The following is a 144,179-nucleotide window of genomic DNA, read 5'->3' on the forward strand; positions in this document are numbered from 1 at the left end:
ACCCAAATGACATAAATGAACGTTTCACGTAGTTTCCTGCTTCGATGTTCAGTAATTTAACAAATCCCCTCATCAAGGTTGCCTCGTGCAGTTTTCGGATATCGCAAAATGTGTTCGAGTGGGTCAGGAAAATGCTATACACGTGACTATGATGAAACGACTAATTTGAGTAAATTTGACCGCGTTCGCTGAACTCAACCTCGTAGGAGAAGTTGGGGGGGGGGTATGAAGAAAATTCGGGCCTGTATTTTTAGGAGATTGAGATATTTCCTACTGTTTCGTTGTTTTCCCAAAATCATTTTTGAAACACCGTTGTTGATATAAATACCTGTCACTGAATAGAGTTTGAAAATTTTAACAAGGCCGTACACCGTGACCTTGTAGTCTGACAGTGGTAAACTGTGCAGGATTTCTCACGCAGTAACTCACTGGCATCATCATTTACACACCTGCGAATTCTAGGCGAATCTATAACATTGTCCTCACTTGAACTGATGACGTCACATTGTAATTAGAGTCGATTGCAATGATGATTCTGCAAATTGGAAACATGAATTTACTGCGCATGCGCGGTAAATCTTGCGTGATGCAATAAATCCCAGCAGCACTGGTGAGCACAGTTCTTACATACTTACATAGTATACACGTGACTCAGACTCACTGCTACCGAAATTAACATCGATGACTTCAATAACATTATTGCGTCCCTTTATTTCCATGAGAATACACAATGTTGTTTCACTAGCAAGTATTTGAATATACTATCCTGAGGGAGCGTTCAGTTATTATGGCCGGGGTGGGCTGGCAAATTCTTCCTCTGCATCAGTCAAAATAAGTGAACCCCCCCCCCCCCATTGGCCCCAAAATTGATGACCCCTCCCCATTTGAGATGACAAAAATTTCATGACCCCATTATATTGCTTGAGTAAGTATTAATCAAATGAATAACACTGGCCATTACCGGTGCATAGATACAATATAACATTAGTGGAAAAGATATTTTTTCCAAGATTCCGCTCTTCTTCCAGAACTTGTATACACTGTATACTGTGTCTCGGAATGTTCAAAAAGTTCTTCATCACTGATACTACTGCCAATTTCATAGATTACAACACCATCATCCTCTTCCTCGGCAAAAAAGCTCTGAGTCTGATAAGGCACTTTAACTGTCACGATCTGTATTTTGAACAGTTCCCAAATGATTTAGGCCTATCATCTTTTTCTGAGTTTCCACGTGATTTCCGAGATTTTGTCTCCTTTGTTTCCTTTGGTTGACTGACGTGACAGTCCACTGTTTCGTTTTGATGTTTATATGCCTACAAACTTGGAGCAAGTCTGCTATTTGTTCAGTTCTTGTACACTTTCGTGTACTTCTCAACAGTCATGATTGAACCAAAACCTACAAGGCCATTTCCGTGATCTCTTCTTGGACCACACATCCTGGTATTCTGTTGATATACGTCTACCAGGAAAACTCTGTAACATTCAACCACATTTCCATCGGGCCTCACTTCCAAGAGAAACGGTGCATTTTCACAGAGATGCAGATTAGAGGAAAATTTTGCATTTGTAATTTCCTCATATTACCAAAAATGCCAGGATATAAGGTCATGAAAGGGTTAAATAGCCAATTCACAGGCCAAGGTACGCACCTTTCCTTAAAGAGAAGCGAGGTGGGCTACGGTAAAAGATGCTGGATCAAGGACAGGCTCCCCAGTGGAATACATTGGCAACTGAACAATACTATAATGCTACTTGAAGGTTGTGGATACAGTATGTACACAATTTTTTCATTTATATTAAGAGTTATACTACAAAAAGGTATTTTTATGTATTTTTTCCTCATTGCTAATTGACATAAAAACAAACTTATTGAAACTTTCCCTTTATATTTTAGCCTTTGCGTTTATTTATCAAGATAAGTTTTGAACATTTTTTAATAAAAACTGGTTAGATATCAACAGGTAGTGCTATGCAACAGCACAAGGGGAACCTTTCAATGTATGCCAAGTTTGAGTTTAATATATAGCTTGCTCCTAATCATTGCCTTACCTCAGCCAAAGGCTGATAGGAATTGTTCATTGCCCTCAGCGATCTCAATAGACAGGAAGACAAGCCTGTGTAGAGTTGCCAAGGCAACATGTTTATGTGACAGATAATACATATACTTTTATTCTGATTTACAGTGAAATGACTTCAGAGAATGAAACCATGAAAATAATCATTGTTATTTTCCAGATTATTTTTGAACACTGAAACTACTTTTTGAGGGGATGGATACTTATGAAAATCAAGTGACCCTCTTCTATATTGTTTGAAAAATAAATGACCCCCCCTTGCAGTTTTCAAATTTAAGGTGATCCCCCCGGATTTTGCCGGCCCAACCCCGCCCGTAATAACTGAACGCTCCCTAAGGGGCAACGTCAAAAGTTCAATGAAGGATAAAAAACTTAATTCTTTTAGTTTGGGGGTGGGGGGGTTTTGACCTAAAAAAGTTTCTATCCTACAAATCGATTTAAGGTAAAAATTTTCAGGGGAATGAATATTTTGAAAAAATAGAGCAGAAATGCACACTTTCGTGTTAAAACCAGGGGAGGGAGTTGTTTTAACACAGTGCAGAGCTGCACCTGGCCTGAACTGAGTTGTTACAACCACCAGGACAGATGAGATAGTTTTTATGCCTCTGGAAGGAGAAACCTGGACTTTATTGTTCTTGTTCTTGTTCATCATTGATAAACTTCAAGTTTGTTGTTAGTATGTTGTATTTACATTGGATGAAACACAAAGTGTGTTCCCAATCTTAAGCCCCACTAGCTGTATCTTTTAGCATTATTTTTATGATTTTACTTTCAAACTAAAATAAGTTTGTGACAATGTAGTCATTTAGGTCTGTGTACACACTGCCGGGCTATATATGCAATTTTGAACAAGATAAAGATTACACTGCGATTAAATGTTCGCCCAAACATTAAATCACAGCCCCATGCAGAAAAGCTAAAACCCTTGATACTATGCATATCTGCATTTAAATCTTCATATAAACTGCACAGAGTAGTCCAATGTAATGCATAGGGGTGAATGTTTTCAACTATGACATTGTATGTTCTGATTCCTTTTTAATATTACCAATTTTTGAAAATGCCAGGAAATCAAAATGACCGTTAATAAAATTTTAATTTACATGTCAAATGTTTCTGAAAGGAATGGTTTCCTAATGCAGTAAAAGCTCATATCTCTTCAGAGGGTAGATTTCAGAGAGGAAAGAATAGGTAGATAATTTGAGGTCAACAAATTTCAAGAGTTACAGCTAGTGGGGCCTTAACGATGCATTACTTTATTTCACCCCTAAATTGACTGATCCTTAGCTTCGCTTTACATAGAAAGAGCTGGCAACAGGTTCAATATAAGTCAATTAAGTTTCTAGGGGGGGGGGGGGGGGGTTTGGGGGGAAACTAAGGGAATTAAGTTTTTTATCCTACATTGAACTTTTGACGTCGCCCCTAACATTCATTATGTACACCCGCTGAATGTTGCACTGCTAAGACTGCAGTCAGGACAACAACAGTGCTTGTGAAACCATGGAGGTATGATGAAGAGATAACTCCATGATGAAACGAAGTGTCCCAGGTGTTCACAACCCGGCGGTGCAGTGGCACTCCCAGGAATGACTAGGTTACCCGCACTCGTTCCTCAAAATTTCAAGATACCCTTTCTTTCAGTTTTGAACAAACAAGAATCCTTGTATTGGGAAATATGGGAGAGAATCTGACCAAATAACACCTCCTAACTAACAAATTAATTATACAAATTACAAAATCACAAATTTACAAAATCTAAAAGAGAGGAAGAGACGAATACCAATTTCTTGCACGTCCCTGGGGTTATAGGCCTACACAGCAGATCACATAGCTCTATGTTCGAGAACAAACCAACTCAGCTGGCGAGTTGGGCATTTTGGGGAGAAAGTGGTTGTGTCCACCATGTTCAAACTGATCTGCATTCGAATCCACATTATGAACAAGTTCTGGAAATAGCGTACTCAAACTTTAAAAATTGTAAGTTTGGATTTATGATAGGTATTCCACTCGTATTATACAATTCCCTGGAAAAGTGCCTTATTTTTCTTTTTTTCAAGGAACGTGATAATGAACAAAGCACACCGCCTCATCCCTGATTTTAGGAACACGCGCTTGATAGGCATGGTACCCATTTCCCCCGAGAGCGCACCAGTAGAGTTCGCAAAAAGAAGGCGGAAAGACATTTTACAGCTCGTATTAGGAGAGAGAGAAAGGTCTGTTCTCAGCAAGCATTTTAGGGAAGCCAAGCGAGAAGGCAGTAAGTGGGATTCGATGCTTTCGAGTTTGCCTGTATAAGCTTAAGGTCGTGTGGCACGGAAAATGCCTACAGGAGTGATATTGTACAAGTTGGCAGACTGGGGTGTAGTGAGGAGATTGCCAAAGGCTCGCGTGTTTCCCGGCGGAGGAGTTAAAACGGAAGAGGAAATTTTCGATACTTTTTCTCTAACCTTTTTCAGAGTCTAATTTTTTTTCTCAAAATACCCAAGAATAGCACACTAGGCCTGCATTTAAACAAAACCCTATAGTTCGTGCAATTTCTCATACGGGTAGCCAGTTTGCTGTGCCTGCGCAGTTACAAAATTTAATTTAGAGTTTCTTATTATATAGTTATTACCTCGAAAATGAAAGAGTCACCGTGCTTATGGAAAAAATCAACATTTTCTCGTTCACAGTGAAAACCTAACTTACAGAGATTTCCTGACTAATGCAATGGTCGGAGTGACCGCCTTTCCCTAAAGCATGCAGTTTTCTCTACTTGTAATTTATAACACTTTATTTCCCGCTATTTTACAGTCAAGATCTCATAGTTTGAGTCCCGGCCACAGAAGCCGCAGACCAGCGATGAATTTTAGCGATATCGAGAATTCAAAAATCTGTCTCCGTAGCGCATTTTGTGAATGTCTGAAGGTCTAAGCTTATGCACCTAAAAATGTTCATTCACAATTATGGAATATATAATATTTTATTAAGCATTTCGTTAAAACATATGCCAAAGCCTTCGATAATACAACACGTTTGAACAGAAAAAAACGAAACAAACAAAAATGCGAAAGGTATTAGAAAGAAAATGTTTTGAAGCTTTACAGTACACTCTGCTCTACAGTGCAGACTATCCAACTATTAGCCTATCTATGATAAAATGCGACGTCACCTGTACCGCATCGAGGCTGGGGATTCCCCAGCAATTGCCAGTATGTGAGCATGCGTTGCAGGCATTTACAGTATAATGCGTCGGCGACATTTCAAATAATGCAACCCTGACTATAAGTTACTAACGCATCAGTTTCCCGTGAAACTGCAGTATTCATGCAATTTTCAGCTCACCTACCAGCTTGAAGGTTTCTCTACGTGATATGCTGTCTTCAGAATTTACCTAAAGCAGGTACGCGCTTACACTGGTCGGTGGACTTTATTGAGCGTAGGGATACAGACGCCCGACGACGGTACATCCGCCGCACGGTGACTTCCATCTTTGACCGACAGCTGTGCACTGTATCTACTGGTCTCTGTGCTGATAATGTAACAGGCCATCTCTGGAACCAAAGAAATATGTGCAGACAGAATGAGTAGGAGACTGAGTCCATACTTTATTCTGCTCAAGGATCAAATTGTGCCCAGGCAAGGTAAAACAGCTTTGGTGAATCGACCAGAAGCGAAGGATAGACAGGTTCTGGGGGGTACACTGCTCGAACTTGTAGAGGTCAGAGCGAGAGATGCTGGCAGGCCTCACACGAGTGTTATTACTGGACCAGGTGGAGAGAAACTCAAATTCCGTTCGCTTGATCATGACAACATACGCCTCGAATGTTCACACAACGAAGTTGCACGGATATCGACAGAAGAAAAGGACTTGCTTTTGGCATTGGTGACCCTTAGAGAAAGATATGATTTGTACGTCGATAGAAAGAAACTCGACTGGGGACTCTCGATCAAGATTGACTCTCGTGTGCTTGTGGAGATCCCGACGTTGGTTCATAAAGCGCCCGGGAAAGTAAGGTACAAGGGACCGCTGCCAGGAGCGTCAGGAACACACTTTGGCGTTGAACTGTTGGTGAGAATGAATATTGATGTTTCTAACAGTTTTACGCATTGCTGTGCCAAAGGCATAGGGTAACGGAGTCTCCAAACCCTACCAATTGTTTTGCATTTGCAAATGCATCGATTTGACGGAGGCGTTGCATAAGCATCCATCAGCTTATACTGCAGATATATTGTTCTGTATCCACACAAAGTTAAAAGTGTTTAATTTATAAAAGTAAATGAATTAATATCAATATGTGAAAGTTTTGTCATTGGAATACGCGATTGCCTCGTGTGCAAGTTTGGCGAATGTTACTGTACCGATATTGGTACAATGGTAGTGCGACGCAGTCCAGTCGACACAATATCACATGCTCAGAATCATTCATAGCAGTGTCAGGAATTAGCAATGACCGAAAATTACGTTCATCCCAAATTTCAACACAGTTCCCGGGACTAGGATTTGACTAATAATCTAAGGGGTTGAGGGAAACTTCTCTCGTCGTTGTGTGTCAGTAGAAAGGACGCCTTGGTTTAGAGAAGTGAGAACATGTTTGTTGTCTAATATAGAGTGTGACAAGGATACGCAGGGCATTGTACATACTGGATACTATTTATAGGTCAAGAATAGCACTGGGGAAAACCCAAGCCTTGCCCAGTCGCGCTACATAACCATTAATATTTAGCGTTCTTTACTTCCTGATGAAAGAGCACTCATTCACACCTTTGTGCATCAGAACTGTACCAGGCAACCAGTGCATACTTTTACTCTACATATTTTTTTGTTGAATTTTTATGAACAACTAATATTTAAAATTAAAATTAAAGATCAGGTGTAGTCCGTTCTCATGGAGACTCCAGGCTTAGACTGTAGCTTGTTCTGCATATTATACATTGATATGTAATAGGTGTGGTATATAAATCAATAATCAACCTGTCGTAAGGAAAATACCCAAAGCACAACAAATTTTTGTATACATATTCGGTACAGTACATGTGTGTAAACAGGCCCTAATATTGTAAACAGATCAAGGTGTAACACCCCCTTATATAAAACTGGATCATACGCCGGTCTATCAATGAAACAAAAGTGAAAATGATAGACATGCTATCAATAGGTATTCTCTATAATGGTGCACACATATTTGTATAACAAAAACCCCAGTATTTTCCATTCATCAACTGCAACAGAGATTTTGAATGGAAATGGAAAAATCGTATCAACATTTTGGAAGATCTCTTCAAATGGGAAATGAGAACGGTTTCGCTCTATGCACGTAATGTTTACTTTCATTTTGCTGTAAGCTTGTTTAGCCTGTGTCTAGGGTCTTCAAGCATCAATGATCAGCCGTTATATATTACATGATCACTGGCACTTCCTCAGGATCTGCAATTCGACTATTGAAAAGTTATCCTTTCTTAAGAGGTCTCCTTCCTAAAGCTTAAAGGGGGCAGCTTGTGTATCAGCTTTGGCTCAAAACACAGCGGTTAAATTGATAAAACGAGAGACAGGGGCTGTAGACCTTCTGACTAGTACCCAGGTACATAGAAATGAGTCTTGATGTACGGTTTATGTCAAAGCCGTCGCAGTGTTTGTTTATATGTATCATGCACCAACATACATACTGACATACATACTGACACACACACACGCACACACACATATACACATACAAATATTCATTTTGTCACTGAAACACTGAAGTGCCATCATTATGCATACATAAACTGTTGTAAATTAATATAAATGAATCATATACATACATACATATATATACATACATGCATACATACATACATACATACATATATGAATATGTACGTACATACATATACATACATTCATACATACATACATATATATACATATATGTATACATACATACATACATAGATACATACATACATACATACATACATAGATACATAGATACATACATACATACATACATACATACATACATACATACATACATACATATATTAATACTTACGTACATACATATATACATTCATATATTCAGCATTTCATCACAGAAACACTGAAGTGCCATCATCTATGCATACATAATTTTTGTTGTAAATTAATATAAAATAACCATCACAGAAAGCCAGAGGGTAAATTATACATTCATTTTCTTTTTATATATGTTTATGTGTTTTTATTTTACTACCTCAAAATGTTAGTTACTAAGCATGTCAAGTTTCACAATGAATGTCAAAATTTCCCAAATTTACCATTTTTGACTCCTGTTACGTAACGCTTATATTTTTTATTTGCATTCCTAGCATGACAAAGGCCAAGGAACCACCAATGGAGTATTTCGCAAACAGCAATTCTTTCGTTGTGAGCAGGACTGTGGTGTTTTTGTCAGCATTCAAAAACTTACATTTGAAGGACACACTGAAAATGTTCACAAACCTAGGGATGATAGATCTAGGACAGGTAAAAACCATGGTGACACTGAAATGCATATAGGAATGAGAGTTGTGATTTTCTGTGCTGCGGAGGATGGAAAAGAAAGACAAGAATACGGAACTGTGAGATACATCGGCACGCCAAAGAAACTTAAAGGAGAGAAATACGTAGGAATTGAGCTGGTAAGCTTTCTTTTGCCAATTTCAGCATAAATTTGATTATGCACTGAACTGGATTCTCTGATTGCAAACCTAGGTAGACTACCAGACCCATGACTTGAGGCAGGGCTGTACCCACAAAAGGTAACCGGCCCTGCCTCCAATAACGGATCTACTAGACCAAACCTAGGCTACATGCTTGGTTTCCAAAATGTACCATGTTGCTTCAAATGTTGCCTGCCAGCAGTAGATTCTCAAAAGCAACGATTTCATGGATGGCAGTAACAGTTTACAGATCTAATAACCCATTGCATTTGTGATCAACCACCTACAATGATAATCTTCTCACAATATGTCATTAATGTGTAACTTTGGACACGGTACTTTTGGAAACAAAGTATACATCCAAGATTAGTAGCTTGATTCCTGAACTTCAATGTCAAAATTTTAAAGAAATGTTTGTTAGTATTTGCCTTTGTTGAAGTGTGATACTTTGATAATTATTGAGGCGACATTGACTTTCATACACCTCACAAGTTTTACAAATCCTCAAAATAACGTGCCTCATAAAATGTCAAATATGGGACAAACATTTGAATCTTCTTAACAATGAGATTGCCGTCAAAAACCTTCAGAGGAGATGATACATGGTATGATGGTTTTGTAAGTTCTGGAGTCCATGTTTTGGCACTGTGCCATACTTATTCAATTGATGCGCTGTCCCTCTTTATTGAAAGTTTCATAATGATAAGAATTTTACAAATCTCACCAAGTCGACAGTCATATAGGAAAATGTCTTTTCCTGGTTTTCGCTTGAAGGATAACCCAGCTGGAAAAGGCAGTGGAAAATATGAAGGAGAGCAACTGTTCCAAGCCAGGAAGGATCACGCTACCTTAGTACCGATTGATGCGGTGCTCCCAGCATGTCACCTCGAAGACACAAATGGTAAGAATTTCTAATTTGATGCTCAGAGTGACACTTTGGGAAAATTTCATCTTTAATTTCAATGATCATTTGTTCACTTTGATGAACTTGTACCCAGACTGTCATAATAAGGTTATAATGAAGATTTGTTTTCAGCGTTGCTAATGGTGATGGGCGGACATTTTTGAAATCTTAAACTTAACATGTCTTGTAATTTTTTGAATTGTATATTGATCTTGCCTGAATCTTGAAGGGAACTAGTAGTTTCACAATATTGTGAGGGAACATGAGGGATATTATTATTGGTAATTTTAGACTGATAAACTCACAGATCTGTAGTGTTTGTGTTTACTATTGTCAGCTGGTCACAGAAATTTACTATTAAGGTGATGTGCCTTCCTGTTATCAGATCAATAACATTCTTACTTCAACTTTACAAGTGTTGATATAAGTACTTGTCTGATAAAAAAAAAATGAGTAATATTGTCGTAATTGTACCAATAAAACATACTCTGTCATTCAGACTTTTCTAAACATACTCATGATGCAGTTCTCAGCAATTGTGATTTTCCTTAACATCCAATCAAAAAATATGAAAGTTTTCTACGGCAATCCAGTTTGATAATTTTAATCCACTGTTCACCTTGAAATTGTTTATGTTGTCATGATTTGAACTGCAGTTCTGAGATATAGGTACAGGGGGCAAAGCAGAACTTGGCGTGTTGCCAGCCGACAAGTCGGAAATACCCAACAGAGTTGACACACAATGGGACAATGGTCACTTTGCATCATTTCCTCTGTTAAAAAAATGTGTGACATGATTTGTTTGGCAGATTAGTATGATTGATAGAGTCAACAATACCGAGACTTATCAGAAAAGTTCTTCTCAGGGAATTCCCATTCTGCCAAGTTTTGATGTGCCCAAACAAACTGTACGGAGGTGAATTTGAGCAAGTCATAGCAACTGAACAAATGGTTATACTATTGTATTTGACGTTGCAAACCTAGACAATATCAAAGTACATACCGACATTGTCCCTCCCTCGGCCAATTTCAAATGCCGACATTTATTTTATTTTTAGCCTTCAAATTTTTCTTTTTGCATGTTCTATTCATGAATGTGCTTGAACTGACTGCATGCGTTTGTTCCGTAACTCATGCATGTTATATATCAAAGGAAGCCATTCAGGGGCATTTTGCATACGCTATTGAATGGAATAGTTCAGATAGTTTGAATGCCTCCAAAATTGCAGATGTCTATGGTTTCGGTTTGGGAGGTGTGACCCTAAATACCTGTTCTATCTGAATAAAAATTTGATATGAATTTGTTCTGTAGCGTAGAAACTTGGAAGTTCATGTCTGCTTTCTCGATTTGTCAAGTACATGTCCCTTGTACAGGGCATGGCAGGTATACTTTCACCAGTAAATGAAATAATCGTGTTCCCAAATGCTAATGTTAATTACTCACTCGCATGTGTGAGTCAGCAAATAACATTGTTATCGTCAACGTTACTACCGCTTTACAGCTCCAGTGAAAACCCACTCCCAGCCAAGGGGTGTTTTGGCCAGGGCCCAGTCTGAACTCATAAGGAGAAGTGTAGACTCCGGCAGGGCGGCGGACAAACAGCAATATAATTATGCCACCCGCAGCAAAAGTGAGTAATGTGCAAGTGGCCCAGTCGGGGAAGTATTTCAGACTGGAAAAGTGGTAAAAAAAACCGGATAAGCTGTATAGAATGATGTTTAATACCCAAGCCTTGTGCAAGGTGCCAGTGTTTTCATTTTGTCAGGATGGCACTAGATCTATAAAGAAACTGGGTATCATGTTCCCAATGCCACATCAGAATTATTGCGTAATTATGTTCCTACTGATGATCCAACTCCAAGGGGTGTGATTATAAGTTTTGTGTAGCTAACACTCACATCACATTAAGGAACCTTTTTTGTGGTTTCTAATCTATATTCTGTTTGCATGCATGCATGTTTGTCGCTCTGTTAAAACTTTGATCCACAATTCAAAAATTTGATTTGCCAGAAGAAAAAAATAACTTTGTTTGCTCAGCAAAGTATATGCTACACCCATGTGCATGTAAGATGTCCAAATTATTATCATATGAATGAGATTTTGTAAGTAAATAATTTTTTTGTACTTTGCACATATCACCGAGGGACCACAGGGATTGTGGGTGTATAAAACCAGGAATTTGCCCTAAAAAAAACCATTGCACACCTCTTACCTAGGGTCAGGGTTAATCTTTGCTACAGAAAGCAATAGATAGGTATGAACCAATCTTTCCAGTGACAGGGTGAAGATTACTTGTTAATGCTATTCATATATATGAAAACCTTCAGAAGTATTGTATGGTAATCCCTTTCACATGAAACAAGCCTGGTATATTGCATATCTTAGAGAAATATTCATCAGTGAGTCGTGGATAAAAAAACATTTGTATCTGATATTGATAGTGATTCAGAAATCTCCATAATGGCAGGCACTGGTGAAAAATGTCCCGACTGTGATAGCTAATGAAAAATGTTCTGATTTTGTCACATTCATATCAGCAGATATATTCCTATCTGTCTCAAAGGCGTCATTGTCTACTCACCAATTATAGTAATTTGCAGTCAGAATTAATGGTCATGTTTAAAAATATACAGCCATTTAGAAATAAACTGTGAAACATGATATTTTAAGGGTAGAAAATGTGTAAGGAGATGGCCTGCAAATGCATTCAGTACATAACAAGCAAGGAAGACCCAAGTAAATAATATTGAAAAGTAAATTGCTTGACATGTTGCCATAGTTTAGCAAAAATTAAATGGTTTTGATATTTTTACTAAATTTGATTGCGCAGTGCTGTATTATCTGACAGGGTTGATAGTGAATTATGTCTGAGGTGACAAGTACATGATAATCTAATGAAATTTTGCCTTCTCTTCAGCGGCTAAGCCAGACAGTGCAACTGCTACATCGAGCAATCTGTCAGACGTGCTCAACGAAGCTTCTAAAGAACTTGGAATGAGCAAAGGAGATCTCCTGAAAGAACAGGAAGAACTTTTCAGAGAATATGAGAAGAAGAAAGAGCAGGAAAGTAGAGTGCCGGCGACAAAGCTCGTCGGACGGCACCTGAGCGACGGAATGCACAGAGCGATTCCTGAGGAACCTTCTAAACGAATTCCAGGTGTGGCATACCCAAGTGATGGGGCCAGAAATTCTGTGTTTTATACAGACGGTGATAACGCCGAGGACGCTCCTCAAAAAACAAACTCAACATTCTACGTTCAGACACCTGATCGAGGTAGAGACTCGGACTATGAGTATATGGCACCTCAACCAAACCCAACTTATGAAAATATAAGCAGATCGCCCACATATAAGAATCCAACCAAACCAAACCATGGAAACTTGCGTGTAAGCATAGAAGACAGCTCAAAGCCAACAAATCCTGGTATGTATTGAGAGCCTTGTTATGTTTGTCCATGTTGTCATAGCACTGTAACTTTTGCACTATGCAAATGTCATCAGTTGAATGCACAGGCATTTCACATTTTATTTGCATGATTTGAAGTGGTGTGAAATCAGCAGGCACAATTTTACCAAAATTGGTTTTGTCATTTTCATATCATAGAACAGCACAGGATGAGTGTGTCTGTAACATATGACGTGAGTTGCAAATTTACTGCACTGAGTGATAAATTACCAGGACTTTGTTGAAAGGAGCTTTTTTTGGTCATTTTGAAAAGCTTTGTGCTTGACCTATGCATATGTATCAAGTTGACGTACTCTCACCCATCATGAAAATGTCTCAACTTTGAATTAATTTGATCACTGAAACATGACGTAATCTAAACAAAATTCAACCTCTATACCTTTGCCATGCTGTTTCTGGTGTGTAGATCCATAAACCCTTCCGAAAACAATGTAGTATATAGTGAAATGTCTGGCCAACTCATTTCACACTGCACAGATAGCAAGCTTGCCCAAAATTATTTTTTTGTAACCACAATTTATTTATAATGTTTGACTTTGGTTGTATTTTCATTCTCTTACTGCTTTCCATTGTACTTTTCATAACCATCTTATTTTTCCTATTTTGTCCATCATGATGTAGGTGCAAGGACTGGAAAGCGAGGTCTATCTCGGGACTATTCAGATGATTCTCCCGACCCGCCGGCTTACTTGTTGAGATCACCAAGTCCAAAGCTGTTAACGCCTCACTACTTTTCAAAAGGGTTGTCACATGAACTTCGTAGCAATACCGCACCTGACAGAAGTTCTGACCACAGGTTGCAACGGAGCTACTCGGACTCATACTCTCCGACTGCTAGGGCAATGGACAGCCCTCCAGTCTTCCCAAGTGCAAAGGATCAGTCAGCTGATCAAGATGCGGTATTCACTGACCAGGCAGAGAAAAAGGACGAGAGAAACCGAGTCTCTTTACACAGAACTATGAGCATTGGCAGCATGGTGGAAATCATGGGTGACCCTCCAAAGTATGGGGTCATCAAATGGATGGGGATCTTACCCGATACGGAAAAAGACGCTGTGGGAGTGGAATTGGTGGGCATCCTTAAAGTTTAATTTTGCATGTCTACAAGAAAGTCTCTGTACAGATGATAATGTTGTGAACTTGTTCCCCCCATCAGGGGTGAGCAAATCTGCCCAATGTTTGATGGCCCCTCGATCAATATCAACATGTGTCCACAAGTTGGGCAATCTAGTTTGCAAGTTCTTGTAGTCTCAGTAACCCAGACCTTGTGGGGGCTCTTATCCACCACTGCAGAGTCTGGGAAAATTCCATTCAAAATTATCTGAGCAAGATGGTTCGATACAGACAACAGTGATGCATCCTGGGAGCAACTGATCCATAATGTAATTGTGTTTTGAGACATAGGCATTGAAAGTATAGCTTCAACATGTTGCAGATTATGTTGAAGTGGCATTCAAAATCCCACCTTATTATTGAGTGTGAACCATGATTTGTATCATTTGCATTGTATTTGTCCATAAACTGATCCGAGACATGGAAGTCACAGTTCATGGTCATTACTAATGGCCCTGTCACACCTTGACGATTTAGCCAGCGTATGCCAATGTATGAAAAATTTGGCGAATACGCTCGGCATATGTTGAATACGTTATGGGTAAGTTTTGTATGAGTCAAGAGCACGCTGAAGAATGCTGGTATACGTTGTAGTATGGCAAAGTCGTCAAAAACTTTAGTGCATGCACTGAACTTTTCCAGCTATGTCAGCGTATGGCTCATACGTCCCACACACACGTGCCATAAGTTGTAGGTAGGTTATGCGCTCGTTGACACACGTTCACACACGTTACATGTAAGTTACTCATAAGTCAAAATGCATCAAGATAATTGTATAGCGTACCAAAAACGTATTTTCAACCTATGAGTATGTTATGAATACGCTATGTATACGCCCAAAATTGAAAAAATCCACCGTTAGTTCAGCAAGCCGGCGTTTTAGAGAATTTTGATACGTCTGCATACGCTTGCTATATCGTCAAGGTGTGACAGGGCCCTAAGGAGGGACTTCAAAAGCCGCTTCTACATAACCTTGAAGCTATATTGTCTGTGACTTTGTCTCAAAACATAGTAATTACATGATAGATCAGTTGTTCCCAAGATGAGAGCTAAGTGCAGTCTGGGTAACTTAAGACTAAGTTCTTGTTGAATGCATTGGGCCAATCAAGAATGTTAGCGTAGCTGAAACTCACTTGTTGATGTGCTCACCCTGGCTTATAAGTCCCCGTGGACGAAGTCCAGGGGACTTATGGTTTGGTTCCATTCGTCCATGCATATGTCCGTCCGTCTGTCTGTCGGTCCATCCACAGAGATATCTCAGAAATGCCTAAGCCAATTCCTTTCAGACTTGTTACAAGTATAATACACAGTGTCATGCATATGCATGTCTATTGTTTTAGGTATGGCATGCATAATTAGTGCTAATTTGCATAATTATTGATTTTTGAAAAAGAGCTCTGTCTGGAGACTCTGCCAAATTTGATGAAACTTTGTGTACAGTCACGCTGTTGTGTTGATCACACTGATCTCTAATAGCACACAGTGTCATATGTCAGTATCGTGTCAATTAATTGCTAATTTGCATATTTAATGAATTGTCATAATTGCGGTAATATGTCAAGAAACATGGACTCCAATTTGATGAATGTACCAATGCTGTAACTGTGTGCAAAGACATTTTGTAATTAGGGTGATATGTCCAGAAATACTGCAGCAAATTTGATGAAACTTGGTACAGATCTTTAGCACAAAGTCCTGTAATAGTGTACAAAGATATTTAGCAGTGTCATATTTAGTAATTGCTAATTTGCATATTTGATGAACTTTCCTAATTAGTGTGCTTTGTCCTGAAATACTTCCATAAATTTCATGAAACATGATACAGATGTTGATCTCTCAGTATAGTAATTCTGTTTGAAGACATTAAGCAGTATCATGTAAATTAATTGCTAATTTACATATTTGATGAACTTTCATAATTAATGTGATATGTCGAGAAATGCTGCAGCAACTTTGATGAAACGTGGTACAGATTTTAGTCCTATAGTGTTGTAATATTATGCAAAGACATGTAGCAATATCAGGTCAATTAATTGCCGATTTGCACATTTAATGAATATTTGTAATTAGGCTGATATGTCAAGAAATGTTTCATCAAATTTCCTGAAACTTGGTATAAATGTTGAGCTCACATTGCATTAACAGTGAATAAAGATGACCATCAGTGTAATGTTAATTATTTGCTAATTTGCATATTTAATGAACTCTCTTAATTAGTTTGATATGTCCACAAATACCACACAAAATTTGATGAAACTTGGTACAGATGATGATTCATATAGTGTTGTAATAAATTGCAATGACACTTAGTGGTATCATTTAAAGTAATTGCTAGTTTGCATACATAATGAATTTTTGGTGTTGGGGTGAATGTCTAGAAGCACTGCATCAAATTTATGAAACTTGGTACAGATGATAATCTGTCACTCTTATAATGGATTGCAAAAATGTTTAGCAACATTCTGTCAATTAATAATACCAATTAACTTATTTAATGATTGTTTGTAATTAGGATGGCAGCCCAGATTGGCTTTGTGTTTTCACCACCATTGTATGAACCAACCATATTTGTTTTCTGTAGTAAAGTCGGGCCTTTAAACAGAGTAGAACGTTTTTAATTAGAGATCTATATCATGAATGACTGCACTAAATCTGATGAAACTTGCTGCAGATGTCTATCATACCAAGATTTAACAGTCAAGAAAGGCATTCAGCAGTATCAATAGCTAATTATAATAAGTATCTTCTGTACTGAACACAGGGACTTTTTTGCTCATATCTGGCCTTCTAATTTTTTTATGTCAAGAGCCGTTACTTAGACATGCCTGGACCAGTTTATTGCAGACAGGTTGGATTTTGACCTCTGAAGAGCCAGTGCATCATATACCCAATTCTGTTAAACTTGGTAAAATGCTATTCATGCTAATGTTTACTTGTTTACAATCCAATCCAATATGGGCATCAGTCACAAACAGGTACCATGCCATCATGCTAATGTTTACTTGTTTACAATCCAATCCAATATTGGCATCAGTTACAGACAGGGCTTTGGCATCCTCATTTCTTTCTTCATGCGCATCATATTGACTTCAGTTCAGTTACTTGCACTGACAAATTTCCAAGTACAAGCGGGAACTATGTCATTGTCAATGACTTGTTCATATGTGAAGTGGGTTACCTGGAAATGATGATTCACATCGCAGAGAATCACAAAGCTCAGCTTAAACACTAAAAGAATTTGTTGTACTTCTGTTGTCCAGGAAGAAGAGATTACTGGCTGTACAGACGGTACATTTAAAGGAATTCGACTTTTCGACTGTCCGCCCCGCAGGGGTATCTTCGTTCTCTCCAAGAACGTCAGACCTGATTCTCGATTTGCCACTAATCACAGCGCAAGGCACAGAACCCTAAGTGAAGGTGAGACCCAGACTTCTCAAAAAGTAGTTTTTGATTTTTGTCTGTTGTTTCTTTTACTAGTTGATGTAACAGACAAAATGTTTAGTTGTCAAATTAAGATTGTCCAAAGATGTTATCACAGAATAAAAAGTGAAGACATTTAAGTATAAAAATTGAAGTAAAGTATGCAAGCACTTCTGTTACAGCGGAGTGTCTAATCAGTAAAGTCACCTCAAATGCTAGGCTAAAGAGACCTAATCTGTGTGTGTTATGCTGTGATGACCAAGTTTTGTTATTTTAAGTAATTTTTTCTTTAGATTTTTTTCACTTTGTGCAATTGCTTTCTTTAGTTTCATTTTCACTTTTGAAAGATGTGTGTTCATTGCAGTACATGCCTACCAAGGATTTACTCTCATATCAACACCCTTTGAGTGAAAAAATGCTCGTTTCTTTTCTTTATTATAGCCATGCTTTTTTGCACAGTAAATTTTTTGTCCATGTGTGTTCAGTCACACCGAAAAACATGCAAGCAAAATGTAGATGATTATGATCTTGACATTCTTCAGTTGGTGTCACTTCTGTACTCGACATTTTGAACACAGTTTGGGTTAAGACAATTACATTGCACCTGTGCAACAATGATAATAATGCAGATAATTTCATATCATTGAAATTTTATGAACAGCTCTAAATTCAGATAAAGCAGTCATGGTTTGCCCCATGAATATTCAAAGCATGGTTCTCATTTATGCTATTACTAATGGGCATAATAAAATTACATTGTTATTCTATCGTAAACTGTATGGCCTTTTATTAAGCAAGCCTTGTGGTGTCCTTTTACAGCAAAGAAAATTTATTAAGCACCTCATCTACAACATAGTTTAAATACTCATGCTGATAGCTGTGTTGCATCATTTTCATGTTCAGCAAGTCACATCAGGTTTTGGATATAAAGTATCTTTGTATTAACCCTTTTACCACCATGGTTTGACCCCAAACCACTGTTATCAATGGTGATTGTAGACCTGTTCACTGGGAATTGGGGGTGAACAGGTTAACAATTGCTTGCAAACTGTTAATTATTCCATGTGCACTGCACTGTGATGTCACAATTTCATATCCAATAATGTCTACATTGGTGCCATAAGACCAACTGGAATAACCCTCCTTTTGTCATTTTGTCATTCCTTGTAAAAGCGTTTGGACAGTATGACTCTCCGATGGTTGAGGAATATATTGCTCCTCCAGACGAGTTGACTCCAGAGCTCATTGGCTTTGGAAAGGGAATCCAGGGCCACCACAATTCCTGCTACTTGGACACAACCCTCTACAGCATGTTTGCATTCAGTCTGGCCTTTGATGAGCTCATACTCAGAGACATGGGTGGCAGCGACCTCCAACAGTTTGAAGAAGTCCAAAACATCCTTAAGAGCGGCATTGTTAATCCCTTGAGAAAGTAAGTGAATTATGATTGCTAGAGCATGGTGGTGTTATGTATTGTCAGGGGGTCCTCTAAGCCAAATTGAATGTGCCACTACTGACTCAAGTTTGTTAGTCCCCACGGACACCGTCCGGGGGGACTTATAGGTTTGGTCATGTCCGTGCGTGCGTCCGTGCGTGCGTGCGTGTGTGCGTCCGTCCGTCCGTTCACACAGATATCTCAGAGATGCAAGAAGCGATTTCATTCAAACTTGGTACAAGGATTACTCCATATGTCATACAGATGCACGTCGATTTGTTTTGGGATACGATCCAATATGGCCGCCAGGCGGCCATTTTATTACGATTTTTTCATGTACAGAGCCATAACTCAGACATGTTTCAACCAATTTTATTCAAAGTTGGTACAAGGACATTGACCAATGTCATAGATATGCACGTCAATTTTCTTTGTGATACGATCCAATATGGCCGCCAGGCGGCCATTTTATTACGATTTTTTCATGTACAGAGCCATAACTCAGACATGTTTCAACTGATTTTATTCAAAGTTGGTACAAAGACATTAACCAATGTCATAGATATGCACGTCAATTTTTTTTGTGATACGATCCAATATGGCCGCCAGGCGGCCATTTTATTATGATTTTTTCATGTACAGAGCCACAACTCAGACATGTTTCAACCTATTTTATTTAACATTGCTACAAGGACATTGACCAATTTCATAGATATGCACGTCGATTTGTTTTGTGATACAATCCAATATGGCCACTAGGCGGCCATTTTATTACAATTTTTTCATATACAGAGGCATAACTCAGGCATATCTCAACCGATTTTATTCAAAGTTGGTACAAGGACATTGACCAATGTCATAGATATGCACGTCAATTTGTTTTGTGATACGATCCAATGTGGCTGCTGTGTGGTCATTTTGTTACGATTTTTCATATACAGAGGCATAACTCAGGCATATCTCAACTGATTTTATTCAAAGTTGGTACAAGGACATTGACCTATGTCATACATATGTACGTTGATTTTTTATGTGATACGATCCAATATGGTTGCTAGGCAGCCATTTTATTACGATGTTTCATGTACAGAGCCATAACTCAGACATATTTCCACCAGTATCATTCAAAGTTGACATTGACCTATTTCATACATACGCTCGTCAATTTGTTTCACGTCATGTAGCAGTAACATGTCAATTATTGAAGTTTCGTAAGTAGGCTGATATGTCAAGAAATATGTACTGCATCAAATTCATGAAACTTTATACAGATGTTAACCGATGTTAAGCTCACATTGCTTTAACATTGAAAAAGACATTTATCAGTGTCATTTTAATTAATTTGTAATTGCATAAGTAATGAACTTTCCTAATTAGGGTGATATAGCACAAATTAATACAACGTCAAATGTGATGAAACTTGATACAGATGTTGATCTCATAGTGTTGTAAATACTGCATCAAACTTTATGAAATATGGTACCAGTGATAATCTGTTAAGTGTTAGAATTGTATGCAAAAATGTTTTGCAACATCCTGTTGATTAATTCCTAGTTGACTCATTTTATGAACTTTAGGATGATGACCTACATGGTTTTATGTTTTCATCACCATGGAACTCATTCTTGGCCATTGAGCGCCATCTGTATCAAAGTATTTTTATCACAGACCTAATTAATGAAGAGGACTCTATCCTCTCTGAGGACATGTAATCAAAGTACCCATTATTAACAAGTGGGGACTGTGTCATCAACAATGACTTGTTTCATTTGGACTCTGGAAAATTTCACATAAGTCTTGATGTACGGTAGGGTTGACTCAAGAAAACCCCCAGTTTCTAGCTTGCCCTGAAGAGTGCAGAAATCATAAACACTATGGGGCACTCTTGCCAATGTTGACATGCTACAGTTCAAGGGTCCTCTTTTATCATTGCTGTATGGTTGAAAAACTGTAAAAGCAGTGTAGTTACCAGGTAATGAAACTAGTAAAAGCAAGCTGTAAAATTCCCTAATATGTCTACATTAATTACTGTGAAGTTTGCAAATATTTCCACATCTCAAGGCTTGTTGATTTAGAAAGTTGTTGCTTTATGTGTCATCAAAGACGAAGTTACAAAAATTTTTTCCTTGTGGTTGATTCTATCCGTTTAATTTATTCCTGGCATCAGTTAACACATGGAATGTGTATTTTATTTCAAAACAGACATGGATTTGTCAGGGCGGATCGTGTTCTTAAATTCCGCGAACTGCTTGACAAGTTTGGCTCTGTATCTGGCCTGACCACAGAAGAAAAAGACCCCGAGGAGTTCCTCAACACGGTGCACCAAATTTTCAAATCTGAACCATATGTAAAAGTGAGGTAAGAACAAATTTTTACTGCATATTGAGATGTTGTGTAACTGGTATGTGTGGAGTGCATGTCCGTGTACAACATTTTGAAGTGAATTGTGTACAACATTTTGAACAATAACACTGCATTTTACACATAGATTCTGTGTTCACGAGCTAAATAGTTGATGTTCCAACATGCTCTGGGAAGTAGAAGAAGAACATGCTATTGATATACAGAACAAAAATAGTGAAAGAAAAGTTACCGCTGCTGGCCCTTTAACACATATCTTATTGCTTATCGAATTTCCCGCTAGTCTCAAAGTTGCTTTCACTTTCATTTCCTGTCATTGCGTATAAAATATTGCGGACTCATTTGTATCAACAGTTTGTTTTCTAAGGCAGATCACCATGTTTTTTTTTTGCAGGGATAGTCGGGGTGAGGAGCATTCATTTTTTTTCTATCAGATGTTCATGGAAAGAGATGAAAGCAAATCATTGCCAACGGTGCAACAGCTCTTTGAGCAATCATTTTTAGTCTCAGATATTAAGCTTGTTGAGGTTAGTACTTTTGTGTTCATTGAACTTGTAGTGATGGATGGATTGCGTTCTGTGTGTGTGTGTCTTTTTGGTGTTTTTTGGATGTACGTTGGATGAATTGCAACTTTTTGAAATGCAAAGTATCCTATGAAGAATTCTTCAATTGCTGTATACGTGAGATTGATATCAAAAAGTTTTACTCAAGTGCTCATGAGGCAATCCGAGAGAGAATGCTTTGATCTTGAGATTTCAAAATGTGTCGTGCACATTATGAGATTTAGCTTACGGCGGTTATAAATTCAGTGATCTATTCGAATTCTATCTTGGCATCTAGTATTCCTTGGAGATACGACTCAATATTTTGCAGTCAATTTGTTGAGTAAGTGATTAATTTGACTGAAAAGTACAGTTTTTAGTGAAAATATTGTGAATTTTAAGAGGACTGTTTTCATGTGTGTTTATATCACTTTAGGTGCCTGGTTGTCTATTGGTTCAAATGCCCAGATATGGTAAGAACTACAAGATGTATGACAGAGTCATACCAAGTCTGACATTGGACATAACTGACGTCTTGGATGGATGTGAGTGAACATTTAAATAATGTCATTGTATTTTGAATAATGCATTTTATGTCCAGATTTGTCTTGTAAAGGAAATTCAGAGTATCAGCAAATGGACGATACTTTGATCACACAAGAAAAAGATAAAGAAAATATCATCATCACGTCTATTTCTTGTTCCCATTCTCATTCTCAATACATTTCCCTCCAACTGTTGTATGGCAGGTGGTAGTTATGAAGTAAAATGTGTATTATGGGTATGTAGTTGCTAGAAATGGCTGCGAAGAAGAATGATTTATGTATTTTTTTCATTGAAATTACAGTAACGATAATAAAACCTTCAGCAACATTGTTTTTTTTTATTAACAGACCATAGAATTCAACTCCATTTTCAATACCTGAATTTTGTGTTCCCATTATTGTAATTTCAGTTCCCCGGCAGTGCACCATTTGTCAGGGCTTGGCAGAGCATGAGTGTCGAGACTGCAACACTGCGAAAAGTTTTAATGATCAGATAACGGCGTATTGTTCAGAATGTGCAAAGAGGGTAAGTGGTATTCTTATATGTGGACAAATCAAATCATCTGTTGATTTTACTTTGAAATGATTCAAGTTCAAAATTTTTGATATAATTCCCCCACAGTTGTTCTGTATGTCTTCTGATGGACATTAGGATTTCCAATACAAGAATGTAAACACTTTGAGCATGATTTTCTTCATAACCAAATGTGGTTAACACCAAGCCAGCTAGGGATTTCTCGTGTATGTCATTATGTTGTAGTGATTTCTCCTGTATATCTTGGTGTTCTACATGTATCTGTTCATTTACACCAACAGACACACAGTCATCAGAAACGAAAAAATCACAAGTACACTGAGCTGTCACTGCCCGAAGATGTGAAAACCTTCTACCGGGAAAATCCTGGTGAGATTGAAAGACAGTGCATGGAGCTATTTGCTGTGGTCTGCATTGAAACGAGTCACTACGTGGCTTTTGTAAAAAGCGGCAGCGGTGAAGACAAGCAGTGGTGCTTCTTTGATAGCATGGCAGACAGGAAAGGTACACTGATCCGAAAATTCTTGCAATAAATGTTGTTACCTGCAAAAGTCCTGTTTGTTACATTTCAAATCATAGTTATTTCAGAAAACATTTGCTTTTGTGTTAAAGATCTGTTACAAAAACCAAAACGATGTCGATCATGGCCAAAAATGCAAAATGTAATACTAAATCCTGTTATCATAACTGTCCAAAGCTACTCAACTTTTACTATTACTATTATTGCAAACTGCATTTTCCGTAGGAATTGCCTGAAGGTCATGTTACGTTACATTTATGACAATCAGAACACATTTTTGATAGTATTGCTCTGCATAGATCTCAGGATCAATCGACTGAGCTTGAAAAGTGCCAGATGGACCTACATTTATAGGATACAAATGTTAACAAATATGAATTACTGTAAAATATTCAGGTGAAGAAGATGGCCACAATATCCCAGCTGTAACACACCTACCAGATTTTGTAACGTGGTTGCAAGATGACAAGATCAAAAAGACTGAGATCAAAGACATGCCTGAACACTTGCGAAGGCTTGTGTGTGATGCATACCTCCTCTTCTATCAAAGTCCAGACACACTCATGTATGGCACAAGTAGCAAGCCACACTAGTGAGCCATCTGTTTACACTCAGCTCACCCCTGTGATCAAGTGGAATAATCCATCAAATTTGCGATTTAAGGAACTAAGGGAATGGAGAAGATCAAGACTTTGTGGAGTGCCAACTCGTAACAAGCTGTGCAAGAGCTCTTTTACAAGATAACAGTCTAACATAAAGCTGTCCAGATGGTGCAGTGACGTGGGCAGGACAATATCCCAGTCTGCAATCAACATGTCATTGTCAACTTGTTGCAATTTTTGTCTCATCCAATGCCAATCATGGAGGTAGGGTTTAATCAAGAAAGAAGAACCAGGCCCCATAAATTACAAGGGTTCATGATTCTTCTATGTGCAATCAGTGATACATCAAGACCTTTGAGGAGACAGGATTAACACACTACTACCAAGTATTGCTTGCAAAAATCCAAAATACATTGAATTTCAAAATAGCTTGGAATTACAGTGTGCTTTGGTGATAAGAAAAACGTTTCTTGAGATAGAAAATGACGCCACCTGCATTCATTACAAATGTTCTGCTTCGAGAAATTTTGCAACAATTTAACCAAATACGACATTCACTTTGCCACAGTCAACATCGTCAGTGTTGCCACCCTTCCATTGAAAAACTCACCTGTACACTGACTGCTTGAATATTCTTTTTGTGTCTTTATCAGGGATGAAACTGCACAGAACGCTAACGATAGGTCTTTTCTCGGTGCATGTGTATGGGTCAGTACAACGATTGGTATTTCGTACGCTGAATATGTTCTGTAAGTGGGAACAGTGGACGTCATATTGGGTCAAATTGTTGCTAAATCTATCAAAGGAGATCATTTGCGATGGATGCAGTTGGCATTATTTTCTATCGCCAGAAACGTTTTTCTAATCACCCAAGCACGTTGTAATTCCAAGCTATTTTGAAATTCACCAGAATTTTCACAATTGTAGTGTCAAGGTACTGATAAAAACAACAGCTAAATTGCCCATTTTGATCAACCTTTACTATGAAGGAGTGTAAAGAAAACAGAGCAAAAGTACAGAAGAATAATATTATGAAGATACTTGTGTACTTCTGAGTTGCTTGCTCTTTTGGACCCCTTATGTTAATATTGATAAGGAGAGAAAATGTTGCAGCTGTTGATAACAGTAGCTTGGCTCTCCAGTTGAGGAACAGTAATGTAACATACGACAGTAACATTCAATCGCTTGTTTGAGCGCACATATCCACTACTGGCCATGAGCACCGTTAAGGACAACAGTGCAGTCCATAGCAGATTGATCTCTTTGTCTACATGTGTGTTTATAATACACATCGTATAGGTACTGCTAGCAGTGAAAACGAACTATCAACAGTCTGCTCTGTGTATCACTAGCCGGCGCCTCCTGCCTGGACAGCCTGTAAACATGCCATCTCTGTGACGTTGTAAGCCTAGTTTTTCTTTGTTTCCGAAGGAAGTCGTTCAGTAATGTGTAATGTGCCGATCACGAAATGATGAGTTTGTACTGTTCGCAAAATGTTGATTCAAACCCAGCTTCCAGACAAGACATTAAAGTACTCGATGGTGTAACATCTGACATATATGGGAAATTATGCCATTGGAGTTTTATGTCGTTTATTAACAAGCAGGGTTAGAGCTGAGATCTGTTAAACAGAAGCAGAGATGTTTTAAGTCCTGAGATTCGATTCAAATAAACTACTTCTCACAGGAAACAAAAGATAAACGATCATAAATAAACAGAGACTGTGTTTGGAATTATTTCAGTGAATTGTCACTTCTGTGAAGTGTTCTCAAAAGACCAGAAGGTAGCCATTTGAAATGTCCTGGCATGAGTATCCCGTAAATGGCTTCCACAGAGCAGAGAAAATGATCGAGAAGTTTTCACAGGTACAGTGGACACCACAGGTATCAGTACTTTAGACATGCAGTATGTGCAGGACATTAAATACTGAACCTACCATGTACTATAATTTCACTGACGTCAGTGTTTGGTGTCCGTATACATCAGTATAAATGGATCCCTTTATGAATCTAATTTCTTGTAAATACTGAAATTTCACATATAGATCTTTTTTTAGTGTACTTTTGCAGATTCTGGACCACTCTTGACTTTTATTGTGAGTTACAAGACAGAGTGTAGTAGGTATAATGGTCATTAGAGAAACTCACCGTCATGGCAGTTCATGTGAGCAACATTAGCATAGCTTGTGGAACAAGTGGGCCTCTGGTTGTGTTTACCGAAGAAATCCTGTAAGACATCTACCACAAAATTGACCAGTTCAGTCTGAAACCAGGAGGTGCCAAGTATATTATTAAACATTTATAATCGTAAAGTCTGACTTGCCAAAACCCTCCCCTCTCCCTTCCGACTTAAGATGTGCTCATCACTTCAGTTCCAGTGCATGGATTTAATGAAAATGTGGCAGTTTTCCTGTTTGATTTCTGTAATTTTTTGAGAAACAAGTTTTTTGTCTTTGATTTCAATATAAATGGCATTAGTTCAGAAAACTTAACAGAGATATGATTTACCCATTTTAGATGAGTATCAAGACAATTTAACAGAGCCATACAGTTTTATGGTATCTGTAATTTCTCTCTCTCTCTCTCTCTCTCTCTCTCTCTCTCTCTCTCTCTCTCTCTCGAGACACAGTATTCATAGATTTTGTACTTGCTAGTCATGTTTAGCACACAATAAGTTTAAATTGGTGGAGATCCTTGAAGGTTTTGTTTTGCCAAACAGAGAGGCCAGTCCTAAAGTTAATTATTTTTATCTTGGGAATGAGATATTAAATATATTGGTTTCCTTGTCACCTAGTAATTGATAACTCTGGACAGAGTGTTTTATTTCCTTTAGTTTCCACGAATCTTCACAGACCTCTCTAAAAGATCAAATAATAAATTTGTCGTTTTGAAATAATGTGAAAGAGACATGCAAGTATCTGTCAAGGTGATGTTGCTAAACTTTACAGACTAGATTTAAAAAAATATTTTGGGTAAATTTCAATTTCAAGTGTATCGTACTTCTGGTCAACATATATATTAACAGATATTATTTTCCAGAAGTGAAAATTTTGGTTTGAAGCAGCTATCTTGTTAACTCTCTGCAACTCATGCACATGTTTAAGGTAGCAAGCACCTTTGGGAAAGATATTCAGACTCAACCATTAGCAATACATTTTCAGTCTATTGCTTGTTAGAGCCCATTTGTGGTAAATTAAGTTGTGAAAATCAAAAATTTTACTTTTTCCCCCAAAAGGGTTAATACAGGAATGGTGGCCATTTTGAATTTTAAGTGTCAGGAAATATAGCGTCATATTTGTTTCTCTGGTACTGAATTTTGCACAGTGAACCCAATTTGTATTTTGATTTGGAAAGGGAATGGTTCAAACTTTACCCCGAGGAAAGTTTTTTGGCAAAGGTTCAAGTTTTTCAATTTCAAGGTGCAAATTACCTTAATTGGATTGCCAACTCTTTGCTGTCAATAGTCAAGACTGAAAGCTCACTGGCATAATAGTGTACATGTTAGGTGAGACCCAATCATATCAACCCCCCACCCTCCCCGAGTTATAGACTGCTCACTTGTTCACAATGCTGCCAATAGTACACAGGAGTACATGACCAACATTAGCGTATCAATAGCTGAACGATATTTGCATATCAATTGTGATCTAGATTACTTCTAGCAGAAATGCAGAGTTAATAACTTGTGGTGTTATGTGCCACTATTATTGTATTTAAAAGAAATTAAAAAGGTATGTGAAATGCAAGTTTTCTGGACAGTGTGTATGTGACTCGTCCTTTGAGCAGATCTTGTGGACCTCCTTGGAAGCTTCCATTCTAGGTGTAGGGTTGGAGGACTCATCTTGTGAATATCAAATATGAGGGACTTCGAACATCATTACCCATCATCACCTTTACTTCATCAACAGTGTACTTTAGAATAGCCAGGAACTATTTTAGAGTAGCCAAGAACTATTTTTAAATAGACAAAAACTATTTCCAAACATGTCCAAGTTTGCGTCACTGTAGTCCAGCGTGTGTATGCAAGGGGGCTTATACAGATGTGACAACTTGAACATTCTGTGTATTGTTAAAATTTTTTGATTCATCTTATAGTTATTTGCGGAGTGGAATTCTAGACAGTGTAGACTTTTGAATGACATAAACCTGACTACGAACACGCACCTGTACCAAGTTTTAGACTTGCACTGTCCAGGTAACCAGATTGTGTTCGCTTTTCTTAGTGTACAGAAGAGAATATTTCATGAACCAGATTCTCTTTTCTAATTGAACCTACATATTTACATCGGACGTCATTCGAGAACTTAGGTTTAATTTGTATGTAGACTAAATTATTACAGCTTTGAATGTGTTTGGAACGAGTTACAATAGATTTTTCTAGTGCTGTATTCACATGCATTCATATTCGAGGTGTAATGCAATAAATGTAATGTACGGTAATTACAGTAATTGGAGGAATTTGTCATTTAATTTGCAGTTACATCAAAATGACTAAAATTGTAATTGCTGGTCACAGCTATGGTAGACATGCCAATTTATTATTATCACAGTGGAAATTGTAATGCTGTACCTGATGAATGTTTGATTCTGATGTGATAAGGGGTTCTTGAGATACCGCGCCAACAGACAGACATCGCTGGGACATTAGCTCAGGTGTATAAACACCTGAGCCAACCAGATGTGAACTCAATGTGCCCACGTGGTTTACAACAGATTCATTTCATTGTAGTATGCTTCACAGAACAATTTCAAAGATATACCACCAATTACGAGGTTCATTAAATAAGCAATTGAACCCTTAATTAACTTCACACTGCTAAATGCTTCAAAACACAGATATTTGTCGGATCAGTATGTGCAGCAGATTTCATCAAATTTTGTGCATTATTGCGGAGTTATGTGACTAATTTGCAAATTGTCATTAAATATGCAAATGAGCTATTTATTAATTTGACATCGCTGTGCTTCACACAACAATTAGATATTTATCAAATCAATATCTGTAGCAGGTTTCACCAAATTTTGTGCCATAATTTCAATAAATATGCAAATGAACCGTTAATTAACTTCACACTGGTAATGCTTTACAACATGGTCAGTTATCTCAGCTCAGTATCTACAGAAGATTTCATCAAATTTGGTGCAGTTATCTTGGAGTTATATGCCTAATTCAAACCTTTATTAAATATGCAAATGAGCTATTTATTAATTTGACAATGCTCAATCTATCAGATCAATTTTTACGCTCCCATATATGCATATGTATATATGCAAATGGGAGGTATTCGTATAAGGTGGCAAAATGGCGTCTGTGTGTATGTATGTAAGTATGTATGTATGTCTGTTAGTCCGTCCACATCAAAGACTCCTAAACCGTAGCACCTACTGTCTTAGTATTTGGTGTACAGGTGCACCTAGGGGTGGAGATGTGAATTTGTTCAAATGAACATGTCAGTGCCAAAAATATGCAAATGAGGGGGAAAAAAGGAAAAATCCTGCAAATGGCTAAAACTCAGTAAGCATTGGTCAGATTTGGTTGAAACTTGGTATGCAGATTTCTTTAGGTATTCTAAATTATGTGTGCAAAAAATTGGGATGAAATTTGCATGTTTGTATTTTTAGGGTATTTTTTCCGTTTTTAGTCAAAAAATCTTGTTCTCTGAAATCGCTCGTCTCATTGCTATGAAACTTAATATTCATGTTCCTCAGAATGACCACAGTCATGCTTGTACAAATTGTATTGATATTGTTATATTTTTAGGTCACATTTGGTATACCAATGTGAGGTAATCGTATATGCTGAATCAGTTCATTTGCATACCATTTGCATGTCTGTATGTATGTATGTATGTATGTATGTATGTATGTATGTCCGTCCACATCAAAAACAGTTAAACGGCAGAACCTACTGTCTTAGTATTTGGTGTACAGGTGCACCTAGGGGTAGAGATGTGAATTTGTTCAAATGAACTTGTCAGTGTCAAAAATATGCAAATGAGGGGGGAAAAAGGAAAAACCCTGCAAATTGCTAAAACTCTGTAACCGTTGGTCAGATAGGGTTGAAACTTGGTGTGCAGGTTCCTTTAGGTATTCTAAAGCAGGTGTGTAAAATTTAGGATGAAATTTGCATGTTCCTATTTTTCAGGTAATTTTTTCAGTTTTTAGTAAAAAAATGTTTAACTCTGAAACCATTCATCTGATTGCTCTGAAAGTTGGTATACATGTTCCTCAGGATGACATCAGTCAAGTGTATACAAATTGAATTGAAATTTTTATATTTGTAATTTTGGGGCAATTTTCTGAATTTTTGGTCAAATTTTTTTTTATTCAAGAATAACTAATCTGATAGCTTTGATATTTGGTATACAGGTTACTAAGGTTGATCCAAATCAGTTTGATGAATATCGTGAAGATATCTTGAATTTTATATTTTTGCTGAATTTTTTGGTTATTTTTCTCATTTTAAGTAAAATTTCTTCTTCTCTGAAACCGCTTGCCCAATTGCTCTCAAATTTGGATTGGATGTTTGCAAGGGTGTTACCCTTCTAATTGTTGAAATTACGACAAAATTGGAAATATAACTGTTTTGGGGCAATTTTGCTATTTTGGTCAAATAATCGTAAAAAATATTTTCATTTTAAAGCCCCTGGACAGACGGCTTTTACATCTGGTGTACAGATGTCCAGGGATGACAATAGTTAGATATGTGGAAATTGTCGTGAAATATACAAATTTGTATTTTTAAGACAATTTTGTCATATGGTCAAGAAAACTTGTTCTCAAAATTACTTGTCTGATAGCTTTGTAATTTGGTACAAAAGTCCCGAGGGATGTTATTAGATAAATTTTCTGCTCAAAGTGTTGTGAAACCCCAAATATTTATATTTTAGGTAATTTTCTTTTGTGACCTTATATGACCTACACCAACCAGGATTTGTTGTGAGACAGTTTCGAAGGCTGTGAACATAATTTTGTCTTGTTTAATATCAATTTGTAGTAAAATTTGATCCTGAAAACAGAGCTGAGGTAAATTTTTTCATTGCGAATCAATTTTTGCAACTTTCGCATGTAAGACACACAAAAACTGATGAGAAATTTGGATCCAGGATAATTCCAGATGTCGTAATCCCCCCCCCCCCACAGTGGAAGGAATTTCACTATCTGTAACTGATTTAAGTGCTGTTTACATTTGAATGATAGCACTCATAGTATTAATTAAAACATCCGCAAAGTTGTAAATATACTGCCAGCTGGTCTTATGTAAACATGATCAAGGGGTGGAACATTTGATATTCAGGAGGGGGTAGGGGATAGAAGATTGATGAGGTAGCATTCCTTTTTAAAGATCACTTTTATTAGCTACTATAGACTATAGTCTATAGAAGCTATTGGGATGGGTATCCGTCCGGCGTCCGTCGTCAGTCTGTATGTATGTATGTATGTATGTATGTATGTATGTATGTATGTATGTCCGTTTGTGAGGCGTCCGTCCACTCAAATATCTTGAGAACCGCAGTACTTACTGATTTGATATTTGTTGTGTAGATGAAAAATAGATTTTGAGAAATTGGTTTTTTTTAAATATTTTGATATTGTTGAAAATAGGCAAATAATGCCAAAAAAGGCGTTTTTGGTAAAAAATCTTCTTCTTCATAACCGCTGGTCAGACGCTTTGTTATTTGGTATACAGGTCCCTAGGGACAACCCAACTTAGATTTGTTCAAATCGTGATGAAATATGCAAATCTGTATTTTTAAGGAATTTTTTTTGTCATTTTTGATCAAAATTTGACTTGCATTGTATGTAATTCTTGTACTGTATAAACCTATCAATTCACCCAGAAAAAAATAATTAATATGATTTTAAATAATTCAATTAATAAGGAAATCATCAAAGCCAAAATAATTTTAGTGTAGAATTATCAGAAAGTTCAACTTTTTTTGACAGTTCATAGTGAAATGCCTACCATCTTGGAGGATTTAAAACATGTAAAGGCAACTTTCCTGAATCCCAACTTTGACATATTGTGAACCGTCATTTATTGTGCCCTGTATGTTATCTAAAAGAAATTGTTCAAAATAGATTGTCAATACAGGGTTGTCAAATAAATAGAGATAGAGAAGTTCTAATTTCCATTTATGGTTGACTTGGTAAGGATAAAATAAAATTACTTTTTGAGGAAAAAAATAGAGTGGTCAATTAAAAGAGTGGTCAAAGTGATAGGGTTTTTATGGTAAAGCTGGGCTGTAAGATTCCTCATGTGCTATTTATAGCAATTATGCAATTTGCGTAAACAATGCAATGAAAGTGTTACGTGATGCTTTTGATGACCTTGAACTTCTTAAGTTTCAAACATTTGTCTCTTCAGTGTGCTTTCTCTGAGTACAGACAGTCTCAACTTATTCAACAGAACTTACTTACAATGTTAATTTGAAAGTTAAAATGTGCTTGGTTAATAGGATGAAAATACTGATAAAGATAACCAGCTTAAGATTCTTTATAACCTGACAGATATGCTGGGGATTTTTTGACGAAAATCTTGATTTAAGCAAGTCTTGTTTACTTTAATTAGAATGTAATTAACTCTCGTTTATTAGCTACTATAGACTAATATAGTCTATAGAAGCTATTGGGATGGGTATCTGTCCGGCGTGCACTGTCAGTATGTATGTATGTATGTATGTCTGTTTGTGAGGCGTCCGTCCACTCAAATATCTTGAGAACTGCAGTACTTACTGATTTGATATTTGTTGTGTGGATAAAATATATGATGTTGAGAAACTCTTCTTATTAATTTTGATATTGTTGAAAATATGCAAATTATCACCAAAAAGACGGTTTTGGTAAAAAATCTTCTTCATAACCACTGGTCTGACAGCTTTGTTATTTGGTATACAGGTCCCCAGGATAACCCAACTTAGATTTGTTCAAATTGTGATGAAATATGCAAATCTGTATTTTTACGGAATTTTTTTTTTCCATTTTTGGTGAGGCCATCCTGAAATGAGCTATCAAAGATATCCACCTTCTTCATCAATACATGTGTCACAAAAGGTTGTTCTCTACATAACACAGCAGAGCTCTGTCAACTGTTGAGTCGCTTGTTTTTAGCTACTATAGACTATAGTCTATAGAAGCTATTGGGATGGGTATCCGTCCGGCGTCCGGCGTCAGTCTGTATGTATGTATGTATGTATGTATGTCCGTTTGTGAGGCGTCCGTCCACTCAAATATCTTGAGAACCGCAGTACTTACTGATTTGATATTTGTTGTGTAGATTAAAAATATGATTTTGAGAAACTAATTTTTTTAATTTTTTGATATTGTTGAAAATAGGCAAATTAACGCAAAAAAAGGCGTTTTTGGTAAAAAATCTTCTTCTTCATAACTGCTGGTCAGACAACTTTGTTATTTGTATACAGGTCCCTAGGGACAACCCAACTTAGATTTGTTCAAATTATGGTGAAATATGCAAATGTGTATTTTTAAGGAATTTTTTTGTCATTTTTGGTCAAAATTTGACTTACATTGTATGTAATTCTTGTACTGTATAAACCCTATCAATGCACTCAGAAAAAATAATTAATATGATTTAAAGAATTGAATTAATAAGGAAATCATCAAAGCCAAAATAATTTTAGTGTAGAATTATTAGAAAGTTCAACTTTTTTGACAGTTTATAGTGAAATGCTTACCATCTTGGAGGATTAAAACATGTAAAGGCAACTTTCCTTAATCCCAACTTTGACATATTCTGAACTGTCATTTATTGTGCCCTGTATGTTATCTAAAAGAAATTGCTCATAATAGCTTGACATGATAGGGTGGTCAAATAAATAGAGATAGAGAAAGTTCTAATTTCCATTTATGGTTGACTTGGTAAGGATAAAATAAAATTACTTTTTGAGGAAAAAATAGAGTGGTCAATTAAAAGAGTGGTCAAAGTGATAGGGTTTTTATGGTAAAGCTGGACTGTAAGATTCCTCATGTGCTATTTATAGCAATTATGCAATCTGTGTAAACAATGCAATGAAAGTGTTACATGATTCCTTATAATGCTTTTGATGACCTTGAACTTCTTAAGTTTCAAACATTTGTCTCTTCTTTGTGCTCTCTCTGATTACCTACAGGCTCAACTTATTCAACAGAACTTACTTGCCGTAGTAAAAATTGAATATTGCAATGTTAATTTGAAAGTTAAAATGTGCTTGGTTAATAGGATGAAAATACATGTACTGATAAAGATAACCAGCTGAAGATTCTTTATAACCTGACAGATATGCTGTTTTTTTATGACGTAAATCTTGATAAGCAAGTCTTGTTTGCTTTAATAAGAATATATTTAACTCTCGCTTATTATCTACTATAGACTAATAATATAGTCTATAGAAGCTATTGTGATGGGTATCCGTCCGGCGTCCACCGTCAGTCTGTATGTATGTATGTATGTATGTATGTATGTATGTATGTATGTATGTAGTATTTATGTATGTCCGTTTGTGAGGCATCATCCACTCAAATATCTTGACAACTGCAGTACTTACTGATTTGATATTTGTTTTGTAGATAAAATGTATGATTTTGAGAAACCATTTTTATTAGCTCCCATAGCCATATGTATATATGGCAATGGAAGCTATTCTTATAGGCTAGGGAAATGTCTGTATGTATGTATGTATGTCTGTATGTCTGTATGTCTGTATGTCTGTGTGTCTGTATGTCTGTATGTCTGTCCGTCAACATCAAAAACTCCAAAACCGCTGTACATTTCATCTTGATATTTGGTGTGTACATGGATGATGGGCTGTAGATGAGATTTTGTTCAAATGAAGTTGTCATTGCCAAAAATATGCAAATTAAGTGAAAAAATGTAAAAACAGTCAAAATTGAAAAAACTCAATAACCACTGAGCAGATTACATGAAAAATTAGCATGTAAGTACTTTGGGCTGACATGAAATGATAGTGCACATCTGGGTCAGTATCTTGGACTTGCTATTTTTCATGAATTTTTTTGTAATTTTCTCCCATTTTTGGTCAAAAAATCTCCTGCTCTGAAACCACAAGTCCGATTGATTTGAAACTTGGTATGGAAGTGCATAGGAGTGACCTTTCCCAAATTTGGGCAAATCGTGGTGAAATTTGCATATTTTTAGTTTACACGTCCATAGACTCCCATGTATAAGGCAGATCTCCATAGACTCCCATGTATAAGGCCACGAAAAATAAAAAATTAGTTTCTCATCGTATTAATATTGCAAAAAGGATGCAGTGACACAATTTTTAGTCCCCACGGATGAAGTCCAGTGAGCTTATAGATTGGGTCATGTCCGTCTGTTCGTCCATCCGTGAGTCCATCCGTTCACGCATATATCTCGGATATTTTGACAAAATGTCATGTGACCTTGATGACCTTTGATCTCAAATATACATATATGTCCATAACTCAGTAACCACAAGTGCTACCACCCTCATATATGGTATGATGGGACAGCTTATGACGCCACATATTGTACCTCATTAATTATGCACATATCTAATTTTGAGCGAGCCAATAGAGCTAGAGGTCTGACTTTTGGTATATAGGGATAACTTAGCAAAACAATTTTTTTGACAAAATGTCACGTGACCTCGGTGACCTTTGACCTCAAATACACATATTTGTCCATAACTCAGTAACCACAAGTGCTACAGCCTTCATGTATGGTATGATGGGACACCTTATGACGCCACATATTGTACCTCATTAATTATGCGCATATCTAATTTTGAGCGAGCCAATAGAGCTAGAGGTCTGATTTTTGGTATATAGGGATAACTTAGCAAAACAATTTTTTTGGCAAAATGTCACGTGACCTCGGTGACCTTTGACCTCAAATATACATATTTGTCCATAACTCAGTAACCACAAGTGCTACAGCCTTCATGTATGGTATGATGGGACACCTTATGACGCCACATATTGTACCTCATTAATTATGCGCATATCTTAATTTTGAGCGAGCCAATAGAGCTAGAGGTCTGATTTTTGGTATATAGGGATAACTTAGCAATACAATTTTTTTGACAAAATGTCACGTGACCTCGGTGACCTTTGACCTCAAATATACATATTTGTCCATAACTCAGTAACCACAAGTGCTACACCTTCATGTATGGTATGATGGGACACCTTATGACGCCACATATTGTACCTCATTAATTATGCACATATCTAATTTTGAGCGAGCCAATAGAGCTAGAGGTCTGATTTTCGGTATATAGGGATAACTTAGTAAAACAATTTTTTGACAAAATGTCACGTGACCTCGTGACTTTTGACCTCAAATATACATATTTTTCCATAACTCGGTAACCACAAGTGCTACACCCTTCATGTTTGGTATGATTGGACACCTTATGACGCCACATACTGTACCTCAATAATTATGCACATATCTCATTCTGAGCGAGCCAATAGAGCTGGTTGTCTGATTTTTGGTATATAGGGATAACTATAGGAGAGAAATTTTTTGACCAAATGTCATGTGACCTCGATGACCTTTTACCTAAAATATATGTTTATGTCAATAAATAAGTAACCACAAGTGCTATGTCCTTTGTATTTAGTAGGATGGGAGACCTTATGACAACACACGCTTTACCTCATTAATTATGTACACATCTAATTCTGGGCAAGCGAATAGAGCTAGAGATCTGATTTTTTGGCATATAGGGATTAATTAGCAATATAATTTTTTTTTCAAATGTCATGTGACCTCGATGACCTTTGACCTTGATTATACATATATATGCATATCTCAGTAACCACAAGTTCTATACCCTCCAATTTTGATAGGATATTAGACCTTAAGATGTCACATCTTGTACCTCATTTATAATGCGCAATGTATTTCTTGGCTGGCCAATACTGCTAGAGGTCTGATCTTTTTTCCCGATTTAGAACCATAACTTAGACATGCCTCATGTGTTTCAAATTGGGAACAACGACATAGACCTATGTGCCCATAGATCTCAACATATACACTCCAGTGATACTTCTTAATGACCACATTTTCCTGCCCCATCAAGACTAATACTCCTATTACAAGTGGGGACTATGTCATTGTAAATGACTTGTTGAGATAATGGTTGTATCACAGTATTCGATATATCTAATTCTGTATTTTTTCCATTTTATATTCTGAATAATTACATTAAACATATTTCACTGTCTCCAGTACATTTCATTTAAGTATTTTCACTTCATGCACTTTATCCTTTCACACATGTTCAAATATCTGACCAGAGAACAAACACTAAATAGTCCAGGATGGGAGCTACAGTGTCATTGACGCTATTTTTATTAATTTTTTGATATTGTTGAAAATATGCAAATTAATGCTAAAAAAGGCGTTTTTGGTAAAAATCTTCTTCATAACCACTGGTCAGACAACTTTGTCATTTGGTATACGGTACCTAGGATAACAAGAATGACAAAAGCAAATAAGGTCTGCAACTTAGGTACTGGAGGTCATCTTTAGGAACATGCATATCAACTTCTATAGCAATGGGACAAGCAGATCCTACATACATAACCAAATGTCAACAAAAAAATTAGCCAGAGAAGCTTGACAAAAAGAAAAGGTGGAGAGTGGGGGAAAAAAGAGTACATGTAGGAAAAAATAACATAGGGCCAATGTCCCTGAAGCTACTATAGACATGGATACAAAATGAAGTATTTCCTGACTGTATGAAATTATCTCACTAAGGTCATCCTAGGGACTTGTTAACCAAATATTAAAGCTGTCTGACCAGCGGTTTTGAAAAAAGAAGCAACCCAACAGTTGACAGAGCTCTGCTGTGTTATATAGAGAATAACTTTTTGTGACACATGTATTGATGAAGAACGTGGATATCTTTGATAGCTCATTTCAGGATGGCCTGACCAAAAATGGAAAAAAAATTCCTTCAAAATACAGATTTGCATATTCATCACAATTTGAACAAATCTAAGTTGGGTTATCCTGGTAATATGTAACCCATCTTCTGATAAAAATGTGAGCGACACGTATAATTGCGGTATTTTTGTAATTTCGGGGCAATTTCCCAATTTTTGATAAAAAAATTTTCAATCCAAAAACTACTGATTTGATAGCTTTGATATTGGTATACAGGTATCTAAGATTAATCTCAATATAATGTATTGAAGGTATGTTGAAACTGGCAATTTTTTTTTTTGGGGGGGGGGGCAATTTTTGCCTTTTTTGGTCAAAAAATTTTTCTCCTAAAACTTCTGATCTGGTAGCTTTGATATCTAGTGTACAGGTTCCTAGGGTTTATGTTAATTAGATATATTTAAAATTAGGATGAAATCTGCAATTTTGTATTTTGGGGGCAATTTTTCTCATTTTTGGTCAAAAAATTTGTTTCTCAAAATTTACCTGTCTGATTGCTTTGATATTTAGTAAACCGGTTCTTAGGGTTTTGTTAATAAGATATATTGAAATTAAGTTGAAATCCGGAATTTTGAATTTTTGGGGCAACTTTGCGAAACTTTCAGTTTTACTGGGATATCTTTCATTTTGTATTTTTAAGATTTTTTTTTGGTAATTTTATACCTACTGGAACTAAGAGTATATAATGTGGTGATTTAGTAAGCATTTGATATGGTAAACTGTATTTGGTGTTGAAATGCGGTAAAAAAATCCTGGCAGATTTGAAAAAATTCCAAACAAATGCCAATAAAAAATTCAGCCAGAGAAGGTTTGACAAAAAAAAAGGTGGGAGAGTGGGAAAAAAGAATGTACAATGGATCGGATAAAAAAGATAATGTACCTCATCGATCTTCCAGACACCATCCCTTATCAAATGGTCCACCCGATGTATTTTTGTGCACAATAACCATGCAGTGTATTTTAGTTTAAGATGTCAAGTTAGGTAAGGATTTGAAAGGAATAGTCAAGTTCACCACAGTTTAACTTTATTCTTGTGTCATCATCCTTGTGTAATTGGTTAAGTTTGTAAGTTGTTCCAGATGTGGATGCACCAGCTGTTCTGGAAGAAAACAATGTTTACTTTTCCCTGTAGGGTTTCTGAGTTGATGATTGTATGTTGAAATTTCTCCATGTATCTGGTGTATGGGCAAAGTGTAAACATTGGTTGCATGTTATGTATTTCAGTCTATGTCAAATATTATAATGAAAAATCAAGAACAGTTTACTGTGTGCTTGTAAAAGATAACATATTTGTCAATACATAAAGTGCCTTGCAGATTGATTGTCTTCAAGATTATCACAGAAGTAGAAAAGGAAAAGAAACTAATCAAATTGCTGTAACATATTCACTCTCAGTGCCTGTATAGGCCTATACTTAACTATTTTATCATTACATTCAGCTGTTTGTTATTATATCACTCTGTGCCAGTCTGTGTATGTCAGTCTGTCTGTATATGTATGTCCATGTTTCATACAATTGTTGACTTGTTTTGATAACTATATGGGAGCGAAACAGTGATGTTGTCACTATTTTTGTACCAAGTATCATCAAATTTGGTGTAGGAATTTTGGAGTTATATCACAAATTACTAAGGGTCATTAAATATGCAAATGACCACATTCTTGACATGACACACAGTGTCATCACTATGTTCTGATATTGTCATCAGTGAAGTTTCATGAAATTTTGTTCAATGTTTCTTGATATGCCTTGACACTGTCATTACTGTCTCCATAGGAAACCATTATGTGAAAAAAATGATATTATAACTTCATTAATATGCAAGCCACACTAACCAAAATCTAATCAGATCTTTCCATTAGCATATGTTACCTTTCTACCAAATCTGACTTGAATCCATTCTGGTATTCATGAGTTATCTTGTAGACAGACAGACAGACAGACATGGCTACAACATTAGCTCACATGTGTGAACATGTGAGCTAAAAATTGGCATTTTGAGTAATATGACTTCCCCTATACTTGGAGACATTTGCAGAAAGCATGAACACAACATTTTACGATGGACAGTGAAGCAACGAAATTGCATTACAACCTTGGCACAATGCCAACATCAACAACAAAGTTTGTAAAATTTGACAGGTGCCGCCAACTAAGCTGTTCGTACAAAAAGGTGTTTGTGCGCAGTTTTTCAGTGGGCAAACAAAATTACAAACTAATCACCGGGCAGGGAGAAAATCAATATTTACTGTGGGCGGGGAAGAAATTTCATTTTTTTCAGTGGGTAGGGAGAAAATTTTTGACAGTGGGTACCGGAAAATACGTAGAGGGAGGGGAATGCCGTGGTTGTCGAACTTCATGACCTAACTTAGAGGGGAGCAATGTTCCAAGGTACACTGCTCACATGGTTTTGTGTTGATCTGGGTTGCCTAGTGGGCATCCAATGGGCAAGTTCAGTAGTTTGGAGAGGGCAGTGGGGAGCTTGAATTGTTGTTGGGAGTGGGCAGTGGGCAGACCATAGATACTCAGGCATCAAAATTCAGTCGGAGCATATTTTCCGGATATGCCAATGGGAGGGCAGTTACGAACAGCTCTACTTTCTCCTCCAACTTTTGATCATGGTCAAAAATAAGCAGAATCGGTATATCAGTATTCAAAACATGTTTTGTGATGATTTTGCAAAAATGATGAAATTTACCAAAAATGATGAAAGTTGGCGGTACCTGATTTGACCTCCTTAACCTCCTAGAGCCTATGCTACCTTCATGTTATGCTGTGAACGGATTTTGCAATGACCAGCATCTTTGTGTATAGTGACACTGCCTTATCAAAGTCCCTCCAACCATCTTTGCAATAGGCATTTCCAGACTTGTGGTGAATGACTGTGGCCTTATGAACTTGGATTATCTGGTCTGTATTTCAGTTTCAGCTCCTATTACCTTCAGGGGCCTTGCAAAATCAGAGATAAATATCTCTCACATGTCGTATAAGTACCTATCAGAATGCACAGAAAGGGTCGGCCAGCGATTCTTTAATGATAAATATAGAGGGAAATTGCCCAGTGTAGAATTTGGTTACTTTTTTTTTGGGGGGGGGGGGGGTTTGCCAAGGTGATGGCAAGTTAGGGGTGTTTCTGATAGCTTTCACTGTTTGTTACTTAATTCTAAAATTCTGTTCAAATTTATATTTATGTATATTTATCAAGATACATGTCAATGTCTCTGGTTACAAATTCTAGAAATCAACCTGTTGACTGCTTGTCATACCGTGAATGGAATTGTGTCGTCAGGACTGAATATGTAAGTTTCAAGTTCAATACCAGCAACAGACGCACAAAAGACTAGTAGTGTACAGTGGCTAGTAGTAGTACAGTGCACACAAGCAACATATATTAGCAGTGAGGGAGAAGAATAGAAGTAGAATACAAATCACAAGACATGTATAGAAGAACACACCTTTATTTTCAATTGTCAATAATTAAGGTTGAATGTGCCTCAGGGACAGATATTCAGTCTCAAACTTTTACAATACATTGTTGATCTACCAGTTGTTGTTTGTGGGGGGGGGTCATTTTGAAGCTAATGAGGAATTAAGTTTTCATGGCATATTTTCATGAAAATCAGAAAATTTTACTTTTCCCTATAGAGTTAACACAGTGATGGCGGCCATTTTGAATTTCAAGTGTCGGTAAATATCTGGTCTTTTGTTTCTCTAGTAACAAAGTTTGCCAGGTTATCCTGTGAGTTTTATTGTTGGTTTTGAAAGAAAAAGTTGTAAAGTTTCTTTGAGGAAAGTGTGGGTTAAAGTGTAAATCTTTCAAGGTGCAAACTACCTTAATCAGGTTAAAAATAAAAGTATAAAGTTTTCTTTCTTTGAATTCTGAAAATAATATTACAGAACAAGTACTTCAATGATTTCTAACCAGTGAAACCAATGTTAAGACTTGTGAGTATGGAAAATTCAAGGGAAACAGTCTTCGGAACTGTGCCTGTGTGAGTTTCTTGTTTATAAACAATGTATTTCGTCCACAATATCTAGATGCACCTCATTAATCATAGCCGTAACATTTAAATATATGATGTAGAATATGACAGACATATTTCAACTTTCATCAATCAACATCGTACCTTGGGTAGTGTTGCCATCGGTCGGATGGGTCTCATACGACCTTTGTGCGCAGCTCTGATGACTGTATCACTTTAACTTAACCACACTTGTGAGAATGAACCCTTACTGTGTACATTTTATGTTAACTTTTTGACACTCAGAATTTGTGACCAAACTACTGTTTTCCACAGACAGGTCATCTCTATCCAGAGAACCTGTGAGATGGGCCGTTGGTTGCATTAGCAAAACAGATTCACTTTCCTGTACATTGTATTGCTTTGGCCTGGGAAACTGCCTTGGCAGAGTTTCCACTGTGAAATATTGGTTTGATGTTGGCAGAATGTAACGTACATGGTGATACAGACTCTCTTGTCTGAATCTGAATCTGAAAGGAAACTTAACCTGACCCTAATTTATGTCAGGAATCACAGCTATGCAATGAAGCAGTGTGGAATCTGTATCATTGCACATAGCTGACCGGGTATCATGGTGGGAGATGGATTGGGAGTGAATTTCTCCCATGACCTGTCAGCATAGTGGTACACATGGCTAGATCCATCGTTTGGTCGAAGATCAACACTTGCACTTTGTAATTTCGACGACCTGCAACCGCTGCATGCAAACACATCTCCTTTCCTTGTCCGCACAACAGCAGGGCATGCCACCTGGCCACTGCCATCTTGCACACTCGGGTAGTAAGTTTCCGCGAAACTTATTTCTCTGCTGTCTGTTGAAATTACAATTTTGTATTTACCGAGCCGAGTAATTTCCACAGCCTCTGGTAGCCTCTGTGCTATAGGTGGCCATATTTGACAAGAGTCGTCATCCTCCAGCTCCCATACTGCACTGCTTGGGAAACTGGTCTCCCATTGGTCAGTGTGGGTATCATAAAAGTCGATACCCTGACAGTTGGCAAATTGCGTCTCTCTTTCTTCTATGATATAAATGTATCTATCGTTAACATCAATGGCTACATATTTCTTGTGGTATGTATTAATTAAGGGTGCCCTTTCCACCCAAGTGTCTGTATTAGGGTCGTACATCTCCATGCTCGAAGGGCTGAATTTTCCTCCCAGACAGTATAGTCTTTTATTACACACCACACTAGCACCAGTGTAATGCAGGTATATTGGGTTTGCAATGGGTTGCCACTCATTAATCAATGGATCATAGCACACGGCTGATGTCTGAATTGGGTTATATCCGCGAGCTGTGAACGGATCGCAACTTCCTATTGCATAGAGTTTGTTGTCCATTTCTGTCACCTGAGTAGGCCATAGGTCAATTCGTGGGGACACCAACTCGACCCAGCGGTTCTCTTCGACAACATAGCCGTAGAATGACTTTGGGAGTGTTATGGACCAATTGCTGCCTCCGCACAGTATGTAAACATCAACTAACCTACCTAGTCTTGGCTGAAGTCTGCCTCTAGAATCTGTTCCACAATTTAAAACTTCTTTGACTAGATTTGCACAATCATTATTTTGATAAACCAATTCTTCGGTACTATTAAATAGAGCAAGGTTTTCCCTATCGATAGAGTCGAGTCTTATTTGGTTGAATAGTTTGACAAACTCTGACTGCCTGTCGCCTAAATCGTGTTTTGTCCAGTTGATAATAAATTCTAGCAGCTCGTCTTCCCTCACCTGTAAGTTTACATTCGACACGATGGATAGAATTTCCTGAAAAGAGCACTGTATCAAATTTTGGTTAGGATCTTTCAGAATCACGCTCATCCTGGCCTCGATTGTACTATTTGCAGCATCCTCCATTTTTTTCATGTCATACAGCCTTGCCAACTCCCGAACATCGAAACAGTTTGAGGCTGTTAAATGTTTCTCGAGGAAGTTTCCGCAAAAGTTTTTCAAATCTGTCATTAGAAAATGATCTGCGCCCTTGATTACATCGTATACATTGTCCATGGTTAAATGGGCGGTGCCGACATACATGAAGTCTAGGATGCATTGCATACCATTGGCTGACGTACACTGTAGCTGGACATATTTGCTGCCAACCTCTACGAACCCACCTCGAAACATGGAGTCGAAGTACGCGCTGCAAGCGGCGAGAACACAACGATGGGCGTCATACTCATGATCATCGACGACCAGATGAACATCACAGAATTGTCCGCTGTCTCTCTGAGACTTCAATTGTTCCACGAGTTGAATATGATGGCTGATTTTCTCTTTTTCTGGGTCGGAAGCCAACTTGCCCTGGAGTTCTGGCCATGCCATATCTCGCTGACAGCTGAAGCTTGCATGGCTTACCCGATGACCTGGCAGTGACCCCAATCCGAACTGAGGGCGCTATGCAAATCACAGGTTGGAGAAATGAGTAAGGGAGCTTTCAGTTGCTATGAGCAGGGGGGAAGGGGATTTTTACAAACCCGCCCTTGTAGAGGGTCACATTTTGCCCCGGGGGGGGGGCACATTTTACATTTGCTAATTTTGAAAGTAATACAATTTTTTCAATGTGTTGTTTACAGAATTTAGAAACTTTTCAAAACCATGTAATAGCTGTGTCCCACAGTGCATCTTGTAGGTTTAATGCATTGTGTTCCCTATGAATGCCAAAGATGACACTTACATTATGTGTGTATATCTATCTATCCATATGGTAAACAATACATGCATATCTAATTTCAAATGTAAATGTACATTACTGGAAAGGGATCACTGAAAGTGCATATGATTGCGTGCATGAATTTTTCATAAAATTTCATCTGAAGTTACATCAATGACAAATTGCTTCCAAGTACATGCACTTCTCATCTCAAAATATTTCAGTATTTCAGTACATGGACATGATACATAATACAATTGCCAGACAAATACCTAGCCTACTAGCTTCTACAGACCATAGTCCATAGTAGCTACAATTCTGGTCATACAAACTGCATCAAAATTTAGAAACAAAATCAGAAACAAATAGTCGGAATACAATATTTGATGAATGGTTACAAAGCTAGAGACAACACACAGAAAGAATCCTTAAATTTGCCATATGCAAGTGACTCTGTGCGGATGATAGTATGTTCTTCATTGACATGCTAGATAATAATAATTATAAGAAGAGGAAGAAGAAAAGGAGGAATAGAGTTTGAACAAAGATACCACACACAAGCTGTTGACCTGGGTAGAAGAAACGTCAAATTTATTTGAAATGTACAAAAACATCTGTTTTGCCATTGCAATGGCAGAACACTCCAGTAACAGGATTATATATACAACGCAAAGCTTGAAGTCACTCAGTATATATACACAACACTGTGTTAGCTCTTGGTGTTCATCAATGCTTAAAACATTGCTCCTTTTGGGATTTTTATCTCTTTCCTATATACACTTGATTGCCAATGCATCTGGTAAAGTCTCACCCAAAGCAATCATGTAACAATGACAGTATCTCATTTTCAATTTATAGATCAAACTTAATCACTCACAAAAGTGCCAGCACCAACTATAACGTTCGTCCGTATGGTGTTTGTAATATCTCAGACAGTTGATATCAGATTCTCAGACTGGGAGGAAGAAAATTTTTCAATTAAATCATACTTTGCACAGATGTCTACATTGGTTTTGCTGTCTGGCACTTTCACAAGTTTTTAAAGGTACAAATATGGGTGCTTTTCAGATCTTTCAGCTTATGCTGGATGGTATACTCTTGATCTGTTAGTCAATATACCCGGTAGACCAAGCCCTACTGGTGATCCCTGAAAACAGCCTCCGAATCACTGGACCACACACGGCTTAGCTTTGAGCTTTTCTGTTTACATATCTTGAAATTCTACGTGACGTATCGCAGATTTGATAATTCTGTTGAACTACACATGGTAGTTTTGAGCTTTTCTGCATACACATCGTGATGTATCACAGATGTAACAATTCCTCCATATATCAGCATTTCACAAGCTGTTCTGCATTATTGTGGAAATTCAAATCAAACAGCCTTGAATACATGAAACGGGCATGCAAGCAAAACAACTCACACTGTAAACAAATACTACACATCAAATTTCAAAAATGAAATAAACAACTTGTTTGCAACCTTAAAACAGTAAAAGGAGTTCATATATTGTTGATAAAATTTAAAAGACCGCTTAACTTTGATGGATGTCATTTTACCATCCATCCTCAAGGTTATAAATATCCAAATAGCATCAAACATATTTCTATTGTGGACCTCCCAAAAAATCTTTCAGAGCAATGTTTATTCACATCCAATACACTATTAAAAAGACTGACCATTTCCTTTACCCATTTCAACAAACTACCAGTGTATTAATTTTCAGAGTAAAATTTAACCCCTTGACCTGTAAAATGTGGTTTGTTTTTGTTTTTTTTTGGGGGGGGGGGTTCCCACCCAGGTTTACAATCAGCCTAACAAAGGCATTTACATGTTGATAATGGTAAAGTGGAAAGTCTGAAGAGTTTCTGTAACACTAAGTGATAGGCAAAACCACAAACATTGGGAATTTTTTTTCCTTATGTCTATGGCAAAACACATGCAAAACACTGACCATCAACGTTCAGTATGTACAGGGTGTTTGTATGCATATTGTTTCCAATAGAAAACCTTCCTTCGTTTGGTATATTCCAGCAAACACCACTTAGGACAAATATATCATGAATGTTTTTGTATGTGGTGTTCCATTTGAAAGAATGAACACTTCAAAAAAATGTACCATGTATAAAACTAAAACCTACATCTGTATTCTCACATAAAGCTGTACAAACTGACCATGGTTACTTTCAACATTATACAATACTGAAATAATTTACACAAAACGTCACACACCACAAACAATAATAAGTTTCAAATGTTACACTTCAATAGGCATCTTCCTGCGAGCCATCTAACTTACATTTATGACGTCAATACAGGTACTCTCTCAACTGTCAAGACAATTTAAACTCTCATGTTGTTTTTTAGAAGATTTTCAAAACTGTACAAGTTCCCCCTACTAACAATAAAATAACATAAAAGATGACACAAAAAGAGATTTTACAAAAACCTAAAAAATAACTTTTACGGTTTTTTTTTAACATAATCAAGTTGAACAATAAGATAAAGTGTACGATTTGTCATGGTCATATTTTAGACTCTGGAGTAATAATTGTTTTTACAGTGCATGTCAGTGAAGTTTTTGTGAAACTTTGAGACTAACTTTCAACCATGCATTCACAAAGTCATTATTTACAGTACTACAACAGAAAAAGATGAAAAATCAAAAACACACAATACTTGAACTGATTGACAACACTGCTATTGAAAAAAAATGCTGTGCCAGGATGTGAAAAATTAGGAGAACCACTGTATTACTTAGTTTGAATTCAAAAATATCACATGCCTGTAAAGTTCTGGGTTGACAGACTGGATTGTACTTCTGCATATTCAAATGGATTGACATCTAAACTTTCAACCTGTTCATCCCCATTTTGTAGTATGGAGGTCCAATTTTACCATAAAAAAAAATAGAATTGGGACAAACCATGGTGATGAAAGGGTTAAAAGGACAGTTACACTATTTGAGAATGCATGCATAATCAAATCCTGTATAGTAAGCTACAGCTTCTTCCAAAGGCCAAATGTTCAAAGAAACTCATTTTAGCTGTAACCATATAGCATGCATCTTACACATTTAAAAATGTAAATTATAACATAATATACATTTCAAACCAATCACAAGACTGAAATAGTTTATAAGTTATTTTGTAATTTTTTAGAAGTACACTTACACTTTGTATTAGCTTTCCTATGACAACTTTCCATGGTGATTGAAAAGAAAAAACTGCCAACAAAAAAACTGAAATATGTTTCTTAAAAGTTCTCTGGGTAAGATATGGGGGTCCCCTTATAACGCTGTCTACCCACTGGTTCAAGAGTCCATTTTGGAGTTGGGTTGCACTGGAAGGACATTCATGATTTATCACACAAAGGGCCCTGGCACAGAATTGGTTGCAGTTTTACAATCGTAAACTGATCAACAGAGATGGGCATTTCTGTTCACTGTTAAAAATTCATGTTTCTCTTCCAAGCACCTTGTTGATGAATACCTGTACCATCCTCTGTGCTTCTGTCAATAATATCTCCAGCATGTACCATGGTGGGTGGATAACTGCTCACACCCATAGCACAGTATTTACCATGAATTGCCAACCTGCACAGCCACATTGAAACAACACTAGCAATGACTTTCAACAAAGCCAGGCAACACGATGCTCACTCCTCTCTTGGTTTTGAGGAAGTGTGCAATTCTATTGGTTCTTTTATGCAGCAGTGATATGCTGCCATGTTTCAGATGTTGGTGCAAGTTCTGCCAGCACGTGTCATTAAAAAGATCAAGTTCTGCTGCATACAGTCTGTGCGGAGCAAAACTAGAATCTGTTAACACCTCATAGGCCAAGTATAAACTTGCTGGGTCTGTACAGGATTAAATGGCTTTTAAGGTAAAAGGGGAAATTCCCTATTAAAAATGTTCTGTGCTCATTGGAATACGTGTAATATAACATGTACTCGGTATATGCCCACACAGCTTATAGTATGAGTCATTTGACAGATACTTATTATATGTCCAATGTTGAGCTGACCTGGCTGTATTGTATACGTGATTCAACAGCCAATTTCCTGCCCCACCTAAGGGAAGTATTCTTTCCCTTGGCTAATATGTACAGGGTATTAGGGTCTGTACTTCCATAGCCGCTGAAAAATCAAAGACTTTGTTCTGCAATGTTCGAGGACTTATTGAGCTCCAAAATACCATTTTCAAGATATCATTTTTACGATATCATGACTGATCATCTTATCATTTTTGAAAACTGTGGGTGGATTATCAATTTTCAAGGACGTTTCTCATTTTTGAGGATTTTTCAGAACGTTCAAAGAGGTTTTAGAATTCGAGGAATTTCAACGACTTTCAAGGAGCTTAGGGACCCTGTATGTACAATTGCCAAACTCTCTGTAGGACTATTCCATTAAACACTGCTTATGGGTAGACAGGTTATTAGGATGGGCGGAAAATAAATTGTACATAGTGGAATGAGTGTGTTTTGGGAAGGATTGAATGGCTTCAAAAAGTGTGTTCTTCCGAGTAAATGGCGGACCTCTCTCATCAAATCCGGGATGCGTATGATTTGTCTTGGCGAACCTCAGTGAAGGTAATATTCACATCCACTCTGAGAGCTCCATGGCCTGTATGCGACATCAGAACAGCAATGGTGTCACCCTGCAGTTGTACGAAAAAACAGCAGACAGAATTAGCAACATTGTAGTTTACACAGTGGTGCAAAATGCCTGAACAACACACTGTGGGGTCCAGTTGAAACTTTGTAACATATACAGGTAGGTTGTGAACATGCAAGGAGAATCAGGTACCCTGTATGCAATACAAGCATAACTCCTGGAATAGTCGGAGGGATTTGCTAGAATGAATAAATATCATCAATAGTTTTTAACAAATATGAGAAAACTAGGTATGCATCTATAAAAATTTAAAAATGTGAATTTCTGTGCCATGAAATAAAATACAAAAGCATATATAAAATCACAATAAGTGCTGATTGAATGATAGAACTGCACAAAATGTAAGCGCTTGTTCCTATCTCCTGTTGTTGACGAATGAGAAAACAAATTGACAATTTTCCATGTGGTGGCAGACTTTATGACATTTTGCTTGACTGTGGTATTTAAAAACACTGTCCTGCGACATGGAATAGTTAACACGTCATATACAGAGTACAGCTTTACCAACAACTCACTGGATGCGCAAATAGGTATAGCAAGGCACACAGCTTACAACAATTATTTCAGTTGCACTGTATACATAACACACTTTCTAACAAAATTTCATTTATTTGGCAAACACTGAATACTAAAGTGTCCCTAGATCTTGTAATGCTCTATTGATAATCTTCTTACCCCCTTATTGATAACATGACGTATAATAAAACAGTATAATGTATTTGTAAAGCAATGCTCACCTTTCCTGTGAGGAAAAAGTAACATCATCCATTTCATCTTCGTAGTCATCTTCCATATCCTCCCCATCATAATCAAACCCTGCACCAAGGTCTTGACCTATGCCGGAATCTCCAGCTGACCTGCTGGCTGTGGAGCTGTACAAACAAAATTAAACCAATTATGAATATGATATTTAAATTTAACAACCGTAATGAGTACATTCACAGGTACGTAAACTGAAATACTGAGTTATGTAAATAGTTGACCTTCTAAAATATTTTATTGAATAGGTTCCCTGACAACAAGTGTTGAAAGCGACATGGCAATAAGTGTAATCTATTTTCATAATTAATTCATAGAGCAGCTGGAATTTCATCGATGAGAAAACACATTGAAGCCTGAATGGCACTGAAAACACCACTATGCAAAAATTAATGATTCATGTAAGAGGGCGATTATATGTCATGAAAGTAATTAGTGGATGTCAGATAAAGCTGAGTAAAGTGACCGGGTCATAAGTTTAACCTATTCTTTTGAAATACAGTATTTTCAGAGTGCTTTTATTTACGATTTGACACCACACCTTATTCTACTTTTTCGACAATTGTGTCTAAATGTTAAATTTTGTAATCTCTTTTAGGCAACCGTGAGCAAAATTGAACACAGGAAAGAGCAATGAAAAAAGTTAGTGATTATTCTAATTCATTGGTGGAAGGCAGGTTACTGGTAATGCAAAACACACATCTTTCCCAATGGCCTGAACTGCCATATAATAAATTGAAATAATAATAGGTGAAGAGTTCAGCAGACCTGTTTTTGAACTTTTGCCCCTGTTTACTAGCAGTATTACACTACTGTAACATTACAATTAGAAACAGTGTTATCAGAGGTGGGTGGCACAGGGCCTATCTTCTCAATGAAATACGACAATTTCCCTTGTTTTGCTACCCTTCAGAAACAGAGTAAACATTGAGGACCTTACACCTTATAACCAACTGAGTACAGATTCAAACTCGTTGGAATACAAAAGCATGTTAGCATGTTTGTCTTAAAGGTAGAATGTGCCTCAAGGACAGACATTCAAACTCTCAAACTTTGACAGTTTTTTTCTGATACACCACTTGTAGGGTTCATTTTAAAGCTCTTGGTGTAAGAAAACTTTTCACAGGCTTAGTTTTTCGAAATTCAAAAATTAAGCTTTTCTCCATACACTTAACACAGGGATGGCAGCCATTTTGAATTTTAAATATCAGTAAATTTTTAGTTATTTGTTTCTCTAGTACCAAAATTTGCACGAGACCCTCGATTTTTATTCTTGATTTTGAAAGAGAATGGTTGAAAGATTCCTTAAGGAAAGTCTGAGCAAACGTTTAAGTCTTTCACTTTCGAAGTGCATATTACCTTAATGATTGGTTTACAATGGTTTGAGAGAACTATGGATGTACTATTCCAGCAACTTGAAGCACGCTTGTTAATTGTAACTTCTGTAACATGATATTAGGACATGGATTGCTGTTTCTTGTTTCTTGAACGATGATGCTCATGTTCAAAAAAGCTTACCTGATCGCACGGCAGGTGAAGAACAGGATTCGTTTCAATTTCTTGTTGTAGAAGAAATAGTTAAAAGACCAGAGAATACCCTCTTCACCGTAAGGATCACACTCAAGGTCTGGATTGTAGCTGTAAAATTATAGTACATTAATGTTAGCTATTTATAAAGTTTTCATTACTATGTTTTCTGTGGTCAAACAGGTGCATTTCCCCTGAAGTATTGAAAAAGGCAGGGTATACTTCAGCAGCACAACACATTATATTTAACGGTGCAATGTTGACAGTGCAATTATGGTTAATGACTCTGAGTAGGGTTTTCCTTCAAAATCTGCCACCACCTTCCACAATGGAAAGATCACACCAAATGTGCCACATTAAACCGTCCTTTTTTAGTCAAAACTATGCACTTACAGCCGCAAAATATGGCATCGCTTATGGCCAGAAAGCAAGACTACCATGAACTTTCAATAATGAAAACTTCCCTGCCCATGCGACCATTTCTGTTATGTGCCAAGCAGATCTGCTGGGCAAAATTTCTGCAATTTAAATGGTCCAGAATTGTAGCTCTATACAGGCCAGCTATGCAGCTAGCATGACAGAAAAAGCCAGCACGCGGCCCACAGACTACAATCATTGCAGCTAAAGAATTTGTATTGTTACAGTTGCCATGGGTATGACCTCTGATCAATCTATACTCATTCATCGAAGCAAAACAGAAGTATGTTGAAAATTTCTAACTCTTATGGGTTACTTATGTCACCAGGGTGTCACAAATATTTTTTGGAGAACTGAAACAAACTGAGGAACAGAGCTTTGTACATTAATCACACGTAGGCGTACTTTGTACGCGGCCACTTTGAACCCAGTGGTTCTGGATATAGAACATTGCTCAGACTCATGTGTTATTTGATTCTGAATTACGTCAAATCAAAGATAAATTCTAAACAGTGTCATACACAGGGGGAAAATCTATGACCCGTTACAGTAGTGCTTTTATTGTTTGTGGAAGTGGAAGAATGCGATTGTTCAAACCACTGAAAAATGTTAAGTATAACACTACAGAGACACGTTTTGAGTCATTTTATCTCTTCTCTTCCTGATTTTGATTAAAGTTTTTACATCTTTTACAATAAACACTTCACACTATAATAGGGCTGTTCACAGTTTACGTCACTGTTCTCTCATTAATATGCAAAAATAAATATTTGTCCGCATTTTTAGATTACGCTTTTGAAAATTACGCATGCAAGAACGACGAAAATACATCTCAGAGGGCGACTGCTAGTGTAACAGTGAATACTAAAAAACATATTCACAACTCAGAGTACAAGCTGCCAAAACAGCCATGTATGCAACACTGATAAAATTTGTCCGCATTTCAAGCTGCGTGTCCGATGTCGCGCGCGTACAGCTATATTTAGTAACACACCTGTAACCGTGAATAGCGCTATTGCAATGAACTGCCTGTATAGTCTACCCAATGAGCCATTCTCCTCTGTTACATAAGCACCACAAAATCATTGTCACATATTTTCAGTTTACAACCAGTCCATTCATCTTGACTGGTATGTGGTTCATAGATTTACAAGTACTGTATGACAAAAACTGAAGAATTTAAAAAAGCATGTTGGTAAGCGATAAGGTTTCTGATGAAATGCAGTAACTGATAAATTTCAAATGAAATGCAAAGTCCATAATCTGGTATTAAAGCAACATCTTGTGATGGGAGATGTGAAAGGTTGATTCATGATTTACATGAAATCTCTTAGTTACAAAAAAACATGAAGATCATAACTAGAGTATGCCACATTGAAATAATATAAGGGGCAAGAACACTATATGAATAAATCCCTTTCATATTGCACACTTAATATAAATTTTACTAAAAATATTGTGATGTGAAATATATTTGAGGTGTTCATGAAGCTGCTGAGAGAATTGAGTATGAACATTTTAACGTTTCCTCTATAGATACATGTCGATCCTGAGGGCTAAATAGTGTGAGTACAGATTTTGGATCACTTCTTTTGCCATTTAGTCATTTTTGTGAAAATTTTAGCACTACGCCAAGTTTTGCAAAACCAAACATCAATTCAAAACAATTATTTAAGTCCAGTAATTATGTACCTCTCCTGGCCCATAGTGGATGAAGGCAAACTATGCTCTACATAAGTACAAGGCGAAGCAACGTATGCATGAGTTCATTATGGGCTGGGAAGGGTAGATTTTTGCTATCATTTTATAGTTTTGGCAATGCCAGTGAATTTGTAGATGTAGAAAACATATGGGCCCACAATACTGGATAATCATACACATTATCAGTAATAATCTGGTGGGATGATGTCACAAAATTCACTGGTATTAACAAAGCTATTATATAATATGCTACAATGTCAGCTTGAACAGCACTGCACCTTATTTCAAATTAATGGTCACCTTAGTGGAAGTAGATAAACTGCTAGTTCTGGCATCTAATCAAGATTTTTGACATTTTTGGTTTAATTAATGAAGGAATATGACCATCCGACAAACCATCGACATGCCCTCAAACTGTATGGTAAACACGTCACCAACTAGGATCATTAACAATCAAAGCCTGAACAGCTGACAATGTCCTATTGTTAGAATGCATGCAGAGGACCCATATGATCACTACATCAGATTTATGCATGCAGCATCAATCAAATTTTGTCTCTTCATGTGAACACGGTCTTTTTTAATTTGAAAAATATTTGTCATCACAACTTCTGTAGCTGTTCTTGCAAAACACATACATGTATTAAATTCGAAGCTTTTAAATATTAGGTACATTTTAATAGACCTTGAACTATATATACACTACATATTAAAATATATGGTGGCACACATCAACATAAGTTTGACCAGAGTGTAATCTAACACAAGCTTGTCATAAATAGAGCAACTATGATATAAAAGAGTTCATGTTTATATCTGTAAAATATCAGTTAAGATGTAAGCTCCTAAATACAAGATAAAAATACAACAGTTTGCTCTACATAGCAGAAGAAAAAATTTCTTTCCATAGTAACGTTGGTAACACTGAAAATCCCCTGTGGAATTCATACGTTATATCTTTAATTGAGATAGGCTTTTGATTATGCTCTTCAACTAGCCTTGGCTACACATCAACACAATTGTCTGAATATTTAACGAAACCTCTAATAGACAGAAACTTTGAAATCTGTTGGTATTTCCATTTCTGAGTCATCAGGAGACTGACACGAATGACAATCTTACCTGTAGAATTCACAGCTGTCCAGTGAGATTTCGTCATTGATGGCAGTCCACAGTTTTGGCTGTAAAGCTGTATAGGCTTCACCACCAGCGGCGAAGAGATTGGTGTCAATGGCATTGGCTACCCACTGAAGGCTCGGCTCACGGCTGAACTCGTGGCTCTTGGCTTCACTGTTGGCACAAAAACAAAACATACATGTAACAATGAAATTTGCAGAAAACTTATTTGTATGCATGTTAATTAATTATCTATCACATTCAAATTTCCAGTAGTATGTAAAGTGAAAACATTTTGTCAAACACAAGTACAAGTATGGTATGTCACCCAGCACTCTAGTACAGAATATTCAGTGTTTAATTTTCAGTCACATATAACAATGCAGGTGATGTCAAAGAACAAAGATGACACTTGGTGATCAATATACTGACAATTTCTTCGTTCAAGTTTTAATGAAGTTAGTTGGCATTGCACATGATCTTTATAAAATCAAATTCTGACCACTGCATAAGGAAATCCTGATATCTGATGATTCAGCAAAAACATCTTGTTGCTGCACAAAACCCCTCTGGCATGAGCTGAATTTTTGAATACCTAACGTGTATGATTCAGTTAAATTAAGCATAAATAGTTAATCATGTACAGTATGGTCATTAGAATAATAATTCCTCTACCAGCAAAAGTTTGCATTCTAGGCCTTTGGATGTGAGGGGGTTACCATGTAGGGTGGGGGTTATTATTACCTGAAATCATAGTCTGGGTGAAAAGATGCATTTAATGTTGACGTAAGGTAGAACAACATTTTTCTACTGCATGTATCACACAGGGGGCCCTCTCCTTCATCACCGGTACTTCTGCTGTACTGTCGACTTGGACTGAGTGACATTTGTGTTTGTGGTGGAGACAGGGCTTGCAGATCATGTGGTGACTGCCCTTCAGTGCTCATGATCTTGAAAAGACGCTTGTCATTTCCAGCCATCTTACAAGAGTAGCTCTCGACTCTAAGGAAAGAAAATACAGGACAAAATCCTTGTTTGTTGCTTCTTTTTTTAAGTTCACTCAGTGTGTTAGGTGGAATTTGATATACTTGCACAGCGTGTACACAGTAACCTTTCACTGATTCATATCTAGGTCACTGATGGTACATGTTCGTCATCTATATGGACAGCTATCTTTCATACACCTGATGGCAAAACAGTTTCTGTCATGGTGCAAAACTGTCGATTTTGGTAGTAAACTGTTTTTGGCAGAAGTTCCGTAAAAGCAAAACATACAGCTCAATCTCATTCATAATGATTGAAACTTTCTTGACTAGTTGTAAACACTGAAACTTTATCACTTGTTTTGACTTTGATCTATATTTATCTTCATCAACGGAATGCGTCTTCTTGAAAACACTATCTATCAAGCTTATCATAAACCTAGCCCATAATATTTGATAGGTGTGGTGATTTCATATATTTTTCTATTTTGAATGTAACTGCCTACATTAGCTCAGTTACTCTTTGAAGTTCTAAGAACCTTATATCCTGAACTCCGACGAGAAATGCATATTAACCCTTTGAGTGCTGTATTTTTTCCCACAAAAATTTTTGTGCATTCAGATTCCCAATTGTATGAATTTTTTCTGTAAATTTTTAGATAATTTTGGATCAAATGGACATAACTTTCCATATAACTTTTCATGGCTACAGTTTTTGATCAAAATTTTGGGGAAATTCTGAAAAAAATTGTCAAGACATGAGAAAAGTTGTCTTTGTTATATTTTAGAAATGTGACAAAAATTGACTTATGGCTTTCAAAGGGTTAATTAAATACAAAGTACTAGTATCCATTGAGGGCAGGATTCATCCCTGTTTACACATCACTACAATAGTAGTACATCCAAGCCGAATCCTGTTCATTATTTATAGACTAAATTTCTTCATAGATACTCCTTGAAATGTTAGGAAAGAAGTGATATTCTTGATGTTATCCTCACTGCCTGAGAGCTGCTTTTATCTTTGAACAAATCAGCATCCATTATTACTCTAAATGGTCACTCATAGATGGTAAGATTTTAAATTTTATGTGAAAAATGAAAGATACTTGAAACAAATTTCAATATAATCAATATAATTTCAATCTGCTCACTTTCTAAAATAAAAGTCTGGTTGGTTGCTAAAGGTAAACGGTCAGCGGAACTGCACCTGTGCGAGGTTCTTGTTTACAAACAACGTATTTCGTGCATGCTATCTAGATGCACCTCATCATCATAGCGACAACATTTAATTATACGATATAGATTGTGACAGACATGTTTTAACTTTCATCAATCACCATCGCACCTTGGATACAGTGTTTTCATTTTTCATATGGGTGCATACAATCTTTGAGTGCAGTTCCGACGACTGTATCTGCAATATGCATTTGGACAGCACATGATTTTGAACCCATGAACTTACACAAATTCTCAGGATATACATTCTCTATGAACTTGTTTGAAATGCTTTTCATAGCACTAGCTGGCTGTGTAACAATTCATCAATTCGGTCCCTACATATATTTTGACTCTAAAACTATAAAGGGGGAAAATGCAATGAGTATTTCATGCATTTGATATCAAAATAATCAGCTCGACTTGGAAATAACTTCCCACATAATAGTGGAGAAAATTTGTTCATCGTGCGTCTTCCTATACATGTACTGTATATTGACAATTAAGTCTAGTTGAACTAGTCTTTTCAGAGTCAGTTGAACCATGGAGCTAAAAATTAGCTCCATGGTTGAACACTATACATGCAAAGAAGCCAGTTTGTTTACATAATTATGTATGCATAGCAATATCGATCAGCAGACAAACTGGGCAATTTTTAAAGGCCAGGTCGAATGCTTTACCGTTGTCGTGAAGAATTATGCAACCTCGAAAGCCATGAACATGAACGCAATAGCATATTGTCAAAAGTTCATGCTGCAAGGAATGAACTGTGTGACCTTCAGATCCACAAAAAGGGAGAACAGCCATTGTCCACTGGCATAACTCATTAACTGACACTGACAGTAAACAATGCTAAAGAAGCAATCGGCACCACCCGATCATACCTTCCGAAAATCTTGCTGTCTCCTGTTTCGATTGAAAGGGCATCACTAATCGCTTCAAGCTTCGGATTCTCTAACAACTTCATGTTGGGCTGCTTTTAACTTTCGATGCGAGGTCAAAATTTAACGTACGTTTGTGCTTTGATCAGGTCAGCTGATGTACACAAAAGGCGTCGGACGAGACTAGTGTCACGCACACAAAACCACAAAACTTGATAAAATTATGTAAATGCTTGACAATTGTGACTACAATGGTGCAATTTAAGCTACACAGTTTTTAAAAATGCTTCTCGGGTGGCTGTACGGTCGTTGATGGTGTCTAGCTTGCATAGATATTCGCCGCTCGGTAAATTTTGCGGAAGTTGATTCCGTTGCAGTCCTCCGCGCCATCAATCCAAACCGTTCGTTTGTCAACAAACTTGACGATATTCCCCGACTGGTGAGATTCCTGGGTACGATGACAGCCTAGAATCCTTAGGAGATGTTCAGACTGTGTTAATGACCGAAAAGTGGGAAAGTTTCCGCCGGAATCGAGCAATTTTGCACAGAATTCTTCTCGCTCAGGCTTCCTAGATCACTGTTCAGTTCAGTGTTTCGCGATTTCGCTTAGAATAAATCTACCTGGTTTTTACATGGTGTTTGAAATTTCCCACAATGCCTCATTCTGGTAAGCTCAATGGTTCCCTGCGTCATTTTGCACCAGCTGGCTTTGTCAAGACCAGGAATGAGGTAAAACTAAAAATAACTTCAAAAACAGTCACCGAAAAGCCCCTTCAACATACACTGGGTTCAAGTCGGTGAATTTTCAAAAAATGAAGTCATTTGTAGTAATTTCTCACGTGTCTCTCCTATTTCATACAAACCCATTTAGAATTTAGCAACCCAGGCCAGGTTTTCCTAGTTATTGAACGCATTACCTTTGAGTTTGCGCAGTAGTGAGTTAGTTTCTGACGGATTCCGGGATCCCTTGTGTAGCGTAGCAGGTAAGGGACGGACCATTAGATCTTGGGAGGGGGGTGGTCAAAAACAGAAGAAAAAAAATTCAGAGCAGAAAGCTAAGGAAAAAATCTTCAAACTAGTCTGCAAAATTTAAAAAAAATAAATAAGAATACAAATGCGTAAAAAAAAAATCTGTAAAGTCTTTAAAAAATCTTGATTTTTTTTTCAGATTTTAGGCCTACCGACAGGAAGCAACTTTCTGTATATTTAGTACAACCTCCACGCACATTTTTAATTTTAATTTATACATTTAGAGTGACTGTATCCCTTATACTGAAAGTTGTGATTATCTTATCTTTTCAGGACTTTTGTATTTTGATCACTTGAAAATTATAAAATAATAGAGCCTGTTTTCTACTTGTTTCCTGCGTACAAACCAAGTAGGTACACTAAGTAAAACATGGAAACTATGGTATGGTTGTCAAGACCAAAAGTTATATTTGCCTTTAAGATCAAGGTGAACAGATGCAGGCCACATCAGGTTCATTTTTTACAGCATTTTATTGCAATGATGAATGCAAGAATGGGTGAACACGTAGAAACACGTCAATAATGAGAAAACAACATATCAAGTCATTATGTATTATTTTGCTTTTAAAAAGGCATTTTCAATTTTTTTTCTCAAAAAAAAACAGCCTTAAAAAGAACAGCAACACAATTTTTTACATTCAACAATACACTACGTAGAATGACATCTATCCAACAAATCCCAACACAAAACACACAAACGGGTTGAACTTTGAAGGTTTCTCTGTAACGGTAAAGCAAATATTGAATAAATCTGCACGAATAATCGTTTGTGTGAAGCAAATGCTCAATGACAATTATCTGAAGAATTTTTCTACCACAAAAAATAGCATTATATAAAATATTGTCAAGGGACTTATGTAGCAAATTTCAAAGAAATTGAACAAGCCCTTTCAGAGAATACAGATTTTTTTTTACCATAAATGGCATAATTTGCCCTAAAAAGACAAATATTGAAATTTCACCACATCTATACACATCCAATCAATTTGGACATGCTGCTACAGAGAAATAGATGCTTTGATCAAATAAGGGCAAAATTTGCCCTAAAAACACAAATATTAATTGCAAATCATGAGATATGCATGATGTATGGTGGGGTGAATGTAGGCATTTCACCATGCAGTAGAAAGGGAAGCCAGGAAACCCAAATAGTCAATTTTCAAAACCATAGGAAGTAAAGCTACTGAGGACCAAGAAGACCATGTTTCAGAGGATGTAATCTGAAAAAACTACTCCCCAAGTGCGCGGTCGCTTGAGGTGTTTTGCACCACATCTGATGGACAGATGGACTGTCATTGGTTGTGCAAAAATCAGTCTCTGATTCCACCACTTCTTCATTTCCTTCTGTTCCAGTATTAGGCAGTATTGTTTGACATTCGGTGCGCAAGATGATCTGCAACATTTCGCGAAATCTATCAGCAATATAAATCACTAGGCAATATGTATGTTGGGGTTACAGCACATAATCTTATTTGCGCTAGTGATATGGATGTACATTGTATCTTTAGACAGTGTCGAACTAAAAAAAATTATAAATCTGAAAATTTACTCAAAAAAAAAAAATAACACAGCTTTTCTCATTTGAAAAAAAAATTAGAAATTAACAATTGTAAAAAAAATTCACAATATCATTGTGACCACCCCTCTCAAGATCAAATAGTCCATCCCTTAGCTGCAGTAATTGTAGCTAGCGCCCACGGGCCGGCTTTTTCTGTTATGGTGACTGTGTAGCGCTCAGTGGACTACAATTATTGAAGCTATCCATAATGCAGGTAGTTTCCTGGTAAGCTCTTTGACGTGCACTGTCTGTTCGATACAATCTTTTGAACATAAGCTATATATGTCGCATTGACACAATATTTAATATTGTAGGGGTAGACCATTTCATATCTTGGGGGGGTCTGGCAGATTTCAAAAAAAAAAAATTCCCAGCGAATGTCAATGAAAAGAAATTCAGCCAGAGAAGGCTTAGGAAAAAAAGATGGCTCACTAAGGCGAAAGAAAAAAACAATCAAAAACAATCAGCAAATTGAAGACTGTATCAGACACACAATGGTTCTTTGGCCAAATACATTTGGGGAGTGGTATATTTAGATTTAAATGTCTTCCTCATATAGCTTGATCCCAAGGGCATAATTGTGGTCAGTACGTGTAGCAACTTTTGGCTTTTTAAACTTCTTGTCCTGTTTGTTAGCTTATTTCTTTCCACTAGATTTTGATATCTCAATGTAATTTTGGATGTAAATATAAGATAATGAAAGCATATTAAATCTTTGATTGTTCACGACTGAACTGAGGTCCTTTCCATTATTAATTATAAATAAGAATTCTATAATTAAGAATTTGCATAAAAATGGGAAATACTAAGCATGCATATGACAAAGAAACCGTTATTGTCATGTTGTCATAAAAGTAAAACAATGAAAAACTTCAGATGTGTGGTTTAAATCAACAGACAATGACAAATATTTAATTTGAACTGAATGAACTTTAATAGCTTAACGGTAAGTAAACTTTAAAAAATTTAAATAACTTTTCACAGGTAGAACTTCACTATTTACAGTATGGAAACATTTTTATCTTTTTCTCAAATACAGTCTACGATGCTGTTCACGATGTCCCGCACAGTCTTATCTAACTCCTCCTTAGTCAAAAAAGTATCCAAGTGAGGTGTACAAGAAAAAAAGTTACCAGTAATCAGAAATTGAAAAAAAAAATTGAACAGTGGATCAGGTACGAAAAAAAAAATGCAATCTCTTAAATCTTCTAGACCCCAAAGGATATCAAATGATCACCCCTTAGTGCAAAATGACTAGGCCTAAGGGAGCCGTCATTATTTACGGCCGAAGGTCACTCAAACAGTTGAACGCTAGAAGGGGGGGGGGGTTGCTCAAAATGTGGAAAAAAAGAAGGGGGTTACTCAATTTTTGGTGCAAAATGAATTGAAACACCTCTCAGATTGCACCGTTTCAAACATCAATTTCTCAAAATTGTCGATGTGAGAGAGGGGACAACCCCCTCTCGTGCTCTCCCCCTTGGGGTGTTCCAACAGTTTTACTTAGTAACAATACAAAATGAAGACACCTCTCAGATTGCACCAGACTGCACCATTGCACACATCAATTTCTCAAATTTTTCAATGCAAGAGGGGGGACACCCGGCCGCTCTCTAGTGTTCTCTCCCTTGGGATGTTTTAACAGTTTTACTCAGTAAAAATACAAACTGACAACACCTCTCAAATTGCACCAGACTGCACCATTGCACACATCAATTATTTCTAAAAATTGTCCACACAAGAGAGGGGACAGCCCCCCTGATGCTTTCCCCCTCAGCCTCCCGCATGTTCTCCCCCTATACTTTCAAATTCTGCCCTGTCAGATATCGTAGTGAAAACCCTGTCATTATACCCTTCCCAAAGTAAACAATGCTGTATGGTTGGATACTGGTTATCGCGTGAGCTTTTATATCTACATTTTGCTTTGACATTGAATTTCATTTTGTTGGTTGTACCTTTTTCAACCGTCATGAGATAACCGATGATAATCTAGCAGACTACAGCAGGATTTGAAAGGTCTTTACTATTGCCGTATTTTTGTAAATTTTACAAATACATGTATCGATATTTAGCTTTTCTAAGTGGGGGCAGTCAAAATTTATGTGTTAGGGAGAAGGGTTTACTCAAATTCATCATGGTTGGCGTGAGAGTGGGGGTACTCGAAATTTCAAAGTTTCCGATGAAATTCGTCCGACCCCCAGGGTGTAAATAATGACGGCTCCCTAAATGTTTTTTGCTACATGTTTTGTGAATATGTAAGAGCGATTTTCTGATCATCAGCACAAGGGGCCTAGATCATCTTTGGTCGTCTCCTCTCGGGCCGGGTTTTCCGGTTTGCCGTACTCACGTTGAGTTCATAGAGGGCAGTGCACATATTTGTCCCCGGGGGGGGGGTATCGGCATAGGTTTCTTGTTGCTGTTGTTTATTTGGAGATTAAAAGATAAAGATCTATATTTGCAATCACTTATTTTAATGTTTCAGTCATCCTTGCCAACTTGGTGCTCTCCATTTAATTTTGATCAAAGTTTTAACTGCATGATTTATTTCTAAAAATTATCACATTCAGTTGCTCAAATCTGCTTAAGAAACAGAGTCCGTTTTAAGTTGTATTTTGTCACAGCCTTAATGCATGCTTACAATCACAACAGCACCACTGACAGTGCCGTTATGGAGTCATTAGACCCGCGGTCATTAGCCTGGTGATATGTAAACAAACTCCGCGGTGCGCGGTGACATTGACATGACATTGATGGAATTTTTGTTTTTACTTTAAAATAACGACAGAATTAACTTTGAAACGTATTTCCTGGCATTGACTGGGAAAAAGAAACTAAACTTACCATATTGGCAGCCATTTGGACATTGACCAGGGTTGGCGGTAAACTCGTCAGCGTAGCAGTCACTTTACCCTAGCTATCTGTGTATAGCATTTCAAACAAAACAGTCCATATCTAAGCCCTCCCTTCTATCTCTGAGGAATGCAGGATGCATGAAACTTATGTAATAGATTTCATTACTTTTTACTTGAAGTAATTTGTTTGTGTATATATATATATATATATATATATATATATATATATATATATATATATATATATATATATACATATATTAATATATACATATATTAATATATACATATATTATATATATATATACATATATATATATATATATATATATATATATATATATATATATATATATATATATTGCAAGATGCCTGAAACTTAAGTAATAGATTTCATTACTTTGTACTTGAAGTAATTTGTTTATATATATATATATATATATATATATATATATATATATATATATATATATATATATATATATATATATATATATATATATGTGTGTCTGTGTGTGTGTCTGTGTGTGTGTGTCTGTGTGTGTATGTGTGTGTGTCTGTGTGTCTGTGTGTCTGTGTGTATGTGTGTGTGTCTGTGGTGTGTGTGTCTGTCTGTCTGTCTGTCTGTGTGTGCATAAGAAGAGAGTGTACGTTGGGAGCGAGTTATATTTGGTCAAATAATGATAACGTCTTTATACTGTTTCTTATGAAATCTACATTACGATTGAACACGGTCTCTATAACCGTGGCTTGAAACAACAACAACACAAAAGTTATGTTCGTTCAATTTCATTTGTCAACAACAACAATTACAACAAGACTAAATGTAAGCATAAACAATAATACAAACAATGACAACCAGAATTCTGGGTCCCCCATGATAGGAGCTCATGAGGGCACCAAAATAATTTCTTGCGAACAGAGGGGCTCTGAAAAATTTGACCGATATCATGACAGGAGGAGGGGGGTGGGTTGCAAAATAAGTTGATGCAATATTCTCTCTTCCGCACCCCCCCCCCGGCCAAGGATATCAGTTGGTTACGAAAAACAAGATATTCAAAAGAGAGATAATTCAGACCTTGTTGCAATTTTTAAAAGTGAAAATTTACGTAAAATTACCTATATTTCCATAAATACCTTTTCGAACGCTAGGTAAAGCCTTTTTAGTTTAGTTTTGTAGGTTTGGACATTATTCACTCACTGGCTAAAAAAAACATGACAAGCCCTTCAGATGACCCGCTCGGCAAACTGAAAGGTCCCCTTGGTTCTAAAAATAACTATGGATTTTACGTTCCGTGGAAATTCCCTCTGGTAATGCGCATGCGTACTGAAATAAAACGTAGGACGCGACATCCGACATCGAGTTCGCGGAAGTGTATCTCGCTGGGCTGGTCATTTTGTCCACACAGTAGATCGTTGGTAGGTCGCAGACATGGCGTAAACTTATTCAAATCAAAGAAAAGGACATATATATCAAATATGGCTGCAGGTACAATGTTACTGTCAAAAGAGGCGCAATTGTTGCGTTTTGAGCCAAGTAATTACGATTATCCTTGGTGTTCCATCGTTGATCCAAACGACAGGGAAGGCACACCAGCTATTGTACAAATCTTCGAGCAGCCTCACGGAAGGTTTCACATCACATCAAAACACCGAGGTTCGCAGGCAGTAAGTTGGTTTATCTCATCTCACGGTTGCTCAAGAAGTGGCCTGAATTTTGTGAACTGTATATCTTTTGAAATTTCTGAAGATATGTGATGAAAAGCGATCGAATGCAACCCCATATGGAGGTTCATGTAGTAGCGGAGACCTCCGTGCATGTCATAGTATGCTGAACTTTTCGTACATTGGGCACGGAGACGCACAGTTTAACCAAAGGAACCGTTATCATTAGGGTCAGCAAATAACTATTTACTCTACATAGTCTTAAGAAATGTCCAAACGGTCCGTTTTGTGGAGGGACCGTGTGTCAAATAACATTGTTTATTATTGATCGGTCTCTACCTATATTTGCTCCCCATGGCTTTAATTTAGGCTGAACTTTGGCCTGCAGTAATTTGAGGCAGGATAAAAACTATTTCCAACCATTGTATCTTAAAATGTAATTCCGGTACATTAAATTTTCATGTTATTTTTTCTGTGGAGTGCTTACTACTTTAATCTTCTGTTCATTACATGAATATTATTTGAACCCAGAATCCAAGTGTAGTTACTGATACAATGTGGATGGAGGATGATATTCTTATGGAAATGACACTATTCTAGGAATTCCATAAGCATCAACATGATATACACTGCTCTGTGCAATGCCACACTAGCCAGTTAACAAATATGAAGTCTTCGTTAAGTTTATTTCGTTCTATCTTTTCAACCGAAAATCATCAGGCCTTTTGAACAGCAAACTTCCCCAAAAATATCATGTTCTGTAGGGTAATTTCACACAATCTTCACACATCATAAAAGGTCCAGCTTTTATTGTATGAACATTACACATTGAAAACATCTTACATAGAGCAGCGATATATTTCATCGATATCATCAATTTTTTAATCAACAGCCTTTACTTGGGTTCAACCTGAATGAAGTGGATTATGTGATCAAAAATACGGAGTGGCATGAGGTGACCATGCAGAGAAATCAGAAGTATGCTATCGTGTTCCATGGCAAAGCTGAAGGTCAGGGATTTGCAACGGTGGTGCAAAACTCCCTTCATGAAATTAAGAGAGCGGGTACAGGTTTGTGAAGTTTGAACATATTTGGCGTTAATCAATCTGAGATAAAGGCAAACATCGTTTCATTACCATAAAATGTATGAAGGGACACTTTTTAAATTCATTTTATGCACAGTCACATGAATTTCATTTCAGGAGTGCAGTTTCACCATTTACTTTTCAATGCTTCAGTCAGTATGGCACTTGTGTGCATGTATAAATCAACATAAATTATGCAAATTTAATTATAATCACTCATTATCAAGATTGAATATTCATTCACCAATGTTTGTGCACAACATGACTTCTGAGAATATAGAACCGTTTAAAGTATTCCTACATCGTGCAAAATGACTAATTACACTTACCAAACACAGGAAGGTGCAAGAAATTTTCATAAAGCAAGACTTCAGAAATATTTCAATGTGCATAGGACCTGTTAGTGTCCCTACACTAGCAAACTGATTCATATTGACTATTGCCACTGTGTCCGTCTCTAAATGTTTTAAAGTTTTCTAACTTTACACATTCCTCCACATACATCTTTTCTGTCTTTTAATTTTGCCCAGCATGCACTGCATCAGCGGCTTTCGGTCTTGAGCTCAGTCTACCTTAATCCTTTCTCTACATCAACATTTTTTTCCTCCTTGTAGTGTTCGTGTCTGCATGATATTGTTCTTGTTACTTTGACTAATAGATACCAGTAGCACAAGGCTCGGCAATGTCGGTATACCTCTGCCAGGATTGACCCCACCAAAGTCACCAAAAGAGGCATGGGTTCCACCTGGTAGTGTCTATTTATTTCATTTCTAGTGCCTTTTCTTTTGATTTAGATTTTACCTGAATGGTTTGCACATTCTTTTCTTTAGCAAAATATTCAGGATCACATCTAATCTGTGTCAGATCTTCAGTTTTCATAAACCAATACATGTAAATAGTTTTGTACTCCTCTGGTAAACGTTGATGTTTTATCTTTATTTTAACATGTCGTTCAATGCATGTATTGGATGTTATGAATAAGCAAACAACTACAGTATGGTTTACTTTGTTTTATCCACCATGCCCCACGCTGCAATCAATAATAAATGTGCCTGTCTGTGTCAATCTATCACTGTTCTCCTAAAAAAAGTCATTGCAAAAATATGAATGCCGTCAATAGACATTACTGACTGAGATTTGTTAACCCTTTGAGCGCCAAAGGCAATTTTTGACGCCCTTATAAAATATACCTCAGTCAATTTTTGTGATATTTTTGCCAAAATTTTGATAAAAAAAGTGGCTGATGAAATATTGTGTTCATTTGGTCCAAAATTATCAGAAAAATTACAGAAAAGTTCATAAAAATTGGTAAAATGTTGCACTAAAATTTTTATGGGAAAAAATACAGTCAGCACTAAAAGGGTTAATGTCTGTCAGCTGCAACATATTCAAAGCTCATGGTTGCTGTATCTCTTCTGCATTGTCAGGAAACATGCCGCAAGGCGCAAGGATAAGAAGTGCTACGCTAGGCCCCAGGCTTCCATCAGCCAAATCTCCATCAGTCAATGTTGCAAGGATACCAAATGGTAAGTTTCTTGATATTTTTCCCACCTCTTGCAAAGCGGCATCAATAAGAGGGAGACTATCAATATCAGGCAAATAACTGTATTAGGGTAGAATGCGCCTCAAAATGCAGATTTTCACATTCTCAAACTTTTACAATATTCTTTTTGCCACCCCTTGTCGGGGCTCATTTTGAAGCTTATGGAGTAAAAGTTTCCTCTGGCTTAGTTTTATGGAAATCTGTAATTTCATTTTCCGTCATAGAGATAACGCAGGGATGGCAGCCATTTTTAATTTCAAATATCGGTAATTATTGCGTAATTTGTTTCTGTAGTACCAAAATTTGCATGGTGCCCCCCCAATCTTTATTCGTGATTTTGAAAGAGAATTGTCGAAAATTTGCTGGAGGAAAGTTTGAGCAAAAGTTTAGGTCTTTCATTTTCAATGCGCATTCTACCTTAATTTGAATTTTGAAAGAAACATGTTTTGTGTACAAAACCTAGTGTAATAATGCAGTCAAAGCAATGGACAAACCAACTGTCCTACAATCATTTGCATGTATTTTCTTTACATATGTTTCTGTAACTACACGTAAAGGTAGTATAGGTCTCAAAAATGAAAGACTTACTTTTGCTTAAACTTTCCTCAGTGAAACGTTCAGCCATTCTCTTACCGCTTGTGTTGGCAAGAATATGATTTTCAATTTTTGAAAAACTAAGACTGTGAATATTTTTCTTACTCCAAAAGGTTTAAATGAGCCACCACAAGTGATAGATCAGGAAAGAATTGAGTCCAAATATCTGTCTCTAAGGCAGATTCTACCTTATAGATCTTTGAATTATATATTTTATCTTCATCACCACCCACTCTTTGATACCGCAGAGTTGTTTCAATCATGATGTTGTTTGAATAAAAATTGAGTATAGTAATGCCATAGTTTGCAGTTGTTGGTCAGTAGTTGTCTTCATCACAGAAATCGCGGTGTAGCATTCATATAAGGCAAGGTTGTAAGGATTGGTTGTTTTCTTCCCCATTGCTTTGTCTCTGTCTTTATATTCTATAATTGGATATCTGCTTCTATACAGAGGTGAGAACAGCAGATGTGAGAGTAAAATTGAAAGGCAAAACAATAAATAGAAAGTAGAAACCAAACAAATCTCCACGTCTGAATGATTTCAATTTGCATTGCCATATCACAATGTTTGAACCACTGTAGTTATCTCTAATATCATCCTGAATGTCCTTGACAACCTGTGGTCTATTTCATCTGCAGTGCCGCTTCTTGAACAGTTAAATCAAGCCATTGCACGCGGTGACGTCGACGCTGCCCAAGCCCTCGCTGTTATGCTAGCTAAAGAAAAGGAGCAAACCCGATGGGATCAAGGCCCACAAACTATCAAGTAAGTGATATCGAAACCCCCTGTCAGCATGGAATTTGGTACAACCTTGCATGGAAAAGTTTGACCACTGTTTGTCAAAAAGGTGATGAAAGAGGAAAGGGAACGGGGTTTTTTTCATCAACTTTTGAATTTCCAATGAACTCCTACGTGTAAGTCTTGGTCTTGTCTCATCATCCTAACAAATATCCTTCACAAGTAATGAAATAAAAAATTGAAATAATTGTCTTCCACCTGCACATGGTAAAATAAACAAAAACTAACACATTAATTTTGATAAATTTCTATGCAAAAGGATTTTTCTCTATTTAATTTGCAGCTTCGCAAGTTAATTAGCAGTTTAGTGTGTTTATGGCTTACCTCAGATCTGGAACAAGTACTGCCAAACTTTCACATCAATATTTTTTAAAAGCTGCCCGTATTTAAATTAGCAAAATATGTCAACCCAAGACACTTCTTACTTTCTCAAAAAAATCTGTCATAACCCATTGGGAACAACTCTCCATCATCCCTCTTTCTTTTCCTTTACTTATCCAGTATACGTATCCACATAGAAGATAGATTAACATCAGGAGGTAGGATACCTCTCAAAGTTAAGCCAACATTGACAATAGCCGAACTAAAGAGAGAGGTAAGTAAATGTTAACATTACTGTCAGTAAATAATCTCAGTGCTCTGTAAATTAGTAGTGTAATGAATTCTCTAATTTTTTTAGTCCTCATGGACACAGTCCAGCAGGGACTTATAGATTGGGTCCTGTCCGTCCGTCTGTCAGCAGCAGAGCAGATTTTTTTTTGAATTTTGTGCAAGGATAATGTACTGTGGCATATATATGCACGTAAATTAATTTCGCGATACGATCCAATATGGCTGCCAGGCAGCTATTTTTTTGCGATTTTTTCATGTTTTTGAACCATAACTCAACTATCCCTGAACAGATTTCATTCAAACTTGGCACACAGACATTGCATTGTAGTGTGCATGTGCATGTCAATTAATGGTGTGAGCAGGGACTCTGTCCTCAGCAATGACTTGTTCCATTCTATTATGCCCATTCCACTGGCTATTAAAGTGCAGGTTTTCTACCTCTGTGGATGTGTCATGGTATTATACGTGATTTGTTGACTGACCATGGTTTATATTGTACAGGAGCTACTGGTATTCATGACCCTTGAACTTATCATTTCAGATCAGCGACAAGTACTCATTCCCTGAACAAGTCCAAAATTGGATTGTTGGCAAAAGACTTGCTAAGGATCATGACAACCTGGCTGGGCTAGGAGTAAGGTCAGGTTCATCAGTGTATCTGTATTTGAAGTCAGCCCAGAGTGTGGGGCTAACAAAAGAACAGTATGAAAACCAAAAGCTTGCAATGCTGTATCCCAATCAGGGAGATGGGGCTGCCAATTTGGCCAGTCCTCTGAATGGACAATTGGGTGCTGAGGGAGGTGCCAGGAGGGGACAAACCACACCGGGTGCTCACACGCCAGATGTTATTTTCAACACAATACAGAATACGCGTCCAGAAAATCAGCAGAGAGGAAACCAAATGGGTATAACTCATCATTTATGCTTATTTCAAGATACATTTCATGTCGATCGATAAAGATTATGGACGATATTGTATGCAATGTCCGTGTATGTGTGATGTAGGACATACTATGTGGATGCGTGTGACCTTGTGAACTTATGTACATTGAATGTCTTTATACGTGTCTGTTTATGCCACATATCTTTGTATGTGTGTCTAACATGTAGCCTATCTTTTAAGGTAGTATGCTCCTCGAATGGGAAAGATTTAAACTTTGGTTCAAACTTTTCTTGGAAAGCTTTTGACTATTCTCTTTCCAAATTAGGAATACAAATCGGGGTCACCATGCAAAATATTGGTACTAGAGAAACTATTGCCATAAATTTACTGATATTTGAAATTCAAAATGGCTACCATTTCTGTATTAACTCAATGGAAAAAAATTTAGATTTTCCCAAAAATAGATGGTGAAACCTTAATTTACTCCAAGGGCTTCAAAATGAGCCCACACATGAGTGATAGATCAGAAAAGTATTGTACATTGTCCAAATAGCTAACCCCAAGGCACATTCTGTCCAATTACCCTAGCTTGCCAGTCTTTCTCTGTGTAGAATGTGGGCATTTGCATACTACTGGTACGATATGTTTACACATTTGTCAATAACTGTAGGAGTTGGAATACATGGACTAAAGCACATGTCTTAGCGGTGACATGACAGTGCTGTTTGATTGGCTCAGCTTTGGTGACAACATGTAATATATGACTGAACGAAGGGTGGGTTAATGAGAAATCTGACTTACTACTTTGTAAATTTTTTTAACATTTAGCCGCAACTCACATTGGGGCAGTGAGAGACCACGACGACTACCATGGCCCAACGTCCATCACAAGACGACCAACAGAACCTCCACCACCACCTCCAACACAAAGACAGAGGAGTAGAGAGGTAGGTTGTACAGCATTGATTAATCTAACAATTTCCATTCAGTAATAGAAACAGTAATCAGAGCCAGTAAATGGCAAAATCGACTGTCTTCTGTGCTTTCCATACTGGCTACTCACAAAATAACACTTCCTCCCAATCCATCACTGTCTATTTAACCTCTGACTTTTGAAATTGTGCCATCTTCAACATTTTTGTCATATTTTTTGACTGTATCTCCACTACCTTTATTTCAAGTAATCAAACGTGCCCCTTTAAGGGACAATGGTCTACTCATGTTGGTAAAATTTGACTTTGCTAAAAAAAATGAAATAAATCTTAGTTTTACTCCTCAGATTCTTCAGTGCCATTTTTCTGAGCATCAATGTACACTATAACAATCACACAGCAACGGTATTGGTGTACTTCTGTAATGATAACTTCAAAATTAATGACTGTTTCAATTGAGAATTTTTACAATTTCATAATGTTTTTCAAACTTGTCTCACATATGAACATGCAACATTTATAATTGTCCTGGATTCAAATTTTATCATGTTGGACAAAACATGTGGCACGGTGTTCAGAGTTATCTTAAGTTAATGGTGCAGAAAAATGCATTCTTAATGCATGTTAATAACCAAACAGAAGAATATATGTCCATAACAAAAGATTATGTAAATTATGAATTGATATGTAAATTGATCATCCCTTTCTTTTTCGAAGCTGGATAGAATACTGTATAAGATTTCAAAGCTACATTTCTCTAAATGATCCTAAATGTTATGTCCCGCCCAAATAAACTTTGCATCTTTCATTGTTTTACCAGTCGTAATATTCCATTACAAAAGGGATTTATATGTAATCACGTTCAGTCCCCACATCACATACACTGTTTTCCTTTTTTTAGGTTGGATGGGAATGTCCCACATGTACCTTCCTCAATGAACCGACTCGACCAGGGTGTGAAATGTGCAGTACCACCAAACCTGACGACTTTGTCCTGCCCGATGACTATGTGCCAACTGACAGAGAAAAGGAAAGATTGGAGCAAGAAGCTCGTAATAGAGAACTACTTCAACAGGTAAGCTTGACCGTGTCTGGTTTCAGATTTGCAGTGGCTTTGTCTCTGTGTTCAAGTATTTTCCATTACTCATAATATAAACCCACTCCAAAGTTTATAGCACTTGTTAGTGTCTTTTATTTGGTCAGGAACTTGGGCAACCGCATTACTCTGTCGTCCCCAACTATTTCAACAGGGTTAATGGAGCAACGGTAAAATGTAAAAAGAATGGGACGATATTTGCCCTGTTCATTTATGTTTTTTAATGTAGCTCGTGCCTCGAAAGTGAAAGACTTGAACTTTTGCTCAAACTTTCTTCAATGAAACTTTCAACCATTCTCTCAAAGCAAGAATAAAAATCAGGGGTCACTGTGCAAACTTTGTTACTAGAGAAAAAAATGACATAAGATTTACTGATATTTGAAATTCAAAATGGCCGCCATCCCTGTGTTAATTCTATGGGCAAAAATAAAATTTTCGATTTTCGAAAAACTATGATGATGAAAACTTTTCTTTCATCAAGAGCCTGAAAATGAGCCCCCACATGTGGTAGGTCAGAAGAGAATTGATAAAATTTGAAAGCCCAAATTTCTGTCCCTTAACACCAGTTTTTCCCCAGAATATACAATCCATCACGTGAGTTCAAGCAATATTTATTTCGGTTCTCAATCTACCTATATACTTATTAACACTTTTTGGGAGCCATTTTAAAAACTGTGGTTTGACAACTTCCCCTGTCATTTGGATGTATAAAACCAGTTTAACAATCAATGCCATCCGACTACATCAACAAACCGTGGGAGAAATTTTGCATTGTAAAATAACATCTGCAGAAGATTTTCAAGCAAATCCCTGCCCAGTATTTTACAGATGTTGTTTGCTACCAATTACATTATGTCAGTAGGAGAACAGGTTCTGTTGCACATCATGCAGGTACAACTGAAGACTCTAACTTGTCTGGTAAAATTTGTTGGATGATTTACAACCATTTACAATTTACTCATCACTGTTTGAAAAACAAATTGTCAGGATTAAAATTTCATGCAATGGTATACTCCCCAGTCGCTGTTTATTACCATCTGTAGGCCTATCTTCCAGACTCAATGTTCTTGGTTGTTTGTCCAGTTGGACAAATTCAATCGGCAATAAAAGTTTATTATTGATAGTAAATATAGTAATTGTCATCTCTCTCTGGTGAAGATTAACCAATCAAATCTGCTGATGTTTTACTTAAAAAGATCAGCATTGAACTTGCCATGCTACGGATGTTGGTACACACACATGCAAGTTCATATACAACTTAAATATTGCACTTTATGCATTAGTGCAATATCATTTTAGCAACTGTCGTATACATCTCTCATAGATAGGAAGGTATAGGTACTATTTTATAGCTAGAAAAATTTAAAGGTTTTCGGTCACCTGTTTTTCAATGGCCAATCACAGATCGTACGCATGTGACCGCTTTTTAAAAAGAGCGGCCCACACACGACCAGCCATGGCATAATTAGCAGGGTCGTCTGCATGTTCTTTGACGTATCAAATGTGGAGGACGGACAGCTACAGGTGTTACGGGGTCGTACGCTAAGCCCTGCTCCTTTACCATGTATGGAATATGCAAATTTACGGTGACAGTGTACCTTTAAGTAAGGGCAGACATCTTTCAATGGGCAAGACACGGTGCTGAACAAATTAGCGATGAGTTGTGTAATGGGCAAATACCGGAACATGTAGCATGTTGTGGTAAGACGGCACTGCATATCCATATTTTCATGACATGAATTTATAAAGATGTTAAATAATCTTGCTGAACTACAATTTGTAGCATGTGTACTGCACTGTGCAGGTTGAATTTTTGTTCTGTACTCTTCAGCTGATATGCTTATAAAGTGTTTCCATCAACTCACAGGCGCATTACCGGGGGTATGCAGTCCTCGACGCTACTTGTCGAGGACAATACCTCTGCTGTATGATGCACTCAGACATAAATCTCTGTATTTTGTGAAGAAGCTTATATCGTTCCTAAGAACCTTATATTGTTCCTGTCAGTTGAATAGTACTACAGTAAAACTTGTATAAAATGAACTGTTCAGGGACGGAGAAAATTGTTTGGTTTGGAGAGGTGATTTGTTTATAAAGGTCCTTTTAACATAGAGTTCTATTGGAATGGGACTGGGAAAAGGGTTCAGTTTAGACAGGTTTCCAGTTTAGACAGGGTACGGTTTAGACGGGTTTCACTGTATCTGGAAAGTGAGGAGTTTATTTATATTACTTTTTAATGCCATCGTGGCATTCTTACATCAAGGGAAGACTTTCACGAGTCTTACTAAAAACTGAATGTGAATTTCTTTAAAATTTTCAAATCCGGATTTTACAGACTGTGATCGAAAACTTTGAAGAGCAGACATATGTAAGAGTTAAAACAAAGTTGCTTTCAAGAAGAAAGATGGATTCTCTGGAAACAAAGTAACTCTAGATTACAAGTTTGATCACAGATGAAAAATTTCATACTGATAGCCTACTAATCCTAGTTTTACTGATTACAAACTTGATCCAATGGATTAATTCAGTGGACGGTAATATCTGTGGCCGTTCAATAAATTTTACTCATACAGTGTAAACAATGTCTGTGTTGAACTGCAATAAATTTGAATGGGATAACAGCTGCATCACCATGAAAAGCTGTTCATTGCATTCCTTCTGAGAAGAATCAAGTATTTAGATATATAGATAGCTAGATAGATAGACATTTCTAATGTGTTACACAAAATGAAATAATAATTGTCTGATAGACATAAGGTATAAGATATACCTGTACTCACAGACACACCAAAATAATTTACTGCATTATAGATGTAATTGAAAACGAACCCCACCCTACAGAGTTGATATAATTATGTTTTTGTGCCAGGTCACAAACAGTTTATGGCACAGTACTGCCCTAATACTCACAAAGTCTATGAGTTAATGTAGAAATTCCTTTAGAATTCCCTGGGCTAACCCTATACCAGTGCACATGTAAAAATTTGTTAAGCCGAATCAAAATCTCTTTAGTCATGGTTAGTCAGTTTAGGTCAGAAGGAACATTGGTATACATAGCAATTGTAACCTGCTAGGTGATGATAACTGTTCTATAAGCTGTTCTTTTTGATACTTTTCTGAAATCATAGCATATTTCAAACATGTTTTTAACATTGAACGGCAACAACTAATTACTTGGCTTCTAAAATAATGTGACAATGCAGCTGATTACATTGAGGTAGTTTAGATTTGAACTGAATTATAACACAATGCCTTAAAGACAGGAAGATTTCACGAACAATTGTTTCTTTGTGATTAAGTCTGTGTCTTCATCTAATGCTTGACACAAGACTAGATTATTTGTTTTGTTCATGCAGAGTGTAGTTTGAGTATTGAGAACGTATGCAAATTCCATGATCACGATTCGTCATCAATGTGTATTTTCATAGATTTCCATCTGGCAAGCTATATTTTCCCCAATGTTTAACGCTTTCATCACCATAGTATGGCCCAAACCCATTGTTATCAATGGTTAGAGTGCACCTGAGTTCAGGGAATTAGGGGTGAACAAATTAAATCATAAGTAGTACTTGTAAACTCTCACGATCTCAAAGATTTCAGATAATATAAATATTATATTCCTTCTAAATCCATAGTATGACATACTGCAATATGTGAAGCTCATTAAATCGTTAAATGTTTGTGAGGCAATAAAAATGGTAAAAAATACCAGACAAACGATTGCTGGTAGACCTGCATGTTGCATAGTTATTTTGAAATAAGAACATATTTCAATATTTCAACTGAAAAAAACTGAGAAGAAATCAAAACTGCTTGAGAAAAATGCAAGTTACCTGAGTAACAGGTAACTTGAGTAGAGAAAGGGTTAATTCTGACAGTTTATACCCTGTGATTACTTTGAGCCCCATCCTCGTTACCTGCCTGCTGTGGTGTAATCTAGTTAGTTTTTAACCCATCCACCACCATGGTTTGACCCAAACCCATCATTATCAATGGTGAGTGTGGACCTGCTTACTGGGCATAGGGGTGAACAGGTTAAAGATAGGGTTGGACCTCTTTGATCACCAAGGGAGGTGACAGGGTGTAATGCATGGATGTCAGCACCTGCGATGCATATCATGGCTTGTTAATTTTCTCTTTCCTTATGTTCTTCCACAGGTGGAGGAGCAAGAAAGGGAGACAGCCATGGCTCGCTTGATACATGCACTTAGACTACCTGACCCTTCATTAGGGCTTGATGCTGATGATAACCGCGACGTGCCCATGCCTCAAGAAGACATTTATGTTTCTTCTGACGAAGAGAATTAAAATATACCATAAAGTTCAGGGGGGGGGGGCCACCTCATCAACTGAATTTCAGATTAATTTTATCCAAAACAGTCAGTCTCGTCCATCCATACATTCATGTCTAACTACAGTCAATAGAATGGTTATGAGTTGGAGAACTGAAATTTAAGAGATAAAAATCGCTGAGCATGGCTGTTAATAGGGTGGACTATAAGGAAAAGCCCTATAGGTGCATGATTTGCGAACAGTTTTGAATGAAATGCAAGCCGTAAATATCTAGAAAGATAATATTCCTTGAATTCAGAATACGTAATAGTAAGGGAATACTATGTTCATTAATTTACAAAATTATTTTGCATCTAGAAATTGCAAAAGATTTCTGAGAGAATTCTCAGTCACACAGAATTTTACATCGTGCATCTTGGGTGTTTATACTTTCTTTCGTGCACAGACAATGATTTGTGTTTGCCTAAAGCCCAGTAATTGTAACTTTACCAAGCTTAAATGTCAAAATATTTTCTGTGTCAACTACTGTTTGTTCATCTGTTGTCACAACAGCATGTGGCAATACTCAGTGTTTGGCTTGTCAATACTAGTTAATGCAATATTTCCTGCTAGCGCATTTTATCCAGTGATAGTTAGTCATTACCGGTATTAATCAATTTGCATTCTCGAGCAGTGGTCATTAATATGCTTTGCATAAATCAATTCATTTATTTAGGAAGTCGAACACCAGGTCAACACACTGCATGCCTGCTAGGTGCGGTCACTGTTGTTGACAACTGATTACCATCTGGACTCAAGTCAAATGCTGTTGTCAATGATAACATACACCTCATGCATACAAACATGTTTTGTTGATAAGTCAAGTACTTGCGTGTCACCACACTGTACAAAGTACACTATGAAAATATGGTTGATGTGTGCAGCAAAATTGATGTAAGAACTGTCAAGAGTAACAGTTGCTCGGATTTTAACCGCCACCAAGTTCTGACAACCTCAACTTTTCTTGCATTTAATTAACCTTTAGCCTGTAACACAGGCAACATCATCTGCCATGCAATACAGTAATTGTGTAAATTTCTCATTTGAATGTCCCTAAGCTTGAATCATGCTTGTTTCCATTGGAAAAAAATCAGATTATGCATAGAGTAATGGAAAACAATGGATGTCATGTCATTTCACTCGAAGGACGAGATGCAAATAATTTCTTTTTGAATAGACTGAATGATTGAGTCATGTTTTGACACTGTGGCTCTTACCCAAAGGGTCAAAGGTGGTAGACAGCTGCCGAGCTGATAATTTGACCAAACCTTTCAGTCTATTTTGTATTTGTTGAGTGCTTAGGATCATGAGTTTGCAAAGATTTGTCCAAGTTAGCATTTCAGAACTTTACATAGTCGAAAGTTATTGGATTGGTCCTAACTTACATGTGGTATAAATACACTTTCCGGTATCATTGCCAAAATTGCCCAGTGTACTAAAAATGATGTTAACACGTATGCTATCTCACAGGAAATTCTCAGCATTCATGGTAGTCAGGAGGTTAAAATAAACTTGGCACATCTACACAAAGTGACATCATACTCTATTATGGACAATGGACTGGACTCCAGTGTTTGTCTTTGAAAATTTTCAAAGTGCATGTACCATAAGTGTTACCATTGTAATTGTTTTTCTTACTGAGTGTTATCTGTACGGTTGTACAGCTACCGTAAATGTATGCAATTAAGAAATAAATTTGAAAAGTTTACACACCATGGAACCATTTTGTCAGTTTCATAGTTTTATAATCAGTGTCTTTGTGTGCCACCAAGGCAGGTGTTTAGCTCACCTGTTAACCAGACACTCATCGAATACACAGATATGGGTTGATATTTATGGTTTCTTTGTTCAAAACTTACAGCCTTCAATGAATGCCTTTATTCAGGTGCATGACATCATGGAACATAAGCCATTATGATATTTCAGACATACTGTGAAGAGAACTTTCATCAGAAAGATCTTGTCTTGTCGCTTTGATGTCTAGTTTGTAGAGGTATACGTCTTCTGTGGAAGAGAGTGAAGATTAACAGGATACAGATTTTGCATTAATTACTTGGTTGTAGTCTGAGACCTTGTTTAGGATTAGGGCTAGGCATAGTGTTCATCACGCAAGGATTTCAGGAATGCATCTATTTAATATCCAAAGGTTTGTGGTGTAATACCTGTTCCCTCCCTTTCCACATACTTTTAAGTTTCCATGGTAGACTCTGGTAATTCCAATAATGATTTTAAAGGAGCGAATTGATGAGAACTGATGTCAGGAATACAGCCACCACTGTGATCCAAGTAGCATTCTGAAGATGAAATTTCTCATCATTCTGTCCTTACCAGAGCATCTACCTTTGTCAGTCATTTTAAAACAGCTGACAATTACCAGAATTGACACCAACAGGAGAGTCTAGAGTGCATTATCTAGGAACCATGAATTTACACCATCAATTAACCATGAATTTACACCATCAATTAACCATGAATTTACACCATCAATTAACCATGAATTTACACCATCAATTAACCATGAATTTACACCATCAATGATAGTCACACACAAAAAGTACTCATAAATATTTTTTTCCATATTCAAACATAAACATGCTTGAAACAAAAGCATGGCATGCTTGTGTTCCAAGCATGCCATGCAGAAGAGTTGGAAATGGAAGATGGTCAAGCTTTGCCAGTGTTACTTGCATGAATAGTTACGGAGATACGCTTGAAAGTTTTAAACAGTAAATGATGAGATGGTAAATCTGTCATTTCTGTACTGTGTGTTGTGTGAAATGAAAGTGATGACAGGAATTTGTATAGTCAAATCCTTGCTTCCTGCTTTATCCAGATTGTGGAAGTTAACATGGGGTTGATATTCCACACATAATATTTGTTTGAAATCTTTTACAAGGCATCTGGTTCATAGTATGACTCCAAAGAATGACGTAAAAGTTCTTTTATTAAGTACCCGGTACATCCGTTTTCACAAAAACCATAAAATCACTGATCATAGGGTCCAAACCCTAACATGATCTGCACTGAGTGAGAAGCGGCAAAAGAGAGAAAGTTGATCTGAAATACTGTGAGCAGAAGCTAGTGTCACTTATCCATTTGTTCTAAATTTAGTAACAGACCACAGAAAGTGATCAGTGCTTTGTTAGTAAGCTGACAGTTTATGACTGCACATGAAATATTGTATGGTTTCACATCACATCGCAGATTTCCATTAGTAACGTAACAAGGGCACCAGGCCCCTCTAGTAAAATATTAACCCTTTGAACGCCATAGTCTATTTTTGTCCCCTTTATAATATGAACCCCCAGTCAATTTCTCTCAGATTTTTGTCACAATTTTGAGAAAAACTGTAGCCAAAGAAATGTGATTTCCATTTGGTCTGAAATTATCAAAAAATTCCAGAAAAATTCATGAAAATTGGTAAAATTTTGAACTAAAATTTTGGAGGGAGAAAATTACAATGCTCAAAGGGTTAATGCCCTCTTGGGAAAATACTATGTTACAAATATTTTTCAAATTAGATGGAAAAAATCTACAAATTTCTGTTGGAAAAATCAGCCCAAACTCTACAGGCTCTCTCGTTAAATTTTTCCAAGGAAAACTCTGTATTGTGAACATTTTGCCGTCTCTAAACTAAAGTTGTACAAACTGAAATATTCAAACATTTGCTCAAACTTTTCTCAAGGAAACTTTAAACCTTTCTCATTCCAAATCAAGAATGAAAATCAGGGGTCATTGTGTAAACTTTGATACTAGAGAAGCATATTACCCAACACTTACCGATGTTTGAAATTCAAAATGGCTGCCATACCTATGTTAACTCAGTGGGGTAAAAATTGAATTTTGATTTCACCATAATAAGATGGCAAACACTTTACTAACTCAAAGAGCTTCAAAATGAACCCCCACAAGCAGCTGATCAAGTTTTGGAAAAAATTGCAGCATCAGAATATCTGTCCATGAGGTGCGTAATGCCTTTATGCAATCAAAATCATACATTATTTCCACCAACAGGCACAGGAGAGAGATGAGCAGATGAGACTACAACAGCGCCAGGCCAACTTTGCAAATCTGATCGCAGCAGCTGAAGAGAATGATCTGATAGCCAATCTTGAAGAGTTTGATTGCCTGATATGTTTTTTGACTATTGAGCGTGGTGAGGGCGTCATTCTCAGAGATTGTCTCCATTCTTTCTGTAGGTGAGTTGACTTTTCTCAAACAAACAGAATTTGTGCGACTTTTTTTTATCAAACATCTGCATGCGTAGTGAAAATGAAAAAGTGTGTTTATGTGAATACCGAATGCTAATGCAGAAGCTCCACTGATCAATTTTTGCTATGCAGGGATTGTTTGAGAGATCATATCACTCACAATGAGGAGGCGGTCGTGATGTGTCCCTTCCAAGATGATGTGTATTCTTGCCATTCTGCAATGACCGAGAGAGAAATCAAGGCGGTAAGTTCTCATGACCTCAGTAATGATTGTATTGTCAAACTGCGGAGCTTTCACTTGAAAAGGAACAGTGCTTATTCAATTTGTGTAGCAGTAGTGTGTAAAATGGGTTAGCCCATAACAAATAACACAAATAAATCAGCTAGACAGATTGGTATCCTATGTGACATTATTCAGTCACCTTGGCCTGAGTATGCAGATTCCAGGGCCTGACTGAATTTCATTCACAATGCTTTTGATTTCGTCAATGTTGTGAAAAATATAAGTAAACAGTATGATGATAATAATGTAATATCTGTCAGTTCTGACCAAATTATTTCAGAAATATTTTTAGCCATTTCTTTTCAACTGTTCCCATGAGTAGAGAGTCAGAGTTCTTACATATCTGTTTGGCTGAAAATCTTGAAAAAATGGATTCTATTTGAGCAATTCAGCATCATACTAGACTAGTACATTAAGAACGCAAGTTGATCAAACTTCAACAAGTTTACAGTGTTTCACAAGTGTTTGGATTGGCATGCTAGGTATAAATTAGAAATTTTCCAGAATTTACAGTACTCATTATTGAAAAAATCCATCGTACCAAAGCATGCTGTGTTGACATGTTGCCATGAATTTGGTAAATTGTTAAATTCAGTTTTCCAAATTTTTAGCTTGTCAGCATAGCATCTGTATGTGTAGAATGCACTGTTATTGCTCTTATTTGAATTCCAGTCTCGCCAAGAATTCAATTATCAACAATAACAATGCAGTCTACACATGTACAGGCTGAGTTGACAAGCTGAATACTGGGTATCTCAGTATTCAGCTTGTCAACAATAACAATGCAGTCTACACATGTACAGGCTGAGTTGACAAGCTGAATACTGGGTATCTCAACATGTTTTGGGGAGTAGAACAAGATATCATGGTTGATATCCAAAACAAAAACAGTGAAAAAAATCATCAAAAGTTACAATTACTGGCCCTTTGAAGGCAGAGTTTTTTTCTCAGCTTAATCTCTCAACAAATTGATGAACTTTTCACAACTTTCAAAGGAGAACAAAGGATTAAAATGACATCAACATTCAATGTCAAATTGCTCCCCAGCCACAAAATCTCTACCTTTAAAAACGAGAGAGATTTTATTTTTCCCCGTATTACTTCACTCCTCAACATAGATGTAGTTTCTTAAAGGTGGGTGACTCCATCCTAGGGTTTCAAGTTTGTTCTAGCCTTTAAGAGGATCATGGCGATATCATAGCCTTTTGTTTTCTACTTGAATTGCACTCTGCGAGTATTTTTCCTGGCAAGATAATGTGACACCTGACATAGGCCTTGAAGTACATACTATATGTATTCTCTCATCCCAATAGTTGGTCTCTGCAGAGCAGTTCCAAAAATACCTACAACGAGGCCTCCACACAGCTGAGAACATGGCAGCCGATAGCTACCACTGCAAGACACCTGACTGTCAGGGATGGTGTTACTATGACGACAACAACAACTTCTTCCAGTGTCCCGTATGCCACAAGAAGAACTGCCTGACTTGCAAGGCCATCCATGAAGGGTTGAACTGTAAGCAGTACCAGGATGATTTGAGACGAAGAGCGGAGAATGACACAGCTGCCAAACAGACCAAGGAGATGCTAGAGGTACTGCCTCAATGCCAAGTTACACTCTTATATCACTTGATACCCACACTTCAAAATAAATCAATGAATTCTTCAAAAAATATACTAATTAATCCATTGATTGCTGTAATTTTTCCCATCAAAATTGTAATGCAACATTTTACCAATATTATGAATTTTTCTGTAGCTTTTTTGATAATTTTGAACCAAATGGACATAACTTTTCAATGGTTACAGTTTTTTATCAAAATTTTGGAGAAAATCTGACAAAAATTGATTAGGTTATATTTTATAAAGGCAACAAAAAGTCACTTTTACAAAGGGTTCTATACGACATAGAATTGTCAACATCAACAGATACACTGTGGTTGATTGTGCTGTGTGAAAGAGCTGGAAACAATAAAATAGGAATCTACAAAAACTCTCATAACCTTATGATGCCAAAAAGTACATGGTCATAAACAAAAGCTCAAGAATTAAAAATAGAATCAAATTCACAAATCAAATTAACAAAAGAAGTCACTTTTTTTCTGATGTCACTGAAGTTGGAATGAAAGTTAAAGATACACTGTAATACCAACTTGTCAGCAAACAGTTTCCACAAATGGTACATTATTTTTGCCAAATTTAAGTATGAAATTCAAATCAGCTGTGAATGTGTGGTTGGTTCTGTTGGAAAACAAATATTTTATGAGGTAACAGCGTGTTTTTCTCAGTATTTATTGTGCAACTATTGAACAATTGTTCGTCTAGATAGCTGTTGTGTCATCAAACTGTCAATAAAGTCGGTTATTTAAGTTTGTTGACATTGTTGAATGTAAGAGTTTCACTTTCCATCATCTGCATAACAATAATTGAAACGGACTGTACTGTCCAATCACAGCAACTGGTAGCTGACGGAGAAGCCATGCACTGTCCACGCTGTAACATCATTCTGCAGAAGAAGGAAGGCTGTGATTGGCTGCGATGCACCATGTGTAAACTCGAAATCTGCTGGGTGACTAAGGGGCCTAGATGGGGAGAAGGGGTAAGTTTCTGATTATTATTCATCTCTAGAGAATTTTTTTAACTGTCCTAAGTAGGCTTGTCAGAAAAGACTGGCGAGCTGCCAAGTTTTAAGGAATACACTATGATAAGACTACGGAACTGAATAATCATTTCTTTCAAATTTACCAACAACCGTACACCTGTAGCCTTTAGTTCTGCAGCTCAGAGAATTCCTCATACTAAAGTTAAGACTGTCCAGTTGCATCGTAGCCAAATGCTACATCAGTTACTCGTCTTGGAAAATTTATTTATTTTCTTATGTGTCGCTTTTGAAAAGTTGCTTGCAGACAAGAACGTTTACAACAGAATTCATAATACATGATCAATCTTTCATATTCAAGTGAAACATGTTTCTTTAGAGAATATAAAATGTCATCAAAAATATCTTGCAATGTTAGTGCATCATAATTGTAAGATTTTGATATTTGAATAATGCTTTTAACATACTTCATAAATTAACATGATCATTTAAAGCAGTAGATGAAACAACGACATCAAAAATAGAAAGAGTACGAGATAATATCCTGTGTAGATGCAGGTAATCTGGATAACCAACAATAATTTATAAAATAAAATCACTCTTTTTGTCTCACAGGGCCAAGGTGATGTCAGTGGTGGCTGTCGGTGCAGGGTTGGTGGCAGAAAATGTCATCCAAATTGCAGGAACTGTCACTGAACTTGAACATGAAACGTATAAATAAATATTTGTCTTGGAGTCATGGACTATTACTACTTGACATAATATGAAATGCTCAAATAACAATTGAAGATATCTAGTGTCCCTCACAAGAGGCATTTTCAGATGATAAATTGTTAAACAAAATTTAATTTGTAGATTCAGATACTTTGATGTTTTGGCAAATTACAGGATTATAACAGGATTATAAATTTAACAGGCACCTTGATTATAAATTTATATGAGCATTTGGGATTTAATTTTCATGCTTTGACTGTAACAACTAGAATATCAGCAATGCCATTTGTATTTTTGACTGCACTGTCATTACCATGAAAAAAACAGTGTTTAATTCCATATCTGGCCACCCATGATGCGGCTGTATGACAATTGTTGTAGTTTTCATGTGAATCTGTGAATTGTCATTCTTATTCTTGCAAGCACTCGGACATAATCAGTCATCAAATGAAATTGATGTACCTGCTTACCAATGTGTATGTACATTTCAATTACAGAGCAAACTCACCTGCTTTGCAATGTTCATTTCAGCCCTCTGGTTTCGCACATATTACACATATGGCATTGGGTGTCGGTATTCCCTATTATGACATTGTTCTGAACCCTTGGAGTCAATTTAAACATTTCTTGAAATTTCTCTCCATCAGCCCTATACCAGAACATGTAGAATGTATTTAAGCAATAAAGCACACCCGGCAACTGTATACCACGAGATTTTGACCAGTTCACGACATATATCCACGAGCGATAGCGAGCGCATATGTGAAGGGAACTGGTCAAAATCGAGTGGTATACCGTAGCTGGGAGTGATTTACTGCTACTATATCATTACAGTATATTGAAATTCTGGCTTGGAACTTCAAAAACCAGCTTTTTGCTCAAACTGAGAGCTTGCCCATATGCCAGCCGTGGTATATTGCCAATATACCGCGGGGTTTTTTTACGTCTCGACCAATCAGATTGCTGTATTTGTGCCATCAATGTACTGGTATGATATAATATATATAAGGTGACAGCTCGCGCGTATGCCAGCAAAATCCGTTTATGACGTTCCATGCCAGAATTTCAATACACTGTTATGATATAATAGCGATAAATCACACCCAGTGACGGTATACCACTCGATTTTGACCAGTTCACTTCATTTATACACTCGCTATCGCTCGTGCATATATGTCGTGAACTGGTCAAAATCTCGAGGCATATACCGTCGCTGGGTGTGCTTAATTACAGCCCAAACAAGGGCCTATATGTCAGAGGGCAAGTCTGCTGGCTAGAAGGCATACAGTCCCTTGTTTGGGCTACAGTGTTTTCATTACATGTCTCTCTTACATAGCTTTCACTCAACATTGTTGGGTTTATGTGCAAATGACAAATATAGGCTCTATTTCCATGAAAGGGGCAAATGTGTTAAAAATGGAACAATTTCATCATTGAATAGCACATTGATATATGTAAATCACTGTTATGGGATGTACTGATTTTTCATGTATAATATTCTCAAAACCATATTCCCTTAAACATGTAATGATCATTTTTAAATCCCGAAGTTGTCAAGCTGAAAGTAGTTCCAGATAACTTTCGGTCAAATGATGACTAAATGTGGACCGTTGGTCATCAACAAGTTACCATCGAATCCCATGGGGTGCGCAACGTTTGATATACCAGTTATGTTATAATTATAATAGTTTGTTTTCAGTCTCATTAAAATTGGATGCAGAGAGGGTGATGTCGATACTAATGGTTGTTCCTAACTGGTGTTGCCTCCAAAAGAAGAGACCATCTAGGAACCACCAAGAATAGACATGTCACTTTCTCTATGTCTGATTATACAAAGGTCAGTTCTTTGTACAACTCATTCTAAATTTTGAAGAAATATCGACACTATGAGTATTTTGTTTTTTCAATTCAAGAGTTATATCGAAGTGAATTACATAGTTTGCAGATGTTTGAATAAATAAAGCATATATTATTGCATATTGGATATTTTTCTAGCAGGAGAATATTTATTGTTCTAATCTCTCTGTTTTGGAAACACAAGTACTAGTATTACATTTCCTGCCAATAACTAACAAACAAAACCTACTTGGCTCACGTACCAGGCTTGTGGCAAGAAGCTCTACAATCTGACCGTTCTATTGTCTTAGTTTATTGGTATAGATGTCATTTTTAGTCCCTGCAGACACAGTCCAGCGGGGACTTATAGATTGGGTCCCGTCCATCAGTCTGTCCGTCTGTCGTTCCGTCTCTCAGCAGCCGTTTCTCTGTCAACCCTGAGCCGATTTGTTTTTTACACTGTGTGCAAGGATAAAGTACTGTGGCATACAGATGCACGTCAATTTATCTTGCGATATGATCCAATATGGCCGCCAGGTGGCCATTTTGTCGCAAATTTTTCATGCTCTTGAACCTTAACTCAACTATCTCCAAACCGATTTTGTTCAATGTTGGTACACAGATAAAGTACTATGGCATATGTATGCACGTCAATTTATTTTGTGATAAAACCCAATATTGCAGCCGGGTGGCCATTTTCCTACGATTTTTTCATGTTTTTGAACCATAACTCAACTATCCCCGAAACCGATTTTGTTCATTGTTGGTACACAGATAAAGTACCATGGCATATATATGCATGTCAATTTATTTTGCGATACTATCCAATATGGCTGCCAGGCGGCCATTTTGTTGCAATTTTTTCATGTTTTTGAACCATAACTCAACCATCCCTGAACAGATTTCATTCACTGAGATTTGGCACACAGACATTGTATTGTAGTGTACATGTGCATGTCAATTAATGGTGCGATGTGATCCAATATGGCTGCTGCAGTTTATAATGTAACTATTGATCTTGCCATGGAAAACTCCAACAGCCATACTCTCCCAAGTAGACAAACATGACCCCTCACAGATCACTATCATGTGATTTCCCAACATTTAACAAATTCACCCCTCTCTGATGTACTGAAGCTACCAAGCACGTAATTCAATCACCGTTATTCAAACACCATAATCCAGCGGGGACTGTGTCATCAACGATGACTTGTTTATGTTCGGAAAGCTTGGTCCAGCGCCTGAAAGAATGAAAGGCATCTTGGGGCAGAATTTCAGGTCGCACGTGCCTTTAAATTTGAAGACTTTTGCTCACACTTTCCTCAGGGAAACTTTAAATCACTCCCTTTTGAAGTCAAGAATAACAGTCGGGGGTCGCCGTGCAGAATTTGGTACTAGTGAAACAAAGTACCCAATTTACAGACACTTGAACTTCAAAATGATTGTGTTGACTCTAAGGAGAAAAATCAAATTTTATGTTTTCTTAAAATAAACCGATGAAACCTTTATTTACTGTATGAACTTCAAAATGAGCCCCCACAAATTGCACATAAAAAAGTGTTGTAAAAGTTTGAGAGTCTGAATATCTGTCCCCGAGGTTCATTCTACCTTAAAGGGTCAGTAATGCTAACTTTTAATGATTTTTTCCATTATTTTCATTTTGTATGTCAATTGCAAATCCTTATTCCATCCCCAAAAGGATGTTGAAACACCCACTGGTCAGCTTGTCAACATAGTGTCTATGCATATAAAATGCACTGTTATTGTTTACATATACATGCAGGCTGAGTTGACAAGCTGAATACTGTGTATCTCAACATGCTTTGGGAGTAGAACAAGAAATTATGGTTGACATTAAAAACAAAAATAATGAAAAAAAATCATCAAAAGTTAGCATTACAAACCTCCATATGGAAAAAATCCCACGTTGAAGAAGACAAATATGAAATTATATTCAATTAAACCGATGCCTATACAAATAATATCAGTTAAATTGACGTAGTGTTTAACAACGTTGCAGCATTAGATTTGATTTGGAGTAGGCCATACCAGGTGATCTTTCAAACCAGTGTCTGTTTCATGACTGCCAGAACTCTTGAAAGTTGGAACTGAAATTGAAAAACGAAAGCGAATCAACTTGGTAAAATGACAGACCTCGTCGCCTCACACTCGTGGGAGAGTGTCAATTTTTGGACCTAGCGTCGAGGAGCAAAGTGAGGTACCTCGCCGTGTGTATCCCTCCTACCAGCCACACACTTTACCATGATGCGTTAGCGAACCCACGATGGTTAGGAAACAAGACTGAAATGACAGTTTACCTTCTCCAAACAGTCCAAAGCAGTTTTCATTTTGTTATCATCACTATGACAAGGAGATTCTGATAAAATATTTCAAGTTTCCCTCCGAAACTAAGCTTACTTTGATTTTTTATCAGTTTCCTTGAAACATCCAGCTCTTTCATAAATTTTGTTCATTCGTTATGTATATTTCAAATATGTACATTTCCTTGCTTAAAATGTCATTTTTCCCTTCCAGTTTCATTCTAGTTCATACCCCTCATAATCTTCATAGGCCTACTGGCATTTTTCATAAACTATAAGACGCTAAAGAAAAGGTTCTGGTTATATTACCAAGTAAATAGTGATTCCTGGATCCTATTGTTTGTATGAACAATCGCGAGCTTTTTTGAGTAAAAGAAGTTTTAACCTTCCTCGTTTGTGAAAATTTGAAATTTAATTTTTGCTGATAGAGTTAACACAATGTCAAGGTACTTACAGGTCTTATCGGTAACCTTTATCTATTTCTCCGATTCCAAAGTTTGTGCGGTGATCCAGTTTTTTTTTATTATGAAAGGGAATGGTTTTAAGTTACCACGGGGAAAGTGAGAGCAAAAGTTGGAAACTTTCTGTTTTGTTGCCTTACACCCGCCGACATTGTATATGATTGGTATTATAAAAGTGATCGTCGGCATTCTTCATGAAATAAAAACACATATTATAACACAAATCGAACTATGGAATTTTCATTGTAAGTGTGACTTCTTGGGCTAGTGTGCCAAACGTATCAGTCAATCATTATCTACAGATGTGCAATGTTTCTAGAGGGCGCTGTATTTTCAGGAAATTTCATTGATACGTGGATTCATTATCAGGTGAAAATATGACGTCATATAGCGTAACGTACATTGTATGATACCCCGGGTATGATACCAATATGTTGATGGGGAAATGTGGCTATCTAATTGATTAATACACAAAAATAGCGAATTGTAACACCACCGCTATGGCCCCATATAAGTGTGAATGACGTTGATGTAATGTAACTTCGGGGTTGGTAAATCTAGGACAGATGTCTCTTAGATCACAGTCCTGTTTTATCAACTCAATGAGTGCGGAACTGCAACGATGAGTCACCGGGGCGGTTCGTCCGTAGAAACAACGTAAACATTCGTATTTCGAATCCATAAACACAGCCGAATAAAGTTTTTACCGTTTCGTGCCAAAATTTCAATATTCTGATATAAATCACCCAAGAGACGGATACACCACGAAATTTCTACCAATCCACTCCTCATCATACACGCTAGGCGCTCATTCTCGCTCGCATGCATGCAGATGTAGCGCGACAGCAGACTGGTCTAACTTTTGTAATATACCCGTCCCCATGGGGGGGGGGGTCTCTTGCTTTGAGAGTTTCAATATCAAATCATATCTCATTGATCACATCATGTATTAAATCGTATCTCAAGGTACGTGTAGATAGTATAAACATCTCTAGCGTTACCCCCAGTCCCATGACACAACATATTAGAGAAATGGTTAAAGGTTTGCCAAGTAACTTGGTGAGCTTGCTGAAACGGGACGGGGAGCGTGATACAGGATGTTCATTGAATTAATCTGGACAATTTATTTCCGGAGATAAATAAAGTAAGAGCCACTACCGCGAAATAGATGACTTGTTTGATGAAATCAAGTTACGTGGCATCTGTATGAGTCAACCGTTCAAGGTTGAATGACATCAAGCTATGGGAGAGTCACGGGTGCCTGTGAAGTCGAGCAGCTATTACGCGCCTTGTCAATATGGTATGTGTGGGCGTGAGCTAAGTTTACGTTTTTATTTTAAGGTTGTTGGAAATTTTCCTTTAATCATCAAGTGAGTGGGATGAGGTAATACGTCACAGAGGCAAAGTACTTGTCATGTGATCTGACTGACTGCTGAACAGACGGGGAAATGTAATGGTCCCGATACAAACGGCAGCAATATTGAAGCGGCAAATGCACCAAGTGTACTTTACTTATACTGAACAAGATTACTTCCCAAACACGGAGAAGATATATATACTTTCATCGATCTCAGCTTCTCTTTACATCTTTAGGTCCAACAACAACAACAACAACAACAACAACAACTATTCGTCGCGACAACAATTTCAACACAGAAACAACGACAGGTGAACCACAACGGTCAATAATAAATGATAGTATCAGTCAACAAGAAAGATTTATAATTGTATAATCATTCGCAAAACAACACCGAAAGTATTTCTTCAAGTATTGCGCCAGTATAATTATAGAAATTTTCATTCATGATAAGTATATGAACTAAAGTGTTCAAGTATAATGCAAATACAGCGATCTGATTGGTTGAGATGCGAAAATGATAGTACTACATTTGCCTTCATCCAATGGCACACAATGTCATTAGTGCATGATATGAGTATTTACATTAAAGTGGCACTCCACTGGGTAAACATTTTAAAACACATTTTTTTAATGCCAACGGTCGATATTTGACGCGGCGACTGCGCGCGGATCGCGAGATATCGATAAAAACATGTCCTCAAAAAAGTAAAAGTTTGAATTCCGGTGGCCCACCTAAATTCAGCTTCCGAACATCGAACGTTCGGCACTGGGGCCATTGTCAACTAAGCTATGGAGTACAAGTCTACGCTAACGCTGCTGTACGCCACAGTACCACTCGCGTCGGTGATCGGTCATGCCCCATGGGGGAAAGCCGAGTCTTACTGACTCGGAGAAAAAAACTGTAAACAAAGTTCGCATATAGGTGACAAGCACAGATACGTGCGGTTGATACATAGTGGCCGCCGCGTGGTATGCACGCATACCACGCAGCAGCCGCTATGTATCGAACCACGCGTAACCGTGTGGCAGACGACAAAATGTAGTCATCAGAGGCGGCTAATATTTTACACGTAAAAACTGATATCTATGTGGTATTGGTTAAAAATATAATAGAACTGACTGAGAATAATGAAAACGACAAAAACTAAGAAGAAGTTTTAAAAAAAACTTACCTGAAGTGAAGGCATAATGCTGTATATAAAATCTTTGCAGTGGGAGGTAAAATTGCGTCCTTCGAACTTATTATGGACTCCCTAGAATATCGTCAATCAGCACAACAACAAACCTTCGGGGGATTTCGGGTCATAATCAGAAACGATCGTAAAACTTCGGGATGTGAAAAATACGCTCGGGAAATGACATGTTTTTATCGATATCTCGCGATCCGCGCGCAGTCGCCACGTCAAATATCGACCGTTGGCATTAAAAAATGTGTTTTAAAAATGTTACCAAGTGGGAGTGCCTCTTTAATAATTACTTATATATATTTTTGGGGAAAAGTGTTCGAGATTTCAGGCAAAGAAAAGTATCTTTTCAAAGTATTAGTGTTAAAATTATAGTGTACTTATAGTAATACACAACACAATTCTGCAATGACCTCGGTTTGACCCATCCACTCTATATATATGGAATATATATATATATATATATATATATATATATATATATATATATATATATATATATACACATACATATATATATATATATATATATATATATATATATATATATATATATATATATATATATATATATATATATATATATATATATATGTTTATGTCGTTAAGACTGCATTCACAAATAAGTTGAGGAAGGCTGGAGGAATCGCGATTGAAATTTGATTGTTTTCAGATTTCCCCCTTAATACCCTCAAAAAATTCATATCCACCCTCTATATGACCAAAATTTTTCAAGTCCCCCAAATTGCCACATAGCCGCAGATTCAGAAGGGGTGTAGGCGTAAACACTGTATTGTGTAGTTCTGCTGGCAAATGTTTGTCACTACCTCTTTTTTGATGCACACACAAATCTTCTGTAGTGGTTATAGAAATGTGGTCAGCAGTTTGTAGAACCACATTCCTAAGGCAAGTTCTTAAATTGATTCATTTTAAGGTGGACTATTTAGATTTATCAGTGTACGGCGACTTGAGTTAATTCAAGTCCGGTCGGGTCAATGGAACCCGCTGAAAAACACCAACAATGACGATCATGAAAGATTGTGCAAACTGTGTATTTCTGACCACATTTTGCCAAATAGTGAAACACTGAGCACATTCGCCTACCGAAGAAAATTTTTACAGACATATATGACTAAGATCCTACTTATAAAAGTTTTACGAAATTGACAATTCTGGAAGGTTAAAATATTCTATCAAATAAAGCTTATAATCTTGAAATTTTTGGTGTAATAATGGCAAATTTGGCGTAAAATAAAAAATTCCATTTTAATTTATTCATACATTTTTCATTTAAATTAGAATCTTTACTAATGCCAAAGTATAGCAATGGCTACAATTTTTCCAATCATACACCCTTTAAGGGAGGCTGTGGTCGGAGCTGTGCGTGTGCAACTTTCTTGTTCTCAAACAATGTATTTCATGCATGATGTCTAGATGCATCACATCAACATAGGTGCAACATTTAAATTTTACGATGTTCATTGTTAGTAAACAGGTTTTAACTTTCATCGATCGCCAGCCTACCCTAGATATAGTGTTTATATCGGTCGTAGGGGTCCCTGGCAACCTTTGAGCAGAGTTCCGACGACACCCTGCCTTTAAGCAAACAATATTACAAACATACATTTCGGATGCTTTTCAGTATTTTTGCTTTTTTAACTCTAATCTCTTGTTTTACATCTTATTTGGTTTTCTAATTGGGTATTCAGCCTGTCAACTCAATCAACGTATGTGTTACGTAATATATTGCTGTCAGTTGGATCTCATATACATCGAAATGTCTATATATCATAACACTGCTGCATATAAATATTCAGGCTATGCGAATAGGTTTAAAACATTTGAACATGATTTGTATGCGCTATTGTCTGATGTCCGCAGAATCCCAGCTGAACCAATTTTAATCATTGCGTGCCAAAGTTTCAATATTTTCATATAATTTAATATTGCAATCAATCACCTAAGAGACGGGTATACCACTGTTACTCTACCTTCAGTCCATGGCACAACATACTAGTATTAGATAAATAGTGACAAGTTTACAAAGTGAAAAGGCTAGGTGCTCTATAGATAAAGGCTGGACAAGAAACACTGCAATGGGTGAGCTTGCGGGGAGGGGGGGGGGGCGTGATACAGTTGCTAATGTGCAGTAAGTTGATCTGGTTAATTTATTTGTGGAGATATGATGTTAAAATTAGAGCCATAAACACGAAAAAGATTACTTGTCTGACGAAATCCCCTGACTACGTGGCATTTGCTATGAGTCAACCCTTGGATGTTGAATGATACCAAGCTATGGTTCCTCGGCGAGTCACAGGCGAGTCGAGCACTTTTGGGGCGAGTGAATACGGTAGAATAAGCCTCGTTAACATGATATGTATGGGTGTGAGCTAATTTTATGTTGACGCCCAGTTTTTATTTTTAGTTTGTTGGAAATTTCCCTTTGGGTAATCATCAAGTAAGTCGGATGAGGTAATACGTCACTGAGGCAAAGTTACTTGTCATGTGACTGGTACGACCCGACTGCTGAAGTGACGGAGAAAATGTAATGGTACCGATGCAAACGGCATCAGTGTAGATGCGGCAAATACAGGAAGTATTAGTTTACTTCTATAGCACAGAATTACTTCAAACATAGAGCACTTTTTATACCTTCATTGATCTCCACTTCCAAGTGCATCTGTCCACCAAATCTATCGAAAGCAATAGAAATAAAGCATAGTCTTGTTATGAACTTGGAGGGTTAGATTTCAAAGTATGAAAATAGACCCGGTAAAAGCGAACAAGACTAAAGGTATACAGTCACCTGTAATCTAAATATGCCCATATATGGCCAAAGGGGCGTTCCTTGGTATTCAAAATGCCCATGTGAGGGCGCTGTTTTTAAAAAGCGGCCACCTGCTTAAAATCTGTGATTGGTTAGATTTTCTCTTTCCATGGTAACTGGGGCAAAATTGGAACAGGTAACAATATACCTTTAAGCTTTCATATCTCTGTCATGATGTTGTAATAAGATCTCCCATACAATTTATGGTCAATTTTCATTTTTTAAGAAAGACATGAAAATATGCACAAAAAACAGGCACCGGAAAGAAAAAAGAGGTCACCAACTTTGGATATTACAGGCGAGTATTGTCAGGTTTGGTGTCAAAATATCAGGAACACCCTTCACAGTATAGTCTAGCCATTTCTCAAAATAGATAGACATAGAACGGCCCTTTCTTTCAGAAATAATCAATAATCAAGGGTTATATTCTTTTATACTTAAACACCTTCGCTGGCCAATCAGTCTGTCTTTAGGCACGTTAGGTTAGCGGACCGTATCATGCCGAATTCGCCAAGGCGAAAGGAACGGACGGTGGTACTTTAGTTCCAATCTTTCTTTGCTACCCAAGAGTTTTCCCATATGTAAGAGACATCCTTCTTTATTCCTTTGTTGTTTACGTTCTTGTGTATTTGCAACCTGAGTCATCATCATTGTCGCCGCCGCCGCCGCCGCTATCATCATCATCATCATCATCATCATCATCATCATCATCTTCTTCATCATTATCATCATCATCATCATCATCATCATCATCATCATCATCATCATCTTCATCATCGTCGTCATCATCATCATCATCATCATCATCATCATCATCATTATCATCATCATCATCATCAACAACAACAACAACAACAACAACAACAACAACAACAACAGCCACAAAAACCAGAACAACGACGTCGCGAAGACAATTTCAACACAAAATCAGCGACAAGTGGACCACAACGGTCAATGGTGAAGGGTTGTATCCGTCAACAAGCAAGATCAGGCATTGTTTAACTATGTGCGAAAGGATATATTTCTTCAAGTATAGCGCCAGTATTATAGAAATCTTCATTCATGAAAAAAGCTTCATGAACAGCCCTCATGTATATTGATAACGCAATTACAACAATTGGTCGAGATCAGTATCTAATAGTGCTACATTTGCCTTGTATCCAGTGGTACCGAATGTGATTTACTCCAATGTTAATTGAAGGGGGTCTGCAAGAAAATTTGGTAAGATGTCCTTTTCTACAGGACTCACAGATTTATCCACCTAAATTCATAAACTAATCGAACGACAACCGTATCAATATTTTACACTGGCGCGTACAAATTTTGTTCAACGGCGATGTCGTCTGATTCTGCGAGGCAAGGCAGCATGGTGTTCTGCTATCGGTAGAAACACAATGTCATTAGTGGATAATGAGTATTTACATTATTAATTACCGATATTTTTGGAAATAAAAAGATATTGGAGATTCAGGTCTAAGAAAACTATATTTTCAAATGTTTTGCGGCAAAATTTCAGTGTACTTATACAACATGATAGCTTTACGCAGCGTATGATTGGAGAGGTCTACAATAACCTCGGTTCTACCAATTCACTGCATAGATTGTAGACTTGGTTCAAGTCAGTGATTTGTGAATGTTTGAATGGAGTGAACGCAATGATTTGTATTTTGATTTCATGTGAAACGCGTGAGTGGAGTGGAGACTATGAGTGGGGTGAACGCTATACAGGGGAGTTTCACCCGGAATCCGGCAGAAACTAACTCACTACTCAAAGGTAACGCATTCAATCGCTGGGAAATCCTGGCCTGGGCTACCAAATTCCGAATAGGTTTGTACGAAATAGCAGAGGCACAAGAGAAACTATTATAAATGATTTTATTGTTTTAGAAATTCACAGACTTGAACCAGGTCTACATAGATTTAGACGATATCGTTCTCTTACAGACATGTTGTGCACTGGTCGTATACTCGTGCACGGGGTGGTTTATTGTTCAGTCTGTTTAACCTTGTTTCACAAACTTTGAATTTTCGACTCAAAGAGTAAAACACAAAGTGAGCAGAAGGTGAGACAATTTTGTCATAGACGCGAAAATTGACGTAATTTTGTCAAGCTATGTTGGGACCTTAGCAGAGTCGACAATATTGTATTACGATACTTTAATATCAGTCAAAGACTGACTATTGTTTCGGTTATATATTTTTCGACATGAATACACTTTTGTTTCGATGGCTTTGTGGGTGTAGGCGCCCTCCTACGTCGACAAGATCATTTTTGGACTTTGCTCCAAACATCGACGTTTTTTATCATGGTGACTATGAGGGCGGTAATTGTCACTACCGTGAAATGGATCGATGCACAGTCCCTCCATCGCTAAATGTTATTCTTTGGGTGCCAGACACAGAACAACGATTGATTGGTACGGAAAACGGTAAAAAAGATTGACGTTGGTATAACAATACAACACAGAGGAAAGTCTTCGATCTTCCTCGAATGAATGTCACTTGGCGGTGTGATTAAATTAATCTAAACAATGACCAATATCGAACAACCAATATCGAATAAGGATGAACCAATGTTTCACAAATGCTTGTATAGAACACCAATTTACTGCCAAGTGTGAGGTACATATGTCAAGCAGCGCCCCTGCTTGGACCTTAGCTAACACGTAAAAGAATGGTTCATAATTTACACAATAGTCCAAAACAGCGACCGTTGTTTACGCGCGAGTCAATCAAGTTCAGTGGAACATGTATGTATTATTAATAAGAGTGAAAACCCTGAACTTGACCCAGACAAGAGCAGGGCCTGTTTAATTTTTCATCCGAAAAGTGGACGGACATGTGCTCCCTGCCCTGTCATGATCTGTGCGCTGTCAGTGAGCGTTCTCTGTTTTCGTCGGCAGAAAGTTACAGTCTGTAGGCTGAGCGAATGCCGGGGTTTGTAAAACCCCAATGACTGGTGTCAAAGTGAAATCAAGTCGATTCATTGTTTGTGCACGCTGTTAGGTGGTACAGACTAAGTACCTGTGACTGGTATACACTCTGGCCGAGACAATACAATAACATGCAATCAATGTTGGTTTCACTGCAATCGACAACAAAGGGGGCCATCTCTCTTTTTTTTGACTCTCCCTCTTTCTGTCGTGGTCTCTGTGACCTCTTACTTCACGTCACACGGTCCGATTCAAATAGAAAACCAACTTGAGAGCGAAAGAAGGCGCCTTCTTTTGTGTCCGTGACCATGGCAACGACGCGTTCCCCTACAAACAACGTACAAAGGCCAGTATAACGGATTGACCACAATTCCGATCATAATGGGCATTGTTCTCGCTTCATTTGGTTGACAATGGTTCCTTTGAGCGACGACTTACAAAGATCCATGTTTTTATTTACTGGCAGTAAATAAGGTAGAAACTAAAGTATGATGAGAGGGGTGATCACGCTTGTCAACAAAATACAAGACGTTTTGGTTTTTTTGCTAGGTTGGAGAAATTCCACGACCACTTTCGCTCCAACGACCTCGTAGATTTCAGGCTTCGATTTTGTGCTTTTTGTATTGTGGCATCCCTGGTGAACGCCGCGCCCCGACGGAGACCCCCTCCCCCGCCCCTCGCCCATCGAGTGATGCGGACCGATAGGTGAGCTGCAGTACCAGCTCCGCTTTAACCTTCCCCGGTGAAATCCTTACAGAAGAACGTCATCTCCAACTCTTGTCACAATTGGAATACCAGAATACACCGTCATAATTTGTTGGATTGGAAATTGACATGAAAACGATCGCCAGCGGATAGGATCCATAACTCTGTAACTGACATGGTCATTGAAGGTATGTTGAGTAACTGTAGCTTATGCCCATTGCCTCCAAGATGTCGTGACACTGGACAAGGGCCATCTTCACTTCTTTATCTACCTTCAACCGAACAACAAAACTTCGTGTGTAGGTTTTCTACAGTCCCTGACGTCATGTCACCAATGTTATGTAGCATTTCTCAGGAGATCGTGACGGTTCGACCGTGAACCTGTCTCAGTATCGCTGTGCTAGGATCCATGCTTCGACACACCACAGATAAATCAAGACATTGCCGATTGTAAAATTTGAATGAGCAGTCCTTCAAACCCTTCCCCCTACAAATAATCGAATTCTTCCAATGGAAATATTTAGCTTCTTTCACCTCAGTTATTATGATCACGTCGTGGCCGACAGTTTTTTTTCCCCCCATGTTTATTTCCCTTCGGTCTGCGACATCACGTCCAAGACTCTTGTAAGAGACATTCAAAGTGTCATTTACTGTTGATGTTGTATATATATATTGACGATCTGTTGTATTTTAATCTTCTTCCGGGGGTATTTTTCACGGTTCTTTTTTCCTTTTCTACGTCGTGAACTTTTTAAAGCTATCCCATGAATACAACAAAGTTCACATTTTTTGTTACTTGACAAAGTGTTCAGTCATTCATATCGCAAAAAAAAAACTTTCATGAACCAAAACAAGTAGCTGCAAGTTTTATCATTATGTCTCGTATATGATTGAAAACTGCGTTCTATCTTTTATCTCCCAACACTCGCCAACCCACCTCTTCTATGAATATTTCATCTAATTATTTATTTTCAACCATGTAATCCATTCCAAATTGTAACGCATCTGTGATCATTGTAACTGATAGTTGTTTACGTTGCCCTGAATTGTTCCTTTGGTACATTTTTTTTCATTTCACAACTGATCGTCCATTCAACCACAAGCAAATTAATTCACTGGATTGGCCTAATTAGTCTATTCGGCTATCACTGAAACACACACACACACAGCTTCAACCATACCGTACGCTTTTAAACAGCATAAGCTGACATTACGTCATACGCTTCAACATCCATCAATCCAGTCATTTCAACTTACACTGCTCGGAGTACCATAAACTGTTGAGTTCAATCAAGGATGATCTTTTACCGCCGTTCACTTTACTTGATAAATCATTCATATCAGCACTTAATAATTCCTCCACGTGTGTGCGTTCGTTTCACCACATGCTCATTTACCAAGGCAAACTGTAGATTTCACCTCACGCCGTCACTGTCTCAATAATGCAATACTTGTCCGACTCCACCAAGACCCTTTCAGAAATTAAAAAAATTAACATCGAAGCATAGACCCTCGAGTAAAAACGTTTTTCTCGAGGGTCTGTATGATCGAAGTAAATCTCAAGGACACGTTAATTACCAACAATGTTTATTTCTGTTCTATTCCTATATCCAAGGTCAAATTGATGTTTAGAATATCGAGATCTGCACATAATTAAAGATTGACAATTGTTATTAAGTTCTTAACGTTGTATTAAGATGTCACCTTTGCTCGACTTTTCCTTGGTTTCGTCATTGCTCCCGAGTTAATACTCTGGAGAACGAGATATTTACAGTCTTAAGCCTATAATCCATCTTGATCCTAGTAATCACTTAGCACTGTCAGAATCAAATTCACCAAAATATTTACCAAAGTTGTCTAGGGAACTGCCGAACATCAAGTTTTTACATATATCTAAATTTTCCCTTGAACCACGTATATCTCTGTGCGTTTGTAATTGTGTATGTGGTTTATGCGTGTGTATATAGAGAGAGAGAGAGAGAGAGAGAGAGAGAGAGAGAGAGAGAGAGAGAGAGAGAGAGAGAGAGAGAGAGAGAGAGAGAGAGAGAGAGAGTGAGAGTTCAAAATGACAATGTCATGGTGTGTTATGTATGTGAATTTTCTATGACAAATATTTCAACACAACGCTAACTTGTTTTGAATTGCAACATAATGCCCGAAAGAACGTGCTCCTAATTATCGTCCGTTCATTGTTCGCTTCACACATTGTGAATTATCCGGCAACCCCTGTAGTGAGCTCTAATAAGACACGCTCAGTATTAAAAAAACTCCTGGAGTTTATGTTATTGTGGCAAAGAACAATACATTTCGTATCAGCTTTGTAACAGTATCGTGAGCTAATTCGGTCTCAATAGCAATGAAACCTATCGTCTTCTTTTGTCATCCCGGTGATCTTTATTACGAAACAAGACATTTAATTCTACGAGTTAGCACTGCATATTATCACCAGCTTCATCTAAAGGGGTCAATGTTTTCATAATATCTTTATAAATTTCGTTCAGCAAGCGTAAAGCAAGTTTTATTTTCCCTCCTGGAGTGTGTTTCATGTCCCCCTCGTTTGTAACATGCAATATTATTGTGAACTAGTGAATACTTGTCTGGGTTAAGATTCAGGTATCGATCATAATATTGGCGATTGTATATGTGTAGATTGTGTTGACAAGTTGGATATTCTGACCATTTGAATCTATCTATCTATCTATCTATCTATCTATCTATCTATCTATCTATCTATCTATCTATCTATCTATTTATTCACAAACACACACACACACACACACACACACACACACCACACACATATATATATATATATATATATATATATATATATATATATATATATATATATATATATATATATATATATTAACAAAAGAAATTGCATTTGCGGAACAGACCAAAATGGAAATACCTGAAAATTCACCAAAAGTTGAATATAGGGAAATACATAAAAAGTTGTGATTAACGGTGCCTTAATCCAAAGTCGCAATCTGAACTTCAGACAGCTATTGTTAATGTGTATAGAGAGGACACAAAAACGTGATGTCGTCAGGCGATCTGATATAATACCTTTGAGACACACTATAAGCCAGTTGAAGCCCTCTTTTCCGTTCATTGTAAGTGGAGTAGCGAGTGGAGATTTTCATCGGGAAAACAACGCGGTTGTCAGTAGGCTGTGTCAACAACAATGGCGTCAACAAGAATTTTCTATAAATGGAGGTACCCTCATGTTACAGTACAATTTATTATATCGCAGAGGTTGTATTTTGAGAAAGTGACGATGCATGGTGATAAACCAAGGACAGGAGCGTAAATCACCGACAGAAAACAAACAGTGGCGTGGTCTGTCAAAGGCTACCATTGAAAGTTTGTCTTTTTTATGTTGTTTCCCTGAACGAATTGATAGCAAGGTCGGTCCGGGGTCAACCAATTCGCATCGAATTATTGCAAAATTGACGATAATTAGTCTGCTTTTATGAGAAAATATTTGGACACAAAGAAAGGGGAAATATCCTCTATTCTTTTTGGCTATTGTCAAACTTATGACGATGTCAAAACATTTCAACAACGAACTCTTATTCGTAGACTTGCTCCAAGTCTGTGGGCATTCAAACATCAAAACAGAATAAATTGAAGAAATAAACTTCGGCAATATGTCGCGTTAGTGGCAGGCTGTTGCATAGATCCTAGTGGCAGGCTGTTGCATAGATCCTAGTGGCAGGCTGTTGCATGGAACACTTTGCCACCCAGTAACTACTGCCGAGAAAAGTCAAGCGACGTGAATGGGGCGAGTCTACTTTATTAGCAATGTGCATTCAAAATAAATTCATCAGACGATGGGACTTAAAATGCTCGAAACAAGCTTAGCTTTAGCCTGGAGGTTTAATTTGTGACATTGCGAGATGTGTGTAGAAAAGTACTTAAAGTACTTCCCTGAAATATGAATCACTGTTGAATATATAGGGGAAAATTCTGGACTGACCATGCGAACGAACGCCACAACTGAAAATCTGCCATGCAAATCAGGTTGCTACCGGTGACGTCATGGCTCGTTCACCTGGCCTTTCGCGATATGTGATGGCACGAGCCGCGACGATCGAGCTCGGAAGACTTTTCAACCCCGGTCAGAGTGGCCGTGTTTCAACAAATCCGAAGCTAGTCGCAAGCAAAATTGACAACTTTCTCTTTTCTATTTGTTTGCAGACTCGATGAAAAATGTGACTACCTAATTCTTGCTGCGTGGATCGATCACTATGCGGAGACCAGCGGACGCGGGACGGTGCAATACTTTCGAGGCAAACTTCGTTCAAACAAGATGTCGTCAATTTAACAATGCTGCAGCCGGGTTGTCAAAGCCCTATGTATTACAATAGCACCGCTCAACAAAAACGCTACAACCCTCCCTGTGTCAAGATAGTCTGCCGTTTTCTCTTCGCTGTCATTTACATTTTGACGAACCAGGTCTCACTAACTCAAGCAGGTAAGCCAGTCATTCATTTTTATTAAGTGCATTGAGCGGAGTTGCTGGTACTCCATGCATTTTTAATCAATCTATTCCTGTCCTGGACACCTGTCCGCTTAACGAAAATATAAACAACTTGAGTGACTTAAAAACCCAGCTGTCGTTCCCAAGATATAGATCCGAGTTGTTTCAATTAGTGAAAATCCTGCGTACTTTTATTTATGCTCTGTTTACATAGTGACTTAAATCTCGTAGAAACAGAAGCGGCTTATTTTTGAAAGTAAAAAGCAATTCTGACATTACGACATGGTTTGATTTCACGTTTAATCCGAAAGGACTGGTTAGAAATATTGATTTGTTTCGGGGAAAGATGGTGCAATGTGAATTAGTTTGGTGTGCGTGTCATTTTTACACCGCGACACCGCGACGAAACCAAGTTGACTTGTGATGCTCATGACGACAACGGTGCGACATGGGACTTGTAAGCTTTGGCAGTCTGTTTGTACACACCGGTCGCGATGGCTCGGAGAATCGTTATCAAGAAGGGTTTTACATCCCATTGCCAGTGACGAAAAATCGTTCAAAAAGCGGGAAAATGATGAAGTTAATGTTGATATGCATCTCTGGTGAACAAGATCACCAAGATGTATGCTAAATTTCTAAACTTTTCTGAACCTTGGATGTAGCCGATCGGTTTTGATAGCTGGTTTCTTTGCTAGTGAGTATAGGTACTATATGTTGTGAGTTCTACTCCTGGTAAGAATTTGTTGAATGCTTAGAGTTTGAGCGGAACAACACGTGTGGAGACTAAATCGTCCTTGGTTCCTTAGTATCATCAACTGTACTTCTAGAAACAGCTAAACGGTAAGCTGCGCTCATACGTCTTCGGATGAAATACAAAATACACAGAATATTGACAATCCGTACTCGGGACTGGGAACCCTTTCAAGTATTTATGAGCAAATGCCCATGAATTGTTCTTCACTGCGAGCGTTAGTAATTTCTTTTATCAGACGTGAGAGCTTTTACTGGGACAGTCTTGTTAGCTGTGAATCTAATGACCAGGTCCATTGATTTATAACCGTCCTTCAGTGTCGCTATTTTTTGCCCTTTCGGCTGTCGCTCGGTCTATCAAAAGAAGACACAGCCCGCTGGATGTCTTTTGCAACCACCCGTTCGCCGACACAACATTAAGTGTGTATTGCTCTATTATAAAATAACGTGTCAAAAAAAAAGACATCAAATTTTATGTGCCATGGACATTGCTGTCTCCGAGCACTGAGCGAACTCACGCAAGCTCCGTGTCTTATCCGCTTCTGATGACGTGATCGATTTTTTTTAATTGACTCGAAATAAGTGAGAATTGTCGATCAATTTGTTCAACAATTAGCAAGGGTTTGGAAAAAATTGAACAACTTTCCACCCTGAGGTACCAGAGGGTAGTCCATTTTCGGGCACTCAGTTCCTGGTCAATTTTGTATAACTTGTATGTCAAGTCGTTTGAAATATGGAAAAATTATGAATTAAAAAGAACAGGTCGACGAGGTATCCTCGTGTACGTGAGACAACATATTAAGAAAGCAATTTCAACTTCTGGTATGTTCGAGAACAAATATGAACTAACAGTTGTTTTTCAAAATTGCAAATACTGGCAAAATTGCAGTTATGTTATAAGTAATATACATACATTTTATGATCTCCACATTTTTTATAGAAAAAGTATTTCATTGTTTCTTGCAATAAATGTGAAAAAAGCAATGAGTATTTAAAAAGCATTAGACACCGGCATAGACGAACATACACTGACCGAACGACACGCTGACAGAGAGACACACAGACAAGTAGAGAGAGCGCAAAGGGAAATAATCTGGCATGGGGAAAATCCGCAGACTATACTGGCGGATAATATGAAAATCTTTGGAACCTTTGAGAAATTTCTCTACATTTATTCGCTCACGAAGAATAAAACATTTAATTACCGGTTCAATTTACATGTTTTTACAACAGCCAAAGACAAAGGACTCATTTAGCACTTTGTCACAGTGAATATATAGCCACCGTTAAGAAAACGGAAGCACCGTAATTGAGTGATCCAGTCCACTAATCGACTCTATCGGAATGTGTATTTGACCGTGGCTACATCATCAACTAATTTAATTCCTTAATAGATTGTGCAGTTGTGCTCGACTTTATGGACATCAGGGGAAATCACAACGGAAACAATTCAAAGACTCTTTTTTCCTGAGTACAAAATAGCTTTTGGTCGATGTAATTTTGAGTCATGTCATTATGTCAACATAAAGTTACGTAAATTAAAAAGTAATGATTTCCGCAACTCAATTATCACGCATGACAGCGATCGTCAGACGGTCACAGATGTATGTATGTATGTATATATATATATATATATATATATATTATATATATATATATATATATATATATATATATATATATATATATATATATATTTATATATATACGTACATACTTACATCGGTTGTTCAGTGCAAGAGAGATGTAACTCAAATTTATAAGATAATTATTTTTACTTTCACTAGGAGAGATTTTCACACTGATATTGTACTGTGAGATTCCACATTCAATGTTTGTATTTTGTTTTCTCGAGTTATAAATGTTAATTAACACAGAGAATAAATACGCAAATCTCATTTTTTTCACATATACAGTCATTTCTACTATAAATTTGTGACTGTACGCATTTACGTATATCCAAACTAAAAGTACACAATTAGGAGTCCACGGTCTAGAGTCTTTGTTTCATTTTGTTTTTGTGTCACTGGGGCTGTATGGTTTGAAAGGGGAACAGAGTGTACGTCAGACCTTTGTGAAGACATCTGGAAAGAAAATGTCTTGTCATTCAATGACTTTGTATTACATAAATTCGCGAGATTCTACACACTCAGAACCTCGTCGGTTCGTACTTGCGAACTTCCACGCCGATGGTTATCAATAAAACACAGTACACGACACATACATCTCTTGGAGGCAAAAATGTGACAGCCACACAGAAAAAAATCGCTGTCTTATAATTTTTATTTCAATCGCTATGAGCCTATTGTTTGTTTTCCTGGACGAATAAATTGTGACAAAAGTGGGCGTTCACTGGCGCATTGAGGCCGGACAAAGGCCATATAGTGTGACTCGTTGTGGGTATAAAAAGGGAAAGAGTTCACGTTTGACTGTTAAGTGATTTCTATAACTGTGATGGTGTCCGTAAGTCAATGATATCAATTTAAGCATTCACATATCAATGCAAATTGTGCATAGCTGTTCTCGAGCGATCTACTTGAAAAAGACATTTGTACCAGTCTGTCAATTTCTTGTCAATGCCATTTTTTGCGGTTCAGTGTGTTTGCACCAATTGGCGAGAAGCTTGTTGATTTCATAAAACTCTATTCCCGTCTTAACTTATGGTAAGGATTATTGCACCTAGATCAGCGCAGGTGAAATGTATTTTATAAAAAATCTTGATATAAAACTTTGAATGTCATTCGTATAAATGTTTGTGACGGTTCAGATATTTTTCGCCACGGTGCAGTTCTCCTGTAAAACGGAATAAGATCTGGGTATTATATTTTGTCGTTAAAGACTTAGTGATCGAGTGAGTGAAAGCAGATGCTTCGCAAGTTCATGACACCGATATTACCGCTCGAAAGCGTCATGCTGCCATGGCAACGAGACGCACTGACTCATGGGGGCCTCATGCTCAGATCACGGTGATCCTTGGCACCGCACCTGGCGAATTGGATTTCGTGGATTTGGATGTTTGCGGTTGCGTAAGAAGCTCTATAGTTGCCAGCTCTTTGACAAAACAAACTAAACGGTACAGCGGCGCTTCTACATCGACCTGTGTGCCATGTTTTTGTAATCGGCAGTAGTTCAGCATAATGAACATCCAGTGATTCGACAAACACCATGTGTGTAACTGACAATTGCCCGAGAGCACCTGACTAAAGTCGTCCATCTGCCATTGTATGCTCTGAGCGACAGTGAATTCAAATGGACTTTCTCACGCACACAATGCATAGCAAGGCTTTTCTAGCATTTAAGGTAGAACGCACCTCGGGGACAGACATTCGGACTCTCAAACTTTTACAATTCTCTTCTGATATACTACATGTGGGGTTCATTTTAAAGCTCTTGGTGAAAGAAAACTTTTCACCGGCTTAGTTTTTTCGAAATTCGAAAATTTTATTTTTCTCCATAGAGTTAACACAGGGATGGCGGCCATTTTGAATTTCAAATATCGGTAAATCGTGGGTAATTTGTTTCTCTAGAGCCAAAATTTGCACGGTGACCCCGATTTTTATTCTTGATTTTGAAAGACAATGCTTGAAAGATTCCTTGAGGAAAGTTTGAGCGAAAGTTTAAGTCTTTCACTTTCGAGGTGCATATTACCTTAACTCGAATTCAGGCGTACAGAATTGCAAATAATTGGTGGGATTTAGTCGTACTTGGCTGTGGAGTCCAGTTTTGATGAACTGAAAATGCGATGTAAGACTACAGCGTTACATGTAATATACACATTTTACTTGTCAAGCCGATGCCGAAACGCAATATTTAATTCGCGATAGGCAATCGAGAAGAGGGTCTACATTTGATTGTAAGTGGTTTTGCAAGGTCGTGAGAGATTAGCCAGTACATTTGGGACCTAATGGCTTTGTAGATGCGATGTGCAAACGTATTAAAGTTTAACCTTTTTTCTCAGAGAGCGATAGTTCAACGGTTGTTTTGGATGGGGTGGTTGGCCTATATGTAAACGCAGTTAAAGTTTTGAAAGTGACCTTATGTGTACTTTTTTACAATATTTTAATCATTAATAAAAATAAATATATTCGATTGTTCTTTGAAATCCGAACGGTTAATCTTGAAAGCACAGTGCAGTGTGCTTGATGTGCAATTTTGGTGATGAATAACATTTATGTCTGAACAGCTATTCTGTTGTAAGTCAGTAAGAAGATTTGACATCAGAACTGAAATAAATATACAGGCTGTGTTAACAACTTTACAGGGCAGGTTTTTTTATCAGCTTATCTCTGAGCAAACTGATTAACTGTGCACAACTTTCAAAGGAGAACACAAGGCTAAAATCACTTAAACAGTTAATATCAACTGCCAATGATGCGAACACCAGGGACTGGGGACTGTCTCCGTCTAACACTGGGCGTTTTGACATGATGTTTGGAGTGAAACAAGAACCTGTATTTTGCAGACAGAACTGAGAAAAATAAGAATACATGAAAAGTATCAATATGGCATCATTTTACAAGTGGTATAGCCACAAACTGATGACGTCAAATCACCGTACTCAATACACAGTGCCGTAATTAAAAGGCATCTGTGTTTTGTGTACGGCGATTTGACGTCATCAGTTTGTGGCTATACCACTTGTAAAATGATGCCGTATCAATATTCCTCCACTGCCCCCACCTTGCAATAATTATGACAGTGAGCTTTTCCGAGCGGAAAATGTGTGAGTTACGGTGATACCAACAGACTATCACCACCGTGAAGTTCAGGTTAAGGAAGTATGCGCCTCGGAAGTGAAAGACTTTAACTTTTGTTCAAACTCTCTTTAAGGAATCTTTCAACCATGCTCTTTCAAAAACAAGAATAAAAATCCGGGGTCGCCGTGCAAATTTTCGTACTAGGGAAACAGATAACCCAAGCTTTACCGATATTTAAAATTCAAATTGTCCGCCATCCCTGTGTTAACACTATGGAGAAAAATAAAATTTTGGAATTTCGAAAAACTAAGCCGATGAAAAGTTTTCTTTAGTGATTTTTTCCACTATTTTGTGTTTTGTATATCAATTGCAGTTTCTTCTTCAACAATCCATAGCATGTTCAAACACCAACTATTCATCTTGTCAAAACATGACGTGTGCACATGTAAAGTCAAAATATTCTCCACACTTGCATTTTGGTCCGGACTAAAATTAACTTGTCAACAGGAACAATGATCAGAAGTCTATGCATGCACAGAATGAGTTGACAGGATGTGTATATCAGCATGCTTAAGGGAGTTTAACAAGAAACTATGGTTGCCAGTAAAAATAGTTTAAAAGAGTACGACTGCCGTCCCTTTACTTCATAATCCGAGCTCAGACTTGTCTCGCTGACACAATTCACAGATAGCAGACCCTCATGCCATAATCCATATTACTGCTAACGCCTTTGTTACTGACTATGCTTCGTACCATTAGAGAATACTTCAATCTAATTCGAGCAACAGTGTAAATAGTTTTCGCTGCATTGCATCTTCATCGTCGAAAACTAAGGTCATCACCTAGCAACGGGAAACAACCGGGTCTCGGCCTGATAAAACATTCCAGACCACACTCAGACCGCATCAACAGGTGGTTTTTAACCTTGGCGTCCAATTGCAATACCGTTTAACGCACACTCTGGAGCCGGAAAAGGGTTCACTCCATGCGCATACCAAGACGATAAACTGACGTTAAAACATTTGCACTTTAACGACTAAACGCACCAAACGGTACACCGCGTGTTCATTATTTGCGGCAGGTACTTCTCTCCAGTCACGGCATTTGAAAGCTGAAGTACTTTGCCAAACAAAAGGAAATCTGTACTTTGGTTTAATTGGGTACACAGCATAGTTCTCTCTCCGTACCGGTGTTTGAGGTAGTGATTGGTGGCATATAAAATTACTGAAATGACAAACGGTTTTGGTTGATGTTGTCCAGATAAACGACTTAAGTGCGCAAAATAATTTGAAAGATTATAAAAACACAAAAAGGTAAAAGGCCATTCAATCATGTTTTGTAATCACGAATAAATGACGTTTTTACGCGAAGTATTCGCACATTCCAGATTGCCGTACCGGAATGAATGACAGTATGGTTAAACGTCAATGTTTAGATGGACAATAACAAGGAGAAAGCACGCAAATTGGCGAATGGAAACGGCCAGTAAATGAAAGGAGAGATCGAAAGAAAGAAAGACAAAGTCGAGTCTGTTAATCTGGCGTTTCTCAGGACGCAACTGAATTAACGATTGCGTTGACAGCAGTGGCTTGTATTCAAATTGTAATAAAAAGGCTCAATGTGAGGAGAAAAAAGCGAGCAACGAGACAAGAGACCCTCAGACCGTAATGGAATTGGACCGTAGCCCAGAATCCGACTCAAGGGTTTTCCGACAACCCATCACCATAAAGCTGCTCGCAAGCGCATCACCATGAAGCAGATCGCAAGCGCATCCACAAGCTAATTAGTGACAGTGTCACAACATTGACCCTCGAGAAAAACGAAAAAAAGTTTTTCTCGAGGGCCTACGGTCATAATGAGAGTGTGGTGGAGCCTGAAACAATACTTGCTTACCTGAACCAAACGCCGCCTGGTCGAAAGTAACAGTTTAATTCGTTGAAACAATAGGTGTGATAATTAGCTTTCTAATTTTACGTAATGAGGGGTTGATATCGTTTAGTTATATCAAAGTCCCTCTGGGTGAAGCGACTGTGGTTGTACACTATACTGTACTGTCAGGCTTGTATGTGAAATGCTTCCATTTTAGAGTTATTTCGACATGGTGGTCCAAGCCGCTAAAGACTTTCAAGAATTAGTGTACCACTTTTTAAAAACAATTATTACTGGCAACTCCCATAGGTCCCTATTCACTTTCAATTTTACAAATAACAGCTTCTTTTCTCTCTTATATAGAATTCGGACAATGCTACCAAGATAATGAAGAAATCGTCTTCGAAGACGAACTCTACGCGACCAATGGAGGTAGCGGCTCAGCTTGGTTTCCCATACCCGGGGTCGCTATATTCATCTTCATGGTCATCGGCATCGTCATTTTCAGTTTCGGATTCAGCTATCTGGTCCGCGAATACTTAGACGCATGTTGTGAGTATTGTTGGAGCTGCGGGAAGGGCGAGAAATACGATGACGATGAAGAGGAGGAGGAGATTGTCAAGAACGATGCGGCGGATGAGAACCCGATAGAAATTATCCGGCTTAAGAGCGCGAAAAGGCGGGAGAGCAGGCGAATTCGAAAGCCGGACATCGAGCGGCAAGAGAGCACGCTGTCTGAGGAGCCAGATGAACTGACTTGGCAGGTGAAAGTCAACGAGTTTTTGCGGGACATGCCGGACGGTGCCAGCGTGAACCACTTGTATACTGATTCGTTGAATAGGCGGGCTAGTGTGATTAGCCGGATTGTGAATGAGAAAGACAGAGACACGGATCACAGTGCCGCCGACACTGAATCGAGGACCACGGTCGCGGTGATGTCCGCCAGGGATGGCAACAGGGCCGGCAACGAAACAGCCAGGAGCGACGCACCGTCCACTGTGACTTCACAACCTAAGTCCGGCATCTTGAAACACCCATCAACAACAACTCCCATGGCGTCGACATCAAAGGCGGTTCAACAACCGGCTAGCAGTAGGCCCCAGACGGCGGGGAGAAACGCCCCGGTGGTAAAAGTGACGACCGCACAACAATCCGCTAGACCGCAGACAGGCACTAGTAGACCGACGACTGCTGGAAGGTCGTCGGCAGTTAGGCCAACTACTGGGCAGAGAACATCAAAGGTGTCGCCCGAGAGGCCAAGAACACGGCAAAGCATCAGACCGCCGACTATTGGCCGCCCAGCAACTCGTGAAGGAGACGACGAATCGACTCCTGTAACTCCGTCCAGCGCAAGGAAGAGAGAGCAACAGAAAAAGTTTGACGACGCATGGGACCAACAGCAGGTTGTGAAAGCACTAGCTTTAGACGACGAAGATGATTTACAGAACGCGGCCGGTAAAAGCGGAACTCAACAAAACGGACCGCCTCGGTCTACGTCGGCGACATCCCGTAAAACCACGACGCCTGCACCAACGTCCCAGGAACACACAAGAGAGACCGCGAAACCATTAATTGGTATAAGAAGACCAAGTCAGACAGTACAACAATTCAAAACCACGGGGAGGATGACAAAATCGTACAGCAGGAAAGACAGCGGAATTTCGGTCTCCCAGAAAACTGAGTCTCCCGTGAACGAGGAGGACGAGGCCGTACCCGCCAAGGCAGCTGAGATGAACAATTCTGACGATCAGGCGCATAATACCATCAACAGGTAGCACTATCATGAACACTGACACTCACTCAAAGTTTTAACTCATGTCATTTTAATTTCTTTTAAAAGAATGAATATTTTCTTTACGATTCACTTTTTCGCAGAGTTTTTAATAAACTGGCCAACAGTCGCTTGGCTTTTCTCGGCAGAAGTTACTGGCCATCGCGTACACTCCATGATCTAGTACGCAATAGCGTACCACCGACGCGACAGTATGCTGAAGTTTATTTCTTCAATTTATTCTGTTTTGATATTTATATGTCCACAAACTTGAAGTAAGTCTAAGTTTTTAATTATCCAAACCGAAAGTACGTTTGGGGACGTAGCAAAGTCTTAAAACGAACCGAAGAGAGTCTTCCATCGATCATTCAGATGTCGAAGAGTTCACGGCGGCCCCAGAAAATCGACCAGATTCAAATTCGACCGATCCGTCCTTACACAAGCATGATATCTCCTCGTCAAATTTGATCTTGTCCCGATCATAGCGCGAGGAATGACAACGGGTCAATAAATCATTCAGGGTGCTTAACTCCAGACGAAATCGATTTCTCGCCTGTCGTAGAGTTCTCCCAATACCAACTGGTTCCCATTGGCGAACCGCAAATATCATTGATAGTATGTCATTACAAGGTATCTTGGACGATTATACTTTCAATTATATTTGGTAAAGTTCAAAATTCAAAAAAAATAATAATTTGTAGAAAAAGTGGGGGGAAAGCACTCCTAACCCGCACAGAAGCGATAAGTTTAACGAATTATTAGTGTCCGTCCAAACATCTACGCATGCTCAGATACAGAGCAACTTCTGATTTCCAAATATTGTTATTTATTGATGTTAACAAGCATTAGTGAAATCAGAGATAGTAGTATTCCTCAACTGGTGAGTTGATAATTTTTCCCCTCGCTGAACTCGACAATCTTTTTGCAAACCGGTTTTCACAAGGAAAGTGTGGCGTTAGAGCATGTGAAATCGACAATACTTTCAGTCACAAATTATGGTGACGAAAGCGATTTTGTCGATGACGTCAGCAAATTCACGAGGTTTGCCCTCTTGACGTCATGAACACTGTGAAACAAGATTTTTTGCAAGTAATTGAGCGCCATTTTTCGTAAAAAGCGATTGAAAATAATCCTGAATTGGCAGAAGTTTTGTCAGATTGTCAATTTTTATGAACACTACATCCTACGCAACTGTCGACGCAGGATAAAGAATTTGAATTCAAGTGAAGCCGTCCGATGAATTTCAAATAAGTGTTCTATCGGTAAAACATTGCAAACATGTTTTTGTACAGATTATATTTACTATAAAGTGTATAAATATAAAGATATTGTTAAAATCTATCGGGTTGTAGTTTGAAACATTCAGTTATACTGCGACATCGATAACACTTCATTTTACATATATGAAGCCTGAACCATATATATACTGTAGTGCTCATACATTGAGCTGTCCCATGGAAAGATTTTCAATGGGACAACAGCTGTCACTTTTGATGATTTTGTCATAATTTCTTGTGTTTGAAGCAAGTGCAGTCTTCTTCATCCTGAAATATGTTGAAATACAAAACAGAATCGCCTCGGAAACACATGCATCATCTATAGTATGCACATTCTTTGTTGATAATAGTCCGGCCTGAAACTCAGATACCGACAATAATATTGGGCAATGCTGAGTCGGAAAGTTGAACCGCCGCACTTCAACGTGATTAGGGCATGCAGCGGGTAGAATAGGAAACTGTATTAATCAGACAGAAAAAAATAATTAGAAATACATCAAAATTTACAGCTAATTGAATATTTTGTGACCTACAAGTGATAAATTTGAATGTCTCCTTGACTTCTGGTTCAATGATTCAGAAATGTGTACGATCTTAACCAAAGAAAAGTGCCTTTTACCACAAGTGTTCTACAATGAATATGAAATGAGGGTGACAAATAAGCCCCGCCTGCAGAAATTGGACGGCGCCTGCTTGGGTGTTCCGCATGTGTAACATTGCAAAGTTACGAAATACAAGATTAAGAAACAGTATTTGTTCAGATTAGAATAAAACTTGATATAACTGATGTAATTGTTTAAATAATTTGTGAAAAATATCTTTTTTTCTGTTTATTCTTGTATTGACAGCTTTAATTATTTGCTCATGGTCATGACAATGTGTGATACAAGTCGCAACTCGCACTTATTAAGTACTTTCAATCCAGACTGTAGCTGGTCTCCCTGGAGATTTTTTAGCTTTTTCAGATGACGTTTGTAATTTTGAAGATAAAAATACAAGTGAAATATAGATGCTGAAATTCTGTTCGTTTCGCTCGTGCTACCAGCTGACGTCATCTCATTTCTATTTAAATTTGTGTATTGCTTATGACGTCGTGAGAAAGCTATAACGTAGTCGGTCATTGGTCGTGGACGTCGATTCTACAGCAAACTGATGCATAATGGCGTCGCTTTCCAACAAGTGTTGACACCGTCAACACCTTTGACCTCGGAGCAGAGATGTAATATTTTGTATACGCATGCGTTTCGAATCCCATTCTATCTGGACCTGTCCATCACTAAAGATTTGTGCGACCGAAATCATGTCCATAAGTTACTGTACAAAAAGCGGAAAGCAACTCATTTCACGATCAAGAATTCCTTTCTCGTGGAAACATTCATATCTAAGTTTTAATGTAACTCATTTCAGTGGCAGTCAATATGATGAACATTTGTTATGTGACCCTCTCCATGGATACAGGGGTTTTATTTTGTAAATTTCTGCTGTATATCTGCTGTAGCACGTCTGTAAAGTTACTTCTTTTTGTAAATGTGAAGATAATAAATCGAGAATAAAACAATGTTACCGTTGTTTACTTTAACGAAAATCGTGTGACTTGTCTTCTTATGATGGCAGACTGTTCCAATGACAATCTTCGTTACCTGGGCACACTTGTACACAGGTGTGTCTTTATTATCGAAACAATATTGCTTGTGATTTCTGAAATCTGAGAATTACAAATTTGAAGCCTTTTGTCCTGGCTGAGACAGTTTGCTTGAAAGTCATATGACGTCATCGTTTGTAACCGCAGTGCGCCAGAAGGACAACACATTGGTCAAGATTGCGCTTGTTGGCTCCAGGTCGCGTCGACCGATCGGATCATCGGGCCGTCAACGTTTGACCGTGGCGCAAAGGCCCCTCTCTTCATTAGCATTAGAATAAGTATATTGCGATTGTTGGGAATCAAATCAAACAAGATGAATTAGGATAGTGATACAGATTTAGACAAAGGTCACGGCAGGTGAACTATCATATAGAGACAAACAACTGTGGGCGTATTGTGTTCGCATATGAGTGCTTTCATATAAGAGACACAGGCTAGCTATTGTCAATGGGCGCATTGACCCTATAGCCATGAAGTGATTGTCCATACAACCCAACATTGAATTCATGCCGCGAAGGATCAAAATCCTGGACGAAAACTTTATAATACCAAGATGAGAGAGAGAGAGAGAGAGAGAGAGAGAGAGAGAGAGAGAGAGAGAGAGAGAGAGAGAGAGAGAGAGAGAGAAATTCAATAATTATCCATAAGCACATCTTTGACGGTTCAAGTTACTACATTTAAGTCACCATTAGACTGAGTTAACTCCAGTCATAGCCCGCTTGAAAAGGTGACTTATTTACATAAAGAAGTTTTGTTGTTTGCCCTCTCGGCGCACTTAAAACGGCGCCATGCCCTTACCGACTCACTGTGAACACATGGGACTCAAAAACATAACAAGCAATAAAAGCGACAAACGATTGTCACTGTCATTCCCTTCTCCCAAACGGAACTAGATGATTAAGCATAAAAAGTCAAAACAAAAACCAAACAATAACAAAAAACCCCAACAAAAAAGACAAAAAATGTAAACAAGAAAGTAACAACAACAACAAAAATAGCTAAAACAGCAAAAATAACAACAGCTAGCAACCTAAATAAAAAATTTGACATGACAGATAGCATAATATAGATTCCAAGTATATGACGCAGTTATCATAGCAATCTGCATCGTGGCGGATGTTTTCGTTGCGTGACCTGTTTACGGTGACTATGGTCCTTAATCACGCTCATGTGTTCTTTTTTAACTCCACAAAAGGGATCGAACAAGCCATGGGCGACTATCGAGCAGATTTGATGCCCATGGGCAATAGAAAGCCAACGTCCAGAAGACAATGTACACGACAACATACAGTGAATACACGCACTCTATGCACTAGTATGCACTTGATCGTCCGATCATAGAGAAAGGACTCTCGATTCTACCATCATGCTCGGCGGGGCCATTGGTAAGGATGGCACAGTCCGACAAACGGTCCCTGCCCTGAGAAAAATCACCGCTTGGCCAGCGAAGATGCATGTTTCTGCACGTACGTATGTTGTGTTTGTACATTTGTGTCTTAGTGTCGAAGGATAGCACAGATATCTTGCTTCTCACTATTCGCCCACTTTTCCATTTTTTTTTATCAATGGCCTCCTGCTTAATTCTTGGCTCGATCATCCTAGCAACGCGATTCTGATACCTTCAACAAATGATTCACGGCTTCCGAAGCCTTTTCTATTTACTCAGCTCTGGCAATGATTAGTACATTCAGCTTGCTAGCTTACAATTACGGCAAAAAGAAGTCGTTCGATTAAAGGGAAACAGTCGTCGGAACTGCGCCTGTGCGAGTTTCTTGTTTACAAACAATGTATTTCGTTCACGATATCTTGATGCACTTCATCATCATCATCGCTGAAATATTTAATTAAAGCCCCAATAGCTGCAAATGTGTAATAAACCGATCTCAAAATATCATGTTTTCCAAGAGTTTTATTTGAATAAGACACATTAGAGACTAAAAAGGTTTATAACACTGTCATAAGTGTCGAAAGTGGCATGTAAATCCAAACGTTCTACCATCATTTTAGATTTCCCACCATTTTTCAAAAACAATCATGTGACACAGAAAATACTACTGTCGGCCATCGTGTGTTGTGCATTCAAGTAAATGCCATCATGCTTTTGTTTCTTTGATGATTACGATGCATATGTGCTGGAAATACCGGTACTGCACTTTTTTGTACTTTTCTATTGGGGCGCCATTTTATGTGTGCGGCGCCCGTTTATTATTTAACTTGTTAAAATATCTAGTCGTGGTCCAAACCAGGCAGCAGTGATACGTCCATACATGTCCTTCAGTCAGCACATTTACACGAACCAAAGTTGGTTTGAAAATAAAATCATGAAAAAAATTCATATAATTCGCAGCTATATGGGCTTTAAACGATGTAGATTATGACTGACGCGTTCTAACTTTCATCATTCACCACGGTACCTTGGATACAGTGTTCACATTGGTTGTATGGGTACCATACGACATTTGAGTGCAGTTCCGACGACTATATCCCTTTAAGTTGCTCAAATACAGAAGAACAGAAACACTTGAAATTTCGATTTTCACCTTCATGAGTCAAACAAATTTTAACACTAGGTGGCGCCCTTCAAAAGACAAGCGAAGAGCAACACCACACAGAATACAGCAATCTGACAGGTCACATACACGGCAACGTATCTGATTTATATATTTTTTATCACATGAGTAAACCAAACATGATCAATAAAATATCATTTTCACACACGATATTACGTCTTGGAGCCTGATAAACATATACTTCACAAAACCAAACTATGGAAGGACAATAATATTTTCAATTTTCACAATAGAGGACTGCAAGAAGTCAAAATGAACCAACAAATTAGTAGGCCTGGCAAGCAAGAAGTGTCTGATCCTGAAATGCATTCTACCTTACACTCTATCTTCACAACTTATGACAGGAAATTGTAGACTTTTCTAACAAAAGTATACTGAAGACTAGGAAATAGAGATTGGACTGAAGAGACAACATTATTATTATTACATTATGTAAAATATTTAATTTGAATAACAATAGGAAGACATGGCAACATGTTCTAAATTCCACAAATAAATATTAATGTAAAAAATGACACAAAAGTCACTAGATAGCATTACAAAGATTCCTTGCCAAGGATGATTGCAGATTCTATTCTAAACATCAAAACACTTCATTGTAGGACTTCAAATATCTTGAATTATGCCTGTGACGTGAAGGTGAAATTGCATATTTGAAGCAGTATGTCTGTTGATATATTAAGGTCCGTCAAAATACCGACTACGAAGAAAGGTAATATCAGTAATCTCCTGACATTCAGAAAGCTTAGCAGTGTGTCTGTGTATTTATCCTGCCTTTGAAAGTTTTGCATCACACTGTTATTCTAAGTGTTTTTTAAAGATTGCAAACTTTTCAGCATTATTTTGGTTTTATGTGGGAGATGACGCATTTTATTTTGCCGACTAAGGCATACTGCTGCGTTGAGGGCGCTGCTCATCCTGCTGAAAGCTGCATTTCAGATAAATGCTGTGATAGCTTTTTCAGGTCCATACACCCATTTACCGGCATACCACAGTAAATGGTAGGTAGAGAGCCAATGTTATACCTGTGTGTAGAGCTGTGGGGACTGACCACTCAGATAGTGGAGTTGGCATGGCAAATCAACAGAAGTCTATGAATGTTGAAAAACAACTAAAATGACGTCAAAGCTGGCGACTTTAACTCGCATACAAATCTACTGCAAATCTAATACAAAGAATAAAATACAAGGTTCACACACAGATTTCCGACACCAATTATCTCAGACTGGTTGAAACACATTGACTGACTAGTGAGCAAATCACGTGGTCTGAGTTCCAGGTAACAAAATCTTTCGCTCAAGAGTAGTGGTTTTGCCGTTACCATGGTCAAGCAGGCCAATGGATACAAATGGAATTGTGACATTGGGAATACATCTGGAACTACCACACTAGGTTGTAAGACCACTAAATTTACCTTCACACCAGTCCATTAAGCCATCAGCAATAGATGATTTGCTGACGAAGCACTGATAAACACCTTACATTGCTGATTAAACTTTGCAATTTTACATTCACATATTTCATTTGACTGCAAAGTTAAGGTCTCTGACCTTGTAAATTTCAACGTGGTTGAGTTGCGTACAATAAAAGAGCTTGTTGATGAATCAACTTGACCGATGACACGTCACGATATTAATAAATTATCTCTATGGCATAAGGTTTCTGAAGGTAAGGTCACATATGGGCCAGTCAGTGGACACTGGAACATTTCGATTGTGCTCTGAGACAAAGGGATACTGTTTTAATTGATTTTTATGTCATTTCCAAGGTCAAGGGTCATAGATTCATCATGGAGGTCACAAAAAACTTATTGTACTACATGATTAGAAAGGTTAAAAAGACAAGCTATTGTGTATCTTGATGCAAGGTATCACAATGCCTAGTCTTTTTTTTCTGAATGGTCACGCAAAGACTTGACATCAGAAACTGAATACACTCACAGGTTCAAGAAAGAGAAACAGGTTCTATACCAAAAAAACGAAAACCAAAAAAAATCAGCACCATACTCAAAATCAACAAATTTCCAACATTTACAAGAAGTCAAGTATTGACTAGTAAATCAAACTACAGTCAACTGATTTCTTAATATATGTAAATGAAATCTCACAAATCACTGATATATTCTGAATGATTAAGGTTTGAACAGTTACAAATATCGAACAAAAAATAGGATTACACACTTTTGAAGGCATTCCAAACTTACTTTTGTTTTTTAAAATTTGCTAATTGTGAAATTGATATGATACTGACACAAACATGATCTTAAGGACAATTTGGGTGTTCATGATCCAATGCCATGTGTATTAAACATTCTTCAACCTGTACATTATTTGTTGTAAATGGCGTACATGTTTAGTACAGATTAGTGTTTTGCTACGGTTGAGACACATGGGTAAGTGTAGTGGTAATAGTTGTCACCACTTCAAATCTCTTTACCCTACTCTCTCTCTGTTGTACAGTGAGAGAAAATTGACCAAAAACAAAATGTCTAGCAAAACCAGCAAATCCACGTCAATCACTAGAGGGCGCTTCTGGCACTCCCTACATCCTAAGTGATGGATCTTTTCTGCATCTTTACCCATCTATCGTCTTTGACAAAAAACACTGCATTAAAATAGAATGGTTTACTGAAAATTATTGTAAGTATCAGCAATGATGTGGGGAAAACTTGACGGAAGATAACTTTAAGACCTGTGGATGCATGTAATGCGAGCTGGCAGGGCTGTCATGCATTGTTAATATCTTCTGGCTGTTCTCAAACTCCGTAAGTACACGGTGTGTATGCATCTTGTATTGTCCATGAAAAAATGTCAGTCACACTTCAATTTTGTGGCAGGGAGTTTGAAGATTCAAGTTACAATGGGAATTCCAACATATTAATGGATATAACTGGCTTCTAAGACCACTGGACGTGTCAGGTGTTGATACAACTCTGACAGCTTCTCATTTGTAAAGGAAGGGGGTCATCCTGTCTGTGGCTGCACAAATCTCTTGTTGATAAAACATTGCATCTTCCTAGAATATGCCGATGAGTATTGAGCAAATGTGAAGCCAATTCAGCATTTGATGCATGCTCATAGTTCTGTATCTTTCCGATCACTGAAAGACTTCACCAAATAAACTTTGGTTGCGTCTCTTTGTTCATGTAAAGCTGCTTTGGATGCAGTCACAAGTTTTGTAACAGTTGCCATTTTATAATTTTTGATATGCACAATGGATGTTCTGTTATGCATAGCAACAGACCTGTCACATGGGTCCCACACACACAGCTGCAGATAGGATGACCCCCCCCCCCCTCCATGAAACGTTTTTTCTTAATTTGACAAAAAACAACAGAAGGAAACCTTGACGACATAGACAGTTACTGAGTGAGGAGAAGTTCAGACAGGCACTAACACTTACATCAAGGTAATCTGATGGCAATATCCTGGATGACAGAAAACATGTTCTGGACATCAAAAAAAAGATTCTTGTAAGAATGGATTGAAGAAGATATCACATGGCAATGAGATCAACAGACACTTACATATCATTTGAAAAAAAAAACTGTAAAAAAATTAAATATATTAACATAAAAAAGTAACACTTTGTTTTATTTACCTACGAAGAGGACTGGCTACTTTTCACGTCTAAAATACAGCACTAACGATATTTTTGACATTAAAATATGGAGTGGGTTTTTCTCACATGGAAGATGACCTTGACCTTGTTAGTCAAATATCTACATTAATATTGCACATGTTACATGTATATCACATAAATACACCTTCAAGTTTGAAATTTATTCCAATCATACTTATCCCGAGGTATTTCTCATCTACACATTCCCTCCCCGCATGGCTTTCATGATCTGTAAGGTTTTGAACAACTTCTGAATGTTGTACGGTTTCATCCTTCCAGTAAAACGCATTGTCCCGCTTTCAAAATTGGGGACTGACTCCTTCATACAAATCTCCCCTTCCCGCAGATATCAACCAAACTCAAGCTTTCCCAAAGAATTTAGATTTCCGTGCTCTTTTCCGAGTTTGATGTCACTTCTAAAAACACTACATCCTCTAATACACCAGTCTTTTTAAATAGGTGGGGGTGCCCCTCTTAAATTTGGGTAGACACTGCTTAAACTGTGCCAAAAGATTTATTACAATGTAAATGACCCGTAAAAAAGGTTTACTGTATTATACAATCAATGTGGGACATACGCGATGAACGAAATATCAACGTGAAAATCTTAACCTAGATTTTTGTGTCACTGTTCTGACAGATGGCATGAAAGCTACTAGTGTTAGCTACTCTTTGGTATTTTTCAACTTTGCTGGCAGTACACTGAGGACAAAGTTTTGTAATAAAAGTCTTTTTGACTTGATATTTCCAGTAAAGCTCCATTTACATGTAAGCTTAACTCTTGATGTATTTCAATAATTTTTGATCTGATTGTTGAATAAAACGTTCCTATCCTACTCTCCAAGTCACGTGGAAATGTATGATATTGAACATTTCAACACAGAGTGAATGGGTTTTATGACAGCTAATATTAATATTTAAATAATCTTATTTGACATTTTGAATATGTGAAAATAACTTGATAAGACCATACTTAGTGAACACTTAATTCATTCTGTACGTAACCCAAAACATCATGGTCTAACATTAGGGCTTGGAAGTAGTGCTGTGGAAATCGACATTTCGTCATGTTTCGTTGAGTGTAAATGAGTCAGCGTACAAATGACAGTGACAACTACATTACAAGACATGCCAACTTTTGACAATTTCTAACATTTTGAAAAATTGCATTTAAAAAAAATATGCACAATATGTAGCATTGATTGCTGCATTGCTGTTATTAATGTTATACTGCCCTCAATGTAACACGTTTTGTTTTCCCATTATCTGGGGGCGCTGTCAGTCAGCTTGTCTGGAGATCGTAATTATTGGAACACCAGTACCATCACATAAACCATCCCTGCTTCCCATTGCACAGCACATGGTTTTTGTGTTCTCACATGCATCACCCTTTCCTTGATTCCCTGAAACATGGAATGTTCCGTCTGTCTTCTTGGTGTTGGCTACTTCCATTTACTCACCACTAGGGGGCATTTATCACTGAGATTCTGTGTTTCTCTCGGCAAATCGTAAACACTTGGGACATTCTCCATTATTTCTACTGAAACATACCCTGCAACCAAAATAGATATTTGATATTTCATGCTTTTTTTTAAAATAGCGTTAAAATCTCTATGGTTTATCCCAATTCAGGGATGTGTAAATCTATTAAGTCCTTAAAGAGGTACCAAAGACAAGGATTAAGGAAATTTAGTAGTTCTCAGGTTTGGTTTAGGTAGTCCTGACTTAAACCTGGATTGTATAATTCTACCAGTATTTGCTAGACTGATAGATGAGTAAGTTTAATATATTCAAGTGATAAAATGAAGGGCACAGAGCCAACATTTGCCCGTCTCTACCTTTTGTTTGGAATGTGAACACTGATGTGAATTTTTGCTGAAACAAGAATGACCACAATGTGTGTACACAAACGGTAACTTATGACGATCGTATAGGCTCAAATCGCACTATCTTCTTGACTGTGACCTTGGCCTACATCTGAAAATTTGATCACTGTTCATGATCGACAAACGGAGTAAGTTTTCTGAACTACACAGGATCCTGTGGGGTTGAATTTTTGCAGAAGAGAACCCCTGCACTGTGGATGCACAAACCTTACCGGTACTTCATATTTCAAATTGTGTGAAAATAATTTGTAAAAACCCTTCCATTAATATGTTTTAGAAAATGGTGGTTGCCACCTCATTTTCACTCTGTTTGGTAGCTTAAAAACACAAATTTCTTTCCCTGCTTCTTCATTACTTTTCCAAACTGAGAATTACCACAGAATCTCCAGTAAGTGTTTGTACTTCACATTTTTGTATCAGTGGTACCAATACATATAAAGCACCCAGCTGTGGGCAAACATGTATCATATTTAGTGAATCCATATTTCAACAGCTCAGTGGTGTTTGTCGTTGCAGTATTGTGACATACAGTAAGTACCTATGAAACACAGCATTGCACTTTGGACATATACTTGCTAGCGTATCAAACGGAAAGAGGATTTCATCAGACTGACACAGCTCACATATAAATCCCCTGGCATGGCACAGCTGAAGAAAAAGAAAGAGTATGTATGAATTACCTATACATGTATCAGTGTTGAACTATCAGTTGAAAGAATAGAGATACAAGCAAGGAACCTATTAATAAGTGGTTCAATTAAAATTGAGAAACCAAGTGTGGCAGTGAAATGGAAGACATCGGTTTCACAAGAAATGAGCCTTTGGTAAAGTTGCATAATTACAATTGACAAACAAGATATAGCAACATTTGTGTCACACTAAATAGAGATACAGAAACAGTGAAACATTCAACTGAGCAAGTCTTTCTACGTCTAAAGCCTCGTGTCCCCACTCCTCTATAGTATGGGTATAATTTTCCATGGAAAAGTCAGTTCTTCAGGCACAATGATGCTACCATTACACTGTATAGCATGTATGTGTAATAGTGGTGATGTGAATATTTGGACTGTGTCACTGTTCAGTTCATAATCACTTGGTTACAAGGCGGTGACTGACTACCGTACCTTGCACTCTTCCGTGATATGTCTGGCGAACTCCGAGTGGATCTCGTGTAATTCTGCTAAAATCACCCCATCGTGGGTGTCCCTCAGATCTTGCAGTGAGTACATGTCAGAATTATCGACAAAGTGTTGACGGTCTTTCAGCTGAGAAGAGACCAAGTCAGAGACATCAGCATGTTGTTCTCTATTTTTCATTGAAACTCTTATGCTAGTGATTTGAAAAAGCTTTTTCTTTTAATCTAAAAGAGCTTGACATAAACTATTAGACATAGGTACATGAATCCACAATGCCTGATCAGAAATTCAGCCTCAAGGCTGATGCATACATTGCTCAATTCCTTGAAAAATTCTCAGACCTTCAACTAAACTGTAAAGTCTGACTACAACTGAACAAAGCTCATAAATAATGACTGACGTTATTTTGTTTCAGACCTCCGAAAGGAAGAGATGTGATAAACAAAAATAACTCACTCTCAGTAATATTCTATTTTCCAGTGCATTCTTACAGGACACAAAATATGCCTTCATCATGAGAATGTCTTCTCGAATTTTCTGTAATGTATAGAGTACATTTAGCTCATACTGTACATTGCATCTACTATAGATGTGTTATCAAAGTAAACGCACAGTCAACAATGGACTTATTGAGATATTTCTCAGTGTTGCTGGTGTAGGAATGAACATTGTACTATTTTACCTGTCAGAAAGCGTTTCAGAAACTGATTTTGAATTAATTGATTGCAAATGTTAGCTCTGGTATTTCACTAAAATTTATAAAGTGTGCATGCGTACACAGCATAATCTACATTCATTGAGAAAACATGAATGTTACAAAATTGTACCAAGACAATGCTGAGTAAATCAATTTCACTGTTTAGACTGCAAATCTTGAAATTAATTCTTGGATGGAGATCTTGTCAAAGGACCTTTATTGCGACCAATTAAGTTCAAGATTAGAGATGAAGTTCAACTTGTAACATTGCGGGATCGTTTGCTCTTCAGAGAAAGACAACATTTTAGCATTAGACTGAAATAGTATTAGATATACTGCTATGAAACTAACAATATACTTGCGAATACCAAACTGCACTGCAATATTTGAAAGATTCACTCCAAAACCCATCATTGGATTTTTGTCACAGAAAAAACTCACAGCTGGGAACTTGGCACTTGCTGATTTCAAAAGTAAACAGTCAGTGAAAAATTGTCTACTGGTAATTTGCTAGACTTTCTCACAGTGACTCAAAAAAGCTAAGAAATCAAGTGAGTTGAAGGACACATTGCTAATCAGATAAAAGCATTGTACAAAAGACGAAGAGATCACTTATTTGAATACATACTCTGATTTGACTGAGTTCTTCCACATAATTAAACAGCATAGGATTAATGTCTTGGATCTTGATGACAGCTCTTTTGGCCATCAGCCTCAAAAACTGACGAGATATTCTTGACACCTAGGATACAGAAAGAAAGCGAGTTAAGCCAGTTAGTGGTGCCCATGTTTCCAATGTCTTAATGCATCTGAAGATTTTTTATTCAAAACTTTAAGAAATAGTTAAACAAAGATCTAAAAAACAATCTTTATGTGGATGTATCAGAAAATACATTTGAAATTAAGGAAGAAGCTAAGCGTAGCAAAGCTACACATACATCAGTAAATAATTTGTCAAATTAACCTGTTCACCCCAAATTCCCTGTAAACAGGTCCACAATCACCATTGATATCAATAGGTTTGGGCTGAACCATGGTGGTGAACGGGTTAGAGCAACATGGATACAGAGACTGCCCTATAAGTTATTGTACCCTTTTACCCCCATTTCTCTTTAATAGTAAAGTCCAACTTTTACCACCCCTTTTATAGGATTGTACCATAGTTTGGAGGGAGGGGTGGTGACATTGTGAAGGTAATGATCCCATAAAACACAAACTAAAGAAATTCTACCATTTTCTGTTAATATCATTGCAAATGTAGTGTAAGTAGACTGAAGTGCATATCACAATAAGTAGCATAGGATGATTGATAATAACATGTAACAACTGATCAGACAGTGAATGAAAGACACACATACTAGCACAGAGCAATGTCTTGTCGCTGTGAAAATATCTCATTTTCGATGAAAGCCTGACTTTTGATTGTCTGTAGTGAACATCTGTTTACCTTTCTTGGTTCAAAGTCCCAGTTATGGACAACCCTTGCCGGTACGATTTCAGTATCATTCCAATGGCATTCTTCACAGTAATAGAGTCCATTGTAATCGCACTGACGTGCCTCGCCACCGGCGCCTTCTGAAATGTCGGAAAAAAATCAGTATGTGAGAGAGAAGCAAGACTTTGATGTGTTATCTGGGCAATGTGAAAACAGTTTTGACTGGGAGAACACACTATGAAAAGAAACATCAACAGAACACAAGCAAAAGTAACAATTCCAGAGGGCGCTTTTGAAGGCCCTTTGAAATTAAATAGGACTGATTGCAATGATAATATAATGCAAAAGAACAACAATTCATATGTAAACTTGTATTGTCTGAAAGTTTTGATGAGCTGTTCGGAAAGATCGACAAAAAAAGTACTTTGTTATTGTGAAATAATAAGAACACAGTGCTACTGTTGGTTGATACGTTCAATTTGTAACTAGCAGTTATTCTGATGATTGCAAACTTACCAAATGGTTTTCTGAGCTCAACCATCAGAATCTTACATTTCGTGTCCATTTCTAAAATTTGAGTGGATGCACTCAAAAGTTCTGTTATTTTGCTTATTGGCAGTATGTTAGGGAGTCCACAAGAAGACAGACACTCAGCACTGTGGTATGTTATATGCTCGCTAATTTATGAACTTGCTCTTACTCCCTAGGTCAGTTTACAAGAGTGCCAGTAATGAACATTTCATGTTCGGAACTTTGATTTAAACTCATTTGACTTTTGAATGGCAAAACTTTTCAGAAAGTGCCGTTAGTTTTTCATTGATTTTGGGAGATCTATTCACAATGCGGAGGTCAAATCTTGACACAATTGGATTGATGTACTTTTCTGAGAGACGTATTTTTGTACAAATTCAGAATCTCAGAGGGAGAAGAAGATTGAACAGCAGTATGCAAAGGACAGCAACAAAAACATAAAATCTGGTGTCTCTATTAACCTGTTCGCCCCCAAATTCTCTGTAGAAAGGTCCACAATCACCAATGATAACGATGGGATTTGGCCAAACCATGGTGGTGAAGGGTGTAAAGCACACAGATAAACAGCTACTCTGCTAAGCAACCTAATTGCTCCACTGCTGAATTTTCACCTCATTACTGCCATCAGAAGGATCCATCCTCCAAAAAGGAGAGAAGCACTTACTTGTTGATATTTGGTTTTTGCATTCTGCACATCTGAATGACTGAGACGCTAGACCACTTTCTGGACATATATTCACCACAAACGCTGATGTAGCAAGCTGAAATACAGAGACAGTAACAGAGAGGGTAAAAACTGACACAATAATTGACATCAGAGAAGCATGTTTCCAAAGACTCCTGATAACCAACTTCCGTTTTGCTAAATATAGTATACACATGTAATATTGCAGGAAATTTGGGTGCAGGTGTACTGACTATTTAAAACCTATTTGCAACCAATATTTCCTGAATTGTTGTCGCTCACAATTGCACTCATAATTTCTGATGTCTTTGAATCAGTATATAACAGGAACTTCAGAAATTTCCATATGTTTTAACAGTTACATATCACTACATGCAAAATGACAAACTTTCTTTCTCAAACAGCTTTTCTCTTTGTTACTACGGTCTGTCATGTTAGGTACAGTAAAGTACAGTGATCATGCAATATGGACTAAATTTCTTCTTGTAATTTTATTCAAAAGGTTGTGACCATCTCTCTCTCTCTCTCTCTCTCTCTCTCTCTCTCTCTCTCTCTCACATAATGTAGAGGGCACACTGCACTTACCTTTCCGCTTATACATGCCCTGGTAATGGAATTCATACATTTGGAATGACAAGTGTACCCACAACCTGTGCAAGACAAATAAACAACGTCAGAGTCATGGTCATTTTGGATAATTACACACTTATTCCTGAATTTTGTAACGACCGAAAGACAGGCCTTGCTTGTTTGGGTACCAATGGCAATTGGAAAGTTGTCCTGAATACATGTAGAAGTTCGTAGATACAAACAGTGTTAAGTCCTGCAGGTAGATTTAAATTTCAAAATACATATATTTCATTATTGATACTTTTTCCTTGAAAATTTCAACAGAGTCAGTCAAAACATGGTAGCGACTTCGGAAATATTATAGTATAGACATTTTGTGTAGATTGGTCGGGCATCTTATTTATGTGTGAGGAGTGCGCTAAGGGAAGTTGTCGGACACATGATACAAACATTTTGTGAGAGAGTTGAAGAGAATAATGCACTGCAGAGTAAGTATACTATGAAGTCAGCAAACCATCACGTCTAAAAATACTTGCTGCACAGTAAACATACAGAAATGAGAATTTATACAAGGCCTTTCTGTCCAAAATTTGCTATTTTTCTTAAACATTTGGCTCTGCATGAAAAATTCCGCTGACAACTGAATACAAAGTTCATATAACAACGCAAAGGGCAAACATTTGTTCCACAAACTTACGGACAACAGATATTCATGTGGAATGACACACAAGGGACTTTCAAATGCATGCTTTGGAGATGTCTGATTGTCATATGTGAACAAACCTTTGCATCTATACCAAGTCTGAATCATCCCCCAGATCAGGCTGGTACATTTCTCACAGTGATGCTTGGCTGTTTTGGTAGTTTTCTTCTTAAAACGATGTCCAAGTGTCACTTTGGTGTCAGGTTCCTCCTCCTCTGGCCCCTCCTATCGACACAAATGAAAAAATCAGGTGGTTGTGATATTAGTATACCCTAGCCCTGCGTACTGTGCTGTGTGTTCCCGGCGTTATACGGCCTCTCACCACAGCCCTGCTGACTCTCATAGGAAAATCCGGCGGACGTGGTCCCAATTTGGACCGCGCACGAAAAACTACCTTTTCTAACTATTTTCGGCCGAAATCAACTGGATTCTGCTCTAACGCCTACCTGAATAACTCAATCGCTCACAGATTGCAAAAAAATTTGCTCTGGTGATGTCCCAAACTGTTAGTTTACCAGCGATTCATGGTCAAGGTTCCAGTGGCTGGTCATATCTCACTACTGGCTGGCCACTGGACCCTTCACCATATACCCGTGTTCTTCACAGCCATGTAATAAATGCAAGGGGGTTGTAAATACCAGTGTATGATTGGCTCTGTTGATAGGTGACCGTGAAACTTTTAGTCTTTTGGTATAACTGTGTTGGTGAATGTCTCACTCTCAGTACCTAGATATTGAAGTATGGATTATTCTGGCTTTCAACCTTATTCAACATACACTGTTTTCAGTATCTTGATTGGGTGTTGGAAAAGACAAATCTTTCCACAACCAACCAAACATAAGTTTGGTTCATCCCTATCGTCTTCAATGGTGATTTTGGAAAGCCAAATTTGCTACTGGGGTGCTTGGATCAAATGGCCACTCTACCTAAGGTACTGTTCTAATTGCTTGTTCACCTCAAGTATACCGGTATGTTATCACTTTCTGGCTGAGTACTTCATATGTCACTATGGGTAAAGTTGCTTAAAACCATAAATATGAGGCATAACTTGTCCTGTTGCATTTAACACAAACTTGAACATTTGAAGGCCCTGAAAACACAGATACTATGAGGTTATTACGAAAATACCGCAAAGGATGCACGAGGACATTGGCGCAGCGTATCGCCCGACGCGAAGCGGAGGGCGATGCGCGGCGCCAATGTCCGAGTGGGTCCCTTGAAACCGTTCTACAGTGAATGCGCAGATACAGCCGCAGGGAATGGGCGCCTTGAAAACTGTACGTGTTACGGATTGGGCGCGCATTCCGTACGGCTTTTTTAGCGCACGCTAAATTCTATTGTTCTCGATGGTAGATGTATAATAATGCATAAATCTGACTTTTACAGACTTAACCTTTTGAGCGTTGTAATTTTCTCCCGCCAAAATTTTAGGGCAAAATTATACCAATTTTAATGAACTTTTCAATAATCTTTTGATAATTTTGGACCAAATGGACATCACATTTCATTTGCCATGATTTTTTTCTGAAAATTTTGGCAAAAATCTGAGAAAAATTGACTTGGATTTATTTTATAAAGAGGACAAAAATAGACTTTGGCGCTCAAAGTGTTAACCCACTATAACATAAACCATGCCAAGTAGATAAAAATATGCATTGGTTTTGGCTCAATATAGCTTTTCACTGACTTATAGCAGATTAGGGAAGTGATAAGCCTGGCAAGATAAAGGGGATAAAAGTATTTCCAGCTTACCTTGAGTTCCTGTAATTTCATTCTTAACTGCACCAATTTTTTGATGAGCTCTTTCCTCTTCTCAGAATTCTCTGGAGCCTCCTTAGCCATTTCCTTACAGTTCTCTATGGCCAACTGCAGTTCTTCAACTTTGGTGAAGCCGAAGTAACCCTATACAAACATACAAGAGATTGGTTCACTACTTGTAACATCACTAACAGCGGGATTAATTAATATTTCAGATGCCTGCATATGAGTGTAACAGACGTGGGTTATTCAATGCATTCCAGTCAATGCATTAACCCTTTCACCACAATGGTTTGGCCCAAACCCATTGTTATCAATTGAGATTTTGAACCTGTTTACAGGGACTTGGGGGTGAACCGGTTAAACTGGCTTCACCTGATATGGTGAAGGTTCTGTGCATAACATTTGATATTGTACCACACCTCATCCAGTCAATGTTGTATTTTGTCAACTTATTTTCACATTGTATGAATCATTTTTGTGCCCATACTAACAAAAAGCCAGTTACCATTAAACAGTTTTACAACTGTTACAGGACCTGGTAACAAGGTTTCCTGGATAAGTTTAAAAAGCCTCATCTAGACATGTGCACATTCTGAAAAATGTAAACAAAGATGGCGGTTACCTCTGCAAAAAACAACTTATAGAGAAATTTCTCAAGATTTCCAAGAGAAAATGGATGAAGTATCCCTTTTCCTGCCAGACAGTAATAACTGTATCACTTCCCCATCAGCCAAGTCAGTAAAAAGCGGTATTGAGCCAAAACACATGACGTATTTTCACCCACTTGGCTTGGTATGTTATAGCATCTTTTGTCAAAAAAAAAAATCAACTTTACAGTATTATGTTTTCAACAGCCTTCAAATGTACAGTATTATGTTAAAATACATCATATGGAATACGATGTGTTTCATTAATTTTAACCATCTTGACCTGGTGGTGAAATATGGACTTGGCAGGAAAAGGGTTAATTAAAGTACAACATACATATTGACAGACCATATTCAGGTAACATCATACACTTGCTTCCCTGTGGTTCTGTAAATCACTGCCCAAAAAGTCTGTTTCTCTCAGCCTATAGCCTTGTGAAACACACTCATTTTTGGAGTGACTCAAAGACCCTCTCAGAATCAAACATACTGATGTGTTTCTATTCTCACAGCCAGTCAATATGACTACCATTGCAGTGCAGTTCACACATGTACATGCTGAGTTGACAAGCTTAACCCTTTGAGTGCTAAAGTCAATGTTTAAGAAAATATACCCCAGTCAATTTTTTTTTCAGATTTTTGACATGATTTTGATGCAAAACTATAGAAAATAAAATGTGATGTCCATTCGGTCCAAAATTATCAAAGAATTACAGAAAAATTTAAAAAATTGGTAAAATGTTACATTAAAGTTTCAGATTTTTGACATGATTTTGATGCAAAACTATAGAAAATAAAATGTGATGTCCATTCGGTCCAAAATTATCAAAGAATTACAGAAAAATTGAAAAAATTGGTAAAATGTTGCACTAAAAGTTTGGCGGGAAAAAATTACAGCACTCAAAGGGTTAACACTGTCATCTCAACATGCTTTGGGGAGTAGAATGAGAACTTGCAATAGACATATAAACACAAAAACTGTGAAAAATATCATCAAAAGTTGTAGCTAGTGGTCCTTTAAGGGCTCATTACAGTGTTTCATGATAAGGAAATCAGACTCAGTGCTTTAATGACGTCACGGACCCTCCACGGAAGTTCTTCTGCTTCACTGCCTATGGCTAAATCTGATACAAGATAACTTTGCATAATATTAGTGACACAAGGAAGGAGCACGCTTTCCTTGATGTCAAAGCACTGGTGGACGGTGTGTTTCGTAATCTTAGACAACTATAGTACAGGATAAATTTACCTCATCTGAAGTCTTACCATGATCACAACAGAAACCACTGATAATAATAGTGTGCCATTCACTCAGTTCTAATTTTGGCAAAACTTGACAAGCTCCTGTTCTTGTATACAAATCCTCCTTGAAATGTGTCTTGATACCTTAGTTTAAATTTCTTTAACATGTGTTTTGTGATGTAAGAATAAACTGCACACACAATGAAAAGGGACAAAGGGGCCCCTTGTATGCACATGCTGTATCTTCCTATGTCTCTTTCTGTATCTCTTTCTCTGTCTGTCTGTCTCCCTGTCTCCTATATAGAGTTCCTCTTTTTTTGGAATGGTTAAGTTCAGAGTTGGCTGACAGGGTGAAACTGAAAGTTTGGCATGACTTGTTTCCTGGGTAAGATATCATAGATGCCAGATAAGCCGTATCTCTATATATCTTGAGGAAGTACCATACATGTAATGCCCAGCTTGCACTTCATGGTTTAAATACTTCCGTACAAAACAGGCTAGTGCAGATTGGGATTAGGGCTGATGGGAAAAATGTCAAACTCTTTTGTGTCACTACTTTATAGTACTGCAACTTATGAGAAATTACTATTTTTAGTGAAAGCTAGAAACAACATCAATATTCGTCAGTGCTAGTTATTTTACTCATTTTTCATGGTGATGTAAAAAATTCCGCAGGACTGACACGGAAGTGAAACTTTTTCGAAGTGTGATTTATGTTGTTAAAATTACACTTATCGCTTGTGGTTTTTACGAAAGGCAGGCAATTTTTAACCCTTTGAGTGCAAAAGTCAATTTACGTCACCTTTACAAAATATACCCAAGTCAATTCTTTTTGTATTTTTGCCAAAATTTTTTATAAAAAACTGTAGCCGATGAAATGTGATGTCCATTTGGTCCAAAATTATCAAAAAATTACAGAAAAATTCATAAAAATTGGTAAAAATTTGCACTAAAATTTTTGGTGGGAAAAATTACAGCACTCAAAGGGTTAAAGATGTTCAAACTGAGTAATGCACACAGCTCTCAGGTGGTAGTTATCCAAGCAGTTGGCTAATGTTCAAATGACATTACATCAACTATAAAATTTAGCAAATCATATAAGCATATGAACTGACAGAATCAAACATTAACTTTATTAAGATGCCCTGCTGTAAGTGGTTGATTTCTAGTGATTGTGGTTATGGAATGGGTGGTATCCATGGTGACAAGTGGAGGATACCCATAGTAACTTGGTGGACACAGTCCTTATCATTGCAGAAGAGAATGTTCATTGAGGAGGGCAAGAGAATGAACACATAACGGGATTTGTGGACGACTTGCGAAATCTTTGAAACTTTAAAAGATTTACGCATTTATATTTTTCAGAATATATGAGAATAAATTGATGACACTTTTCTTTGAAGGGAAGGAGTCAATGGAACTGCAATCAAAGGTGGTATGGAACCCATACTACCAATGTGAACACTGTATCAGAGGTACGTTGGCTATTGATGAAAGTTAAAACATGGTTGTCACAATGCACATCCTAAAATTTAAATGTTGCAGCTATGTTGAAGTGATGCATCTAGACATCATTCATAAAATACATTTTTTCTTAACATGAAAGTTGCACAGGTGCAGTTCCGATGATCCCCTGCCTCTAAGTTCAAAGCTTTGTGTTAACTAGCCAATGAAAAAATGCTTCACGGTTTTAATACATGGAAATTACTGACCTCAGGATGAGAAAAATGGTCTTCTGTAAGTCCCAGCTCAGCATTGATAAGTTCTCCCTCAAAGTCGGTGAAACTTGATGGCAGACTGGACTCTGTCATTGTGTCGCTGGTTTCACTGGATTTTGAACTATGACCTGGGTCATGGTCACTGTCAAGGACAATGCCAGATTCAAGAAAGGATGCTGCAAAGTTGAGGAACAGAAATATCAGACAATACTCCGTGATTATAATACTAGTAACAGTGTACGACCTTGACATGACCTTACACCCTATTATCTTCATTTGGTATGGATAATAGTAATAATAATAATAACAAACATTTATGCTTAAAAAGCGCACTGCTCTATGTCTCAGTGCTCTTACATTACAATAATTGACTGTTCGGTTGAATACCCTGAAATGTTTACCCCATTCTGCACTGAATTTATTTTCAGATGAAAATGTTTTAATTTTGGTTACTTCATAGTATCATACCCTCACAAATACCATGATGTGACATAATATAGGGGTCACGAAACTTGACTAATGCATAGCATTGTTTTGATGTTATTATTTATCTATGCTCTGTTTTTAGAGGGTTTCAACACTGTTTACCACTGTCAGATATACCAATTACACATTGTTATCTTTCACAGGGTTGCTATGCTTGTACCTCTTATGCCAGTAAAAGAGAAACAGCATTCTGTAATGTTTCATTAGATTTCACATCACTTGTCATGACCATTGTGTACAAGTATTTGCTGAATAGGTATACACTACAATATAATTAATTCTCTCGTGGAAACCTAAATGACATCAGCTAATGATGGATGTTACTGATACTCTACTCATTATCAAATGCAGGAGTCTGATATACTTGTTGAAAACTTTGTTTCAAGAGAGAAATCGAAGGCCACTTCACTGTGCTGTGTGAGTGCCTCTTATTTGCATGTCAGCTTACACATCTGTTGTAAGACATGTTTCAGAGACTGAAGATTTGCTTCAATTGAAAGGCTGTCAGATAAAAAATGTCGCAGTCCTCATTTACATAACCTACATTATCATACTTCAGTAGATATTTTAATCACAACTATCTTGACTAATCAATATGCAAAAGATTATTATTGTGAGGTCAATAATTACAGATGTTGTGCGCTTTATCTATGAACACTTGCACTTTTCCAGTGAACAGATACAAGATTTATTTCATTGCAATCAACTAAGACACTAGCAGCTGATCTGATTTGACCTATTTCAGATATAAAAATTGCTCTAAAATTCCTCAAATCCCACGGAGACTCTTTTACTCAGAAAGTCAAAAACCATTTGGCCAGAATGTTTTCACATCAATAGATACATGCTCCTGTCAACGCGACAGAAATATCATTATAAGAATGTCACCTTATCTAAAGATCCCTCACTCACTTTTTACTTACAAATAATGACAATCACTTACTGATTGCAAAAACCATGAAAAAAACACTTCTTTTGGCTGATGTAGGTAGGAAAATGATTCAGTACACTGATGTTGTAAACAGTTTTTTTTCTTTTGACCACAAGAGACAAAAATAGGACAGACGACGAATGATGAAATCAGTTCTCTACAACTGTTATATGCATGGCCATAAAAAACACACAGCCTAGTGCAAATTTGAAAATTTTGAAGAAAATTTTTCTTTCATGATTCTTGATTGATTCATGTGCCAATAAAATTGTAACCGCGATGTTTAAGACACACCTTTGCATATACACACAACAAAGAAACACAAAATCATGTACTTGTACATACTCATACCACACATATTAATGATGTGTATAGACCAAACATGTACATGCTCATGAACACATGCCAAAATATAGCAGAGATTTTTTCAAAAACTTTGGTAGTTCTACCAGTGACTTGACAATAGCAATAGTCAACAAAAAGACTTAATTTTTCCATAGATTTCATTTTCTGAACATAAACTCTACAGCAAAACGGCTACCTGTCTGAGAAATATAATAACACACTTGGTCAGCGAGAGTTACAGTATATATTCATTTGCTAGGTAGCAAAGAATAGTGTGAAACAGCCCAGACTTATGAGAAATCAATTAAAATTTAATTTCCTACTTATGATCCATTTTCCTTTTATAAGTCTTGCACATAAAGCGAACTTGGTTGCGCAAGTGAGATCTGCTAATTTATCAAATTCTGATTTTACAAAGAGTAATTCTGAAGAGATCTGTGATGTTAGAAAATACACTGGTGACCCCTTATCCTTTCGTGTCAAGAATTTCATAAATCAGGTAAAAAAATGTGGTTTTGACAACCGCAGACAATACTTTCCTTGGCATGACACACTGTTCACAAATGTAAATCTGAAAAGATACGAGATCAAATACCTGTGAAGCGAAACTGCAGCATTAAAACTGAAGGGAGTGACACACTTCCACCGGACACGAAGGGCAACGCACAGCTATTGTGTTGGGTAACATTGGAAAGTGACACCAAAACAGTGGTGCACTCACTGTTCGGTAAGTCTCAGATAATTTATGCAGGAGGACATCAATATTGTCATGTGACCCACCAGCCAAGGTCAGGTTATTTATAGCACAGACATGTAAGGTAAACCCTTTTGTATGCTAATACTCGGGGTCTGTATACTATAACTGACATTTGGTTCGTGTGGCTGTGACAATGATTGACAGATCAAACTGTAAACCATTTTAATGATGACAACTTTATATTCCCTGACCATTTTTTTTCTGAAATTTTTAAGATTCATGCAAGCAACCATGACAATGTCAGTCATATGACACACAATTACCATCTGCCTTTTTTTCAGCTTTCAGGAATATACCCACCCACGCAACGCAAGATGGCAAGACAGAAACATAATTTTGACGCACGAGGCTGTTTGAGATATCAGTTTACTTTTGGTGGGTGGTGAAATTTTCTAGACGATTTATGACGCATTTATAGCTCTATAAATCAATCAAGCAATTAGCAATCCTGCCAGTGCAAGGGGCTGGGAACCACAGAAGCTGAAGAACTTACAGGTACATCACTGAGTTATGAAAGCAAAGAAGCTAGAATGCTCTTATACCCTCGTACAGAAACTACTCATCAAAAACATTTGTTTACCAAAAATATTCTGAACGTTGACATTTTCCAAACTGCGTGGTGCTGCACGTGAGTGTGAGAGGTCGTACCATATGACTTTAATTATATACGGTGACACAGAGTGGAACTCTTGACAATATTTTCAATAATCTTGTCCTGCCTGTCAAATAAATTTTTTTGCAGTACTCCAAAAATCATGTAGTTTTGGATACAGCCTGATTATGTTTCATGTCTGGTGTGATATATTATTGGCATTTGAATATCAGTTCTGACTACAATTTATTTGTCAACAATATTATTGTATATTGTACACAAGTCATAATGTTGGCAGGGCTACTGTAGAACTGTGTACTTTGACACACTATTGGGATTTGAACAAGAAAATGTATTTTGTTTCATTGATTGAACAAAAGAATACAAAATAGTCAAAATTGATAGCTCTCGTTTTTTGGACAATCATCACGACAGGGAAAAGAGCATGACAACATTGTCACCTGTGAATGAGTGTACTCTGGAGGTAAGTGCAATATTTAATTTGACAATCACACACATCCAGTCCTTTGATCTTTTGACACCTTGGCATTCAACTTCTGGGTACATAACCGCCTCTAGTCAGGTTCTTCTGTCACTATCAAATCACACTGGTTCAAACAAAACACTGAGGCACCTGTCAGAAATTGGGTATTTCGACTAGGTGTACATCATTACATGACAGGCTCCCCGTCATTTGAATAGCATCCCTCCCTATGGAATACACAAAACACAGACTGAACAGTTATGACAGAATTAAAGTACAGTGAAATCACTGGCTTTCCAGCTTTTCATTGTTGCCATGTAACAGTGGGTGGAAAGACTACGATGATATATAGGAGAAGTACCTGTAGAAATAGATGACCTGTTAATTTCGGGATATTGTGTGATTGCTGTCCTACTTCTTGTTCAACATATGAGCTGAAAAATCAAGTCATTCAAACAAAAGCCTACATGTATTTTGTCTATCCATCCCTTACCTCATGAGGGACTGGGTCTTTGTGGTGACAAACATAAAATCGCTGAAAATTGCACATTAGTTTTGAGAGAGGTCAGCTGTCCTGATTGGCATTTCAAATCACTTTGCAGGAACGGTCACCAACAGGCTAATCAGGAAGAGACAACTCAATCTTTGATTTCTATGATAAGTAAATGCACAGAGGGGCTGTGGTAGGGTACATGCTGATCAGTTATTAACTGTTACCCATGCCAACTTCAAATCATGGTGTACTGTATAAGTTCACGCCTGATACTTACGCATAAGGTTCATCAGAACTGTTTGAGTATATCATGATTTATTTTATGAAGGTATATCACTTTTTCATGACATACACTTCCGACAACACATGTACAGATGGACTACACGTACCAGTATTCCTGTACTGCATACCTCAATCAGATGTAGTGATGGCAACGTTTCTATCTGAGCTTTTTAATTTCAGTCTTCATTAGCTGATAGTTGCCTCACTATACCTGAACTACTGCCCATAGAAGATCTCACATTCAAATCTTGCACATGACCCAGAACAGCTGACCAATTGGAAAGAGGTTTACAACAGCCACTTGTTATGGATTGCAGCATTGCATTTAAAAATGCAACCTGATTGGCTGCTACAAAGTACTAGATTTGAATGTGATCTTATATGGCAGTGGTTCAGTTGTAGTGAGGTGACTAGCAGCTAATGAGAATGTCAAAGAACAAGCATAGGTTGAAACGTTGCCATCTCTAGATTTTAATCAGATACTGGTACCTATACCTGTACTGTAAGAACTCTGTATATCTAGCTTAACCCTCTGAGTGCCATCAATTTATTTTTATCTGTGTAAAATATAACACATTTAAGTTTTTTCAGATTTTCCCCAAATTTGATCAAAAAGTATAGCCAATGAAAAGCAATGTCCATTTAGTCCAAAATTATCAAAAAAATTACAGAATAAAATCATAAGAATTTGTAAAATGTTGCACTAAAATTTTGGTGGGAAAAAATTACAGCACTCAGAGGATTAATACCTCTCACTGTGTGATGCATACAACTACATATAGCATGTGGGAACTAAGATGGGAACCTTGTTCCTTTAATTACAGTTCAGATTATTTAAAATGATGTGATTATTTTCACCTTTCACTTTACATTCATTATAACACATTGTTTGAAACCTTTATGGCACTGCTGAACTGAAACTGACACTTATATGCATGTACTATGCCTAGATATTTTAGTATCTACTTCAGAAGAGCTTAATCTTGTATCAAATGAGACAGGCTAATTTTTGATTAAGTTAGAATGCGCCTCAGGGACAGATATTCAGACTCTCAAATTTCTACATGTCTTTTCTGATCTACCACTTGTTGGGGCCTCATTTCAAAGCTCTTGGAGAAAGAAAATACTTTCACCAGCTTAGTTTTTCAAAAATCCAAAATTTCCCCCCATAGAGCTAATACAGGAATCGCGGCCATTTTGAATTTCAAATATGGCAAAATGTTGGGTAATTTGTTTTGCAAGTTCCAAACTTTGCACGGTGACCCTCAATTTTTATTGTTGATTTGCTAAGAGAATGGTTGAAAGTTTCATTCAGGAAATTTTGAGCAAAAGTTTACGTCTTTCACTTTCAAGGCGCATACTACTTGAATGTTAATTCCTAAATGTACACCTTTCTACCATCAAGGGATGTGAATTTATTTTTCTGTTCTTCTGATGAGCGAAAGATCAAGTCGTGTGGTGCAAGCTTTTATTTTTCTGGAGGTCAGACTGAACTTTGTAACCCCGGAGGTCAGACGGAACTTTTATAACCTTGATGGCTCTTAAAATCAAAATTTATTCCATAACAAAGAGTGTATTTTTAGCTTGTTGTTCTGGAATTCATCAAATGGGATCGGTCAGGGCTGCTCAATGAAGCACAGTGCCGCAACATCTTATGGAGGACTGTGAGTGCATAGAATTGGAGATCTTGCTACAATCATAATGTCCATTAATACACAAATAAAAAATGAACATTGCAATATATGGTATAACCTTCATATTTTGCACCATTTTGCAACCAAAGGAAATTTCAACCCAGACATTATCGGTATGCAACAGATTTATATGCATGTACCGATGTAAATTATGATGTTTATGGTAACAGAGAAAACATTTTACAAAATGAAATGTTATTGTTTAAGGAAATATTTGATATACATAATGGGCCTCAAGGACAGAACTTTTAAAGAGTATCTCAATCAAAGGCATTAGACACATCTATGGACTTGTTCCTCATTGTCAAATACCAATAAAAACATTAAAAATCTCGTTGTATTTCTGCTTGCATGACTGAACAATGATATCATTTCCAATTTTGTAGAGGTCACGATAGGCCAGACTTTCTACCATATTTCAATAATCTTTTACAGCCCTGATGTGGGCTTTGCAGACTGAGGTTGTATGGCAGAAAGGCCAAACCTTGGGAGTGCCTGCACGTTGCAGGACTGAGGTCCACAAACCTGTAGTGGGGCCATTAAGGTTTATTATATACTTTATGGAACACTTTACAGCTGAAATTATAGACTGCAAACTTTTTGAGATAAGATTTGTGTGCAAATTGAAAAAGCTTATCGCCTTCTGTTTTGATGATTTAGAAAAGCGATGACCGCATTCTGTCACAGACTGATATACATCATGACGTCATTGGTTTCCCTGTAGAACTTGAAACATGACGTACATACACTAACGAAAATTAAACATGGAAATCCAGGACAACTGCATGGTGTACATTATAGTTCATTGAACAGGCACTGAGATCTGATCATTGGAAAAAGTTTGATTCACAAAAGAATTATTACCGTATTTAGGTAAAGTTTGCAATAATATTGCGATGAATTCACTTTCACTTGAAGCTGAGCATTGGGTGACAGCTTGGCTCATGTGGCATTGTATGCATTTGTATTCTTCCAGGTCACCCTCTTCATCTTTCAAATCAAAACCAGTGATCATCAGTAACACACTTATTTTTACTCCAGATTTCAATGGAAATATCACCTGATGTTGCCAGCTTCATTGTTGACATTATAATCAGAGCAAGTTGTTTTTCAGATGTTGCAATGGTTTGTTTACAAATGGAGCATTTGAGGATAAGGATGCACGCAGCAACCAGAATGAAAGTAGTTCAGAAACGCATGCGAATGCCTATATTTCACATATTGTGCTCGGGTGCTTATTGCGCAATTGTTAAGGTGCTTTTCCTCATAGTCTTATATACAAGAACCTGGCTCAAGGTTTGTGGTGATTATATGTTGAATAACTGTGTGTCACAGTAGAACACCTGAATGTGAATTTGTCAACATCAAAGCACAATCTTCTGAGTTGAGTTCTGTAGTACAACGATAGTATCATGAACAACGGAAATATTTTCTTCTTCGAAAAAAAAGATCTAAAAGTAATATTATAAGACTGAAAGATATCTGGGATGAGAATAGAAACAACTGGCTTGAATAGAAAATTAGAAGAGGTAGTAATGAACTTCATACATAGAAATAGAAACCAAGACAAGGTAGCAACACTGTGATATTCCTTTCAAGACTTGAGGAAACAAAACATCAGATCAAAATACATAATGAAGCTAGTTTTGATTACAAAGATTGTTGTCAATGGAAATCACTGTGGTGGAAAAAGGTTGATAAGAAATGGCATGAAGTCAAAGGTCAATTGGTCAATTGTGGCGTGAGAATCTCACTCTCACCAGCATTTATAAACTCTCTTTACTTAGTAGTTTTCATTCAACAAGAATCATAACTTACATAGTGATTTAAATTGGAGGATATTCCACAGAGGCCTAATCACTTGAAGTATGGCCAAAATTTTGATTTAAGGTAGAACGCACCTCAGGGACAGATATTCGGACTCTCAAACTTTTACAATTCTCTTCTGATATACCACATGTGGGGGTTCATTTTAAAGCTCTTGGTGAAAGAAAACTTTTCACAGGCTTAGAGTTAACACAGGGATGGCGGCCATTTTTAATTTCGAATATCGGTAAATCTTGGGTAATTTGTTTCTCTAGTACAAAAATTTGCATGGTGACCCCCTATTTTTATTCTTGATTTTGAAAGAGAATGGTTGAAAGATTCCTTGAGGAAAGTTAGAGCAAAAGTTTAAGTCTTTCACTTTCGAGGTGCATATTACCTTAAGTGAAATTGGAAGTACTAGTATATTGTGTTTGTATCCAATGTCAAAAAGATCGGCTATAGCAGGAATTGCAAATGACACCGAGGCAACACCAGACATTATTTACTGTATCATTGCTATGTGAGCTGCATATTCAGGGATGAATACTTTGTGCTTTATTTGTAAGATGATGAGCAAAAAAGTTGATGATCTTGCGACTAAAGTTTCAAGACTTGTGAGACTTGAAGGTGAAGGATGTGCCTTGAACTTGCACTTTTCATGAAATTGTCGTATTGAATGCTTTTTTTCTTCTTTCTGGTTGCTTTTCAGACCAATATTTTGTAGTTTTATGTGTTTGCTTTACATATTTAAAGTTATGCACACTTGCTTACGACAGAATGGATAGTCTTCTTTTTGTTTGAAATACACCAGGGGAAGATTTTTACCTGATTGTCTCTGCAGTATCTGATTATAGTTGATCAATTTAAAGCTTGCAATTAAGCATCAAGAGTTGAAGTGTACCTCAGCTTTCCCACGCAACTTTCCAGTGAACATAAAAGAAAGTTTCTTGTGATTCTAATGGGAGTTGTAGCTACACCGGTATGTGTAAACTGAGAACATAATGACATTATGACAATATTTATGTCAATTATGTCAATATGTCAATATTTATAACAATATTTACCTGGGCCACCACTGGACTTCCTTGAACTTCTAACTGTCACTGCCTTTGATGTGTTAGTGGAATCAAAGTGGTTTTCTTCAAGAAACGGAACCTTGTTGAATGGATTGAATCTCTCACTCCTCATTCTTGCCAACTGGTTTGAATATTCCTCCTCGTCATCATCGGGATGTTTCTCATCCTGCATAATTGTCTCAGTTTCAATATTGTTCTCTCTTCCATGATTTTCAACATCGGCAATTCCACTCTCAGTTGATTGTTCTTGGTTAGTCTCTACGGGGTTGTCGCCATTAGACTGGACCTCCCCATCCTGTTTGCTACAGTTTATTTCACTGTCCGTCCGTCCTCTCTCCTCCTCATCTTCCACATCAGATGGCGATGATTCTTCTGAATCACAGCAGTCGACATCGTTTCCATAGTTCATTGTGATGACAGCTGCTTTGGAGTCAAAGGTCAACACTGCTGAACCGTCGACCTGTTTGACATCACTGCTATTGGACTGAAGTTCATCCACAGTGTGGACTTTCTTTGTGGGGTCTATACTCCCAGCACCCCCTGATGCACCCTCCATTTTCTCTGTGAATAAATGATAACTCAACTGTGTAAGTGATCATTAATCCTTCACAGTAGACTTACATGCAGTGTAGCATGGATTTTTGTATCTTAGCACAGACAAAGAACTTTTTTCTTTGTCTGTGATCTTAGGTATTGCAGTGCAGTAAGTACACATACCCCTTCAATAGGATAAAAAATGAAAGAGGGCTACATGTACATGTATATCTCGTTGATTTTAGGTGATGGTTTTGCTTATATAAAAGACCAGTCCAGCAGTTCTGATACACAGCAATTAATCATCTTTTAAAATTTGACATCTTTGGCATGTGGATATTTCAGGCCTAGGTAATTCTCATTTTGCCAAAAACGTGGGAGAATTTGAATTTACTGGAGGGAATGTAAATAATTTGTAACTTTTACATGCCTGTCTGATGTGTGACTTTTACATGCCTGTCTGATGTCTTCTTTGTCTCCATTTCGCAAGCTTTATATGATTGAAAACTGGCTATTAGTGTATTAGTAAAGCCCCCCCCCTCCT

The 144,179-nt window shown here is 37.5% G+C and overlaps 6 protein-coding genes across 13 annotated transcripts in view; 3 read left to right on the top strand and 3 right to left on the bottom strand.

Annotated features, from left to right (window-relative positions):
* Window positions 1-5,300: 5,300 nt before the first annotated feature.
* On the top strand, window positions 5,301-28,612 carry LOC139117153 (ubiquitin carboxyl-terminal hydrolase CYLD-like). Of its 2 annotated transcripts, XM_070680019.1 has the most exons (14): window positions 5,301-6,129; window positions 8,388-8,699; window positions 9,495-9,621; window positions 11,127-11,255; window positions 12,543-13,049; window positions 13,713-14,161; window positions 17,465-17,621; window positions 18,798-19,056; window positions 21,262-21,417; window positions 21,815-21,947; window positions 22,399-22,507; window positions 22,918-23,033; window positions 23,324-23,546; window positions 23,959-28,612. In XM_070680019.1, exons 1-14 carry the CDS (start codon window positions 5,641-5,643, stop codon window positions 24,153-24,155), a joined length of 3,363 nt encoding a protein of 1,120 aa, XP_070536120.1. In that variant the 5' UTR covers window positions 5,301-5,640; the 3' UTR covers window positions 24,156-28,612. The 2 variants fall into 2 exon arrangements, with proteins under 2 accessions (XP_070536120.1, XP_070536121.1); XM_070680020.1 differs by lacking the exon at window positions 11,127-11,255.
* Window positions 28,613-41,269: 12,657 nt separating this feature from the next.
* Window positions 41,270-44,491, bottom strand: LOC139117154 (kelch-like protein 11). Its single transcript, XM_070680022.1, has one exon. It carries the CDS (start codon window positions 44,442-44,444, stop codon window positions 42,639-42,641), a length of 1,806 nt encoding a protein of 601 aa, XP_070536123.1. The 5' UTR covers window positions 44,445-44,491; the 3' UTR covers window positions 41,270-42,638.
* Window positions 44,492-45,336: 845 nt separating this feature from the next.
* Window positions 45,337-58,682, bottom strand: LOC139117155 (repressor of RNA polymerase III transcription MAF1 homolog). The gene is made up of 6 exons (XM_070680023.1): window positions 58,052-58,682; window positions 55,714-55,971; window positions 54,976-55,143; window positions 51,727-51,846; window positions 50,187-50,321; window positions 45,337-49,432 (listed from the first exon to the last, which is right to left on the bottom strand). Exons 1-6 carry the CDS (start codon window positions 58,132-58,134, stop codon window positions 49,411-49,413), a joined length of 786 nt encoding a protein of 261 aa, XP_070536124.1. The 5' UTR covers window positions 58,135-58,682; the 3' UTR covers window positions 45,337-49,410.
* Window positions 58,683-64,814: 6,132 nt separating this feature from the next.
* LOC139117156 (ranBP-type and C3HC4-type zinc finger-containing protein 1-like) lies at window positions 64,815-86,815 on the top strand. 4 transcript variants are annotated; one of them, XR_011548463.1, is made up of 15 exons: window positions 64,820-65,152; window positions 66,042-66,219; window positions 66,893-66,982; window positions 67,662-67,760; window positions 69,011-69,137; window positions 69,672-69,765; window positions 70,324-70,687; window positions 71,494-71,612; window positions 72,499-72,672; window positions 81,040-81,224; window positions 81,369-81,480; window positions 82,833-83,111; window positions 83,974-84,117; window positions 84,733-85,840; window positions 86,065-86,815. XR_011548463.1 is itself a non-coding variant. In XM_070680024.1 (14 exons), the coding sequence occupies exons 1-14, from the start codon at window positions 64,964-64,966 to the stop codon at window positions 84,811-84,813; spliced, it is 2,235 nt and encodes a 744-aa protein (XP_070536125.1). In that variant the 5' UTR covers window positions 64,820-64,963; the 3' UTR covers window positions 84,814-86,815. The 4 variants fall into 4 exon arrangements, 2 of the variants coding, with proteins under 2 accessions (XP_070536126.1, XP_070536125.1); XR_011548464.1 differs by lacking the exon at window positions 66,893-66,982; XM_070680024.1 differs by having other exon boundaries at window positions 84,733-86,815.
* Window positions 86,816-98,231: 11,416 nt separating this feature from the next.
* On the top strand, window positions 98,232-114,896 carry LOC139117157 (uncharacterized). The gene is made up of 3 exons (XM_070680026.1): window positions 98,232-98,646; window positions 102,665-102,941; window positions 110,627-114,896. The coding sequence occupies exons 2-3, from the start codon at window positions 102,794-102,796 to the stop codon at window positions 112,036-112,038; spliced, it is 1,560 nt and encodes a 519-aa protein (XP_070536127.1). The 5' UTR covers window positions 98,232-98,646; window positions 102,665-102,793; the 3' UTR covers window positions 112,039-114,896.
* A 3,041-nt stretch (window positions 114,897-117,937) lies between these two features.
* Window positions 117,938-144,179, bottom strand: part of LOC139117158 (differentially expressed in FDCP 8-like) — a 27,166-nt gene continuing 924 nt past the window's right edge. For 2 of the 4 annotated variants that reach the window (XM_070680029.1, XM_070680027.1), the window contains exons 2-14: window positions 143,090-143,662; window positions 134,150-134,331; window positions 130,540-130,689; window positions 128,868-129,012; window positions 128,100-128,164; window positions 127,494-127,590; window positions 126,815-126,865; window positions 126,311-126,438; window positions 125,492-125,605; window positions 124,623-124,703; window positions 124,155-124,295; window positions 123,569-123,678; window positions 117,938-122,696 (exon numbers count right to left, since the gene is read on the bottom strand). In XM_070680029.1, coding sequence (XP_070536130.1) covers window positions 122,621-122,696; window positions 123,569-123,678; window positions 124,155-124,295; window positions 124,623-124,703; window positions 125,492-125,605; window positions 126,311-126,438; window positions 126,815-126,865; window positions 127,494-127,590; window positions 128,100-128,164; window positions 128,868-129,012; window positions 130,540-130,689; window positions 134,150-134,331; window positions 143,090-143,657 — 1,908 coding nt within the window. In that variant the 5' untranslated portion in view covers window positions 143,658-143,662 and the 3' untranslated portion in view covers window positions 117,938-122,620. The remainder of the gene's footprint in view (window positions 122,697-123,568; window positions 123,679-124,154; window positions 124,296-124,622; window positions 124,704-125,491; window positions 125,606-126,310; window positions 126,439-126,814; window positions 126,866-127,493; window positions 127,591-128,099; window positions 128,165-128,867; window positions 129,013-130,539; window positions 130,690-134,149; window positions 134,332-143,089; window positions 143,663-144,179) is intronic. The other 2 variants (XM_070680031.1, XM_070680030.1) reach the window with 1 other exon arrangement.

This window comes from Ptychodera flava, chromosome 18 (assembly GCF_041260155.1).
Source record: "Ptychodera flava strain L36383 chromosome 18, AS_Pfla_20210202, whole genome shotgun sequence".
NCBI lineage: Eukaryota > Metazoa > Hemichordata > Enteropneusta > Ptychoderidae > Ptychodera > Ptychodera flava.

What these genes read in the sequence shown, in the direction of transcription:
- LOC139117153 (XM_070680019.1), top strand. Translation starts at nt 5,641, where the DNA reads ATGAGTAGGAGACTGAGTCCATACTTTATTCTGCTCAAGGATCAAATT. An exon ending in ATTGTTAATCCCTTGAGAAA is followed by an intron (nt 19,057 to 21,261) that starts GTAAGTGAATTA and finishes ATTTCAAAACAG; the next exon opens with ACATGGATTTGTCAGGGCGG. An exon ending in CAGATATTAAGCTTGTTGAG is followed by an intron (nt 21,948 to 22,398) that starts GTTAGTACTTTT and finishes ATATCACTTTAG; the next exon opens with GTGCCTGGTTGTCTATTGGT.
- LOC139117154 (XM_070680022.1), bottom strand. Translation starts at nt 44,444, where the DNA reads ATGGCATGGCCAGAACTCCAGGGCAAGTTGGCTTCCGACCCAGAAAAA.
- LOC139117155 (XM_070680023.1), bottom strand. Translation starts at nt 58,134, where the DNA reads ATGAAGTTGTTAGAGAATCCGAAGCTTGAAGCGATTAGTGATGCCCTT. An exon ending in TTCACCTGCCGTGCGATCAG is followed by an intron (nt 50,322 to 51,726) that starts GTAAGCTTTTTT and finishes TTGTTTGTACAG; the next exon opens with CTCCACAGCCAGCAGGTCAG. An exon ending in ACTTTTTCCTCACAGGAAAG is followed by an intron (nt 49,433 to 50,186) that starts GTGAGCATTGCT and finishes GTACAACTGCAG; the next exon opens with GGTGACACCATTGCTGTTCT.
- LOC139117156 (XM_070680024.1), top strand. Translation starts at nt 64,964, where the DNA reads ATGGCTGCAGGTACAATGTTACTGTCAAAAGAGGCGCAATTGTTGCGT. An exon ending in TGTTGCAAGGATACCAAATG is followed by an intron (nt 67,761 to 69,010) that starts GTAAGTTTCTTG and finishes TTTCATCTGCAG; the next exon opens with TGCCGCTTCTTGAACAGTTA. An exon ending in GCAGAGAGGAAACCAAATGG is followed by an intron (nt 70,688 to 71,493) that starts GTATAACTCATC and finishes TTTAACATTTAG; the next exon opens with CCGCAACTCACATTGGGGCA.
- LOC139117157 (XM_070680026.1), top strand. Translation starts at nt 102,794, where the DNA reads ATGCTGCAGCCGGGTTGTCAAAGCCCTATGTATTACAATAGCACCGCT. An exon ending in GGTCTCACTAACTCAAGCAG is followed by an intron (nt 102,942 to 110,626) that starts GTAAGCCAGTCA and finishes TCTCTTATATAG; the next exon opens with AATTCGGACAATGCTACCAA.